The 143,147-nt window shown below is 43.1% G+C and overlaps 4 protein-coding genes and 1 long non-coding RNA gene across 16 annotated transcripts in view; 2 read left to right on the plus strand and 3 right to left on the minus strand.

Annotated features, from left to right (window-relative positions):
• Window positions 1–4,629: 4,629 nt before the first annotated feature.
• On the minus strand, window positions 4,630–18,510 carry HEPACAM (hepatic and glial cell adhesion molecule). The gene is made up of 8 exons (XM_002924002.4): window positions 17,239–18,510; window positions 8,095–8,436; window positions 7,098–7,379; window positions 6,732–6,831; window positions 6,119–6,192; window positions 5,749–5,816; window positions 5,035–5,209; window positions 4,630–4,667 (listed from the first exon to the last, which is right to left on the minus strand). The coding sequence occupies exons 1-8, from the start codon at window positions 17,321–17,323 to the stop codon at window positions 4,630–4,632; spliced, it is 1,164 nt and encodes a 387-aa protein (XP_002924048.2). The 5' UTR covers window positions 17,324–18,510.
• Window positions 18,511–25,379: 6,869 nt separating this feature from the next.
• LOC117803338 lies at window positions 25,380–31,172 on the minus strand. The gene is made up of 3 exons (XR_004627066.1): window positions 30,889–31,172; window positions 30,197–30,429; window positions 25,380–28,464 (listed from the first exon to the last, which is right to left on the minus strand). It is a non-coding gene; the product is annotated as an uncharacterized LOC117803338 (long non-coding RNA).
• Window positions 31,173–31,273: 101 nt separating this feature from the next.
• Window positions 31,274–101,540, plus strand: CCDC15 (coiled-coil domain containing 15). Of its 10 annotated transcripts, none has more exons than XM_034666028.1 (17): window positions 31,274–31,384; window positions 31,874–32,062; window positions 37,549–37,698; window positions 38,247–38,438; window positions 44,481–44,594; window positions 47,283–47,351; window positions 49,248–49,370; window positions 49,866–50,471; window positions 51,044–51,166; window positions 51,415–51,537; window positions 53,377–53,448; window positions 54,372–54,494; window positions 60,390–60,482; window positions 61,845–61,948; window positions 99,436–99,612; window positions 100,039–100,187; window positions 101,400–101,540. In XM_034666028.1, the coding sequence occupies exons 2-17, from the start codon at window positions 31,883–31,885 to the stop codon at window positions 101,519–101,521; spliced, it is 2,520 nt and encodes an 839-aa protein (XP_034521919.1). In that variant the 5' UTR covers window positions 31,274–31,384; window positions 31,874–31,882; the 3' UTR covers window positions 101,522–101,540. The 10 variants fall into 10 exon arrangements, with proteins under 10 accessions (XP_034521919.1, XP_034521926.1, XP_034521925.1 ...); XM_034666029.1 differs by having other exon boundaries at window positions 31,295–31,377; XM_034666030.1 differs by having other exon boundaries at window positions 31,382–31,516.
• A 21,059-nt stretch (window positions 101,541–122,599) lies between these two features.
• The window catches only part of SLC37A2 (solute carrier family 37 member 2), a 23,746-nt gene continuing 3,198 nt past the window's right edge, over window positions 122,600–143,147 (plus strand). Inside the window, exons 1-16 of one of the 2 annotated variants that reach the window (XM_011230755.3) lie at window positions 122,600–123,123; window positions 134,720–134,801; window positions 135,273–135,366; window positions 135,498–135,576; window positions 136,609–136,744; window positions 137,196–137,272; window positions 138,151–138,317; window positions 138,876–138,919; window positions 139,216–139,368; window positions 139,711–139,801; window positions 141,213–141,275; window positions 141,619–141,704; window positions 142,213–142,261; window positions 142,462–142,535; window positions 142,801–142,879; window positions 143,022–143,119. In XM_011230755.3, the coding sequence (XP_011229057.1) occupies window positions 123,065–123,123; window positions 134,720–134,801; window positions 135,273–135,366; window positions 135,498–135,576; window positions 136,609–136,744; window positions 137,196–137,272; window positions 138,151–138,317; window positions 138,876–138,919; window positions 139,216–139,368; window positions 139,711–139,801; window positions 141,213–141,275; window positions 141,619–141,704; window positions 142,213–142,261; window positions 142,462–142,535; window positions 142,801–142,879; window positions 143,022–143,119 (1,431 nt within the window). In that variant the 5' untranslated portion in view covers window positions 122,600–123,064. Of the gene's footprint in view, window positions 123,124–131,708; window positions 132,382–134,719; window positions 134,802–135,272; window positions 135,367–135,497; window positions 135,577–136,608; window positions 136,745–137,195; window positions 137,273–138,150; window positions 138,318–138,875; window positions 138,920–139,215; window positions 139,369–139,710; window positions 139,802–141,212; window positions 141,276–141,618; window positions 141,705–142,212; window positions 142,262–142,461; window positions 142,536–142,800; window positions 142,880–143,021; window positions 143,120–143,147 lie in introns of those variants that run through there. The other variant, XM_034666038.1, reaches the window with a different exon arrangement.
• Window positions 137,540–143,147, minus strand: part of TMEM218 (transmembrane protein 218) — a 29,374-nt gene continuing 23,766 nt past the window's right edge. Inside the window, exon 5 of one of the 2 annotated variants that reach the window (XR_002143675.2) lies at window positions 137,540–139,807. The gene's annotated coding sequence lies outside the window, so the exon portion shown is untranslated. Of the gene's footprint in view, window positions 139,858–143,147 lie in introns of both variants that reach the window. The other variant, XR_004627068.1, reaches the window with a different exon arrangement.

Raw genomic sequence — 143,147 nt, forward strand, 5'->3', positions numbered from 1 at the left:
GGAATATTACTCAGCTATCAGAAAGAACGAATTCTCAACATTTGCTGCAACATGGACGGCACTGGAGGAGATAATGCTAAGTGAAATAAGTCAAGCAGAGAAAGACAATTATCATATGATTTCTCTCATCTACGGAACATAAGAACTAGGATGATCGGTAGGGGAAGAAAGGGATAAAGAAAGGGGGGGGGTAATCAGAAGGGGGAATGAAACATGAGAGACTGTGGACTATGAGAAACAAACTGAGGGCCTCAGAGGGGAGGGGGGTGGGGGAATGGGATAGACCGGTAATGGGTAGTAAGGAGGGCACGTACTGCATGGTGAACTGGGTGTTATACGCAACTAATGAATCGTCGAAATTTACGTCAGAAACTGGGGATGTACTGTATGGTGACTAACATAATATAATAAAAAATCATTAAAAAAATAAAATCTAATTTCAACACTGCTCTCCAAGGGTCCCCCATAGTATTGAGCTCCAGTTTCCCACAGTATTAACTGGTTTGATAACACGTCCTTTACTGACTTTGCTTTCCTGATCTACTTCCTTACTACTCTACTGGTGTTTCCTGAAATAAATTATTTGCACTCAAATTCAAGTCACCTCACTTAGTCCTAATATTAAAGGAGGCCATCTATTTAACTGGGATACTTTCAGGAGTCAAAGGGCATACTAGTTGTTGCTAGGCTAACGGGAGTAAGCCAGGACGGTCTCAGGCAAACAGGACGTAAGGTCATCCCACTAATTAGGCTTTTTGTCCCAAAGTCCATTTGTCTTGTGGTTATGGTTACTAGTTATTCCAGCTTCCTCTTTTTCCATTACTTTACTTTCAACTTTTGCAAACCTTTGTTTTGGATATATTTCATTAAAATGGCATATGGGTGGATTATTAAAAATATAATCCAACAGACTGTATTTTTACTGATGAATAAATTTATAATTTATTTATAATTTAACCTTGTTTCTACCATCTTATTTTTGGCTTTCTATTGTCTCATTTTTTCTGTTAATGTTTTTCTTTTTTCTTGGCTTAATAAAATTGTGTTTGTTTCTTTATTCTTTTTTCCTTTTTTATTGGTTTGGAACTTACACATTTCTTTCATTTTATTCTTTTAGTGGTTGCCCTTATAAGGTTCCCTTGAATATTTAATAAAATCCGAAGTTAATATCCTAACCATCTTCCATTCCCCTCCGCAAACAATTCAAGGACCTTGCAATAGTTTCACTCTGATATCCCAATTTACATGTTATCATTTTCCTGTATTTTATTTGGCAGGTCTTGGAAAGTACAAATTAGGTACTATTACTATCATTTTATAAGGCACTGCTTAGATTTTCCTACCCATTTACCCACCATTCTTTTTTGTATCTCAAATCTTGTTTTTCCATCTTCCCAAAATATGTCCTTTAGGAGTTCTTATAGTGTTGATGGTAAACTGTAGTTTGTTTGGCTTTTTTAAAGACTTTTGTTCATTTATTTGTCATTTGTCAGTGAGAGAGAGAGAGAGAGAGAGATAGAGCAAGCAGAGGGAGAAGCAGGTTCCCTGCTGAGTTAAGGAGGGACGCTGGGACCATGACCTGAGCCAAAAGCAGACGCTTAACCAACTGAGCCACCCAGGTCTCCAGTAAACTGTAGTTTTTGTTCATCTGATAATACCTTTATTTCACCCTCATATTTGGAGGATTGCTTGGCTATGTACAATATGCTGGGTTAATAGTTATTTGTGCCCATTATTTTGAAGATACTACTCTACTTTCTAATGATTTCTATTATTGTTGTCTGAACATGCAAGATTCATCTTTCTCTCTCTGGATGCTTTTATTTTTTATTTTTTTGAAAGATTTTATTTATTAGACAGAGAGAGACACAGTGAGAGAGGGAACACCAGCATGGGGAGTGGGAGAGGGAGAAGCAGGCTTCCCACTGAGCAGAGAGCCCAGGATGCTGGGATCACGGCCTGAGCTGAAGGCAGACGCTTAATGACTGATCCACCCCAGCGCCCCTCTCTGGATGCTTTCAATACATTCTCTTTGTCTTTGGTATACACTGGTTTTACTACATTTTGTGTAGGTGTGGAAATTTTTAAATTTATCTTCCATGTTAATAAGCTTCCTATATCTGTATATTTACGTTTATCATGAGTTCTACAAAAACTTCAGTCGTTACCCTTAAGATACTGTCTCACCTCCATCTATACTCTCCTTTGAGCTCTTGACAAAATACATGTTAGATCTTCTCATTCTGCGTGCCATATCCCTTACTCTCTTTTTCATATTTCCCATCTTCTTGTCGGTCTGTGTCTTACTCTGAAACATTTCTTCAGATACATCTTTCAATTGAACTCTCTTCAGCTCTATTTAATGTGCTGTTTAATTTTCTCATTTACATCATTATTTCAGTAAGTTCTACTTTTATTTACAACAGTTCTATCTTGTTCCTATTCCACTTTGGTCACTTTTGACAGACTCTTGTTGCTTGTTCATTTCTATGATTTTGTCTTTCATCTCTTCAAACATATCATTATTATTTTACATTCTATATCTGATAATTTCAATATCTGAGGGCCTTAGACCCTCTTCTATCTGCTGACTCTCACTCATGGTGATTTGTTTCCTTCTGTGTTTCATGGCCTTTCATGATCATCTTTGGCTGATCTTAATCTTTGAAAATTTTAGGAAATGCTTTTCTCTGGAGAAGATTTGCATTTTTATTTTGGGAGCGTAGGACTCGCTTCTGGGATTCCAAATTAATCCAGGAGTCTCAGGCTCAGCTCCCCTACTCTGCCACTGGCCCAAGTCTAGTCTTCCATTACAGTGTGCAAATAAATATTTGCTCCTGGGTAATCCACATTTTATGAGTGCTATGGCGTCTGGACTCACCTTATACTTCCAAGCTTTTGTACGTGGAATATGTGCCCTTTCATCCTCTTTTTTCACCTGATTAACTAATCTCTCTAAGACTAAATTCAGGCCTGTTCTCCTCCAAGATACTTTTGTTGACAACCCCTAGTCTAAGTTAGATGGTGCTCTTACGTGCTGTGAGAACGGGCTGTAGCTACTCTGTCATGGCATTTTCCACACTGTATTGTAATAACCTGCTTACTCATCTGTCTTCCTCCATGGGACTGTCTTCTGGGTAGGGGTCATGGCATAGTTATACTGTTTCCCCAGTGTCTCACACAAGGCCTAGTCCATGGTAGATTAACACGTTTGTTGAATAAATGAAAGAGCACTGGAATGAATGAGTGAATGAATGGGTGAGTGAGTGATGATTTTGGAGTGGACAACTTGGGGTTTGCAAAGAGGGTGAAGGATGATGAAGGAAGAGGAGAAGAAAAGGGAAAAGGGAAATGACTGGCATTTTTAAGCTGCTTGTTTAGTTCTCTTGCTTAAGTGCAATAAAGTTGTCATTTCATTTCATCAAAAGTTTATTGAGCATCCAGAAGGTGCTAGGCACTCTGCTAGATGCTGGTAATACAAAGATGAAGATCAAAACAAAACAAAAACAAAAACAAAAACCACTTCCTTACTTACCCCCCCCCCCCGATTTAAGGCAGATTTGGCTTGAGCCTGGGAAGCCGGCCCCACAGGGATTCAGCACCAGGGCAGGGGGTACAGCATGCTCTCATCTCCCCCTCACTTCAACCCTGCCTCCCAAGGCTGAGTAGCCTGTACCCCTTCTCCAAGTCCTGTATCTTCCGCCTGCCTGAGCAACTTCCCCTGCAGGCATGATCTCATTCTGCATGAGGCACCTGGGAAAGTTAGGGGAGCAGTTCTGGCTAAGGACGGGACGCTGCAAAGGCACACCTGCTCAATGAGCTGGAGAAGTGCATTGGGACAGGGAGCTGGGAGGGGCATGCTGTCGAGATAAGGGTGAAGGGGGTCAATTAGAAATGTTGCCCTTGGGGCTGGAACAAAACCTGCCCTGGTGTGGACTGGTGGGGGACACGGGAGTTTCTCTGTGGGGTGGTGGAGAGTCAGCCTGGAACTTAGGAGGCTGGGGAGGGGCCAGGGATGCAAGGACCCGTACAGGCATCAGGGAAGAGAGGTTGGAACACAGAGGGTTTCTTTCTCTTTCAGCTTTTTAATTGCCATCATTCCGCACACAGTAGATTATTGTCTCTCCTGCGAACTGTTCAAGAGGCGGTGACATGGGCATGGTCTGGCGATGCAGTGGCCCAACCTCTGTGTTCTGTGTTTGTGTGATTAGGGAGTCTGCCCTTGTCCTGTCTCCAGGGATCCGAGCATCTGGGAGCAGGACAGGTGGGAGGCGGGAGGCCAAGGGTTGGATCCTGTCTGCCTGCCATCCTGGGGAGCAATGATTCTCCTCCGCCCCTTCCCCACCATTACTCTGCAGACTTGAGCCTTATTCTCTTACAGCAGAAGGAAGCCCAACGACCTTTCCCAGGGATAATGATTGTTTGAAAGGCTTGTTTTGTAAGGAAACCAGGGAGAAGGCATTGGTGTGAGGGTTTCAAAAAAAGTTCTGCACTTGATCTAGCTTTCTGGGTCAGGGGAGTGAAAACTCCTTTCTCTATAGGAATAGAGACGAAAAGAATGCTTGGTACACCACTGAGGGAGGCTTTGGGAGGAGGCCAAGCACGGGAGGCTTGAATCCTTTGCCCTTGCTAGGTCAAAGGAATGAACTTGACTTCTGCCTCGCCACCTGGTAGGTACCCAGGTACGAGGTGCCCAGAGAAGGGTGCTCCAAGGCACTGCCTTCACAGTGTGTCCCCGGATGCTCAAACAGTCCTCTGTACACCCAGTAACCGCCATCTGACTTCCCTTTACAGGAGGACAGTTGTTCCTTTTGGGCAAGTGGCCTCTCTAATCCGAGCTTGTCAAAAAAAGTGTCCCGGGAACCAGGTGTTCATGCGGAGGGAAGGAAGGTGGGTGGAAGCCCAGCGCTCCCTAGGAAGGGCACAGGATAGTCACAGGGGGTTAGGTTACTGATGTTAGTTTCCATAAGACCCTTGGGGGATTGGGCCAGAAATTTAATAATCTATATGGTCCTAAGAGGGCACAACCCATACCCACTGAGAACACAGCCGGTGAACCAAGAGCAAACGCGANGTAGCGGCGGGCCGAGCGGATGGGCAGCCCCGGCGAGCGGCCGGGTACCCCCGGCGACACAGAGTAGCCGGGCGGGCCGGGCTCAGTGGCGCTCCGAGGCTCCGGGGCGGGGTTCTCTTCGGGTTCCGGGGAGTCCTGCAAGGACACGCGCCGCCGGGGTGAGCGCCCAGTCGGGGGGCGCTGGGCCTACCGAGCTGAAGGAGCACAGTTCCCTCCACACTCCCACCTCGCGGAAGGCGGCAGACAGAGGTCTGGTTTTTCTGGCCAGACAGACCCTTAGCATGGTGCCTGGCAGGTCATAGGTGCTCGGTAAATGCTGAATAAATGCATTACCTTGCGTGCTCTTCCCCTTATTCTCCTCTTCCCACTTGTCTTGGACAGCCTGGGACAGACTTAGTTGTAGAACAGTGGGGAAATCACCAGAGCTGGTATCCAGAGACCTGGGTTTGAAGCCTAGATCGGCCGCTTAATGTGTATTTACTTGTTTGATCCTGGCCAAGTCATTTCACCTCTGTCAGCCTTGTTTTTCTAAGCCCTAAAGTGCGGGTGACACGAATATTTCTCAGGGCTCGTCTGAGTGCTATAGAGATATCAGCGTGGTCTGGCTATGGAGCACCAGAAGGGGGCAGGGCTCACCGTGTGTTTGTGGGCGCGACCAGCACAAACAGTCTCACCTTGTCTTTCAGGATATACAGTGCCATGGGGTTCTTCCGCTCCTGCTCGCCGCCTCGTGGGAGGGTATCTGCCACACAGGGCGAAGAACGGGGGTGGCTGGCCCAGGACAGAACCTTTTCCACCAGCCAGCACCTACACTCTTTGCTGCCCAAGTGGCCAGTTAAGGCCCCGCCACAACCTCCACCAAAGGACCCAGAATCCCTGGGGTCCTACCTTGGCCGCACCTCTCCCTGCTCTGCAGTCTTCGTGCACTTGGTGGAGGAAGGGGCCCTGCAGAGCTGGCTTCCTTGTGGCCCAGTTCTGCCTTTTCCCAGCAGCCCACTGATCTGAGTGACGATGGGATGGGTGAGTGGGTGGCTGGGAGCTCACCTTCTGGTTTCAGACGGTCATCATTCTGGTCCATATATTCCAGGGAGCTTTGCTTCTCCAGCTTCCTCTTCTTCCTGCAAATCAACCCAGCATCCTCTAAACAGAGCTGTTGAGTGTGAGCAGGAGAAGGGCTAGGGGGCAGGGTCACAAGAGGAATCTGGTGGCAGTACAAGAGGCCTTGGAACAGGAGGACAGGCTGGGTGCCGTGGGCGCGGCAATAGTCCGTGAGCTTTGGAATGAGTCACATCTAGGTTTGCATCCTGAGTTTGTGGCTGGCATCGTGGGCAAGTCACTGAGCCCGTCTGAGTCTCAGTGCTATTATCTGTAAACTGCAGATAATCATACTTGAAAGGCAGTTCATTAACCACAACCACTGTGCCTGGCTCACAAAATGTGCCCTAAGCGAAACCATTGTTTCAGCACTGGTGCTGTTGGGGATTGTGAACACAGAATATAGTTCATACGCAACACATACAAGGCTAAGATGATCTCCTGGGAAGAGGTGCGGGGCCCTGGGGGGATAGGCATCTAAGGGACTAAGAGAAGAATAGAGCTTGGGAGGGGGGATGGATTGAAGGTTTAGGGTGCTCAGGGTGGGGAATTTGAGAGTTACCCAGACTTTTTGGAGGGTTTCCAGCAGGCACAGACTGTCACCAAAGTCACAAGGAGGAAGATGCCTCCTGTGGACAAGATGATGTAGAGGGAGCTTCTTCCTAGGGAGAGAGAGGGGCAGAGAGGTGGGAGGACTTCAGAGGGGGAACAGGTATGGTGGGGAGAGCTCCTGCCGCAGAAGGAAGAGAAGAGGAGCCCCACACAGCATGGCTGGCTAGTGGCCGAGATTGCTGAGCCCACTTCCCTCCTGTCCCTGCCTCTCTCTCTCCCCCATCTAGGGGCACTCTGTCTGGGATGTCCTTAGTCCCTCACAGCACCTGCCTCGCGGGATTTGGAGTCCCGAGGGCGAGCACACAGGGAGACTCACTGTACACGGTGATCTTGATGGGCAGGCTGCGGCCCTGGCTGATGGGGTTCTCCACCACACAGCTGTACAGGTCATCGTCCTCCATGAGCACGCGCGTGATGGTGAGTACCTTGTGGTCAGGGGACAGGAGCATTCTCGAGTCATTGAGGAGGGGTTTGCCGTCCTTCAGCCAGGTGTAGCTGGGCTTGGTGCCGTTCTCATGCGAGCAGTTCAAGGTGAAGGCCTCGCTGAGTTCCAGCACAGTGGTGGAAGCCACCAGCACCTGTGGCCTGGAAATGGGCACTGAGCCCCGGAGGTGGGGGAGCCTGTGAGCCAGGGGCCAACAGCGTCTCCCCTCCCCTTCATAACTCTCTGCCTCCCAACACGTCGCAACTTGATTTGTGACCTGAGAAGCCCTTTAGGGATCATCAGTCCAACCTTTCCCCATCATCCTCTCATTCATTCATTCATTCCTTCCTTTACCAATTTTTTGTTGAGCACCTACTAAGAACAGATGGTACAATGCTGAATAAGACAGCATGGTCCCTGCCCTCACAGACCTTCCCTTCCTTCTTCTCAAATGTCTTTTCAAGCTATCTTAAACTGGCCCAGGCTGAAACACATTTCAGTTGGGCTAAACCTAGGTTCCAAATGTCTGGGTTCGAATATTGGTTCTATCACATACTAGCTGTGTGACCTTGGGCAAGTTAGTCAACCTCTTTGCGCCTCAGTTTCTGCAGCTACAAAATGGGGATCATTGTATAAACTATGCCTATATTATTATAAGCATTAAGTCAGTCAAGATATGCAAAACACTTAGAATGGTTTCTGGCACATAGTAAGCACTCTATACGCGTCAGGTGTGTCCTGTCTTTCAACTTCTAATGCCCGATTGTCTCCCTCCCAGATCCCAAGTGGCTTCCATGTTGGTATTCCCGGGATCTGGCTAGTGTCCTGGGCAGACCCTGCCCCAGTCCCAGGCACCAGTCCCACCTCCTTTGCTGTCAGAGCACCCTACCGTCTACAGTGAGGTTGATGGTCTTCTCCCCAGTGAACGTGTCATCCGTGATGGAGATCTCAACCTCATAGGTGCCCTCGTCGGCCAGCTGCAGGTCACTGAGAAGCAGGGAGCCATTTTCGAAGAGGCGGATGCGATCTCGGTAGTCAGGCCGTAGGGTGCCAATGACCTCTGTGCCGATGGACTGTACCACCGTCACTGGCTTGTCCCGCTTCAGCTGCCACTTCACCACGGGCTTGTCACTGCTGGTGCTACTGTACTGCACGGAAAGCAGGGCTGACTTCCCCACCGTGCCATGGATCAGGCGCACCGGGCTGGTGATGTTCACTCCCTCCAGGGGCTCTGTGGACAGAGATCCATGGGGAGAGGGCAACGTCAGGCCCTTAGGCTCCCTACGTCCTCAGATGTCTTCATCCCTCACCCTCTGGGCTCTTCACTCCCTGTCAGTCCTTCCTTCTTACACTCTGATGCCGTCTCCCACAATTGCTCTGGGCCCCTTTGATCCTCTGTCACCCCTCACACCCATCCCATTGTCCTCAGTCCTTCTTCTGGCTGGCCCTCTGCCTCCGGTGGTTTTCTCCATTGTCTTCCTCTTGAGGAAGACCTCCAGCTAACCTACACACTATGTGCTCCATTCACAGAAACATTTATTGAGTACTTCCCATGTGCCAAGTAATGTTCTATGTCCTTGAGATATATCATTGAGCAAAAGAGACAAACATAGACCTCAGGGTGAATTTGTCAGATTTGCTTCTTGATCGGGAATTGGGAAAGTAGGGAATGGAGAAGCTCGGGAATAGAGATTCAGAAAGAAGGGAGGGTGTCACAAGGTAGTGCCAATAAAGGGAAGCTTAGGGGCCTCTGAAGACAACTAGATGGTTCTTCATTCATACCAACAGTCTCTCTCTCCTTGCCCCGGCTGCATGGAACACTTTATCAGGCCTTGCCTGGGGCTGAACAGTTCTGCAGCTGAGTAGTTGGTTTTGGAAATACACCCAAGCTCCAGCCCAACACGCAACCCTGATAGAAGAGGGATTTGGGATGGACAGAACAAAGAGTTTGGAATTAGAAGGCCTTGTAAGATTGGGCTCCACCACCTACAGGCTTTGTGGACCTGGGCAAGCCACGGTTCTAGGCCTCATTCTTATTTAGAAAATCAGGATACAAGCAGTAACAAGAGCATCAGTAATTGTTGTGTAGTGGAGAGAACACAAGAGTGAGCATCAGAGACTTGAGCCCTTATTGTTGACTTAGGACCTAGGAAAAGTCACTTATCTATTTGGGACTCAGGTAGGTAAAAGAAGTGGCAAACTTGATGTTACTTCCATTTGTTCCAGCCCTGCCATTCTGGGATTTTACCATCGTGTCCAATGGTTGCCCCATTTAGAGATGTATCTTATATTTCAGAGATCTCTTAGGGGGCTTTGGGGCCTGAACGGATGCCATTCATTGGTGTTACATGGCCTTGTAGAGCAATACGCCCACCCAAACAAAGGAGGGTCTTCTGGAGAAGACGTCAGTTGGGAGCAGGGCTGAGTTTAGCTAAACAGACACTTACAGTTCAGTTTTTCAGTCCCTCCGCACCCCCAGCTGCTCTCTCTGATGGTCACTGCCTCTGAAGTTCCCTCTCTCTTTTTCCCACTCTCCCACTCTGCTACCATTGTTTAAATTTGGGGATGTTAAGTTGTACCTTTCCCTTCCTTATTATTCTCCTTGTGCTCTGAGGACCCAGACCAAACCAGGAGGGAATTAAACTAAAAGGTGAGTTTTGGAGATCAAAGCAAATGTAATAAACCTATTCAGTCCATTTTTGGAACAAGTTCTTTGTTAAGGAGTGAGCTCATCACCTTCGGAAGGGGTTAAGGAAAGGCCAATTGCTATTCTTTCACCTCTCTGTGCCTCAGTTTCCTCCTCTGTATAATGAGGTTGTGGGGCCAGATGATCACAAGGGGTCTTCTCAAGTCTGACATTCTATGATCCATTACCTGCCAGGTATGTTAGAATCATAAAACCTTGAGAGTGGAAGAGACTATTTGAATAATTAAAGCTGTCATATGTATGACTATGGTATGCTTGTTATTTTTTAAAGATTTATTTATTTGAGAGAGAGAGCACATGAGAGAGCAGGGGAGGGGCAGAGGGAGAGAATCTCAAGCAGACTTCACCTTGAGCATGGAGCCCAACGTGGGGCTCAATCTCATGACCTGAGCTGAAACCAAGAGTCAGTTGCTTAACTGACTGAGTTACCCAGTGACCCCTATGCTTGTATCAAGAGAAGTCTTGATTTGGGGGAGGTAGAATGGACAAAATCAAATATTTTCAAATATTTTTTATTAAAGATATTGTTGTTCCCATAAAACCATGTATAAAAATGAAAACAAAAGCTAGTTCTGGCTCACAGATTTGGTAGAAGAGGTAGTGGGGACCAGGCTCCTGTCCTCCACAATAACTTGGGGTGCTACTAGGAATCCCTCTGGCTCTGTGTATCAGCCTGAAATCCATTTGATCACATAATACTTAAGATTTCTCCCAGCTCTCAGTTTCTGTGATTATTTAGATGGGATTTCCTGCCTAGCAACTGCTAGGTCCCAGGCTTGGCTTGATTTAGAAAAGCAAGCTTTCAGAGTCAAATAGACCTCGGTATGTGTGACTTGAGGTGGCCCTGAGAAAAGTCATTGAGTTTCATTAAAGGCCATGGTGGTGATGAGCAAATGGTTGGGGAACCTCTATTCAGGACCCAGTCGGAAGCAGTGGGGTATGCTCTCACAAAGGTTGTGTATGCAGAACCATCCTGCATCAAACTTTGGGGGTTCTCATTTCCTCCTTCCAGGAGGCTGGGAAGTGACAGTCCCAGGTCTAAGGAGAAGTGGAAGGGATTCCCCCTCCCTTCGGTCTTCTCTGGCCCTCCCTTGAGCTTCCCCTGTGTCCTGTCTCTCCTATCCTGTACAAGGTCCTTGTGGTCCTTTTGTGATGTCTTCCCAGCTCAGGTCAGTTCTTTCTGCTAGTTTAAAGTTGATTCTTCTGCACAAAAACATTGAAAAGCTACAGCATATGGATTGCCCTAGGCTTCACCCTCCTCTAGGTGGGCACCTTCCTCGTGTGCAGGAACACCGTATGCCCAGGAGTCACAGGGATGTATGTACACATGTTCAGAAACAAATGGAGCAGTCTTTCTGAGAAGCTGACAAAGAGAGTATTTTGCTGAGCAAACACCGTTTCCAAAAACTCTAGCCAAAATTGGAGTTGGTGTTAAGTTCAGGGTTCCACAACTTTCAAGGGACACAGAGAACTGGGACAGGGGCCAAAGCAGGACACAGAAATGAGGAAATAGCTATCACAGCTACGATGCACAGTGGAAATAAAAAGGACTAGGACTATTCAACCTTGAGAAGCGATTAACTTAATCATGGTCCTTGAGTCTCTGAGGCATCATTACGTAGAAGTCTCTGTTCCTACTGGAGGCTGAACAAAAGGAAATTGACATCACAGCAAGATTTACCTGTCAATTTAAATTGTGCCATACTGGTAGGTGGTCCTTCTCAAGGAGGATTTTGACCAGCAGTGACAACCAAGGAATATTAAGCCTTAAAATATGAGAATGTACATGCCAGTAGCCTTGGGTTCCCTTAATAGCCTTTCCCTTTAAGGGAACCATCATCTACTCATTTTTCTATGCTCCTTTACGCTTGGCAGAGTTTTCCTTTTACCAGTATTTTCCTGAAATGTTCCTTTTATAAGTGTCAATGAGATGATGCCAAACAGGTATTCTAGGATTTGGTCTTTATACACCTAATCCATACTCACTAACACCATGGGCTGCAGTTATAGCATTCTTTACGGGTTTTTGTCTTGTTTGGATCTGTCACAACAGGGAAGTCCCTATGGCCATCACAGACACCCTTCTCTGGCCTTTCTCCAATTTTATGCTTTCTTTTATCAGGTGCAGTGACCAGAACTGCATACAAGAATCCAAGGGTGGCACACAGCATGGTTTTCTAAAAGGAAAACATTTCACTTTCTGCTTTTGGTTCTTAATGTTCTTCCTAGTGAACGATGCTCTGAGAACAACCTCCTCCTCTGACCCGTCCTCTAGGTGCAACCCTGATTGCCCACTTGTTGAGGTTATTGTGTTGGCCTCTTATGTTGGTATCCTGTTGAGGCCTCCAAGGGCCGACAAGCGTGTGAAATCATTTTAAGTGTCAATCACTCAGGAACATAGGAGAAAGCCAGGAAACAGAAATTGTGAAGAAGACCCTTGGGATCCGGGAAGAGAGGGGTCTTTGTACTTTCTATTTGTACTTTAAAGAGTGTCGATGTTCAGTAATGTGTCTAGCTAATAGATATTAAGATGGCACACAGAGATTTACCCTGTTTTAGATCAGAACAAGTACTATTGTTAAGCTGTCAATTCTCCTAAACTGACTTATAAATTTAATACAATAGCAATCAAAATCCTAGGAGGTTCACTTTGTGATAGTGAACAAGAATGGACAAACAGATCAGTGGAATAGAATAGAGAGTCCAAAAATAAACTTATATATGATCACTTGACTTATGATAAAGGTGATGCTTCAGTGCTCTGGGGAAAGGATTCTTTTTGCAAAAATAGTGCCCGGCCATCTAGGAAAGAAATTAATCTTGATCCTTACCTCACACCTTACACAAATATCAATTTTAGATGGATTGTGAATCTAAATGTGAAAGGTAAAACAATATTTTTTTTAAAAAAGAAAACATATCTCCATGGCTTGAGGGCAGACACAAATTTCTTAGACAGGACACAAGATTGGTACCCATAAAAGAAGGAAGTGATACATTGGACACAATAAAATTAAGAGCTTCTGTTCATCAAAAGACACCATTAAGAGAGTGAAAAGGCAAGCTGCGGAGTGAGAGATATTTGCAAGGCGTATATCCTACAAAGGGCTGGTATCCAAAATATATTTCTCAAACTCCTACAAATCAATAATTTTTTAAAAATCCAAAAAACTTAGTAGAAAATTGGGCAAAAGACTTAGAAGAGGTACTTCACAAAGAAGGATATCCAAATGGCTAATAATAATATGAAAAAGATACAACTTCATTAATAATAATAATGGAAATGCAATTTTAAACTATAATTTGATACCACCTCATACTCACTAGGATGACTAAAATGAAAAAGAGAAGACACAATTGCTGGTGAAGATGTGGGGTGTCTGGAGCTGCTGGTGGGAATGTGGATTGTGATTTCACAATCACTTTTGAAAATTGTTTGACTATATCTACCAAAACTAAACACACACATGGAACTTAGCAGTTCTATTCCTAGGTATATCCCCAAAGAAATGTGTACATATGTTCACCAAAAGACAGGTACTAGAATATCTTAACAACTGTATTGAAAAAGGCCCACACTAGAAACAACCAAAGTGTCTATCAAAGTTGACTAAATAAATTGTCGTATATTCATACAATGGAATACTATACAGCACTGAGACCGAACAAATTACAATTTCAGCAACAGCATGAATGAATCTTACAGATTTGATGTTCAATGAAAGAAGCCAGATACAAAAGAATGCATGCATATGTTTCCATGTATACAAAGTTCAAGGACACACAAAATTAATCTGTATTAGAAGTTAGGATACCGCTGTAACCCTGAGGGAGGGCAACAGTAACTGAAATAATATGCACAGGCTTCTGAGGTGCTAAACTGTTCTCTTTCTTCATCTATGAGGCTGATTCCATGGGTTCGTTCACTTTTTAAAGGTTCTTCAAACTGTAGCCTTATGTTAAATGCATTTCTGTGCATAACTCTCTGTTAGAAGAAAAAAATAGCACCTACAATGTGGAGGCGATCTTGGGGCTAAAAGGGTAGAACCCAGGTAAGGGACTACTTCCTATTGGATCCCTAGAGGATGGAATGTTCTAGGATCCCAGAGAGTAAAATTTTGCCAATCAGATTATCCAGATTTATGGCATGCCATGTTTATGTCTGCATGTCAGTGTCTTAGCCTCTAGAAAAACCTTGTTTGAATGTTTCATGAATTAGGCTGTGATCAATTTAGGAAAGCCTCATTTGTCCATGTTAGGGACAAAGCATTAAAGACTGAGTGTTACCTGCCCCCTTTAAGTGCCAATCTTAAAAACTACATTTCCCAGCCTTCCTTGCAGTTAGGTATGGCTGTGTGACCGAGTTCTAGCCCAATAGAACCAGTGGAAGTGATAGGTACCACTTACAGGCTAGTTTGGAAAAAAACTCTCTCCTGTTTTTTTGTTTTTTGTTTTAAATTCTCTATCTGAAAGAAATGGGAGAAAAACCTCAGGGTGACAAGGTGACTAGTGGAAACACATGTCAAAGCTGATAGAGAGCTTTTTCAATTTGGCCACTGAAAACTTCAAGGAACAGAGTTCTTCATCCTAGGCCCAGTCTGGAACTGCATTGTACTATTTCATGGTTAGTGCTGGGGACTTAAATTTTGGAACTTACCTGTCACAGAAGCTGGTATTTTCCTAACTAATATAGTGAGCATGGCAGAAATTCCTTGTAGAATCTCAGTTCTCTATTGTTCTTGAGTCCACAGCAATACAATGGCCCAAGCCTGCACTTCTTACCCATCATAGGTCATAACTAATATCCTATCAACACCATTTATATGTTTTGCTGTATTTATTGGGTTACCTTTTCCCCACACAGAAGATCCTTTGTCACCTTTTTTTTTTTTTGCCTGATCACACTGACTGACGAGATTTTCTATAATTTTTTCCCTTAGCATTCGATGACCTGAAAGAATTTAGGGACAGCTCTGATTTGTATATTTCACTGTGCACCTTGTGTTCCTGATTCACGGCCTCCGTACCTTCAGCTCTCGTGATTCCTTCCACTCCTTGTAATTTCCACTGAGACCACTCCCACTAAAGCTAATTGTTACCTCTGATTTGCCATATCCAACAAACTCTTTTAGTTGTAATATGATAATAATAATTATAATAGTTGAGATATAATCGGCCCTTGATATACTGGACGTCTTTGACACATTTGATGCTGATTGTCCGAAAAACTCCCAACTCCCTTGACTTTCTGGACACCACAGTCTTCTAGCTCCCCCTCTGTCTCTCTCACTGTCCTTTTTGGCCTCCTCAAAGCGCCTTTTTTTTCCCCTCTACCTCCCTCTACAGATCTTGGGGTTACTCAATGTTCCATGTTCAGCCCACTTTGTCCTCCTTGGTGATATTATCCATTCTCATTGTTTTGGATTTCACCTATAGGCTGAGAGCTCCCACATACCTCTCTTCAACCCTGACCTCCCTGCCCCCCGCCCCCACCCCCGTTTTAGGCTATTTTGCATTTTCCCACAGATGTCTCAGAGGCATTTCAACCTCAGTATGGACAGTAGTCATTATCATATACCCAACCCTATCCCAGTTGTCATTTCGGGTTTCACACAGAAATCCTACCCCCCTCTCTGGATCCTCCCACTTCCTATCAATCACTAGGTCCTGACTTTCCCTCCAAAATATTATCTCCACATGCCTCGTTCCCCCTATTTTTATCCTAATTCCAGCTCATGTTATTTCTCTCTTAAATTATCACAATAGTCTTGTTATGGGTTAAATTGTGCCCCCCACCTCCAAATTCATATGTTGAAGTCCTAACCCCCCACTACCTCAAATGTGATCTTATTTGGCAATGGGGTTATTGCAGATGTAATAAGCTAAGATGAGGTCATACTGGAGGAGGATGGGCCCCTAATCTGCTATGACTCATGTCCTGAAAGAAAGTGGAACTCTGGACACAGACACAAGCACAGGGAGACTGTCCTGTGAAGAGAGAAGCCCTGTTACCACAAGCCTAGGAAACTGAAGCTAGCAGAGAGGTCTGGAACAGATCCTTCCTTAGTGCCCCAAAGAGAATATGATCTTGATCTCAATCTTTTAGCCTGCAGAAGCGTGTGACTAGACATTTCGGTTGTTTAAGCCACCCAGTCTGTGGTTGTCACATCGGCCTTAGCAGATGGATATAGGCTTCCTTTCCTATCTTGTTTGCCTCCAGTTTCTTCTCCAATGCCTTGCAGCAGAACGAGCTCTCTGAAACACAAGTCTGGCCCTGCCAGTCCCCAGATGAAAAGCTATCCGATTTCCCCTTCCCGCCATCACTGTTTACAGATTACATCCCAGGTTCCTTAGTATGGTTTCCAAGGCTCTTGCTGAATTCACATTTTATTCTCCAGTAAGAGCGAGTGGCTGGGCTGCTCCCAAACACGTGATGCCGGTTCAGTGTTGACCTTTGCCCATTTCCCCAACTTTAATGCCCGTTCCCACACCTACCTAGTAACTTAGTCCCCCCCCACTCCACCCGGCACTGCTAGCACCAGCTTTCCAGATGGGGTAGGTGACCTCTCTCTGATCCTGGGCATCCTCTGTATATCTGACTCATCGTAGTTTCTGCATTTTATTAAAATGATCTCTGCATCTGTGTGCCCCAGTAAATTGTGAATTGCTAGGCTCTCCGGAGTAGTGTGTGTGTGTGTGTGTGTGTGCGCGCGCGCGCGCGCGCGCGCAGGCATTGGGCGTACACACACAAAGAAACACATCTATTTAAAGTGAGATCAATTCTCTAAGGAGTTGGTAGGGGGCAGTACAGAAGGTAGGTGTCTGCGGCATGGGGTGAGTTATGGATAGGTTGGTGTTATTTCGAAAAACCAAAAGCCTCCTTATCTCCCAAGCTAATTTCATCTCCCTTGCTGTTGTACACTCAGAGCGGCCAGGGTGGGGGTTGGGGAGGCACAAAACCCAGATCTCCCCCACCCCTCCAAGCCCCATCATGATCCTTTGGAAAGAACGCTGGACTGGCCCACGCCAACAAGACATCCCATAAGAAATGGCTCACTGCCCTCTATCTAATGTACTGAATGCCGTGGGAGCTCCAAAGTCATGCAGCCTTTTGGGGGAGGGGTGCAGGGGCTGGGCGGGAGGCACAGAGAATGAAGAAATACATTCAACACTAATGCCTGAATTCACTGAGATGCTTCCCACGGCAGCTGAGCTCTCTCCCCTCCTCCCACCTTAAAGACATTCTGGCCTTCAACTCCCCCTCCCTCCCTTTTGCAAGTAGCGGGGCCCCTCTCCAGACCCTCTCTTACCCTTCTGGTCTCCTACCTGTCTGGATCAGAAGAAGGTAGACAAAAGGAGTGAGGCTCAGGGCACTGAAGGCTCTGGATGGGGCTCCCCTTTCTCTCTTCATTTTGGGTGGCGTTCTCCAGCTCTGGTGCAGACAATTAGCATGATTTCTCCACTCTGGGCACGTCCCTTTGTACCACTCGGAGTTTCTCTGCCCGAACACAACCCTGCCAACTTCCCTCTGAATACACAGAGCCTTGTGTATTGCTGGACTTGTTCTTTCCTCTCTTTCAGACCTGGCATTTTCTAGTTTCAGAACACTTACATCCCCGGTTCGGAAGGGGGTATCTGCTTAGGATATAATCTTCAATGAGGGCTCTAATCGGATGGGTCCCTCTGTTCTTTTGCCTCTCTGTGCTGAGCCCCACTACCAGGGGGAGATGAGGACTGGGGCTCAGTGAGGGGACTGGGCTGGGACACACACTGAACTGGATCTTGTGTCCCAACCTATCCTGTCTCCACCTCACGCTGTGTTCCTGCGAAGGAGGGCGCGTGCCAGGGACAGACCTCCAATAAGCTCTGGAAAGGGAGGGAGAGGAGCTTTTAAAAAGCTGGGGAAAGAGAGACTCCAAGAACTGCTGAAAAGATGGAAAATCCCTGATCTGCCCCCAGGAAGAAGATTGGAAAATGGCTTGAATTCTATTATTTTCCTTCCTGTCCTGGTCCTGCTTGGGATTCTCTCTCCTATCACAGAATCACATAGATGCTGGGGACCTCTTTCCAGGAACCACTCTGTTCATTCCTCTGCATCCAGCCAATTTTCTAGAACATGTCAGAGCACAGATGAAGGTAATACTCTAACAGCCAGCATCCTGGGGTTCTGATAGCAGCTTCACAATCTACTTACCTCCTCTTGTCTCAAGGATGTGATGAGGAGAAACACCCTAGCTCCACCTGATCCCTCACTACTGTGTCCACACCTTTTCAAGGGCACTGTCAGTGGAATGTATGCTTATTAACCGTGAAATCTTGGGTTGGGCTTACAATCTCCTTAAGCCCCCAGTTTCACATCTTCCTTGTAGATGTGTGTAGCTTCCTTGTAGAATTGTTGAGAGGATTGATGACAATTTAGTATAATGGAGTGCCTTGGAAACACTTTGTTAGAGAGAGAACATTTTAAACGTAAAAAAAGCTGCCTCTTCTTCTCTTTCATTCCTGTAGCAATCTTTATATCTTGATGAGACCAAAGTTTACAGCTCCCTTCTTGGCTGTCTCTAAGCCTGGTCTTAGCCTTGTAAATGTCCTAGCTACTTCTCCAAATAGTCTTTATATACTGGAGAAAGCCTGAGTAGGCCAGGTTTCTAGAACTGAAGACTTATTGCATAACTCATCTGAGCCAAAGGATGGGGAGTGGAGGAGAGAAGCATTGGTTTTGAACTTCATGGAGTTACTCCAAAAAATATTCTGAAATACGTCAAGATTCTTCTTTTTTGCTTGTTTTTTCATTTTGCACTTCTGTGTCTGTGACTTTTCCCTAGACTTCTGCCTCTGGTAAAAGTCAGTGTGGTTTCAGCAGACATACAATGAAAAAGAAAAAGTCAAGATTCAGCTTCTGACATCTAAAATAGTATTTTAGAGTCAGTTGCAAGAAAAAAGGCTTATGAGCCAGTCTTTGTAAAGGCCCAAAGGATATTTTCATTTCCTTTAACTATCACTTCCACCCATCCCGGAGCAAGCCGTGGACAGACTCACAGTTCTTCTGCTGTATAGTATAGATAAAAGGCCTCTTTCGTCTGTGAGGGCTAGGCCTTGACGCTTATTGTCTAAGGGTAAAAGGAGGATATGATGTTCAGGAAATAGAGAAAGTCTGCAGGCTGCCTTTTTTAGCCTGAAGGACGATGGAAAGAAAACTGTGATAGCAGGAGACCTACGTGGGATCTAACTTCTCAGCACCCACCCTTCCCCTGCCCTAAGGGTGGACCTTTGGCTCCTTGCACCCATGCAGAATATGCAAGTGTCCCAAAGTGCCCACGAGCTCTCTTGAGGGGACTCAGAAGTGCCGAGAAAACAAGAAACTGGCAACAGCTGGGGGCCGCCAACTGCTGTGGAGGGGGGGTCAACATGTAGCTCAGCAGGGAGCAGGGAAAATGCCACATAGTGCCCAGACACCAGCTCCCCGCTTGTCAGCAGGTCTCCTAAGCCACACCACGTGGACTCACCCCAACTTTCCTCAGAGGGGAGCTGGGTTGGGGGAGGAAACTAAACAAATTGAATGAGCAGTGGCTGCGTGAGCTGTCCCAGCAGTGACTGAGCCTCCTCAAGAGAATGTCGGAATAGACCGGTGGGTCGGAATGAGTTTATCAGGATGGATTAATATTTAGCTTTTCTCTGACGCCCGGGGGCTGCAAGGGGACTCAGGTGGCAAGTCACAGCAGCCAGCGGCAAAGGCCCAAGGGACCATGGTTGCTTTGCGTGTCTGAGTGTCCAACGAGTGATCGTGCGATCTTGCTTCAAGTCTTTCTAAGATGAGTAGACCTGATGAAGCTTATGTCATCGGCCTTTGTGTCTTTCACTCTTAAACCAGCGAGCACTCTGACCGAAGGACTATGTCTTACTGGTCTCTGTAGTCCTACTGCCTAATACAGGGCAGGGCACATAGTAGGTTCTCAGCAAACAGTTGCTGAATATTGCAGGGATGAGAATTGATTGGGGGGGCACTCCTTAAGCCACTGCATACAATAAAGGATGGCTGTGAAGGCGAGCTGGGACAGAAGTGTGAGTGTAGGCAGGGCACCAAACAATTACTGCAGGTGACAGACCAGTTTGGGAGCACATATGAGGCACCTCTTTGAGAATTCCCAGAAATAACGGATTCGCTTGGGGGGGCCTCATCTGATAAGCAGCTGGGTTACAGACACATTAGGTCACGCCAACCTGATTCTCACACATAACATACCGTTTATCTCACCTGTCCTCGCTTCCCTTGTTTTATCCTTCCGGATGTCCTTCTAATTGTTGAGGATAGGCTGTTCTTTGATTTTACAGGGATATCCTGATTCTAAATATCACATTTCTTCAACTTCAAAAGTCTATTATGCGTGTCAGTCCACATGTCCCACTTTGGGATCAGAAAATGTTACTGACGCCATTTTCTCATTAGCCCGGGAGATTCTCCAGTGCAGGGACCATAACTCTTTATTCTCATGAGTGTTTATTCCTCACTGGGCCCAATTCTGAGTGAGGCTTAATGCGGCTGCTGAAGCAGGTGATGTAGATGGACTGCTTGAGTGACGGCAATAATGCCCCTGCTTAGCCGAGACCCGCGCCCCTTTCTCCTCTGAGCACTTCACAGATGCATTTCCAAAGGCACTGTCCTCTTCTGAGCAGCATGGCCCAGTCCTCCTGGCTCTGCTGCACACAGTTACTTCCGGCCACTCTTCCTTTGGCACCCCTGCTGGGGCTCTGGGATCTGACTCATGGCAGCCCTAGCCTGCTGTACTCAGACCTCTGTGCTGAGCACCCAGATAGGGCTCCTGAGGCTCAGAACGGAGCCCCCATTACACACACACACACACACACACACACACACACCTGTCAACTTAAACTCATAAATGTTCCATCCCCAGGACAGGAGGCAGTTCCTTAGGGATTTAGAGTAAGTCACCACCCTACATAGACCCTTATGGGAAATGCTGGTGGGCAGGGGAGGCCGGCAGGGGAATCATAAAAATGAGTTCTGTCTTCAAAGAACTGAAGGTCTAGCAGGAATGGCAGAACCATAGGTTCACTCCACAGCAAGAGACATCTGAGATTGCCTTGTCCCACTTCTTCATTTCTTAGATGAAGGATTTGAGGGACAGAGAAGTTAAGTAACTTGCCCAGAGTTAAACTGTTATGAAATGATCAACTCGGGACTCCTGAAGTTACTTTATTGGAGAGGCAAGAAGAGGTAACACACACACACACACACACACACACACACACACACACACACGTTGGTAGGTAAGTACCGATTTTAATAACTCGACCATTAGATTACAGAACATCTCCACCCACCTCACCTGTTTCTTTGGCTCCAGGCTCTAGGAAGAATGCACTGAAATTGATGGTACTACTGGAGAGGTTCTGGCCTTGTTGACCATAACGTCAGTGGTAATTTTTATATTTAGCACTCACCTCTCTTTCTCTCCATTCACTTCCTGGTATTGAGTCACATCTGTTCTTCCGTTAGATTAGAAATCATCTTTGGGAGCAGAATGAAAAACAGTCTTCCAACAAATGGCACCAAAATTCCTCTTAGAGTGGGAATTGTCTTCAGCCAGAAAAATATTTAAATATATCACAGGGAGGGGGGTGGTAAGGTCTTAAGCATCAAAGGTCGAGGAACAAAAAGGTAAACTGCTGTACTTTAGAAATAGACAGGAATTTGGGGAGGGGGACAAGCAGAGAGGAGAGAAGTCAGGAAGGAGAGAGAACATGAGAGAGCCACATGGTGGGGGAGTGAAGAAAATCAAAGAACAGTTTGCACAGTTGTGTTGTGAAACCCTTCCTCCTCTGTCTTCTTCAAAACTTCCAGGGAAGTTTAATACAGGAAATGCAGAATGTCTGTGCCTCTGGCTGATGGAATATGGCACAAGTGGTAGGATGGCCACTCCTTTGATTAGGTTTTGTCATGGAAGACTGGGCTCAGCCAACCAGAGAGAGACTGTCATCCTACTGGCTTTGAAGGTGGAAACTGTGGGGTGAGCAAGGGCCAAGTGGAAATGAACTGCTGGTGGCCTCTTGAAGCCAAGGGCAACCTTCTGCCAACAGCTGGCAAGAAACTAGGGACCTCAGTCCTGCAATCAGGAACCGAATTCTCCCAACAACCAGGGAGTCTGGGAGGGGCTCCCTGAGCTTCAGAGAGGAATGTTGACCAGCTGACCCCTTCCTTAACTGAAGTCTGATGAGACCTTGAGCAGAAGAGCCAGCAAAGCCATGCCTGCACCCTTGACCCGCAGAAACTGTAGAGTAACAGGTATATAATGTTTTAGGCTCCTAGATCTGTGGCAACTTGCTATGCAACATGGAAAACTAATATCAGTGTGTGTGTGTGTGTGTGTGTGTGTGTGTGTGTGTGTGTGTATAAGCTACTTCTCACTTTTCAGGCACTTTATATCTATTTGCTCATTTAATTCTCCCAATAGCCCTTTTAGGTAGACATTATAACCCCACTTTACAAACAAGAAAATTTCAAATTCCAAGAAGTTAGTACCGCACTAAGGTCCTGTAGCTACTCAGTGGCAGAACTTGGATCAGAAATGCAGACTGATCACCAGCAAAGCTTGGGCTTCTGACCACCTCCCTAGCTCAGCAGTAGGACTCCACCTCCCATGTGCAAGTCTTGGTCCTGGTCTAATCTTTTGCCCCCAGCACCAACTCTGGGACTAAGCTCCAGAATGTAAGGTGGCCATCTCCGCCCACCCCTGTTGATTGCTGAAGCTGTTTTTGATTCTTGGTTGCATAAACCTATGCGGGAATGGTGCCAGAGTTGTCCCTGTCATAAGTTCAGTTTGCCAGAACGGAGAGAGAGGGCGGACTCAGGATGCTGACATCAGCCGGGAGAATTTGTAGAGCTGCAGCAAATTGCCTGGGAAACAAGGAATTTGTGTGAGGCTTTGTGTTGAGAGGAGGCAGGGCCTAGCGGCTCCAGCAACCACTGAACAAGAGACAGATTAGCTCACTCTCTTTGGAACAAAACAAGCTCTTTTTTTTGGACCTGGACAGCGAGGAATGGCTCTCCCAAAGGACATTTTGTCTTTCCTTTTCCTTTTTAAAGTTCTCCTAGGTAGCCTTCCTGAGAAATATCAAATAGAAAGCGGAGATTGGGTCAAAAGGCTCCTTCTGCCCCTCCCAGGGCCTTCGTCCTGAACCATTGGTTTTGCTGCCTGCAGATTTCTGTAAATGTGAGGAGTCACTCAGAGGAAAAGCCTTCTGCAGACAGATGGTATCTCAAAAAAGTGTGGGGTGTGTTGGGAGAAAGTATGTGATCTTGTGAGGGCAAGGGGTCCTGGGTGAATTTCAGTGAGGTGGGGAGGAGGTGCTCCCATTTCCCAGCTGGCCAACGGAAAAACATCAAAGCCTTTTATGCTGAGAGTAAATATTTGACTTCTGAATAGAATTCCTGCCCCCTCAGAAACTGGGAGGAACTCAGGCTTGTGTCCATGGTTGCTGAACGTACCCTATTCAGCAACTCTCCGGAGGAATAAAGAGGGGAAATTAATGGGCATTAAAGTGTTGGAAAGATCATGCTTTTGCTGACCTATTTAAGATATAGTGAGGACATTTCAGAGAACATCTCTGGAGTTCTGTTCTTGTAAAACTTCAGTACTCAAATAAACAGGTTGAAAAATCCTGGGGAAGCCACAGTTACCCCAGCTCATGAAAGCCTTCATTGTTTCCCTTCTTCTAGATCCTCAAATGGTGTCCTCCCACCCACCATGTCCTGCAGAAGGATTTGCTGCCACACTCCCTCTGCCTCCCTCCCCCTCTCCCCCTCCTCCCAGGGAGGGAGGCACGGAAATGGAAATCAGCTAGCTAGCATCTAATGATTCCCTACTGTGTGAGGAGCATTCCATGTTCTAGAGGTAAGAGAAGTGGGGTGTGGGAAAGGGGAAAGGTGGCACATTGCAAAGGAACAAAAGGCATGGTTCCTGTCCAGGTGCTTCAATACAGTTGGGAGAGGTATATTTCAATCTGTAAGCAAGTATAATTGCCAAAACATTCGCATTGCTGCTTAGGTTATTATTTCATTTAATCTATCAATTCTATGTGGCAGGAATTTTTTTTCCCCAAAGACAATCGTGAAGCTCTGAGAGGCTAAGTGGCCTGTTCAAAGTCCTGCATTTTGTCAGCTGGCCCAGCCCAAACTCTGGCGGTGCTTCTTGGTCTAGTGTTTATATACAACACTCCAGAACGAGGTTGCCTTCAGTCAGCCCCAGATGTAAAAAGTCAGTAGACTACAGCAAGGCTCTGAAATGAAATGTGAAACAAAGAAGGATAAGGCAGACAAGAGGACCTAAAAAACAAAGCCTAATTGGCAAGAGAACGATTGAGTCCCCAATAATGAGTCCAGGGACACTAAGAAGGATTTGTGATACACAAGACTCAACAGGGGGAGAAACAAAGTTTTTTTCTTTCTTTCTTTCTTTCTTTCTTTCTTTCTTTCTTTCTTTCTTTCTTTCTTTCTTTCTTTCTTCCTTCCTTCCTTCCTTCCTTCCTTCCTTCCTTCCTTTCTTTCTTTCTTTCTTTCTTTTTTAAGATTTTTTTTATTTGAGAAAGAGAGAGAGCACAACGGGGAGAGGGGCAGAGGGGCAGGGAGAAGCTGACCCCACGATGAGCAGGGAGCCAGACAATGCCAGGCTCCATCCCAGGACCCTGGGATCATGTCCTGAGCTGAAGGCAGACGCTTAACTGACTAAGCCACCCAGGTGCCCCTGTCAAGACTCTTTGTTGTGACAGAGGTTCAGTGTGAACGATTTGAAGCAAAAAAGGAGAAATTTCTTGTATTGTGTAATGAAATTTTGGGGGGAGCTCGGATAATCGGAATTAAGATACTTAAGACCCATATTGGTTATGACTTGTCATAGGTGGGTCAGTCTATTTTACCTATTACCAGGGACATTGGGCAGATAAATCAAAATCCTCTAAAGGTACAAGAGATGATTTCTATCTTGATTCCCTAAAAAAAATTAGCAAGCATTTATTGAAAACCTATTACATATCATGCGTTTCGTATATATTACCCTAATTCTCACAGAAAAGTCCCGAAAGTCCAATTATTGCTCCCATTTGACAGATGAAGAAACAAAGGCTCAGATTGTGTGACTTAACCACAGACAGTAAATTACACAGCTAGAATATAAATCCAAGTTTGTTTCCAAAGCTCTGTGCTCTGCACTGTTAATATGCTGTCCCTAGAAGTTTGAGATATAGAAAATGTGACTATTGGGGCACCTGGGTGGCTCAGTCGTTGTGTGTCTGCCTTCGGCTCAGGGTGTGATCCCGACGTTCTGGGATCGAGCCCCACGTCAGGCTCTTCCGCTGGGAGCCTGCTTCTTCCTCTCCCACTCCCCCTTCTTGTGTTCCCTCTTTTGCTGGCTGTCTCTCTCTCTCTGTTGAATGAATAAATAAAATCTTTAAAAAAAAAAAAGAAAATGTGACTATTAATAGTGGATTATTATAACAATCAAAGCAGAACACCCACAAATTAATGGCTTGGGTTTCTCCAAACAGTTACCTTGAGTGCCTTGCTTCTTATTCTAGAAAACGTTGTTTAGATTCCTCTTCTGACATTGCTTTAAAAACTTGCACCATATTTTTAAAGTATCTTTAATGATAGCAACTTTTGCATTTTAAGAGGTACATTTTCAAAACCCGTCAAAAGTATGGTGAATCATATAGATAACACCTATAGATAGATAAAATCATTTGACCAAACTTTAAGGCAAAGTCAAGCTTCTTTGGCTTCGCAGAACAGATGACCCAGTGAAGTTACCATCAAAGGAGAGGCGTATTGTATGGCTCTGGAGTAGGAGAGCCCAAACACTGGGGCAGCTTCCAGAATCAATTTTTGTAGGTAACTCTGAATCTTCCTGCTTCTCTGCTCCATTCTCTTCTCTTGACCAACTGACTCTCTCTATTTTGTGCATCTCAGAACTCTTTACATTCTAAACAGTATTAAACCTAATGCAAGTCGGCATTAGCCATAAAGAGCTTCATTTGCTCACCTATTTACAAAGTCTGGAGGTGGGGTAGCCTGGAGAGTTGGCTTATTCCAGAGGCTCGAAAGTGTCAACAGGGAATAAGAAGGTCTTTAACTTGTGGTTGGACCATCTCCTTGAAATACTGCAGGTGTCTTGATGGAAAGGAAGAGAATAATGATCTGGGAAGTGCATCTCTGTGTCCCTCCTGGAAGAGTATTTTGGAATGCGGAGAGACGCTGAGACTCATATGCTGATTTTATTTTAATTGTTCACCAAGAGAAAGGAGAAAGACTTCTGCATTCTCTAATCCAAAATTAAAGAATCTTTTGCAAAGATCATGATAGCAGATGCTATTGAGACAACTGAGTGATCTGCTACTTGTGCCATTTATGATGAAATGTTGCTGCAAACACCCGATCTGCATAGGCAAGCAGAAGGACCCTCACCAATGATTCCAGTTAGGAAGGTTATTTGCAGAGGTGGCTAAGGAAGAAGAAGATCAAAGAAGGACAGTGCTATCGTCTACTTTCAGAAAATAGCCCAGAACATTGGTTAGTCCTGGGAAATCCAATTCAGGTTTGGGGAAGAAAGTGAAAGTAGGTATGACTCAGCTGCCTGGGGTTGAGTTCCTAACATCCAGATCCCATGAGCATGGAATAGGCAGGTGTCCCGTCTCTAGAGAAATTTTCCTTGGGGTCGGCCCTTTGGACTAACTAGTCACCATGTTTTCTGATCCGTTACCAGTGTGGGTCTGTCAGCCACAAATAGGATAATGGCGACCAAAGAGCAAATTGCCCTCGCTGCTCATCAAACAATTGGTTCTGTGTGGAGTGGACTGCTGCCAAGGACCCAATGACTCAGGGCTTTGTGCAGAGATGGCCAGGGATCCCCCAGCCGTACACATCAGAGCTAATCCAGCTCTGGGGAGGAGTTCTGTGGTACAGGACCTCAAGACTCTGGTGCCAGAAACACGCATTCTTTTAAGTTTCTAAAGAAAAGAGACATTCCTGAGCAAACAGTTCCCTGCTGAGAAACTAACTCTGGCCATATAGAAGATAAACCGTGTGAAAAGGTCAGAAAATGGGAGCAGAGCCCGAGATGTAAGCTTCCTGGGTATAACAAGAGTATAGATTCATACGAAACCACTGGCATAGCTGCTAGTGGGAGGCTAGAGGTTTAGAGAAAGCAAGGAGCTACCTAATCACACTTCTCCCCAGTGTTGAGGGCTGTGTGTGTGTGTGTGTGTGTGTGTGTGTGTGTGTGTGTTTGGAAGTATGCAAATCAATCTCCCTCTGGCCCTCTCAAAAGGTGGCTCTTTTCTGCTACCTATCCCTCTGGGTGGAGGTGGGATGGGTTACCTTCTAGCTCACTGCTATTTATAAACCATTCTCTCTCCTTTTTCTTAGCTTCACCCCTCACTTTGAATCTAATGTTGTTAGACCATACCACTCACTGCTTTCCAAGTTATTCTCCTCTACCAACCTCCAGATCTTTTCTCGAAATTCCTGGAAGACTATTGTTCCCGGTTCTCACCAACACTATTTTGGTCATATATTTTGGTGATTTTGATAACCTTGGGAACAGCCCATTCAATGCTTTGGCCCCTCATTTCTATGACCTCTTTTTCTCCAGTGATCTTAATTTACTTCGGCACTCCCTCCCTTGGTCATACCATGGAGTTTGCCAGTACCGATATCTGCAGCTCCCCCCATACCCTCAGTTTCAAGCATCCCACTCTTGGATCCCCACCTCTTATCTTTTCAGGGCATTCTTTCCAGCATCCTGCTTTAACAAACCTTAGACCTCCACTGGAACCTTCAATCTCCTCACCCTACTAACTTTACAATGTGCCTTACATCTCACTTGTTCTCCCTTTCCTTAAAACCTATTTTAAGTTTCATGGTCAGTCATTTAATTACTCCCTTGCACTAATCTCTCTTCAACTTCCTAAATCTTCATTTCTTGCTTGAGAGTAACATTTTGGTAAAGGCTCAACCCTGATTAAAATTAATTTTTCCACCTACTTTCTGCCGGTAACCATGCAACTGAAGAAAAATGCTCAACCATGCTGACTAGTCTCACTTGAAATTCAAAATCCTGAATCTCACATGCATTCTTAAGGCCATCTGGCAATTGTACAAGTCTCTGGTTCTACTCTTCTGCAAAACTACTTTGTACCTTATCTTCCTTCCTCAGACCTCCAACATCTCTTCCTCTATATTAATTGATTCCTATTTGTATTAGTTATCACTTTCTGTGTAATGAATTACCCCCGAATTTAGCATGTTAAAACGACAAACATTATCTCACATAGTTTCTGGGTACATAGTCTGGTTTGGGGTCTTCTATGAGGTTGCAGTTAAGCTGTCGGCCAAGACAACAGTCTCTGAAGATTTGAATGGGGCTGGAGGATGCACTTTCAAGACCATTCACAGGGCTGTTGGCAGAAGCTTTCAGCGCTCTGTCGTGTGGGCCTTTTTACAGGGCTCCTTGTGACATAAATGGCCTCAGAGCAAGTGATCTGAGTGAGAGTGAAAGCAAGAGCAAGAAAAAATGAGAGAGAGGGAGGGAGGGAGGGAGAAAGAAATAACACAGCATCTTTTACAATCTAATCTCTGGTGTGATATACCATTACTTCTGCCATATTTTATTGGTTACACAGACCAACACTGTTATAGTGCAAAAGGGGACTAGACAGGGTGTGAATACCAGGAGGTGGAAACCATGAGACACCATCTTGTAGGCTGACTACAATAATATTTTACAGAGAAAATGGAGCAGTCAGAGAACTTCCATAAACTCCCACCACTGTATTACCCAATTACCAGTATATAGTCTACTTTCACTGCTATTGTTATAATGAACTTCTCTTCCTGCTCTCTAAGGCCAATCCCTCCACTTGTTCACTAGATCCCATTCCCTCTGCCCACCTAAAGACATAGATACAAACATTCTCCCATCTCTCTCTTGCATTGTGTTTTTTCCTGTCTATTGGATAATTCCCAACAATAAAAAACATGCTATGATCTTAAAGAAAAGGATCATCCTGTGATCCTATCTTTCCTTGCAGCTACGCATTTCCCTATGTCCCTTTATAACAAAACTCATTGAAAAGGTTGTCTAAAATTGCTGTCTCCAATTCCTCCTCCCCTTCTCTTTTAAGTCTACCCCATCAGGCTTTCACTTTCCAACTACTCCAAAAACACTGCTCTTTTAAAAGTCATCAATGACCACATTGTTAACCCAATAGTCAATTCTTAGTCCTTATCCAATTTGAGCTATCAGCAGGATTTAACATGCATGGTCTGTTCTCTTCAAAGAAACATTTCCTTTACTTGGCTCTCAAGCTATCACACATTCCTGGTTTTCTTTCTTAGCTTACTAGCTGATCCTTCCGAATCTCTTTGTGTTCTCCTCCCCTTTTCAGCCTCTTTAATGTTGGAATACTCCATGGCTCAGTCCTTGGGCCTCTTTTCTTATGTATGAGTCAGTCCTTTAATGATTTAATTTCATCTCCTGGCTTTAAACCCATAATCTAACAACTCCCAAAGTCATATTTCTAGACCAGAACTCTCTGCAGATACTTTTATCATACTATCCTCTCGGATATCAATTAGATAAACAAAACTTAATCTGTCTCAAACTGAATTCCTGATCTTCCTCCCAAATATACTCTGTCTGCCATTTTCCCCATCTTAGTAAATGGCAATGGCAACTCCATCTTCTCAATTGCTCAGGACAAAATCACTAGAATTTTTCTTGACTCCTCTCTCTCTCTCTCTCCACACACACACACACACACACACACACACACACACACACACACACACTATATCCAACTTTCAACAGGTCCCAAAAGTCCTACCTCTCAAATATATCCAGAATCCAACTACTTCTCGCCATCTCTACCACCACTTCTCTGATCTAAGACATTGTAATCTCCTATTGGGATTATTGGAATAGCTATTTAATTGGCCTACTTTTACTCCTGGCTCATTCAGTCTATTCTCAATACAGCATCCACAGTGATTTTTTAAAAATTTAAGTCATGGCCTAACGTTATGGCCTTCCTTTGCTCAAAACTCTCCAGTGATTCCCCATCTCAATGTCTTTCCATGCCTTACAATGCTTTATATGAATGCCCACTTTTGACTCCTACCCCAACACTCTCTCCATCTCACTCTGTACCAATCACACCAGCCTCCTTGCTGTTTCTCAGCTACTTTGGAGAGATTGTACTTGCTGTTCCCTACCTGAACATTTAACTCTCCTTTGACGATTGTAGTAGCTTGTTCCATTAGATCATGGAAGTTTGCATTGGAGCTTCTGCTCAGAAGTACCTCAATGGGGGCACCCGGGTGGCTCTGTTGGTTAAGTGTCTGACTTCCGCTCAGGTCATGATCTCAGGGTCCTGGGATGGAGCCCTGGGCTCCTTGCTCAGCGGAGAGCCTGCTTCTCTCTCTGCTCCTCTCCCCTGCTTGTATTCCTTTCAAATAAATAAATAAAACAATGAAAAAAAAGTCCTTCAGTGAAGCCTTCTCTAGTCATCCTATTTAAATTCACTTCCTCTCCCTGCAACACTCTTTATCTTCTTTCTCTGCTTACCCTACAATATTTGTCAGCATCAGACACATTTACTTACTCATGTGTTCATTCGGTTTCTTCTCATTATACTACAAATACCATGAACAAGGGATACTTGTTTTGTTCACTGCTATATATTTCCAGTGCTCAGAACAGTACTGGTGCATATAAAACTCTCAACTGTATGTTAAATGAATGAATGAATGGATATTTCACAGGAATAATGAAGTGTCCCTGAATTATACTGCAGCTTGGAGGAGAGAGGGTGACCGCTCGCGAGGCTGCGATGTTCAAATATAAGAATATGTCTTAAATAGCCTTATACATGTTACGAGTTGTACACAGGATTGGTATGATTTACCGTTAGCTTAGTTTGTTTCTCGAGGAAGTCCTGCCAGGCCCACCTTTTTCCATCCTTTTCTGCTTCCCTCTGTTGGGACCCCTGTCCCTCCTAGTCAGCGTTCTTCAGCTCAACGTAACCCTTTCCTCAAAGATTTGAGCTGGTCTCGAGCCGAGAGTACAAGGGCACCAGCAGCCAGCCCCACCTCTGCTGGCCCGCTACCCAGCAGCCGCCCGAACCCATTAGTTCCCGCCGAGTTCCTCGCGCCTTCACAAGTCCCGCCCCCTCCGTCGGACACGAAGCGGAAGTGACGTTTTGCGGGCCCCCGAAGTGCCGCCCCTCACGCTTCCCCAGCCCCGGGGAGGGGACGCAAGACCGGAAGGGGCGGCTACAAGGCCGCCGAGGGGCGGGGTGGGGCGGGGCCGGGCGGCCCTTACCAAAGTGGCGGTTTACTGGAGGCAGTTACCTTAGTACCCGGAATAGTTTGAGTCTGTGGCGAGCGACACAACGGTACTGGGTCAGTGCTATCTCAGTAGAAGTGGGACCCCCGAAGCCTCCAACAAGCTTTTATCTGGCCCGGGACTCCCCGGCGTTCAGCGCTTCCCCCCATAACCGGATACCGGTTATTTGGACTCTGCCTCTGGCTCAGGTTCCCACCCCATCCTACCAGCCCCCTTTCTTTCTGGCTGCTGCGGTCGTTCCTCCCTTTTCTCGCGGTGCCACCGGTGGGCACAGTCTTCGTTCTCTCAGTAGATCCCTTTTTCACTCCCGTCTCATCCCCATTCTTTCCAAAAGGCAGTGTTTATACTTGTCCTTTTTATTTCTTCCCACTTCTCTTCCCTTCTTTCCTCTTTTCTTCCTTCTCCAGAATTCTCGTTCTTCGACTGCCTGCCAGGCTACTGCCTCCTCCAAGGCTTCTCTCCTGGAGCCTGTGCTCATGGCTTAGGAGGTTGAGCTTTTAGCGCAGTCGTTTGAAGATTTTAAGCTTCTCCTTTCTCCTACCCAGGAGTCACAGATGCCAGGAAGTATGGCCCCCCTCAAGAAGCCTCGAAATACCACAAGGGTGCCTCTGGCTTTAAACCCCCTGAAGAGCAAGGACGTGTTGGCAGTGCTGGCTGAGAGGAACCAGGCTATAATGCCAGTTGGGGCATGGGTGGAACCTGCCTTGCCAGATAGTTCGGAAGTCCCAGCATATGTGAGTGTCAGTTTGATGCAAATGTAGTGGGGTTCCTCCCCCATTTTTGTTTTTCCTTTCTTTCTTTCTTTCTTTCTTTCTCCCCCACCTCCCATATTAGCCTTCTCTAATCCCTGGTACCTAGTTAAGAGCAACAGTCGTTTCTGGAGATGTCCTTTCTCTTCTGTTATAAATAGGTGTGTTCTTGAATTAGGATTGTAGAACAGACATGTATTTGCCAAAACTTTATTTCCCAAACTCCTGATTGCTTGCTGTACACAAGACATAGGCACTGTCAGTATCTTGCAGGCACCCTATAAGGTAGTAGGGATGACAGTTGCCACACTTAATGTAACATTAATTGATTGCTTAAAGTTAATAAGTGTGTAGTAGAGATTCAGTAAGTTTCAGACACAGAAAATAAGGAAAGAACAGATTAATTCTGACTGTGATTCTGAGAAAGTTTAACTGTAAATTTCATGAGGACAGGGAACTTTACTTTTTGTTCATTCCTTTCCTGTCATATAGTAAGTCTTAAGGAAATATTCAACGAATGAATGTGGAAATATAGTCTACGTTAGTCCTTAAAAAATGGAAATGTTGTACGTACAGATAATAGGGAACAGCATTTCAGATGAAGGGAAACTTTTGCAAAGTTTACACGTGTGCCTGTTTACATAATAACTCATACGTGCAGATTGACACAGGAGGACAGTTTTGTAAGAATATTTTTGATGGGGGCGCCTGGGTGGCACAGCGGTTAAGTGTCTGCCTTCGGCTCAGGGCGTGATCCCGGCGTTCTGGGATCGAGCCCCACATCAGGCTCCTCTGCTGGAAGCCTGCTTCCTCTCCCACTCCCCCTGCTTGTGTTCCCTCTCTCACTGGCTGTCTCTATCTCTGTCAAATAAATAAAATCTTTAAAAAAAAAAAAAAGAATATTTTTGATGGTCTTTCACTAAACTGTGCCCCTTAGCTATTTGTTGGAATTTTATTGTGCCATTTACCACATTCTAGTAAGTTGTTTACATATCTACTCTTCCTGATGGAGTGTGAGCTTCCAAAACACAGGAAGAAAATCTTATTACCATGCCCCCAACTTTATCTTAGTGCCTAATAAATGGAATGCACAAATTATGTGAAGGTCTTCTGAATGTATCAACAAAGTGCTGAACATAAAATAAAAATATGAGTGGTCCTTGATCTCAGAGAAGAAATGAGACATGTTTAAAGTAAATCTTAACTAACAAAACAATGTCATATATTCATTTTATTTTTTCTATGTATGTGCATACATATTCATTTATTTCTCTTCTGTCTATTACCAGAAAGGATTTTTTTTTTAAAGATTTTATTTATTTATTTGACAGAGAGACAGCCAGGGAGAGAGGGAACACAAGCAGGGGGAGTGGGAGAGGAAGAAGCAGGCTCCCAGCAGAGGAGCCTGATGTGGGGTTCCATCCCAGAACACCGGGATCACGCCCTGAGCCAAAGGCAGACGCTTAACGACTGAGCCACCCAGGTGCCCCACCAGAAAGGATTTTAAGAATCTAAGTAGTATATGATTAAATGGTAGGACTATAATACTTAAAGAAGAAAGATAAGAATTTGAGTTGATGTGATACAGGCAAGTTTAATGAAGAATTTAGGTAGAGAAGGAAGATGATTCAAGAAGAGTGGGGAGAGTGGGAAGTGAGTAAGGTGTATCAGGATTCTATGGGTAGATTAGATTGATTGGAGTGGGAAGCTTAGTAGGGGAGTGGTTGATAAGATTGTAGAAAAGGGAGCTGTAGGGAGCCACAGGTAATTTTGGAAAAGGGATTGACGTCATTCATTGTTTAATATTTACAGATGAATTTCATAATAAAACAGTGTTCTGACTAGGTTAATTGCTTCAAAAATTTTTTTGAGGTGAGGGATAGATTGGCTCCTGGGGGACAAATTAGGATGCAATTGTAACAATTTAGCCATGAAGTATGGCATCAAGACTTGCTTAATGATAAGGAATAAAGAGGGAAAGCCTTGAAAAAGGGTGGTTGAAGTAGGAATGAAGAGGGATAAATGTCTTACATTTATCGCAGAAGAATCAGTAAGATTTGGTACAAGGTATTTTGGTATTTAAGTTAGTGACAACACTTTTTCATTGCTGAAATTATGACATCTTTGTAATGTAGCATCAAAATGCCTGAAAACCACCAAAATTATCTCTTTCTATGTTAAAGAGAATTGAATCTCATGTTCCCAAACATTAAATCAAAATACTAGTCTTGGAAAGAATATAAACATGTCTCCTTTCCCTCATTTAAAAAATTCTGATCAGTACCAGTCAAAGGCAATTTGATCAAGCATCTCATAGAACTCTTTACCAATTTAGCATATATTGTCTGGGGAATCCACCCTTATTAACAGATGCAGCTCTTGTCAGCTCAGAATAAATGCTGAACAGTTACTTCTAAAGCGTGATAGACATAATATCATGCTTATTCTAAAGGGAAACTCCTAATCATTTTTGTCCCTAAAGTATCAAGGAGCTGTCAAGAATACCATGGCTTCAGACCTCCCTCCCCTTCCATTAATTGAATTAGCATCAAAAGACACTGCTGTTCTATCAGCATTTATGGCTGTTGCGTTATTTTATAATTTATCTGATTATCTCTTGTTGTATAACAAACCTGGATCTTAGTGGCATAAAGCAGAATTTACTGTGTATCAGGATTTCAAGCCCGGCACAGTGGGGATGGTTTGTCTGCAACATGGTGTCTGAAGCTTCAGTTGGGACAGCTAAAATAGCTGGAGATATCTGAGACAAGTTTACTGGGTTCTGGTTGTTAGTTGGATTTCTTAGTTCTTCATCTGGCATCTACTTGGCTGTAAAGTCCAAGATGGCTTTCTCACTCACTTATCTGGCACTTGGTCTGGGATGACTAGAATGGCTAGGGGCTTACTGGATGCTTTCTCTTTCCACATGGCCTCTCTACTTGGCTAGCTTGGGCTTCCTCTCAGGATGGTAGTCTTAGGGTAGAATTCTTACGTGGTGGCTGGTTTCCCCTAGGGTGAGCACTCCAAGAGCTATAGGTGGAAGTTGCTTTGTGACCTTTCTGGAAAAGTCATGCAGCCAATGCTTCTTCCTTGTTCTGTTGGATATACAGAGCCAGACTACATTCAGTGTGGGAGATGTCTACACAAAAGCATAAGTACTGGGAGGATTGATTCACCGTGGGGAGAAAGGAAGATCATCTTTGGAGACTACTGTGTAATCTAAGTATCAGTTTCATCATATGTGAATTATCCAAAGATATTCCTCAGTTGTTGTGAGAAACACTTCATTCTATATTGCCCCCTTGGATAGTCTTTAGGGTTCAAAAAGTCTATGAGGAATTAGTTGTACAATTGAAACAGTATTTATTTTTGCTTAACTCAGTATTTCTCAAATTTATTTGACTCTGGGAATCTGCTAACATTCCAGAACGTGGGACAATGTTTTTGGGTTTTGGTGGCCTTACACAATGGTGTTTGCTAAGAAAAATATGTTTCTAAAATATGGTACACTCTTATCTTTGGTTTACAGTTGAGATTCAGTTTGGAATCCGTCATATATTTCAATAAGATGTTTGATAATCTCAGCATGGGGGTAAAAGAGGGGGCAGACAGATAATGGAAGTAAAAGAAGCAAGATGGCTTTAATCTTCTGGGACTTGGGTTAATTTCAGGCAGTTGTTCAGGTTTTACTACCTGTATCTCTCCTTTGGAATTATTTTACCTGATTGTTCTTTGATATTTGTTTTGTACACTCTACTCCTATGGTATATACTTGTATAGAGTATGGGGTAGATTTCTTGGAAAATTTAATTTAATTTAATTTTTTAAAAAAGATTTTATTTATTTATTTGACAGAGAGAGACAGCCAGTGAGAGAGGGAACACAAGCAGGGGGAGTGGGAGAGGAAGAAGCAGGCTCCTAGCGGAGGAGCCTGATGTGGGGCTCGATCCCATAATGCTGGGATCACGCCCTGAGCCGAAGGCAGACGCTTAACGGCCGAGCCACCCAGGCGCCCCAGAAAATTTAATTTTAATTGGAATTTAAGTTCATTTGATTTTGAGAGTTAATGACTGCCTATGAAATATTTGGGCACCTTCTGAGCTAGAATTTGAAATCACTGTGTTAGAAGAAGGGCTCAACAGGAGTATGATTTTATTTAATTTGAAGATTCCTTTTGAAAGAGAAACATAGTCGAGAGAAAAGCAGTACAGTATAGGGCATACGTATTGGAGTCAGAGAAACTTCTAGTTCTGCTACTTGCCAGCCATAGGATCTTGGGCTACTACTAAAGATTAATCTTTCTGAGCCCCAGTTTTCTCATCATTCTATATGAGATAAGAATACCTTCTATTGGAGGTAGTGTTGGGGATTCAGTGATATAATGTAGTTAAAGTGCTTGTCTTGTAGCAGATCTTTAATAATGGTAACTGCTTTTAATTATGACGCCTATGGTTGTTATTCAAAGCACTCAGAGGAAGTGAATACTGATCAGGGACTCAAATGGGATAAAATATTCTAGATTGCTTAGAATACATTTTGGAATGGAGCATTACATAAATACGGAGTACCTTTATATTCAAGGCTCTGTATTATATACTGTAGGGGAAACAAAGGAGAATTAAATACATTTCCTGTCCTCAGAGTGTACCTAATCTAATGGGGGATTTTGAGAAATGTTGCTCTCAATTAATTTTAATAAGAATGAGAGGTAGTGTAGCATAGGAGAGCTCAGAAGAAGAAGGGATTGTACAAGGTCCTAGGTGAGTGGGTATTAGATGGTCTTAAAGAATGAGTAGGCCTTTACCTTACTAGATAGAGAAGACGGGAAGGGCATGCTAGGTTAAAAATGGAGCGTAAACCTGAGCGTGAAGGCATTTTATAATAGGACATATTTAGTGAGTGGTGAGCAAGAGGACATACTTAGTGAGTGGTGAGCAATTTTAGAAAATGTGTGACATAAGGTAAGTTTGAGTTGGTTCATTAAGAATTAATGAAGGACGGCTGGGTGGCGCAGTCGTTAAGCGTCTGCCTTCGGCTCAGGGCGTGATGGGATCGAGTCCCACATCAGGCTCCTCCGCTAGGAGCCTGCTTCTTCCTCTCCCACTCCCCCTGCTTGTGTTCCCTCTCTCGCTGGCTGTCTCTCTCGGTCAAATAAATAAATAAAATCTTTTAAAAAAAAGAATTAATGAAGACAATTTTAAATCAGTTCATTGAAAAATTAAGATTTGATTTGAGTGTTCACAAATTTTACTTTTTAATTGTGATTTGGTTTGAGTTCTTGGTACTTACCAGCTATGTCTAGATTATCAGCTCTGAACTCCTGTGATTTCCTTACTCTGCTGGGAAATCTGGATTAAAGAACTGAATTATTTTGTTGGGATTTTATCTTGACTGATTTGTGCTTACAACCAAGCCCTAGTGGGCAAAAACTGCTGACATTTAAGTTTATTTTCTATCTTTCATCTTTCAAGACTTCAGCATATATGATTGAAGAAGAACTAAAGGAACAGCTAAGAAAAAAACAAGAAGCTCTGAAGCATTTTCAGAGACAAGTCAAACACCGAGTAAATCAGCAAATCAGGCTGAGAAAAAAGCAGCAGTTTCAGAGATCTTACGAAGCAGTAAGTTAAAAAGTGAACCTGAGTAAAGATTCAATGGAAAGTGTGTGTTATGAGATAAGCTATTAGGCAGTAACAGGATCTAACTTTCTTTGGGTTCCATGCTTGTATAATTGCTAGGGAGGGCAATAGATTTGTATGTAGAGAAACCGCGTTTTATCTTTGTGTTGTTCTGACTCACAAGAATTTTTTTTTACTTTCACCAATAGTTAAAAACAATGTCAGAATTTTGGATTTGGGTTTGAATTTTGGCTTTGCTGCTTGCTAGCTATGTGGGTTTATTACTTATCCTCTGTGGACCGTAGTTTTTTCATCTGTAAAATGGGGCTATGATACTTGTCTCACAGTGTTGTTATGAGAATTAGATAAGTAAATTATTAGCACTTAGTAGGTACCTGGTAAATGTTAGTTTCTTTGCCTGCTAAAACTTTCCCCTTTCTACCCCTGACCCTGATTTAAAATCTTTGGGGCTGCTTATAGACATTATTTGATTGTTATGGCTTGGAGTGGAACCTCACTAGAAGAATTTCACTCTTTCTTCCTTTATGTAGGCAGAAAAAGAAGGCGCTATAGCCATGCAGTCTTCAGATCCAGCACATTTAACTCCTAAAAGAACAAGTGTTTTTCCAAACAACTTGGATGCTGCTATTGGAAGTGCTAGGTTACCTCCTTCTCAGATGCTTGGGGATGGAATGGACGATAGAGAGAATCAGAATGAATTATTCCAACAACAAGCCCAGGCTGTAAGTACATATTCATTTTATGTCTATGATTTTTTTTTAGATATAGGACATATCTGAGATAAGAAGTAGAGATTAGGAGGTATCACATTCAACTTCACTTTTAATTACCTTTTTTTTTTTAACCTTTGTAAAGTGGTGAATGGTGAAATTATGTTTATTTTTATACATATTTTAAATTTATTTATTTTTGGTAAGACAGTTTAGAATCATCTAGAGGAAGGTGCCAAAGCGTAAGAGTCACACCTTATGAGAAAGAGCTTTAGGGTCAAAGAACAGAGGTGTTTTTTCCCCCCAATTATACTGGAATTGTGTTATGGGTAAATTATTCTGTTTGTAGCACATAAACAGAATTGATTCCTAATGTCTGTTTCAAATAGGTACAGTACATACATGGGACATTTCATTCGTTATTTTTGTCTCTTTTTCCTCTTTTCTGTTCTTTAACCTGATTATCATAATAAATAGATCTATAGGTCAAGTAATAATATAGTAAACTCTCAACATAATCAGAATTTTTAAATGTAACATATCTAGTAATTGATTTTACATGTCTGTTATTTATTTATTTATTTATTTATTTATTAAAGACTTATTTATTCACTTTAGAGAGAGAGTGCTAGGGGAGGGCAGAGGGAGAGGGAGAGAAAGAATCTCAACCAGACTCTGTGCCAAGCATGGAGCCTGGTGTGGGGCTCAATCTCATGACCTTGAGATGGTGACCTGAGCCGAAACCAAGAGTCAGACACTTAACTGACTGAGCCACCCAGGCACCCCTTACATGTCTGTTATCATATCTCTTATTTCATCCACTCAAATCACTTGACACCATGCATTCAACTCTCCTTGGTATACCTCAGCTTTTTGTCCAGTTAATACCATATTCTTGAACTCTGCTATGGGAATTATACTTCATCTTATTTAAAATGTATTTCTAGGGATAGTGAGAGGAGAGCAAAAATGTAGATGATGATTAATGGGGGTGCCTGGGTGGCTCAGTTGGTTGAGTGCCGGACTATTGGTTTTAGCTCAGGTCATGATCTCATTGGTTGTGGGATCAAGCTCCGTGTGGGGTTCTGGGCTCAGGGGGGAGTTTGCTTGAAAATTCTCTCCCTCTGCCCCTTCCCCCACTCAGGCTCTTTCTCTCTCTCTCTTTCTCTTTAAAATAAATAAATAAATCTTTAAAGAAAAAAGAAAATGATGATTATGTGAAAATAAAAGTTTCATAACTGCTCATGTGCTCGGTCATAAGTATGAAGCAAATCCGATTGTGGTGTTAGTATCAATACAGAAAAGCTTTATAAGCACATGTTATATTGAAATACTTAAAATTTTTTTTCTCTTTGCCCCAAATTATTACTTTCTTGCCATTGCTTGATTTGTAGTAATCATTTTATAAATCATTTTTGTTTTCCTTTTTAAGATTGTGAACAATTTGTTGAGCAAATATTTATTGAGCCAGGCACTGCATAAAGTATAAGGGATAGGACATTGGTAAAGACAGACACAGTTGTTGCCTTCATGGTGCTTGTAGCTATAACCTCATTCAGTGAGGATTTTACTTCGTCTGTATAATACATAAGCAGAACACATCAGTTCACAGATATTTGAATATACTGTGTTTGTTAAACATTGTAGGGATACCAATGAAATGTGAAATAGGACCCTTCGTGGGTTTATATATCCAAGTAGAGATATAAAGCTAACAGACCCCAATCTATTAAATAATAATATGGAGACATTTGCAGTATTTGATGAAAAGTTGTGCTATGGGATTTCAAAAATTTTAAAATACAAGGAAATATTTGTGGGAGAATTCCTGGAAGAGGTGGAATTGACCTGTATATTTTGAATTGATAAGGTGAATTGAATTGGTAAATTCAACAGAATTTTGAGATAAGAGGAACAGTAGAAAGTCTAGAATATGTAATGAGCTTGCTATATTTGGGAATAAGTGCTGGAACTGTTCTAATTGATAGTTTACAGAGGAGAATAATAGAACATGAGGTTAGATAAGTAGGAGGAAATCAGGTTATGAAAAGCCTGAAATGTTAAAAAATTTTAAAAAGTTTTTATACCGTTTTTTTTCCTTGAAAAATGAACTACTGAAGAATGTTCAGTGACCTAAACTACTTTACGCCTACAAATTTTTGCCCCTACAACGCCGTGACAATACATGCTTTTTAATTTTACTGTTTCTGTTACAGTTTTTAGCCACTAGATGTCACTAAGAACTAGACAGTGAGACATTGTTCGAGCGCTAACTTGGTTTATCTAGAAGTGGTTGAGCAAATGGTGAATGCAATTCACTTTCTGAGTGTTAGCGGACTTTTAAATTTTCTTGTGTCTTGGAGTGATAGAAACATAGAATCCTGGAGTTGGAGGGTTTTACATGTTCAGCTGATAAGGATGAAATGACTTGACATCTGGGGTATACTTCAAAATAACGTAACGGTGAGGTGAAGTAGGACATTATAGATAAAACAAGAGTGGCCAGGAATTGATAATGTTAAAACTGGTTGATGTGTATGTGGTGTGTATTATAGATTCTGTCTGCTTCTTTGTATGTTTGAAGTTTACAATATGTTTGAATGTATTTACATTTTTAATTAAATGTTGGAAAAGAAATGACATTATCTAGTCGACCCTTTCTTTCTCTAAGGAATTCTTTTTACAATGTGTCCTATGTAAATGGCCATCTAGTTTCTGCTAGAACACTGCTACTGCTGAGCAACTGACTACTTTTTAGACTATTTCATTTTTAGAAGTCTTGAAGTTGTAAGTATTTTTTCAATATATTGAGTCAAATTCTTCTTCCTATAATTTTTACCCATTGGGCCTAGTTTTGTACTCTCAAGTAATAGAAAATAAAATATTATGGTCATCTCTAAGATACTTCAAGTATTTGATTATGACTATCATTTTTATCTTTTGATTCTTAAATTCCAAATGCTTTCTGTCATTATAATCTGGGTTGATTTCTTCTGAATGTTATTTAGTTTTTCAGTGCTTTTTTCAAATATGACCCTCAAAACTGAACACAGCACTATACCCCAAATGTGACTTTGCTAGGACCGCTTTCTTTCTGCGCCCCCACGCCATCTTCCACTTTTATAATACTTGGTATTACCTACTTGTTCTGAAATAGATTAAGATTGGGTACCTAAAGTTAGGAACTATAATCATAAAACCCAAAGAAATTTCAAGTGTTTCCATAAAATAGAACTAGCCTAACCCCCTGCTTTTTGTTAAGACTGATATTTATCTCTAGGGATTGAGTTTCTGTTGTGTCCCATGATAGCTTCATTTTGGTGGGGAATTGAAGAACAACTGATCATTGTTTCTCACCATGTAATAACTTTTTATTTATACACTATTAAGCTTACCACTATTTTTAAGCATGGTATATCTCAGCTTTTTATTTGTTTCTCACTGAATCTTTTATTATCTTATTTTTTACTTTTATTCTCTGTTTATAATGAAGGTTTTCCAGGTTTTTCAACCCTGGAAATAAGAATTCATTTTTGCAATTAAGAAAGGTTTAAACAATGTGAAATAACCTGATAAGTTTTCTGTAATCTATCATTGAAAAACTAGTTTTTGAGTTAGACTCTTTGGCTGCAAGAATTCATCTTATTTTAAGAATACGCATGGGATAATAAAGATAGAATCAGAAACTCACACAAATCTAAACTCCCTTAAGGAGTGTGTGCCGGACAGTTTTTCTAGATCTGAGGTAGCTCCACTGATGGCACAGCACAGGACCTTTGATCTTCCCACTAACATTTAATCACTAACTTGATTGATTTGGTGGCCCTCATAGGGTGACCCACCTTTCCCCATTGTCTGAGGACATGAGACTTTCAGGGCTAAACCTGACAGTTCCAGGCAAAGTGGAGTTGGTTGCCCTATCTCCACACATGCTTCTCCCTTATTTGCTTAATTTTCTACTAACTCGTATTCTCATCATCACAACTCTGAAACTTTGGCATACGTAGGCTCCTTTAGCCTCTTTTCTCCAGCTTTGGACCTTCTAGGTTCAGCTTCTGTCTCTGACTTTTCATACTTTCTAGTTCATTATGTAAGATAAGGAATCTTCTTTGGCCCAGCCTGCCTTTTCGTGGAAGATCTAGGTTATTGGCAAGCCTATAGCTTGGAATGCTCACCTAATAATAATTTGATTTGTAACATCTCCCTGTTTTCTATGTTTTTGTTTAATGCTTATTGACATTGACTTTGGTCCTTGTATTAGTTTCCTGGGGCTGCTGTAACAAATTACCTTAAACTCAGTGGCTTGAAAAATTTCTTCTCTCGAAGTTCTGGAGGCCAGAAGTCCAAAATCAGTTTCACTGAGCCGAAGTCAAGGTGTCAGCAGGGCCCCTTCCACAGGTTCTAGGAGAAAATTTGTTCCTTAACTCTTCCAGTGTTTGGTGTCTGCTGGCATTCCTTTGCTTGTGGCTACATCATACCAACCCCTGCTTCTGTCTCTACATCACCTTCTCTTCTTTTGTATGCCAAACCTTCCTCTACCTCTCTCTCATAAGAACAGTTGGGATGACATTTAGGGCCCATGTGGATAATCCAAGATTATCTCCTCATCTCAAGAGCCTTAACTTAATAGTATCTGCAAAGGCCCTTTTTCCTTATAGAGAAACATTTACAGTTTTCAGGGATTAGGACCTGGTGTCTTTGGGTGTCCATTATTCAGCCTGTTACAGTCCTCATAGCTGGTCCTTGAAAGGGCCTTCAGGTTGAGGTTTGATGAAGGGTTATGGTAATGATAGAGAAATGGAAAGACTATAATGTATACTCCAACTGCTGGACCAGTTGAAATATCCTGCTTAAGGGACTAAAATAAATCTGTGACTCTAATAGAGGTTTGAAGTTGATGGGTGATGAACATTATGTATCCTTATTTCATATCTGTTACAACGGGTATTTTGAGTCCTTGGTCACGTTGTGCAGGGCAATAACATTTACCATACTTGGTAATGAGTAAAAGCAGGCATATGTGTGGCTCTGTATTTTTCATAACCTCAACTACACATGTATCTCTTTTTGCAATATGATTATCTCTATCTTGACCCATTTAGCCACTGTGCTAACCAAATTTAGAGGTCCTCCTCTTAGCAGAATAAAGAGTGATATATCAGGCTGATTTCTCTGGCTAGAGGTATAGACCTTTAAAAGCAAGGACAAAACAGAGGTGATGTACTGTAAGGAAACTGCTAGTAGTGAGAGTGTTTTTATCCCTAGCTCACTATTAGTAAAAATCAAGGTGTTTGTTATTTATATCTGTAAATCGTAGTCATGAATCGCCTTCAAGGAAGAATTGATATCATTATACTTTTACTGGATGGGTTAGAACTGGTCCTGGTTTTGCCATAATTTTATTGAGTAGTTTATGCATTTAATATTAATACTTATTATCAGCTGTTACTTAGAGTATTTGAAACAAATGGGTTGAGATGTTTGAGTTTGTGTTCTGAGTTAACTTAGAAAAGCTTCCTGGAAGAAGGGAGATTTGAGAAAAGACTGAATAGCTACAGTCTTCAAATGTTAGGGGTAAAGAAGGGATTCTTGTAGATAGGAAAAAAGAATTTTATTGGGACTAGGAATGGAGTCTTCTAGCAAGGAGTCATGAAAGTGATTAGGCATGCAAGGACTAGTTGAAGAAAGAACTCCTTATTGAGAAGATGAATGGAGGGTAAGGAGTGTATCTGCTCAATCATTTCTAAGTTTATTAATTCGGACTTTTAGGTTCTGATATTTTTATGTACATTCTTAATACAAAGCATATGTTGTTAAAAAAACAATTGGAATAACAGCACTTAAATCAAGTTATGGAATACAGTATATTAGAATAATGAAAATCATGTAAAAATACTATCAGTGGACCAAAGTCTCCTTTGCAGGTAATCCGCTTGTCTTAGGTCTGGCATTTTTTAATAATAGGGGCCTGTTTTCCTGTTGGAACACATAGTGAATTTGGTATTAAAACTTTAGCTTGTTTTTGTTTGCTCTTTTTTTCTCTTTCCCTGGCAGCTTAGTCAAACCATGAAACAGGCCCGTCACCGGCTGGCATCCTTTAAGACTGTGAATAAAAAAAATGTGTCAGTGTTTCCAGATGGTAGAAGGAAAATCTTTCCCCCCCAAGAGGTAAATTAATTTCTAATACATTGTTTTAAAAAGTACAGATAAAGATTTATTTACATCTCAACATTATTTAGAACTGTAAAAATAATTGGAAATAACCTGAAATATCCAATAGTAGGGAATGGTTAAAAAATTATGGTGTATCCACATATAGCCTTTCTAAAAATTATCATGCTTTCAGAGAATATATGAAGACAAGGGAAAGCGTGATACAAAGTTAAGTGAAAAAAGTAGGATACAAGGTTATATACATTATATTCTCAATTTAAAACAGTTTATTCAGCCAACATTTACGGAATGTGTATAGTTGCCAGGCATTGTTCTAGAAGCAGGACTTAGAGTAGAGAAAAGATAGACAAAGATCTTTCAAGGAGCTTCTGTGCTAGTAGGGAAGCAAATAATAAACATGCAAATAAATGTAGAATATAATTTTAAGCAATAATTGCTATTAAAAAAAAAAGCAAAATAAAGAGATGGGGAGGGAATGCTGTGTACAGAGACAAAAGCCTGGAAACAAATGGACGAAGAGGTTAATACTGATTATTTCTGGGGGCAGATGGGTGGCTCAGTCGTTAAGCATCTGCCTTCGGTTCAGGTCATGATCCCAGGGTCCCGGGATCGAGCTTCGCATCGGGCTCCCTGCTCTGCTGGGAGCCTCCTTCTTCCTCTCCCACTCCCCTGCTTGTGTTCCTCTCTCACTGGCTGTCTCTCTCTCTCTCAAATAAATAAAATCTTTAAAAAATATATTGATTATTTCTGGTTAGTATTATTACAGGTGATTTTTATTTTCTTCTCTCGGTTTTCTCTATTTTAAAATTTTTCCATAGTGCACATATTTTACTTTTCAGTCAGGAAAAAAAAATCAATACTGTTATTTTTTAAAAAGGAAGAAATTCTTTTAACTCAAAATACAAGGTTAGAGTGAGTAATTGGAACCTAAATGTGGAGCTAGACTTAAAAGGATATTTAAGGCGATACTTCTAAAATGACATCATTTTGTACCTGTTTATTTCAGTGTTCACAAATTTGGATGCTAAAGACAAACATATATTTCCCTATGTTTACTCATTTTGGCATTAATTTCAAGTTTTGGTAGGCAGCATCTAGTAAAACGGACAATTTCATCTTTTTTACTCTATTTTTTTTTTTTTTGGCCATCATCATCATCACCTCTGTCCCTTATTAGTGCTTTCTTAGTTTTGCTTCCTAGATTATATATATATTATAGTTTTTGTATTTTTTTCCTTAAGTATCTAGGCACAACCATCAAAAACATTTGTCTCTTATATGTTTGCAGTTTGTAGAATACTAACCTATAATGTTTTCCTTTTCAGTGGTAATTAAGACATTTATAGTTAAATATAAAAAACAAGTGGGCATGGGTGTGTGTGTCACATACAGCATTTTGTCCCAGATGCATTCAGTATGGTTACCTTTTTCTAGCATTGCCTTATTATGACTCCCAGGATAGAGTTTCTTTTTTACCTAAATTCTTCTCAGTGGCTTGGTTTTTTTGACAATTTTCATACCTATGGATTTGACAACTACAGTTTGTGACATTAGACTGACTCTAGAGTCCTGTTAGAATGAAGTGATTGGACATATTCTAGTAAACCAGAAAAAAACGGTTAACAGATCCTAGAGACTCATATTTTATTTTGTGTGGAACATGTTCAAACCTTTCAACTGATGTTTTTCCAGAAAAAATACTGTGTACAGGTCTGACTGAAATAATCATTCAGTAGAAGGGAGAAGGATTGGGGCGCCTGGGTGGCACAGCGGTTAAGCGTCTGCCTTCGGCTCAGGGCGTGATCCCGGCGTTATGGGATCGAGCCCCACATCAGGCTCCTCTGCTATAAGCCTGCTTCTTCCTCTCCCACTCCCCCTGCTTGTGTTCCCTCTCTCACTGGCTGTCTCTCTCTGTCAAATAAATAAATAAAATCTTAAAAAAAAAAAAAAAGAAGGGAGAAGGATTAAGTCTGAGATAACATCCTGTATAAACCAGTTTGATACATCAAAGATGCCATTTAAATGTAATTCATTATGATGATGATGATGAATTCAGACTGCTGCTTCTAAAGAATGCATGTGTATTTTTCAGCTAAAACATTGGAAACATCTATTCCATAGAAATGAGAATGACAAAGAAATTAGTGAAATTTTTCATATTTCTTATATCAACTATGTGGTCTTTCCCTCAAATCTGAACAGTTTTCTACCCTCTCAGTTGCGTGAAGTGGAAATCTGCCAGTCAGAAAGGACACAATCTATAACCCAGTTGAACTCTGGTTTCATTTCCTTGTTAGACTTACTTTTAGTGACCTTAGAATCTGTCTGGTTGTTATTGTTATTCCAGATTTAGAGATACAAATAGAAGATATACTTGCTTGCCCACTGTCAGGTCACCAAGATAAAATTGTAAGGCTTCTCAAATTGACCCTGGCTGGGATAGGGACAAATTGTCATTTATAAAGTTAATATATTCTTCTACCAGCCTGTTCACTCCATGTTTGATGTGTAAGTGTTTTGTTCATAAATCTGAGTAGAACTCACCACTTGTTTTTCTTTATTCTATATTAACCACCTTAATCTGTTAAAATCATTCCAGATCTTTCACAAAAACTCAATTTAGTATCATGAGCATATTGCTTTCTCTAGACCAATTATATTGTATTAATTTTTTTTTTTCAGAAAGCGCTTTGTAGGAAACCATCATCCCTCAAAATAAATACAAGATCAAGAGGACAGTTGACCTTTAAGGTCCGTCAAAGTCTTTGGTCTTTTAACTACTTTGCATTACCAGACATTTATAGAAAATCAGGGAGGGAAATGTAAAGAATAGAGGGAAAAAATGGCTTGTTAGAGCCATCCACAGCTAATTAAGTTTGGGCTTAAGGGTTAAGATTCTAATGTCCAGTATTGTTTTTTTCTAACAGTTTTATTGAGATAATTTATATACCACACAATTTACCCATTTAAAGTATACACTTCAGTGGTTTTTAGTATATTCACAGGTTTGTACAACTGTCAACATAATCTAATTTAGAACACTTTCTTCATCTGTAAAAGAAACCCTATTCCCATTAGCTGTCACTTCCCATTCCATCCTTTCCCTACCCCAAGTCTTAAGCAACCACTGATCTACTTTCTGTCTCTATAGAGTTGCTTCTTTTGGACATTTTATCTAAATGGAATCATAAAATATATGGTCTTTTGTGACTGGCTTCTTTCACTTTGCATAATGTTTTCATTATGCTGTAGAATGTATCAGTACTTCATTCCTTTTTATTGCCGAATAATATTCCTTTTATGACTGCATTAAATTTGATATATCCATAATCAGTTGATGGACTTCTTGGCTTTTGTGAATAACTGTGCTACAAACACTTGTGTACATGTTTTTGTACGGACGTTCATTTCTTTAGTAATGGAATTTTGGCGTCATAGGCTAACTCTATGTTTAATATTTGAGGAACTGCCAAGCTGTTTTCCATCAGCAATATATGTGGATTCTAATTTCTCCACATCCTCACCAATACGTATTTATTGTTCATATTTTTGATTATAACCATCGTATTGATGTGAAGTGATATCTCACTGTACTTTTGATTTGTGTTTTCCTGATGACTTATGATCTTGAGTATCTTTTCGTGTGCCTACTGCCCTTTATATGTCTCTTATGGAGAAAATGTCTATTCAAATGTGGTGTCCATATTTTAATTGGGTTTTTTTTTTATTATTGAGTTATAAGTGTTCTTTGTATATTCTGGATACATGTCCCTTATCAGATACATGATTTGCAAATATTTTCTCCCATTCTGTAGGTTGTCATTTCACTTTTTTTTTTTTTAAAGATTTTATTTATTTATTTGACAGAGAAAGAGAACGAGAGAGGGAACACAAGCAAGGGGAGTGTGAGAGGGAGAAGCAGGCTTCCGGCCGAGCAGGGAGCCCAATGCGGGGCTCGATCCCAGGAACCTGGGATCATGACCTGAGCCGAAGGCAGACGCTTAATGGCTGAGCCACCCAGGCGCCCCATCATTTCACTTTCTTAATGCTATCATTTGTACAAAATTTTTAATTTTGGTGTAGTTCGTTTATCTATTTTTTTCTTTTGTTGCTTGTGCTTTTGATGTATCTAATAAACCATTGCTTAATCTAAAGTCATCAATATTTTCTGCTATGTGTCCTTCTAAAAATTTAAAATTTTAGTTTTTACATTTAGGTCTATAATCTATTTTGAGCAAATTTTTATATGTGGTGAGGAAGTGTTTTATTTCTTTTGCATGTGGATATCCACTTGTCCCAGTACTATTTGTTGAAAAACTATTCTTTTTCCATTGAACTTTCTCAGCACTCTTGTTGAAAACCAGTTGACTGAGGGTTTATCTATGTCTTAATATTATCTTCTGAGATCCATGAACATGGGATGCCTTTTCGTTTATTTAGATCTTTTGAAATTTCTTTCAGCAGTGTTTTATAGTTTATATAGTCTTATGCTTCTTTTGTAATGTCCTGTTTTTATAATATTTGATTATATTGATCCTACCAAATTATATTAATAGTGTGCTGAACCAGCCTAGGATTTTATTGTAATCACATCGTTTTTACCTGTAATACTTTTTTTTTTTTCATTGTTGATTGTGTGTTTTGTAGGAACCTGACTCTGAGGAATCTTCATCTATTATGATAGATAAGAAAGGGAGAGAAAATTTGATATGGGGAGACCAGCAGGATCTCCTTTCTGAAGACCGGGACAAACCTTTCAGCAAAGTTCAGGTAAAGCAGAGTGAAAGGAGATAGTATAATAGAAATTAAACTAAGTGTGATTTGGACTGGGGATGCCATATTGTTGTACTAGTTCGGGCTTATAGATTTAGGTTCTGTTAAGTCGAGCAAAGATTGTAATTTCTCATTTTATTCTAGTAATTTGTTTGACTACCATATCTTTATTTATTTTTCATTTATTTTTATTTTTGTAAAGATTTTATTTATTTATTTGACAGAGGGAGAGAGAGCAAGCACAAGCAGGGGGAGTGGCAGAGGGAGAGGGAGAAGTAGGCTCCTCACTGAGCAGGGAGCCTGATGTGGGCCTTGCTTGATCCCAGGACCCTGGGATCATGACCTGAGCTGAAGGTAGATGTTTAACCCACTGAGCCACCCTGGTGCCCCTGACTACCATATCTTTTTGAGATTATTTTAGGAATCTTGTGGAAAACCTAGAGTGTTGCTACTACCTGGCATTCTATATTTGATGTTTATGTTCACTTTTAGAAAGTACAGTTCAAAAATCCATTATTTGCTGTGATGAAAGAGGAAGAGGAATTAGATCTTCAAGGCCTTCAGAATATTCTTCCAGAAGCCCAGAATTATCTTCCAGAAGCCCAAGGTGATTTGATAGAAGTCCAGAGTGTTGAGCTAGAAGCTGAGAGTGTTGAGCCAGAAGCCGAGAGTGTTGAGCCAAGGCTCAATACCCTGGCTATTGAGCTGGAAAGCCAAGCTGTTGAGCCCGAAGCCCAGGCCACTGAGCCTAAAGCCCAGGCTGTTAAGATAAAAACTCAGGGTATTATGCCAGAAGCCCAGATTGTTGAACTAGAAGATGGGAGTATTGTGTCTGAAGTCCAGGATTTGCTACCCAAAACACAGTGTGTTCTTCTCAAAGACCGGAATATTCTACCCAGATGTCAGGACCAGGACTTTCTACTTAAAGACCAGGATTTTCCACCCAAGGACCAGAATATTCTACCCGAATGTCAGGACCAGCATTTTCTACCCAGAGACCAGCATGTTCTCCCTGAAGACCAGAATATGCAATCCAAATTTCAGGACCAGGATTTTCTACCAAAAGACCATCATCAGTGTTTTCTACCCAGAGATCAGGTAAAATAGAGTGGAAAGGAGATATTACAAGAAGAAATAGCTACTTAAATTTTGGAGTGGGATTTGCAAGGTCTAAATTGTAGCTGATTTGGAGAGTCATAGTTGGAAAAAATAGTTTCTTCATTAATTCCTCAAAAGTCTGGCGTTCTCATTAAATGTTAAAGTATTATCAGTAGCACATTACCCCTTACTGGACAATTTACTTTTTTTTTTTTAAACTTTATTAGGAAAAATATTTCTGACAGCCATTATCTGCTTTGACAGCTGAAAGATAGAAAAAGGAGTGGCCCACAAGTGTGCAACAGTATCTTTTACTACTCAGGTTCCAAGGCCAGCCCTCCACTGGAGATCAATTAGGCCAAAAATAAGAAGAAAGAGATCAACAGGAAGTAAATTACATGGTTGTAATTGGGCTTATGTGGAATAGAATATAGTGTTTTCTTTTATTTCATATCATGTTCAGTTATACTCTGACCTCAGTTAATGCCAGAATTCTCACCACAGCCTAAAGTATTGGTTAACCTGTCTTTCTTAACTGAACAGTTGGTATTTTGTGTTTGTTCTTTCTTTAGGAAGCAAATTTGAAGCAGCCAGCATCAATTTTGATAGGCCCAAGAGGAAGACAGGCGTTTCCTCTGGATGTCCATCAGGATCTCCTGCCCAGGCCTCAAGATCAGACGTCCACCAGGGACAAGGTAGAACAGAAAAAGGAGAGACACCGGCAGGAACTGAATTGTTCAGGGTTTAGTTTGGAACTTGCAAAGGTTGTTCTCAGCTAGACTTCGGAAATGACGAAAAGTATGGCTTTCTGCTTTATTCCACATTTCACATTATCTTGAGTTAAAAAAAATTACTGTAAGGCTCTCAATAAAGCCTATAGTATTATTACTATCATATTATTCCTACTGGACAATTTACAATTAGTGTTTTTGTTTTCTTTTAGAAAGTACGCTTCAAGGAGTCATATTCTGATATGTCAAGTGAGAAAGGGAGAGAAGACTCTTCTCTGGCAGGTTATCAGTATCTGCCTCCTAAACTCCAGGACCAGACCTTCCTCAGAGATCAGGTAGAGCAGAATAGAAAGGAGATAAACGGAAGATAAAGTAACTGGATTTTATATATTCCCAGTAATCGGTAACGTGAAGTATAAAGACAGGTACAAAATACCCTGGCCTGATGAACTGTATCAATCAATTCAGTTCTGTCATTTAGAAGGTTGATAAATCACATTCATATTCTTTTTTTTTTTTTTTTAAAGATTTTATTTATTTGACAGAGATAGAGACAGCCAGCGAGAGAGGGAACACAAGCAGGGGGGAGTGGGAGAGGAAGAAGCAGGCTCATAGCGGAGGAGCCTGATGTGGGGCTTGATCCCATAATGCCGGGATCACACCCTGAGCCGAAGGCAGACGCCTAACCGCTGTGCCACCCAGGCGCCCCCACATTCATATTCTTATTGTAGAATCAAACTGTTTTAGTTTACTAAGATTATGCTACAACTTCTGCTGAAGCCCACAGTATTAACCACAAACACACTGTCCCTGCATGAACAGTCTAGGAAGTTGTGCCAGATCCTAAATTATTTAACATATAGGGAGTTGGTCAGACTAGTCTGTCACGGATTAGGATTAAAAATTCAGGTCTACAGAGTTGAGCTAAAAGTGTTACATCCTTAAAAAAAATAGCATAAAATAAAAGTAGTATATCCTTGTTCAAGTTAAAATGTATCAGCATATCCTCACCTGGTACCATTTCCCTGGAGTTCTCATTGAAACCTACAATATTATGATTAGCATGTTGCCCTGGTCAGACAGTTTGCTTTTTATTTTTATTCCTTTAGAACATGTTTCTCAAGAAACTGCCATCTTTTATGAGAGCAGAAGGAATGAGCGATGAATTGCCTCTGGAGTATCATCAGTATGTTGAACCTAAAACCCAGAATAGAGCTTCCCCTAGGGAACAGGTAGAGCAGAGTACAGGCCGAAGACTCTCCTTCCTAAAAGAGTAACAGAGATGAAATTACTTAGGATTTGGGTTGGAGCTTATCAAGCTAGTTCACGTGTAGGCTACATAGAGTTAAAGCTTCTAGAGTGAGGCTAAGAGCATTACATTTGCAGTTATTTCAAAGTGTGCCAGACCTCCGGTCTGTCCAGGTGAGAAAGCATATCTCTGTCATTTGGGCTGACCAAGAGACAGGGTTTGTATAATAGTGATTGGTTAGCAGTAGAGCGTTCTGCATAAACTCACATCCTGGAGCATATTTGACTTTCTTCATTTAGTTTTATAAATACAAGGGCTTCTCCTCTTGGCCAGCTGAAGCAGCACACCAAAAGCAGACATTCTGCTTTACCAGTGTGCAAACGAGTTATGAAGAAGGGTAAAACAAGCTGTTTGCCGCCTCAGAACTGCTTGAACTTTACCACTGCTAGTGTTTGTGCATGGAGTTATTGGGGACATCTAGTAGGAGTACTTTTGGAAATGACACCAGCTTGTTTCCTGGCTGTACCTTGGGGAAATGCTAGCAACATTATAAAAATATTACTTTGTTGCCTTACTTCTTCCAAACATGTTATTGAATGCAAAAAAAAAAAAAGAAGTACCAGAATTATCTGGGATTTGCTTTAAAATAGTCCAGGAAAATGTGGGAAAAGAGACAGATGAAAAAATGTTGCTGATCATTGAAGTTGGGGGCTGGGTATCTTGGGATGCATTATACTATTTTCATTCCTACTTTGATTTATATTTGGGAATTTTGTGTTAACACATGTAGGCACACATGCACACCAACTCTGTTGGGTTATCCTCCCCTAGTATCATTATTTTAAAGTTGTCACTGATGTCATTAGTCATTAGTTGTCACTAATCATTTCTGCTTAGACTGTTTTGTATTTTGTTGTTCCTTTAGAGCAAGTATATCAATCAACCCTCATCTTGTGAGAAATGGGAGATCGAAAGAATGGCTTCTGGAGTGCCATCGGTATGTTTCACCCAGTGTTTAAGATCGTGCCTCTCTGGGGAGTAAGTAGAGCAGAATACAGTGAGGAATAAGTAGCAGAGAATAAATTGCTTAGGCTTCGGTTCAAGTTTAACAGGGAAATATAGTAACTACTTAGGGGTTTAGTGTTAAGATTAGTAAATAGTGGGCAAAGCTATCCTGTCTTCTAGTTCTGCCATGTATCATACCATTCTGACCTGTTGAAATTACTTCAGGCCTCTTCACTGAGGCTTTTACCATTGCCCTGACATGATGCTTCTGCTTTGACAATTGATGTTCAATGTTTACCTTGTCTTTTAGCACAGGAACTATGGGCAGGCCTTACATAATATGACAGTTGAGTGATGGAGAAAGGAGTTATTTCCAGAGTGCCACGAATATGTTTCACATGATATCCAGGATCCAGGTTCAGCTGGAGAGCAGGTAGATCAGAGTGCAGTAAAAAGTAAACAGCAGAAAGTAAATCAGTTAGAGTTTGATCTGGGCTTGCCAGAGCTCTGCTTCTGACAACAGTGCTGCTGCTGCTGCTTCTGGTAGTGTTCTCTCTCACTAATGCTATTGATGATATGAGTAACAGCTTGCATTTGTTAAGCACTTTCCATAACCAAACCAGTTCTAGACTTTGTATCCATTGTCTCATTTCTCATTCTCACAATAATCTGGGAAGATAGATACTATGATTATCCTTGTCTTATAGATGAAGAGACTTATGATGGCTTTGTGGATACAGTGAAGATCCGTAATAGTGGCAAGGAGTGTCATGTCTACTTTGATGCCGTTATGTATCAGACTAATCTAAGAGACCTGTAGAGAGTATGTCAGGGCTATCACTGCAGCCTACAGTATTTTTACTAGCATTATGTCACTGCCCACATACTTTGGTGACTGCTTTCATATTTTTTTAGAGCTTATACTTCAGGCAGCAGCCATCTGTTGGGACAGCTGAAAGATGGCAAGAGGATTTGCTTCTGGATGACCATCAGCAACTGCCAGCCAAGCCCCAGAGAGAGGCTTCCAGCAGAAGACAGGTAGAGTGTGAGTAATGGAATTTAGGTAGGACTGTAGGTACCTACAGAGCTGGGAGTGGGAAGGCTGAGCACAAAACAGATTCTTGTTTTATTTCGTAGTGTGTAAAACTTATCCTGACCTAAGATTACTTTAGTTCTCTCACTGAAACCTCGGGTATTGGAAAAACTATATTTTATATGTGTGTTCTTTTATAAGAGGTGTATTTCTGATGGCCACTGTCTTTTATGGCATGTGAGGGGAAGAAATGAGTGGTTTCTCAGGGAGAGGGGTCGGGATGATCTTCCACCCAATGGCCAGGCCTAGATCTCCATCAGTAAACTGGTAGAGCATGAGATGGGATCACCAAGAAATAAACTGTTCAGAGTATAGGCTGGAGCTTATTAGGGTTATATTGCCTAAGCTTCGATGTGCTGAGTTAAGATCTATAGTTTTTCAAGAAAATGTTACAATAATCTGGCCTCCAAAGATTCCTTCATGGGTTAACTGAAGTCTAGTTTATTCCCAGTAGAACTTATCACTGTCTAGATAATTTCTATCTTGTGATTTTTATGTTATTTTAACAACAGAGCCTTCAGGCAACCAGTATTGTTGGGATATATAAAAGAGATAAAGAGACATTTCCTCTTGGCCCTTTTAAGAGAGCAGAAGAAAAGGAGCATAAAGACAGAAAGTAGGATTTGCACTGAGGTTTTCAGGCCCACACTGTAGCTCTTTTGTAATTTTTAGTTTGTCTCTATGAGGTTGGCCTAAACGGATGCTGTCATGTTTTATTCTACGTTGTCACTTATATATCCTGAAGTATGCTGGGCTCTTTCCTACCTCAGGTCTGTTGCATATGTTTTGTTCTTTACCTGGATATCCTTCTCTTTTTTTCTTCACAAAGCTGGTCCCTCCTCATCCTTCAGGTTTCAGCTTAAATGTTACCTCCTTGGAAAAGACTGTCCTGACCACCTCATCAAAAATAGGTCTCCTCTCTTCTGTTTTCTCTATCCTTGCATTCTCTTTCCTTCTCAGTACACAAAACAATTAATAATAATTTATTTACTTAACATGTTTTCCACTGGTCTGTAAGCTTTGTGAGGAGAGGTCCCACACCTGATGTGTTTACCAGCATATGGACAGCCTGTCTAGTACAGTGCCTGGTACCTGATAGTCTCTTGCTAAATATGTTTTGAATTAGTCAAGCAATCAAACATTTACTGAACACCTCGTTAGGTGTTAGCCATTGTTTAGGCTCAAAATATCAAAGTTACAATTGTGAATCAGACACAGAACTCAAGTTTCAGACAGTCTAAAGAAGAGAGACTGATGCATAAGCAGATAATTACGAAGCAACATAATTAATGGTAGAGGGTTCATAAGGCATTAACTGAGCAGAGAAGAGGCATAGCTAACTGTTTGATTGAGGGTGCTGTCTTGGTTGTCAGAACCTCTTCTCGTCTTTCTGCCATACAAGCCCTGGTTCCCTGGATCAGTCCTTTCTCCTTTTAGGCTCCTGAAATAATCCAGCCTTATTGGAAAAAAAACTTTACTAGTGTAAATTTAGGTCACAGTCATACTTAGGGTTTATAGTCACAGCTGCTTAGTCCCCCGTGCTGCTTAGGATTTTTCTTGGTTGCCCTTTGTTAGGTCCCTCTCCTGTGGCCCACACAAATAATAGTAAACCTTAAATACTTTGTAAAGTTCTTGCTACATCCCCATACTCTCACACTTTCATGAAGAAAAGAGAAGCCATCATGCAATAACTCCCTCAGCCATTTGTTTTTTTGGCATTCTTACCTATTCCTGCTATGTCAGAAGCAGAGTTACCTGTCTTTGGACCGTATTCTGGATTCTCTTGCTGTCCTTTCTTCTGTGTCCAATTTGAATATTATATTGTGAGACTCTGGCTTCTGTTGAAATCCTCTGAAGCATGTTGCATCTTTTGTTTATTTGTTCTAACAGGCCATCAACCTGGTTAAGTTTATAAGTTCTTTCTCACCTTCTGTGAACAGTGGCTCGAACATTAATTCGATTTTCAAAGCCTTCATTATACTCCTTTACGTCCATTCCATGCATGCACAACTCAGGGGTGATTTTGGGATATATGTCAATTCATACACAGATTTAAGGAATCCACTTTTCTAGCTCATTCCTCCTAAGGATACCCAACCCCTACACTCTCCAGATACCACAGGCCACATTTCCTGGAATCTTAAGTTAGAATCAGTGAGACAGACAGGTCCATAGTGAGCTTACTCCTTGCCCAGTGTTAAAAGTCTGGTTTTTCTTACTTTTTTGAAAGCAGAAAATGTTTTCATTTTTATTGTAGCAAAAGTAAACGCAAATAAAAAGAAAAAATAACCCAAAATTCCAGGAATAACTACCATTGGTCTCTGCTATGTATCATTTTCAGATTTTATCTATAACAAATAAATAATTTTTAAAATAATGAGGTATACAGTCAATTCTCGTTATTCACAGTAGTTATATAAAGTTGCCACAAACTTTGAGTTGGTGAATACTAAACCATTGTTCCTAGGGGAGATACAGAGTTAAGTTTTTGTGAGCCTCTGATCACAATGTTTTGGTCACTGATCTATACATGACTGTTTTATGTGAATTTCTGTTTAAAGACACCTTATTTAATACATAATGTTGATTTATTAACATGGACTCAGAGCCAGTAACACTATAGCTTATTCCTGAATGAGCTTATCACATACGTGTATTTTCTCCATAAGGCACATCAAGCCTTCTTATGCTTAGGAATACTAGATAGTACTTCACAGCACTGTGCTTGGGAGCCATTTTATTTTATTTTATTCTGTTTCTTATTTATTTAAAAAAGATTATTTATTTTCGAGAGAGAGAGAGAGTAAGAGAGTGAGCCAGGAAAAGGGCAGAGGGAGAGGGAGAGGAATTTTCAAGCAGACTCCCCCTGAGCTCAGAGCCCGACAAGGTCTGGGGCTCGATCCCAGGACCCTGAGATCATGACCTGAGCCGAAATCAAGAGTTAGACGCTCAACCGACTGAGCCACCCAGGTGCTCTGGGAGCCATTTTAAATAGTGAAATCACCAATAAAAAGCACAAAAATGCAAAAACTGTGGCACTAAATAGACCTTGAAAAGAATACTTGTGTACAGTTTGAAGGCTGAAACAAAAAGAGCAGAGCATCACTTTGTTCAGCCTCAGCTGGCAACATGCATATCTGGTGACTCAAATTTGTCACAGCTCTACACATGTCTGCAAAGGTCCATAAAAGCATCACAAGTGTTAATTTTGGGATTACAAATAAATTTCTGTGAATAGGCAAATTCACAGATAAGGAGTATGGAATATTGAGGATTGACTGTAATTTATATACCGTATAATTTACTTATTTAAAGTATACAGTGCAGTGTTTATTCAAAGGGTTGTGTAAAGTTTGCCACAATGAATTTTAGGACATCTTCATCATACCCCAAAAGTCCTTACCCATTAGCAGCCAATTCCTTTTTTCTCCACACCACCCCCCCCCAACCCTAGGCAACCAGTAACCAATTTCTCTGTCTATAGATTTGCCTGTTCTGGACATTTCATGTAAATGGGGATCATGGAATATGTGGCCTTTTGTGACTGGCTTTTTTCATTTAGCATAATGTTTTCAAAGTTCGTTGACCTTGTAGTGTATAGCAGTACTTTATTCGTATCATTAAATAACATTCCATTTTATGCATATAGCACATTTATCCATTATCAATTGATGGACGTTTGGATCGTTTCTACTTCTTGGCTATTGTGAATAATGTTGCTATGAATATTTGCATACAAGTTTTTCTGTGGATATGTGTTTTCATTTCTCTTGAGTATACCAAGGAGTGGAATTGCTAGGAATATGGTGACTCTATACTTAACCTTTTGAGGAAAACCAAACTGTTTTCCAAAGTGGCCACACTATTTTTCATTCCTTCCAACAGTGTGTGAGGGTTCTAATTTCTTCACATCCTCACTAGCACTAAATGTCTTTTTAATTATGGCTATATTAATGGGTGTGAAGTGGTATCTCATTGTGGTTTTGATTTATATTTTCCTGATGGTTAATGGTGAGCATCTTTTCATGTGTTCATTGGCTATCTGTATTCTTTGGAAAACTGCTTATTAGAATATCTGCCCAATTTGTAATTGAGTTATTTGTCTTTTGATTATTGAGTTTGTGAATTCTTAGTATAGTCTCCATAAAAGTCCCTTATTAGTTACATGATTTACAAATGTTTTCTCCCATTTTGTAGACTGTCTTTTTGTTTTCTTGATGGTTTCCTTTGTAGCACAAAAGTTTTTAGTTTTGAAGAAGTCTAAGGTAGTTATTTTTTCTTTTGTGGATTGTGCTTTTGGTGTCATATCTAAGAAACCACCTAACCCAGGATCATGAAGATTCACTCTTACGTGTTCCTCTAAGAATTTTATATCTCTTGCATTTAGGTCTGTGATCCATTTTGAGTTAATTTTTATATGTGGTATTAAGGTAGGAATGAAACTTCATTCTTTTGCATGTGGATATCCAGTGGTCCTAACATCATTTGTTGAAATGACTCTTCTTACCCATTGAGCATTCTTGCCAAAAATCAGTTGATTGTATACATAATGGTTTATTTCTGAACTGTCAGTTCTGTTCCATCGATCTATAAGCCGATTCTTTTTTTTTAAGTCTGTTCTTTTTTTTAATAATATTTTTTATTATATTATATTAGTCACCATACAGTGCATCCCTAGTTTTTGATGTAAAGTTCCATGATTCATTACTTGCGTATAACACCCAGTGCACCATGCAATACGTGCCCTCCTTTAAGTCTGTTCTTATGCCAATACCACACTATCTTGATCACTGTAGCTTTGTAGTAAGTTTGGAAATTGAGAAGAGTGATTCCTCCGACTATGTTCTTCTGTTTCAAAACCATCTTAGCTCTTCTGGGTCCCTTGCATTTGAATTGAACGATCACCCTGTCAACTTCTACAAAGATGTCATCTGAAATTTTGATGGAGGTTGCATCAAATCTGTTGATCAATTTGGAGAGTACTGCCATCTTATCAATTAAGTCTTCCAATCCATGAAATGGAGATGTCTTTTCATTCATTTAGACCTTTTTAAATTTCTTCCAACAAAGTTTTGTAGGTTTCAGAGGATAAAATTTACACTTTGTTAATTTTAAGTAATTTTTTATGGTATTTTAAATGGATTTTTCCATTAATTTCATTTTCAGATTGTTCATTACAAGTATAAAGAAATACAATTGATTTTTGTATACTGATCTTATATCCTGCAACTTTGCTAAAAGATACATAACTTTTAAGCTAGAAAAAAGTAATACTAAGCTTTCATTCTAAAAGTTAGAGATCGTAATTTGACCCAGAACAAAGTAGGTATACCAAGGTATGTCATAAGGCTTTTCTAGTAATATGGGGGGAAATTAGCTCCAGTTTCCTTCCTTCCATGTCAGTTGATGTTATAATATTTTTGGGTTCTTATTTGGGCTCATACCCACCAAAAGAGTTGTATAAATTGAAAAAGATTACAGATTTGAGATAATAAGGGATCTGCCTTTATATCCTGGATTCAGTCCTGAGCATACTCAGAGTGATTTCAAGTGACCACTTTAGAACTTTCATTCTGAACATTTTGATTTGTTATTAATTCGTCTGTGTTTTTGACTTGAGTCATTTTCTTTGGTTTATTATTTTTTATTTAGTTTATTCCTTCTGAATCTGCTTCTTTTGTTCTTTTTAAATTTATTTTATTTTATTGATTTTTTATTTGTTTCTATCCAGTTGAGGTTAAGGCTGCAGGAGAAAAGAAACAATAGATGAAAATATCAAAAGCACGTACAGGGCTAGCTTTTGGCAATTTTGTCACTTTGTGTGACTGGACTTCTAACAGGTTTATGATGCTTATCAATCAAGATTGAACACTGAATTCCAAACTCCACTGATGCTTCAGTCTGGAGTAGATCAGGAAGAAGACAAAAAAGAGGTATGTAATGGTAATTGCTTTTGGACAACAGTGTTTCTACTATAATAGTGTATGTGAAATTGGGAACGATTTATTGCTTTCTTACACATTAAGAGCCAGTACTACAAATTCCATGGATAAAGGCAAAGAAGTTACTTGAGTCATTATAATGTGTTGAACTTTTCTCCCAAGCTTCTAAGATTTAGGATAACTTGATGGGAAATCAGAGATCTGATCCTGGTGAATTTTTCCCATTAGTGGGTATTTGTCACAATAACTTAAAGGAAGGGTTTTAACTTAGGACTTCTTTTTTTCCCTTCTCAATCTCAAGTTGGTTTAAACCAACAGTTTTTAACATTGCCCATGTGCCAGAATCAGATGTAGGGCTTTTTTCAAAATACAAATGCCTGGACCCAAACAGATATACTGATCACTTTATGAAAAGGTAGGTTTGGGGCATCTGTGTTTTTAAAAAAACACCACTGATGCTTGTGATGGCCTCAATATTAAGAACCAGCTATTAGAATTTTAATAATTTTTACCGAAAGGACATAAGCTACTCAAAGGGCAAAAACATGTCTATGTGTACACTAGTGCCCTTTAAGGAGCTTATATAAATAAATAATTCTTTAAGGAGATTATAAACCCAGAGAATATGTAACCCACAGGGCAATAGCACTTGCTTTTATTATACTTGTTCCCTTTTTGCGAGGGGAGAGGGGGACAGAGGGCGAGGGAGAGGGAGAGAGAGAATCCCAAGCAGGCTCATGCCCAGCATGAGCCCAACATGGCCCTCGATCTTACAACCCTGAGATCATGACGTGAGCTGAAATTGAGTTGGACCTCAGGCACCCCTATACTTGTTCCCTTTGAAAGTATGGTGCTCAGATATTCCTCAGTCCTTCTTCCCTCTTTCTTACCATATGAGGCTCGGCTTAGAGTATACTTTTGTGATGTGGTTTTAATTTTGAAAATTTAAAGTGACTATTGTTCTTTTATAAAATACCTCTCACATTCTTTCTTTGGCCCTGCTTCTATGGTACTTGTTACTTAGGAACACAGAGTAAATGTAGTAATATATTTTCTCATATCAAATATGGTCATTTCATCAAGTGCTGTTGACAAAGGGTTATACTAAGGGCAAACTAAATTACTACTTCTTTCTCTTATTTGTCTGTAATATCTAAGAGTTATGTGCTTGGGAATGAGAAGCTCTTGCTGTGTGTGATATTATCCTAGGTCTCCATAAAATAGAAGGAAATTAAGGACTTAATTCCATGCGACTTTTGTATCATCTGGCATATCTATAGCACAAGGATATTTTCCTTCTTTGGAAAGTCCTCTGAGAGCAGAATCTTAACAATTTTAACTTCTTTCCTTTAGCGTCAAAAGCAATACCTGAGATATAGACGGCTTTTCATGGATATTGAAAGAGAACAAGTAAAAGAACAACAAAGGCAAAAAGAACATCAGAAGAAAGTTGAAAAGTAAGTTCTTTGATCCATTACAAGTTAAGATGATTTTGAAAGCTAAGTTTTAGAAATAATCAGGCAGTGGTTTTGCCTTCTGATCCATAGTGGAAACAACCGTTTTTTATCTGGATAGAAGTATGAAAGGTAGTTAAGAGCTATGTTTTTTTAATAGACTTTTTTTTGGGGGGAACAGTTGTAGGATTACAGCAAAATGAAGCAGAAAGTACAGAGTTTTATTGACCCCCTTGTGGTATACATGGACTGCCTCCTCCACACTCAACATCCTGCATCACAGTAGTTTAGTTATTACATCTGATGAACTTCCATTCACACAGTATAATCCATATTTTACTTTGGGATGCACTCTTGGTGTTATATATTCTTGTAGATTTTGACAAATGGATAATGGCTTGTATCTACATAATATAATATCATACAGAATAGTTTTACTGCCCTAAAAATGCTTCATGCTCTGCCTATCCATCTTTCTCTCCTCCCAGCCCATGGCAACTATTGATCTTTTTATTGTCTCCATTGTTTTGCCATTTCCAGAATGTTATATAGTTGGTATACAATATGTAGCCTTCTCGATTTGTCTGTCTTCCACTTAGTAATATGCATTTAAGTTTCCTCTAATACCTTTTTATGGCTTGACAGCTCATTTCTTTTTAGTGCTGAGTAATATTCTATTGTCTGGTTGTACCACAGTTTTGTTTATCCATCCACCTTCTGAAGGAATCTTGGTTTCTTCAAAGATATGGCAGTTATAAATAAAGCTGCTTTAAATATCCATGTGCAAGATTCATGTGGGTGTATGTTTTCACCTCATTTGGGTAACTGCCAAGTAGTGTGTTTGTAGATCGTATGGTAAGAGTATGTTTACTTTTGAAAGAAACTGCCAAACTTTATTCTAAAGTGGCTGTACCATTTTGCATTTCTGTCAACGATGAACAAAAGTTCCTGTTGCTCCAGATCTTCTCCAGCATTTGGTGTTGTCAGTGTTTTGGATTTCGGCCATTCTAACAGTTGTGTAGTAGTATCTCATTGTTTTAATGTGCAATTCCCTAATGACATATGATGTGGAGCATCTTTTCATATGCTTATTAGCCATTTGTACATTTTCTGTGGTGAGGTGTCTGTTTAGGTCTTTGGCTCATTTTTTAATTGGGTTATTTGTTTTCTTATTCTTGAATCTTAAGAGTTCTTTGTAGTTTTGGATAATAGTCCTTTATCAAATTTTTTTATTTGATAAAAATATTATCAAATGTTTTATTTGATAAAAATATTTTCCCTCATTTGTGGGTTTAATTCTCATTCTTTTGACACTATCTTTTGGAGAGCAGAAGATTTTAATTTTAATGAAATCCAGCTTGCAGTTATTTTTTTATGTATCATGCCTTAGGTATTGTATCTAAAAAATTATTGCCATACTCAAAGTCACCTAGATTTTCTTTTTCTTTTTTTTTTTAAGATTCTATTTATTTATTTGAGAGAGAGCATGAGACAGAGAGCACGAGCAGGGGGTGGGGGAGTTTGGAGGGGCAGAGGGAGAGGGACAAGCAGGTTCCCCACTGAGCAGGGAGCCTGACGCGGCTGGATCCCAGGACCCTGGGATCATAACCTGAGCTGAAGGCAGGCGTTTAACCGACTGAGCCACCCAGGTGCCCGTCACCTAGATTTTCTTTTGTGTTATCTTCTAAGAGCTTTATCATTTTGTGTTTTACATTTAGCTCGATGATCCATTTTAAGTTAATTTTTATAAGGGGTGTAAGGTCTGTGTCTGGATTCATTTTTCTGCACAGTTGTTCCTACCCCATTTGTTGAAAAGACTATCTCTGCTCCATTGTATTGCTTTTGCTCCTTTGTCAGAGATCAGTTAACTATATTTATGCAGGTCTATTTCTGGGCTCTCTGTTCTGTTCCACTGACCTATTTGTTAATTCTTTTTCCAAAACCACACTGTCTTAAAAGAGAAACGATGCCTATGAGAGACTCACTTTTGCTTTAAGGACATATATAGGCTGAAAGTGAAGGGATAGAAAAAGATACTCCATGCAAACGAGCACCAAAATAGAGTGGGGGTGTCTATCCTTATATCAGACAAAATAGATTTTAAGTTGAAAGGGTCACAATAGACAGAGAAGGTCATTACATAATGATAAAGGGGTAAATTCATCAGGATGATGTAACAATTATAGATATTTATACACCCAGCATCAGAGCATCTAAACATAGTGCTTGCTTTGGCAGCACATGTACAGAGTACCTAACCATGAAGCAAATACTAACAGAACCGAATGGAGAAATAAACAGCAGTGCGATAATAGTAGGAGACTTTAGTATCCTCCTTTAAACGATGGATAGAAAATTAATAAGGAAACATTGGTTTTGGACAACCCTAAAGACCAAATGGACCTAACAGACATATACAGAGCAATCTGTCTAACAGCAGCAGAACATACATTCTTCTCAAGAATATACAGGACAGTCTTCAAGATAGATCATATGCCACATAGGCCACAACACAAGTCTTAACAAATTCAAGAAGATTGAAATTATATCAGGTATCTTTTCCAAACACATTGGTATGAAAGTAGAAATCAGTAACGAGGAAAATTGGAAAATTCACAAATACTTGAAAATCAAGTAGCACACTTGTGAACAACCAAAGGCTCAAACAAGAAATCAAAGGAGAAATAAAATGTTTAGACAACAAAAATGGAAACACAACATACAAAAATGTATGGTATACAGCAAAAGCAGGTCTAAGAGGAAAGTTTATAGCTACAAGATGCCTTCAAAGAAAAAAGATCTCAAATAAACAACCTAATCTTACAACTTAAGGAACTAGAAAAAGATGAGCAAACTAAGCCCAAAGTTAGCCAGAAGGAAGGAAATAATAAAGATTAGAGCAGAAATAGAGAATAGAAAAAAACAGAAAAGATCAATGATACTAAGAGTTGGTTTTTTGAAAAGATAAACAGAACTGAAATGCTTAGCTAGATTAACCAAGAGAAAAAAAGAGAACTCAAATAAAATTATAAACAAAAGAGGAGACATTACAGCTGATACTGCAGAAACATAAAGGGTCATAAGAGACTACTGTGAACAATAATATGCCAACAAATTGGGCAACCTAGAAAAAAATGGATCAGTTTCTAGAAACATGTAACCTCTCCAGACTGAAATGTGAAGAAATAGAAAGTCTAAACAGACCAATTGCAAGTAAGGAGATTGAGTCGGTAATCAAAAACTTCCTAAGAAACAAAGGTCCTGGACCTGGCTTCACTGGTGAATCCTACTAAACATTTAAAGAAGAATTAACACCAGTCCTCTCAAACTCTTCCAAAAAACTGAAGAGGAGGGAACACTTTCCAACTCCTTATAAGGTCTCCCCTGATATCAAAACCAGACAAGGTCACTACAGGAAAAGAAAATTACAGGCCAGTATCCCAAAGCATTGATGTAAAAAGTCTCAACAAAAAATTATTAACTAACTGAATTCAACAGTACATTAAAAGGATCGTATACCAGGATCAAGTGGGATTTATTCCAAGGATGCAAGGAAGGTTCAGCTACCACAGATCAATCAGTATGTTACACTGCATTAACAAAATGAAAGATAAAAATCATATTGTCATCTTAATAGATGCAGAAAAAGCATTTGACAAAATTCAATATCCATTTGTGATAAAAACTCTCAAACTGATACAGAGGGAATGTACCTCAACATAATAAATCCCTCCATGACAAGCCTACAGCTATCATACTCCATAGTGAAAAGCTGAAATCATGGGTTGCCTGGGTGGCTCAGTCGGTTAAGTGTCTGACTCTTGGTTTCATCTCAGGTCATGATCTCATGGCTCCTGAGGTCAAGCCCCTGTAGGGCCCCGTGCTCAGTGGGGAGTCTGCTTGAAGATTCTCTTCCTCTGCCCCTCCACCTGCTCACAAGTGTGCTCTCACTCTCTCTCAAATAAATAAGTAAATCTTTAAAAAAGAAAAAAAAGAAGAAGAAGAAGAGGAAGAAGAAGGAGAAGGAGCAGGAGGAAGAGGGGGAGGGGAGGGGGAGGAGGAGGAGGAGGAGGAGGAAAGCTGAGATCTTTTCCTTTAAGATCAGGAACAAGACAAGGATGCCCATTCTCCCCACTAACATTCAACTTATTACCCGAAGTCCTAGCCAGAGCATTTAGGCAAGAAAAAGAAATAAAAGGCATCCAAATTGGAAAGGAATAATCAAACTGTAACTATTTGCAGAAGACATGATATTATATATGGAAAACCCCAAAGACTCTGCCAAAAACTTGTTAGAACTAATAAATGAACTCAGTAATTCCTGTATTTTTCAGGATACAAAATCAGTTTACATGAGAGACTATGGACTATGAGAAACAAACTGAAGACTTCAGAAGGGAGGGGGTGGGGGAATGGGATAGACTGGTGATGGGTAGTAAGGAGGGCACGTATTGCATGGTGCACTGGGTGTTATACGCAACTAATGAAGCATCAAACTTTACATCGGAATCTGGGGATGTACTGTATGGTGATTAACATAATATAATAAAATTAAAAAAAATCAGTTTACAAAAATCAGTTGTGTTTCTATATACTAACAGTGAACTATCAGAAAGATAAATTAAGAAAATAATCCTGTTTACAATAACATCAAAAAGAATAAAATACTTAGGAAAAAATTTAACCAAGGAAGTGAATATTTTCATATTGATGAAAGAAATTGAAGATGACACAAATAAATGGAAAGATATTCCAAGCTCATAAATTGGAAGAATTAATATTGTTAAGATGTTCATACTATCTAAAACAATATACAGAGTTAATGCAGTTCCTGTCAAAGTTCTAAAGGAGAAATAGAAAAAGCAATACTAAATTCTAAAATCTGTGTGGAACCACAAAAGACCCTGAATAGTGAAAGAAATCTTTTTTTTTTTAAGATTTATTGATTTGTTTGAGAGAGAGCGCATGCACACCTGCGTGTACCCACATGCACGTTGGGGGGAGGGGCGGAAGAAGAGAAAGAATCTCCAGCAGACTCCCCGCTGAGTGTGGACCTCCCAAAGCAGTGCTGGATCCTAAGACCTTGAGATCATGACCTTAGTGGAAATGTCCTCAAGCGACTGAGACACCCAGGCGCCCCTGTGAAGGAAATCTTGAGAAAGTAGAACAAAACTGGAAGCATCACACTTCCTGCTTTCAAGCTATATTACAAAGCTATAGTAGTCAAAACAGTATGGTTGTAACATATACAACAGATACATAGATCAATGGGACAGAATAAAAAGCCCAGAAACAAATCAGTTAATTTACAGCAAAGCAGTCAAGAATATACGATGGGGAAAGGATAGTCTCTTCGATAAATAGTGTTCGGAAAATTGGATATCCACATGTAAGAGAATGAAAGTGGCCCTCTAACTTACTCCGTCAAAAATGTACTCAAAATATATTAAAGACTTGAACATAAGACCTGAAACTATAAAACTCCTAGGAGAAAACATAGGAGTAAGCTCCTTGACATTGGCCTTGACAATGATTTCTGAATATGACATCATAAGTACAAACAACAAGCAAAAAGAATCAAGTGGGACTGTTCAAACTAAAAGACTTCACTCAGCACAGCAAAGGAGACAGTCAACAAAATGAAAAGGCAACCTGTGGAATGGGAGAAATATTTCAAAAGTATATACCTGATAGGGTGAATATATGAGGAACTTACACAATTCAATAGAAAGAAAACCTCAAACAACCCAATTTAAAAAATGGTCAAAGGACCTAAATAGACATTTTTCCAAGAAGACATACAAGTGATCAATAGGTGCATGAAAAGGTGCTCGCTCAACATCACTAATCAACAGGGGAATGCAAATCAAAACCATAATGAGATATCACCTCATACCTTTCAAATGGCTGTTATATGAAAAACAAGAGATAAGTGCTGGCAAGGATGTGGAGAAATGGGAAACTGGTACACTATTGGTGGGAATGTAAATTAGTGCATTACTATGGAAAACAGTGTGGAGATTCCTTAAAAATTAAAAATAGAACTGTATGATCCAACAATCCCACTTCTCAGTATATATGTGAAGGAAGTGAAATGACTATCTCACAGAGGCATTTGCACCCCCATGTTCATTGCAGCATTATTCACAATAGCTAGGACATGGAAACAACTTACGTGTCCGTCATCAGATGAATGGATAAAGAAAATGTGGTACATATGTAATAGGATATTATTCAGCCATGAAAAAGGGAAATCCTGCCATTTCTGACATGAAAGTACATTGAGGTATTATACTTAAGTAAAATAAATCAGAGAAAGAAGTATTTTATGACCTTACTTATATGGGAAGTCTAAAAAAATGAACTCATAGAAATAGAGATAGATTGGCGTTTGCCAGGACCGGGGGGTGGGGGGTGGGGGTGGGGCGTGGGGGAAATGAGATGTTGCTGAAAGGCTGCAAACTTTCAGTTATAAGATAAAGGAGCTCTGGGTATCTAATAATGTACAGTGTGGTGACTGTCATTACAGTACTTGAAATTTGCTAGGAGAGTAGATTTTAAATGTTCTCATCACACACACAAAAGGTAACTGTGAAGTAATAAAAGTGTTAACTAATATCATGGTAATCAGTCCATACTATATATATAAGAAATCATTGATATATATTATACATCTTAAAGTTACACAATATTTTTGTCAGTTATCTCTCAATAAAGCTGCGGGGGGGGGGGTTGGGCCCCAAAGGAAGGACTTCACTTCTTATCCACATTTGAGAGTGATTCTGCATTTGCTCAGCAAACATTAATCTGGCACTTTCATATCATGGGACTGTCCTAGACATAGGCATTACAAAGATAAATAAAATGTGGTTCCTTTTCTTGAGGAATTCATGATCCAAGGTGGATGGGGGAATAATTGTGTGCAAGTAAGTAGTATAATTATTACAATAGAAGAAGTAGGTACAGAATCCTGGAGAAGACAGAAACGGGATTACTGATTCCATGTGGAAAGTTAGAGAAATTATTACATTTCCATTGGGCCTAGATGGATAAATATGTGTTTATTGGGGAAGCAGATAAGGATGGTGAAGTAGAAAAATCAACATAAACTGAGAGTGAAAGCAAATAATGGTATTCATGCAGGGTTTTATAATTTAGAAGGGCTTTCATGTATTATTTCATTTGGTATTTTTCAACAAACATTTATTGAGAATCTGGCACATGCCAGGTACTGCATCATATGCTGAGAGTATTAAATGTGAATATGTGGCAGGGTAGTAGTGGTTCATAGCACAGGCTTGGAATCAAATAGTCTTAGGTTTGAATTTGCAACTTATTAGCTGTGTAACCTTCAGCCTATTTCTTTACCTCTGAGATTCAATATTTTTAATTATAAAATGAAGATTATAATCCCTGTCTCCTAGGTTGTTGGTAGAATTAAATCGAGAAATATATGTAAAATACTTAACATTGTATTTGGCATTGAATAAAATCGTGGTAAATAGTACCTATTATGACCATGATGATAATGATGGTGATGATGATGGTGGTAAATAGGATGAGAACCAAGGGAGGCCAGACAAATGGAGAAAAGGAGATGAAAATAGTAATTATAATGCTATATGAGAAGTAAGGCAGGAATAGTCTTTTTTTTTAATAATTTTTATTTTGTTATATTAGTCACCATACAGTATATCGCCAGTTAGGGATAGTCTAAGGAGGTCAAGAAAGGCTTTATATGTAGATGGGTTAGTACTCAAGCAGGGTCTTGAATCAGGAATTGGAATTTGCTAGATGGTCATGGAACATAGTAGGAAAGTATAACATATGTGTGGGAAACAGTGTGAAAACTTGGGGTGACTAAATTGGTGGAAGTAAAGTGGCAGAGGGGCTATCAAAAGGCTATTGAAAGATTTTAAGGCATAAGTCTTGTCAGATTTGTATTTTAGAAAGATCATTCTGACAGCAGTACAGAATGGTCTGGAAAGGACAGAAAACTAAGGCAGAGTCTAGTTAGTAAGTTATTTTAGTAGCTGAAGTAGGAGATGATGGGGGACATTGGGAACAGAGAGTCACATATTTAATAAAACTTAAGAAATAGAATCCATAGGACTCAATGACCAGTTGGGTTTGGTGTTGTCAAGGGTAGTTTCTTTCTTTCTTTTTTTTTTTAAGATTTTATTTATTTATTTGACAGAGATAGAGACAGCCAGCGAGAGAGGGAACACAAGCAGGGGGAGTGGGAGAGGAAGAAGCAGGCTTCCAGCAGAGGAGCCTGATGTGGGGCTCGATCCCAGAATGCCAGGATCACGCCCTGAGCCCAAGGCAGACGTTTAACGACTGAGCCACGCAGGCGCCCCCGTCAAGGGTGGTTTCTAACTTTGTTCTTGGGTAGCTAAATGAATGGTAGTACCATTAACATAGGGAGGTAATGCCCAAAGAAGAACTAGATTTGACAGAAAGCTAGCAAGTTCAATTTAGGACATTGAGTGGGAGAAGCCTGTGGAACATTAAAGGAGGGCTGACATACACATTTGGAAATAAGGAACTAGAGTTCTGGCAGCAGTGAGGACTAAAGATTTCTTTAGGAATTTTCAATATTTGTTTCAGCATGAATTGGGACCAAGCATAGAAGTACTTCTGGGGGACAGATAATTAAGAGGAGCTTTTGTTGGTCTTCAGGCACTGAATTAACAAAATTGGAGACTTTGAGGGGTCTCAAACACTTGATTAGTTTTCTCCTCAAGACATTTACCAATGTCTAAATTTGTGCAATAAAGAAGGCTAAAGGTGGGGCACCTGGGTGGCTCAGTCAATTAAGCATCTGCCTTTGGCTCCAGTCATGATCCTGGGGTCCTGGGATTGAGCCCCATGTTGGGCTCTCTGCTCAGCGGGGAGTCTGCTTCTCCCTCTCCCTCTGTTCCACCCCCCTGCTCGTTCTCGCTCTCTCTCTCAAATCGATAAATAAATCTTTAAAAAAAAAAAGGCAGCTAAGGGTCTAAGTTGAAAACTTCTGGAAAGCATGGAGAAATTTTCTATAATCTTATTGTACATGTAGAGTTCAGGACCCACCAGGGTGAGGTGGGGGGGTGGGTAGGACCCAATGAATATACCAGGCTTTCAGTCAAAAAGAGGCTGAAGAGTTCTACAGGAACATGGAGAGTTCTACACTAACAGAATGATCTAGCCAACTATAGAATGAGCCTTACCCAAACTGTAAAGCAGCCTTGATTCTGCTAAGTGCCTGATTGGATTAAGGTGATGAACCCTGCATTCTCCGCCTAGCAGAGATAAGGGTGAACTTTTTCTGGTCACAGATAACATTACTTGGAACCCCTAAATTTATTTTAAAACAGCATTCAGCATTCAGTCAGAATTTTCTAGGCATGTCAAGAGGTAGGATCAGATGACCAAAAGCCAAGAGGAAAAGAGACAACAGGAGCAGACTTACAGATGATACAGATATTGGTTAGCAGAGAAGGACTTTAATAAAACAGGTAAATAGAGGAAAAGATGAAGAAAATAGATGACGATATGGAGGATTTCACCAGAGAACTGAATCTATAAAATAGAATAAAATAGAAAGTCAGGGGTTGACAAATAGAATCTTAAAATAGGAACTCAGTAGAAACACAATGAGATACCACTTCATATGCATTGGAATAGCTTAAAAAAGAAGACGATGACAACAAACTTAACAGTACCAGATGTTGGCAAGGATATAGATGAGTTATAACTGATATATTGGTAGTGAAAGTGGAAAAAAGCATAACCACTTTGGAAAATTTTAGTATTTTATATAGTGAAACATACATTTACCTTATAACACAGGCCTTTTACTGATAGATATTTCCTCAAGGAAAATGAAAACATTTATAAAACACTGAACAATGATAGAATATATTCTTTTTATGTGTCAATGGCACATTTATCAATATTGATTGTATCCTGGGTTATTTTTCAGAATATGCTCTCTGATTATAGGGATGTTAAGTTAGAAATCAATGAGCAGTACATTTTAAAAGAATTCTGAGTCAAAGATAAAATTGCAATGGAAATTATTAGGAAATGCTTTGAAGAGAATAATAATGAAGATAAAACATATCAAAACTTGTCAGATACAGCTAAAATAGTGCTTAGAAGGAATGTTAGAGCCTTAATTGCAATTATCAGAAAAAGTAAAAAGGCTAAAAATCAGTGTTTAACTTTCTACCTTTAAGAAGTTAGGAAAAAATAGCAAATCAAAAAGAGGAAAGAAGTTATAAAGAGCAGAAATCAGTGAAATAGAAAACAAATATACAATGGAGAAAATCAACAAAGCCAAAAACTGGTTCTTTGAAAATTTAGTTTTGCCAGGGATATACCACTTTAACAAATCAGTGAAAAAGGAAAGAGAGAAAACCAATATTAGGAATGAAGAGGGAGTCACTACTATAGACCCTTAGAGACATTAAATGATGATAAGAGGACATAGGAACAATTCCATGCTAAAAAAAATTCGATCATTTTGATGAAATAGACAAAGCTCCTTTAAAAAAAAAATGTGGATGCAAGAATAAATAGAAAGCTGACTCATCCCATATCACTTAAAGGAAGTAAATCAGTTTTTTTTTTTTAAAGATATTTATTTATTTGAGAGACAGAGAGGGCACACATTCGGGGGAGGGACAGAGGGAGAGGGAAAGAAAATCCCAAGTAGACTCTGTGCTGAGCACAAAGCCCAATGCAGGGCTCAATCCAATGACCCTGAGATCATGACCTGGGCCCAAATCAAGAGTCAGATGCTCAACCAGCTGAGCCACGAAGTGGCTCAAAGTAAATCAGTTAGTTATTAAAAATCTTACCAAAAAGAAAAAATTATGGTCAGATCTAGGCTCAGATGTCTTCACCGGGGGATCCTTGCCAAATATTTAAGGGAAAAAAACAATACCAAGTTTTATGTAAACTACTCTAGACAATGAAAGAAGGGAATTCATCCCAAATAATTGTAGAGGCCAGCATAATCTTAATATCAGTCTGACAAGGATGTTACAAGAAAGGAGCATTACAGACTGATTTCTCTCATGAACAGAAATGTAAAATTCCAAGTGAAATAGTAGTCCAGTGACCTTTGAGGGGCACTCTTGCATGCCCTTGCCCTTGGAACTTCTGCCTAAGCCTCTGCCTCCTGCCCCAGGACAGCTTCTTAAACACCCCTGAACTTTTCCCAAGCCATGGACCCAATGGAAACAAAGCTTTTTGCAACACCAATGATGATGAAAAAAATGACTAAGATAAAATATCCCAAGATGTTTTAAGAATTATCTTTGGATACTGGAAATAATTTTTTTCTGCTCTTTGTGTGTTTCTTAATTTTTCAAAAAAATTTTTTAAAGATTTTATTTATTTATTTATTTGACAGAGACAGCGAGAGAGGGAACACAAGCAGGGGGAGTGGGAGAGGGAGAAGCAGGCTTCCTGCCAAGCAGGTAGCCTGATGCGGGACTCGATCCCAGGACCCTGGGATCGTGACCTGAGCCGAAGGCAGACACTTAACGACTGAGCCACCCAGGCACCCTTTCAAATTTTTTTATCGTTAGTGTATTTGACTTTGAGAGCCTAAGCAATATGTGCAGGAGCCCGTTGCTGGTGCATATCCTGTTTATTTTGTAGTAGAGAGTACAAGGACTTCTGAAATTTTTATGTGGCAGTCCACTTGCAAGAATGGTTTCCTTTGAGGTGTTTAATAGTTGCTTTAGTATGTTTTTATTCTCACTTGCTTTTTCTCCCCTTGAGATATAATACTATTGTCTTAAAAACAACTTGACAAAAACAGCTGCAATGAAAAAGTGTGTGTATGTGTTTTGGATTGGGGTGGAAGAGGCTTGGAAAGATCTTCATGAAGTTGTCTAGGGTAACTTTAGGTAGGATTCTATTTAAATATTTCAAGGATCTTTTCTATTCTTAATGTTCATTAGGACTATAATTATGTAATCTCGCTGCATAACAATTTCAGAATCTAAGGACATTGGCTCTCAGGAAGTTCATTCTTATATCTAGGCCAAATTTGTCTTACTATGACCTAGTCATTTAGCCATAATTATGATCTGATCTGCATCAAAAATTCTTTCAGCTCTGTAGTGCCCATATATAAGCGTTTTACCAACTCATCAAGCAAAAGAACAGAAATTTAGTTCAGTTCATGTAACTGAAGCCAAGACATCCGTGCTGTGGGCGTTTTATGTCTAAGCTAAACCTCCTTATGACATGCCTACCACATGGCATAGACAGTGGGGAATTCTTCTTTAGCTATATGCTGACCTTCTTTGAAAGCTTTTCTGCTTAAGGCTTTTGTTTTATTGCCATTTTCTCACTGGATAATCTTTTTCTTCTTAGATTTATACTCCTGACCCCAGAAAAAGTACGGAGGTCTCTATCTCACAGATGGTATCTGAAAATTAAATCTGTTGTCAGTCATTTGCAAATAATTAAAAATGATTTTTTTGCTTTTTCCTTGTTGAAGAAACTAAATCATATATGCCTTTTCTGGCACGGTTATGATTTAACTTAAAGACAAAACCACTTTAGCAGCATTCAAAAATGAACATACATCTGCTTTCTAAACAGGACTTGATAATAACTCTTTACCTCAGTTGTTGTAAGAATCAAATGATATGTTTTCATTCATTCATTTAGCAGCAATTTATTGAGTATCTATTAATTGGTATACGCGATCGCTAGACTTAGGGGGTGCAAAAAATGAAAGACCTCATCCTACTCTTCAAAGATCTTACTAGATAGATTTCACTCACGAACGGGGAAACAGATAAATGAATAGATAATTATAATACCATATTTTCAGTATTACAAGACGACATAGCATGTGGTTAAGAACATGCAGAGATATGTGTTCACATCCCACCTCTGCTACTTACCAGTTGTATGACTTTGGGAAAGTGACCTCAGTAAGCCTCAGTTTCTTCTCTGTAAATCAGGGATAATAGTGGCATATACTTCATAAAGTTGCTGTGAGGATTAAATGAGGTAACTTGTAAATGTGTGTAATCTGGCTCAGTGGATGCTCAGTAAATGTTAGTTGCCAAGTATTTAAAGAAAAAATAACGTCAAGTTTTACATTATTCCAGAGAATGGAAAACAGGGAATACTCCCCAAATAATTGTAGAGACCAGTATAACCTTACTGCCAACCTGATAAAGACATTACAAGAAAGCAATGTTAGAGACTAATTTCTCTTATCAACATAAATATAAAAATCTCAAGTAAAATAAAATATTTCTTTTAATGCCATTAGAAGAAAAAATTGCCAAGAATATATGGGGGGACAGAGACTGTGTTTTCAACTCAGAATTAGGGGTATAGTTGTAGCAAAAGGCTTGCTGGGCTAGTTTTGAAGGATTAGAACCAGTACTATGAGACAAAATTGTAATTGGGTTGTAGAAAAGACTAGATGGGAATCTTAGGTAAAAGGAATAACGTTGTAAAAGCAGTGACTTGAGAGAATACAACACTTCTGAGTTGGGTGTGATTAGTGGTAAAAGAATAGCAAGAGGTGAGTCTTAAGAAATAAAGACAAGATCATATATAGCTTTGTATGTCATGAGAAGGGATTTGGATTTTATCCTGAAAACAGGAGCCTCGTAGGGCATTGTGGGGAATAGATGAGGTGACTAAGACTAGATGTTAGGAGATTATTGAAGTAATATACTTAGAAGATGAGAAGTGAAATTGGTTTTTTTTAAAAAATGATTATATAAAGTCCTTACTGTGTGTTAAGTACTTTACATAGATTATTGTCTCATTTAATTGATATACAATTCTGCAGGATAGGGGTAGCTGCCATTCACTGAGTGTTTATAATGTAGCAGGCACAGCGTTGAGTGTTTTAGTGGCATTAGCTCATTTATTCATTTCAATAACCTTATGAGGTGAACTTTATTATTCTATAGAAAATGAGCCCTAGAGAGGTTGAGTAATTTGCCTAAGATTAAGATCACACTTAGCAATGGCAGAACTGGAATTCAATCTCAGATTTATCGGATTCCATCACCTAACCTCTTTGAAGCCTGTAACACCACCTTTCACAGAAGCCAGGGCCAAGGAGACAATGAGGAGGAGGCAATTTTAAGAGCGTAAGACAGAGAGTCGATAAGATTTTGTCAGTAGAGAATTCAGGGTTAAGTCTCAGGTTTACGGCTTAGGCTACTAGATAAAATCTAAAACAGATTTGCCTGGGAGGAGGTAGATGTGGAGGGGTTAAGTTTAGTTTGGGGCATACTGGGTTTAAGGTGCTTAAAGGAAATCCAACTAGAGAACCCAGTAGGAAGTATTATGTTATTTTTAATAATGATTTCAGAAATCACTAAGGAAGAATACTTAGCAGAATCAGGAAGTGAGCAGACAGAGAGGTTGAACAGAAAAACAGGATCAGCAAGCAATGATTTAGACCTGGCAGATTAGACCTTAATCCTGTTGTGCCAAAGAGGAATATTTCTTTCACGTCTTTGAGATCTTTTTTTTTTTTTAAATTAGATTTTTTATTTATTTATTCGACAGAGATAGAGACAGCCAGCGAGAGAGGGAACAGAAGCAGGGGGAGTGGGAGAGGAAGAAGCAGGCTCACAGTGGAGGAGCCTGATGTGGGGCTCGATCCCATAACGCCAGGATCACGCCCTGAGCCGAAGGCAGACGCTTAACCGCTGTGCCACCCAGGCGCCCCTCACGTCTTTGAGATCTATCAGGGCACTTCTTTAACCCCTGAAATAAACCTGTTTTTTAATCTTATAAGCAGAATTCCTTTTATTTGAAAGTATTGGTGTTGGCTAATTTCTGGCGCAGGAAGACAGAAACCAGAGAGCCAAAAAAATAGGCCTCATTTTTAGGTCTGTATTTTAGTTTTAACTTTGTGAAGGATTAGTGGTGTGGCCTTATCATATGGAAGATGACTGAGTTTTTGAGTTGTTGCAGTTTTACTACAATTTTTTAATGCAGTTTGCCTGTGATACTGATTTGTCTTCAGGATTCTTTCTAGGGTGTAAATGTTGACCTATACTTTTTGTTGAGTTGTGCCAACACACAGCATAGGAAGTTTACCAACTGCATTGCAATGTTTCCTATTCTTTCTCTCTTTTACTGAAAGTCTGACACTAGTTTCAGAATACCTTTTGGCATAACTGCTGTAGCTGCATTTGCTTCAGTGCTCTGGAAAAAACCAATTCATTGACATGTTGATTTCTGATCTGGTTTAGTTTCTATTGTGTATCAACTGAAAGTTATATTTACACAAGAGGCCTTAAAGGTATCAGACGAGTAAGAGCTTGTTTACAGAATAATTGTTTATATCAATTTTGTAAGTTAACTTTATCATTTTTGATTTTATGATCCTTTCTGAAACTACTATATTGACAATAGTTCTTTTTTTTTTTTTTAAAGATTTTATTTATTCATTCGACAGAGATAGAGACAGCCAGCGAGAGAGGGAACACAAGCAGGGGGAGTGGGAGAGGAAGAAGCAGGCTCACAGCGGAGGAGCCTGATGTGGGGCTCGATCCCATAACGCCGGGACCACGCCATGAGCCGAAGGCAGACGCCCAACCGCTGTGCCACCCAGGCGCCCCTTGACAATAGTTCTTAACCTGAGAATCTGATCAAACCTGTGTGTACTTTTCCCAGAAAAATGCCTTTGAGACAATCAAGTGGAGATGTCAAATTGGCAGGTAGTTAAATAGGTTTGAATCTCAGAGGAACTGTCTGATGGAGCTGTAGCTTTAGGAGATACAGATGTTGGTGGCTATCTGAAGCAGATGGCATACCTAAAGTCACCTGGGGAGAAGTTACAGTGCAAGAAGTGGAGAATGCCTGGATATGTTGTATTTCTGCTTATGTACTATGATTTTGGAGGGCCACAGACTATTTTTAATATCTAATATTTTTTGGTCTCTCAAATCAATTTTTGCTACCTTGGGTACAATATTGCTTCCATTGAGAATGTATGCGCTAGATGGATTACATGACCTGTAGGCCACCATTGACTTTGGAGAGAGTTGTTTTGATGGAGCGATAGATGGGCCTCAAAGCCACATTGGAGTAGGTGAGGAGATCAGGAAATAGAGACAGAAAGTCTAGACAACTCTTACAAGATGTTTGACGTAAGGAGTAGCTAGGGAAGAGGGGGAGGGGCTGAGTCCATCAATTTTAGTAACTGTTCTATTAGCAAGATCTACAGTGTCAACATTTGCAGAACGGTGCTGACGTGTTTCCTTAGTTCTTAGTTTACTGGGTTAGAGAATGATTGGCATAGAGAATTATACCAGTAACTAAGCTTTTCCATTGTCATTCACTTGGCTCATTTTAATTTCACCATCAAAAACCTCAATTTGATTCATTACCTTCAGAAAAATCTCTTACCACTTGCCTTTTTCACAACATAAGGAGTTATTGAACTAAGCAAATATAAATGTCCTCAAAATACCACTTTTCTTTACTGGATGTCTTTGGAATAAGATCTCTATGTAGATCCCTAGCCAGGAGCACCTTCGCGATCTTAGGCTCATCTTTTAGCTTTTGTACTCTTTTAATCTTGTCCTGTCACTCTCTTGCATGTTTCACACATTATATTTTAAGAGAGCAAGTTGACATGTATTTTAAAGTCAGTTGTGAATGACTGTATGCCTGTTTTGGCCTTCCACACATTTTCTTTCTCATATTCCTGCTACACTGCCTTATTTGCCTTTAAATCGTCGTCTTCACTGATGTGAAAACATCTCTCTCTGCCCACATTGCAATATTGAGATTTCTTACTTCTAACCCTATTATGACTTTATATTGCACTTGAGTTTGAATCATGCTATAAAAGATATGTTTATGTTTTATACCCTTTGAGAAATATTCAATTTAGACTTACAGTTGGAGCTCAGCAAAGGATGGCAAGTGTGGGAGAACACTTGTAAGAAAATCCTGGTTTAAAGTAGCCTTGTCAGTTTGCTAGAGATGACCGTGATTAGCTGTCAGAATCTGGACGGACTTGAGTTCCGTATACGATACAACTACGAAGTCTTGTACTTTTCCAGTGCCTGATCTTCCAGCCTTTGCAGGATGGTTTCCAGATTTTTAATATATACCTGTGTTAATCTAACTCGAAGGCCATAATTCCCCTGGAGTAAATAGCTTGCCACAAATGGATAGAAGCCCAGAATTTTCAGCAGCACGTGCTTTATTGAAGAGGTATGAGTGTGACTTGGCCTCATACTGCTGTTCAGAAAACAATAGCTCTTTTGTTTCGAAGTAATTTTTAACAACTGACATTATCCAGCATGTATTTATAACTTTTAGTCTTGAATCAGTCATATATTTTAACAAACACTCATTACTTAGGTTTTCTGATATTTTTCTGCTTGAGCTACTTATTTCCTCTCTACTTATAGTGAGTTTTTTTTAAATACAATTAATGTTCAATAAACTGCACATATTTAAAGTGTAAACTTTGATGTTTTGACATATATGTATGTACACACACACACATATATATACACATATGTGTGTATATATATATATATGTGTGAGTGTGTACATATATATATATATATATATATATATATATCCCCTAAAACCACTACCATAGTCAAGATCGTGAACATATCTATCATCCCCAAAAGTTTACTCATGCCCTTGGTAGTCCCACTTTTTTCTTCCTCCCTGTCTCTACCTCCCTAGGCAACCACTGGTTTGGTTTCTGTCACTATAGATTAGCTTGCATTTCCTGGAATCATGCTATTACCACACTCCCAAAATCAGATTCTTGAGTCTCAGTGTCATAGAAATGAACTTTGAATTGCAGAGAAAGAAAACAGGCAGTTTATGGGAGATAGCTTGGATACAAGGTAGCTGATAAGAAAGAGGAATGTTGCCCCTGAAGGGGTACTGTGCATGGTTTTTAAAGGCACTTTTCCAAGGGATGAGGGGCTAGGACTGGGAAAGTGTCCTTCAGTCCCTGGATCATTATCTTCTGGTCATCACTTATTAGTAGTCTCAAGATAGTTGTAGGTTGCCTTTTACCATGGTCAGCATTGTTTAGGGTACCTGAAAAATAGAAATACTTGTACAAGTCGACTTTGAGTTGTTACTTCAGTGTGAACTGGTTTCTTTTGTTTTTGTTCAAATAACCATTACTCTCTAACAGTTGTTATTTGCTCATTTGTTCTTTCTGAGAAGGAGGTATTTGTCCTTAAGTGTGTGGAAACAACTCTTGCTGTAGACCAGTGGCTTTATAGGAATTAAGTTCCTCTTGTTTCCCCTATACTGCCTCAATACAACATGTACTCTTGTGCCCATCTCCTTTTATTCAGCATAATTATTTTTAGATTCATCCTCGCTGTAGAGACAAGAGTTCATTCCCTTTTGCTGTGGAACAGTATTCTATTTTATGGATATACCACACTTTGTCCATTCATAGCTTGATGGACATTTGGGTTGTTTCCACTTTGGGGCTGTTAGAAAAAAAGCTGCAATGAACATTCATGCCTAAGTCTTTGGAAATACGATACCTTTTCTCTTGGGAGTATACCTGGGAGTGGAATAGTTAGATCATATGTAAGTGTATGTTCAGTTTTTTATAGAAGCTGTCAAACTGTTTTCCAAAGTGGTTGTACCATTTTATTTTACCACCAGCAGTGTAAGAGATTCAAGTTCTTACAGCTTCACCAGTGTTGGGTATTAAGTATGGTCAGTCTTTTTTATTTTAGGTGTGTTGTGGTATCTCATTGTAGTTTTAGTTTGCATTTCCTATATGACTGAAGATGTTGAACATCTTTTCAAGTGTTTATTTGCCATCAGTATATCATTTTTGGTGACATGTCTATTCAAACCCAAGTTTTTTGAGTTGTCTTATTGAGTTTTAAGATTTCTTCATTTTTTTTAGATTTTTAAAAAAATTTTTTTATTATGTTATGTCACCATACAGTACAGCCTCAGTTTTTGATGTAGTGTTCCATGATTCATTGTTTGTGTGTAACACCCAGTGCTCCATGCAATACGTGCCCTCCTTAATACCCATCACCGGCCTATCCCAATCCCCCACGCCCCTCCCCTCCGAAGCCCTCAGTTTGTTTCCCAGAGTCCATAGTCTCTCGTGGTTCATTCCCCCTTCTGTTAACCCCCCCTTCATTATTCCCTTCCTTCTCCTACCGATCTCCCTGCTATTTCTTGCATTCCTACCAGCAGTGAATGAGAGTTCTTATTGCCCCACATCCTCGTCAGCATTTGGCATTTGTCAGTGTTATAGATTTTGGCCATTCTAATAGCTGTGCAGTGGTATCTCATTGTTTTATTTTGCATTTTCTTGGTGACATATGATGTAGGTCATTTTTTCATTTACTTGGTTGCCATCTGTACAGTTGACCCTTGAACAACATGGGGGTTAGGGATACTGACCCCCCGTGCAGTTGATGGTTTGCATATAACTTTTGTCTCCCCCAGAGTTTAACTACAAATAGCCCACTGTTGCCTGGAAGTCTTATCAATGACATAAATAGTTGATTAGCACATATTTTGTTTGTTAATGTATATATCATATATATATATATATATTCTTACAATAAAGTAAGCTAGAGGAAAGAAAATGTTAGTAAGGAAATCACAAGGAAGAGAAAATATATTTACATTACTGTAGTGTATTTATTGAAAAAAAACCAAATGTATAAATGAACCCATGTTGTTCAAGGGTCGACTGTATGTATGTATGTACAGTATACATACATGAAGAGAAAGAGAGAAAGCAAATGTGATGAAATGAGAACAGCTAGTGAATCTAGGTGACTAATAGGCATGTTCATTGTATCGTTCTTTCAACTTTTCAGTAGGCTTGAAGTTTTCCAGAGTAAAAAATTGGGAAAGAAAGTATAGGATTGAAGACCCTCACAGTCAGCTCCAGCGTGAGATGGTTCTCCCTCACACTTGCCAGAGGAGGTCCCTAAAATCTAGGGCTTTGTGACGGAAGCAGCTGGATTACTAGGGACTGCTTATCAAGCAGCTTCCCAGTGGGGCTGGATTGAGCCGGCTAATTGTGGGATGTCAGGCTGGATAGATTCTAGTTTGTCTGATACCAAGAAAAAAATAGGTCCTATATTTTAGGTAACCCTGATAAGATGCCTCTATGGATATGAGTAGTAGTCAGACCCAGGGGATGAAGCGGGGCTAGGAAAGCTGGACAGTTGGAAAACCTGGAGCACCATGACAAGGAGGGGTCTTCTCCTGAATAGCCTTTTCCTATCGCGATAAGCTTGTACAAAATAAAGCACCAGGCACAGAGGTGCTGGCCACCAGTTGCAGTGGGAGCGGCCGGCACTCAGGCCTGAGCGAGAGTAGGTGAGTGCCTGACAATCAGCACCTGAGTGGTCTGCAGAGGATTTTCTCTGGCCTCCTGTGCGGGCCACAGGCTTTGACCTCAGGTCCAGAAGGCCTGGGGTAATTTCTGATCCCACCACTCGCATGCTGTGAGGCTGATTCCTGTTATTCTTGTTTACACAAAAAATGCTGACTTCCCTCCAACCTGCCTTATTGATAGGCTACAAAAACTGAAAACAAACCATGGAAGGGCCTTTTTAACTCCTAAACAGCGAGATTACCTGTTACTATTACTTTCTAGGCATGAAGCAATTTGTTTTGCAACTTCCCCTGCTTTTTAGGTCCAGCTCAACTAGATATTTTTTTAGGCTTTGAGTAGATTTTCATTATGAAGTTGTAGGAGTAAAGCTCTTTGATCCTCTGAGGAAGCAGGATTGAGATACTTTGAGATGCTCATTTTCTCCTGAACAGAGAGTGGCAGAGGATGATACCCTTTTGATATATGCCTTCACTGGGGACACAGATCCCCGGAGGCCAGTAGTGACTCACCTGCGCTGGCCACAGTGTCAGTGTCCTCGCTGAGCAAATACTGGCAGCTATCTGCCGGAGTGCTGCAAGGGGAGGGAGTCGGGACCTCCACGAGTCCAGGAGGTCAGCCTTGGCATCTCAGGGGCAGCAGAACTGACAGAGTGGAAGGGGAGTCCTGCCTTTGATTGGTCTTCAGGAGGAGAGGATTGAGTTAGTGGGTATGTGCCACAAAAGTTTAACTCAGCGCAAGGGAGAACTTCACGTGGCCCTGTCCAAGTTGCAGTGGTTGCGCGGGGCTCCCCTGTACTAGAGTTAGTCTAGCACAGCTCCATCACCCCTCCTGGAGGCGGTTTGGGAGAAGATGCACCATTGGCCAGAGAGTTGGATCAGATGATATGCTAGGGCTCTCCCAACCCTAATAGTCTGAGCCACTTTTATCTAGCAGTGAATTTGAATTAACCCATCCTCTGCTTTCTAGCCCTGAGATATTTATCAGCTTTCTGAGCCTTACTTTTGTCAGCTATGAAATAAGATTATTAACATCTTAATAACATTGTATCTTTCACAAGGTTGTTTTAAGTATCATCAGAAATAAATGATGGGGCGCCTGGATGTCTCAGTCAGTTAAGCATCTGACTCTTGATTTCAGCTGAGGTCATGATCTCTCAGGGTTGTGAGATCTAGCCCCACATTGGGCTCCACGCTCGGGGGATCTGCCTCAGGTTCTCTCTTCTCCTCCACCTGCTCCCTCTCCCCCCGCTTGTGCGCTCTCCCCCTCTCTCATTAAAATAAATAAATCTTAAAAAAGAAAGGAAGAAAGAGAAAGAAAGAAAAAAAGACGGAAGAAAGGAAGGAAGGAAAAGGAGGGAGGAAGGGAGGGGAAATGATTCCTAGTGAAATCATAAATGTTCTCACCTCATTCTCAGTACTCTGCCCACAGTTCCAGGGTGATGAAGTGAGTGCCTGGACTGGCTATCCCATGGTTCAGAGAAAGGATCACATGTGCTCAAGGGGTCAGCACTAAATCAGATTTCAGTAGCCATCCTCCATCCATGGTTACCACTTTGGCCCTTTTTGTCTTCCCTGTCCCTATACTTTTGCTCTTCTCTTCTTTCTTTCCCTTATATTCATTCCACTAGCATTTTCTGATAGGTTGCTATGTCCCAGACATCTGCTGGGCCAAGGGGAGCATGTAAATGATTTCCAGTCCTGCAAGTGTGTCTTGCCTGGTGCAGGGAGAGCACAGAGAAGGGATGAGGTGAGCAGTGCTCTAAGGGAGGTTTGTGCAGTGGGCTCACAGGGTGGCAGTCCTTTGGCAGGACATGGCTGGAAGAGCAGAGGCTAGACAGGGGTAGTGTTGGCCAGGAAAAAGACATTTGGGCCTGTCTTTGAAGAATAGATGATGATTTTCCAAGTAGAAAGGGCCAAGGGAAGGCATAAACAAAGAGCACGTGGATGTGTCATTGAGCCCTGTGGGCTTTGCTTCTCTGCCCCCATCCGTAACCAGCTCCTCTCCTCTGGGCAGCTCCCACATGCAGCTTCTTTCTAAGCAAAAAGATTTGAAAGCTATGGACAGTTTTTGGAAATACTGCTGCCTGCTCATTGGGGTCTGTGAAATATTACTGTGAAATAAAGGCAGTAATTGTCAACCCTGGCTGTGTACCAGAATTTCCTGTGGTTTGTATTTGGTTTTGTTTTACTTCAAGTTTCCTGGCCTCACCTTTCATGTATTCTGATTTAGTAAGTCTGGAGCGAGACCACGGAAATTGCTATGATCTGCTTTTACAAACTTGGAAGTAGAAATATTGTCACATCATCTTTGTTTTTCCAGTTCCTCACTAAAGACTACACGTGTTTTATTGCAGGAAGCTCAGTATCATCTAGTAAAGATGCTCATCGTGCTTCAGTTTTCTGAGAAGCCTAAAGGCTTTAAGTTCTAAAAAGTGAAGGAACTGCTGTGGGTGGGATTAGCCCCGCCTTTCTTCCCAGAGGAGAGAGAATGGATAATGAGCAGTCCACTACTTATCTTCCCTGGGCCTCAGTTTCCTCATCTGTGAAATGGGAATTGAAACAGCACTCACCTCATTAGATAGTGATGAGGACTAAAAGAGCACAGAGAACATAAGAGCACATAGTAAGTGCTCAATAAATGATGGCTGTCATTGTAGGCCTGCCTAGTGGTTAGCGGTGTGGGCGCTGGAGCTAGACTGCCTGGCTCACAGCCTGGCAGCTACTCTCCCTATAACCTCCGTGGCTCAGTTTCCTTCTCTGTACAATAGGGGTGGTCATGACTCCCTCACAGAACTGTTATGAAGTGTTACCAAATGAATAAGTGCAAGACACTGAGATCATTGGTGGGCAAATAACACCAGAGAAATATTAGCAGTATTATTACTTCTGCTGTGACCTCTCACTGCCTTACAGTGTTGCTGTTGGACGCTGGTCCTACCCTGTCATCAGCTAGTGCTTATCAGCTACTCCTAGTGGCCTTTTAGGCCCAGCTGTGGCCCTTCAAGAAGGGAACATCACCTCCCCCTTTGCTAACCATAGCCATCGGTACCCTGAGTTGGTCTCCTGATATAGCAGTTCACCTATGCAGCATCCTGCCAGGGTACCAGCCAGCCCTGCAATGCTGAGTCAGACCCAGTTCTAGCTCCTCCTGCCATTGGAGCCAAAATCTTCGTTCTCCCACCTCCTTACCCACAGAGACCCACCCTAGGGTCCACAGCTTTTCTGTGGCTGTCATGGAACCTAAAGGGTCTGAGGACCTCCCTGTCCCCCGTGAGGTTAGTCTTTTAAAGGAAATTACCAGGGTAAGTCCTGGGGTCCCCACACCCCCTTTGTTCAGATGGCTGCCTGTCCTCTGTGGTGCCAAGTGATTGATGCTCATTAGTGCTATTCTCCAAGGGATTACCAGGTGCTAACATGTGGAACCATTGCTGGGGATTTTAAGGCACTGTTTTGCTTCTTAGAGGAGGAGGTGAAACCCACACATCTAATCTCTGCTTGGAATCCATATTATGTGTTAATTTTTTTAATACCCCATGCATGATTCTGATATCCAGCCAAGGTAGAGAATCACTGAAATAAAGAAGACTGAGACTTAATGGTTATTAAGACTCTCCTGTACAAGCTGGCAAGCTGTGAGCTGACTCTGATTCCCCAGCGTGCAGCAGACTCGCCCGGGCGGTCTGCTTATCATACAGATTCTCAAGTCTTGCTGATTCAGTAGGTCTGGGAGCGGAGGAGTGGGGAGGAATTCCAAATCCTAGTGAGATGCCAGGGGAAGGGTCCCATAGGGAGGGTACGGACAAAGTGGGTGGAAGGCTGCCTGTACAGTCAGCGTAAGCAGGAAGTTGTGCGAGGCAAGGGAGGTATCTTAGGTAGTAGTTGTCATCATAAGGCGGAAACGTAGTGCGGCTCTCAAAATTAAATCTCAAGTCTCTTGTCAAATAATACATTCCCTCTGTGGATACCAGGGAATATTTTCAGATGGGAGAAAATGTATGTCCAAAATAGGAATCCCAATAGCAGAACCCTCCATGGGAGGGAGAGGAACCCCTGGGAATTCAGGCTGGGGAGACAGCTGCTGCCAGTGGTCAGCAGGGAAAGGCTGGGGCTCTGACCACCTCCTAGCTCTTTTCTGTCGCTGGACTGCCCTCTGTCCACTTCCACCCACGGGTATATCAGATAGATGACCACATGAGCACAGGGAAAAATATCCTCCCCATCAGGAAAGCATTCTCATGTGCTGCCACCACCACTGGTTTCATTTCCAGGGATATCAGGCTGAGCAAGCCTGAATGAGGTCAATGGGAGCCCTCTCTGGAATTTTTGAGAAGCTGTAGAAGGCACATGCCTGGTCGCACCTTGAGTTCTTTATGTGAAACCTTTAGTTCTGACAGTTCACGTTTGCCCCCCTGACTCACTGTGCATGGTTTTGTTTTTTGTAGCAGTGCTCACTGTGAGAAGTGAAAGAATATTTCCATCTGGTCCTGAAATAATCAGCAAGGAAAACCTATCCAGCCAGGAAGTAGGTAACTGTGGAATCAAACCACGCTCAAATGCTACCACCTCCAGAGCCCACACCTCAGGAGTCACTCCCACTTCTCTGTATCCTGGCAGTGACCCTAACATGTCTCCTGACCCCCGGAGAACCCTGTGATAAAGAACTCAAGTCATGGGACAGGAGCCTCTGAGGTATCACCATTTCCAATACAATGTCAGGCTACCAAAAGGAGTCCTTTGCTCACGTGGTCATGCTTTCAAACCTCTGACCACTTCCCAAGGAAGGTTGGGCTAATATTTGGGGGCTGAAACAGTAGCCTTCCTGAAACAATGGTGAGAAATTACTGGAAAGTTATGTGATTGTCTGAGTTGAACCAATTTGTCAAAGATCATTTTCCTTTTCACTCATCACCTTCCCCACATCCCACGAGAGAGTCCCCAGAGCACAATAATCCTTTCCAGAGACACAATCTAGAGACACCGAAGAAAAGGAACAAAAGTGAGGCTAATTTTGACTTTTCTGGGACCAAAGAAAAGAAAAGCAGGCAGGCAGGTCAGGTCCAGCTCAAGGAGGCCAGGGTAGGCCTCGTATTATAGTGCCAGGGTGTCTGCTCCCATCACCAGGGGATTTGGAGAACAATGCAGGTGGGGGAGGGGGAAATGGGAGCAGAGTCTTGGCCCTGGCTGCAGTGATCAAAGCCTTGTCCAGGTTCTGAAGAGTTCTCTAAAATGACAGTCTATGGCTTCAGACTTGATTTTTTTTAAAAACTGTAAACTCCATACCACTCCTCCCCAATTAAATTATTAGCGAATTAAGATTCAGGGATTTCTTACAGACCCAGCAGTGGTTCATGCTCATCAGGGCTCTGTGAAGCCCTTAAAGCTGTAGGGTACTGTTGGTATGCGTCAGCACTTTTTTCTGGGGCAAGGTCCTTGGCTGTCCTCTGATTCTCAACGGCATCTGCCATTCAAAGCTGCGCACCTCCAGGAGGAGTGTCCGTCCCCCACGCTCCAGTCCCCTCCAGGCAGAGCTTCTGTCTCTGATGACAGTGCTGGTCAAATTTCAGTGTGCAGTAGTTAGCTGGCCATCATGTTAAAATATAGATTCTGATTCAGTAGGTCTGGGTGGGGCTCAAGGGTTTGCATTTCTAGCAAGCTCAAGTTGACGAGGAGGCTGCCGTTTCTGGGACCACACTCTCAAGTGGCAAAGCTTGATGACAAGCTGTAATTATCTCACCCCAAGCCTGGCTCATGGCCACAGCCTCTCAAGTCGTCTCTAGACCACTCTCCCTATGGCCACTGGAGTGATCTCAGTGCACAATTCGGATCTTGTTCTTCTCCCTCCTCTCCCTCCTGTGGTTCCCCTCCCTGGCCTCTGTGTTCAATAAAGTCACCTCAGAATCCATAAACAAAACATTACATGATTTGTCTTTGTCCTATCTTTTCTCCCAGTGTGCCTGTCACTCTATGAGCAATTAATTCCGTTCATGCTGGACTACGTGAGAGCAAGGACTGAGGGGTGGGGGAAGGGTGTGAGTCAGACCAATGTCTGTTCCTGCTGCTTCCTACTTTGTGACCATCTGAAGTCCAGTTTTTTCATATGCAGAATGGAAATAAAAATAGCTACCTCATGGAGTTACCATGAGGAGCAAATGAGATACTGTATGTAAAGCATTTAGCACGGTGCCCACACATAGCCACTTCTCAGTAAGCAGTGGCTGTTGTGACTTAATCATAAAATGCTCTGGAGTTTCCATTTGTCACATGATTCCCTGGTTGACTTGTTCTCCTAGTTCCCCTTCTCTGCCTCCTCACATGTCACCCCCTCTTCAAATCCTTCCTGACCCCCTCACCCCTCAATCACCATGCAGTCTTTCGCCTCAGTTGTAACACTGGGTGATTTCTTTCTATACTCTGCCTACAGCAATGCCCAACGTGGTTTGCATATATTGATAATTGTCACTAGAAAAGTTAAATGAATCCGATTTGTGTTCTTATTTCTTTCTGTTGTGTATGTGTTATACATACCTGTAATACCTAATTTTTAGCTACAATGAATATATATTATATAATTGGAGAGATTTGTTTGGTTATTTCTTTTTTTCCTCCAACTAATTTAATCCTCAGTAACGTCTATTACTTCTCTCCTGACAAGTTGCAGATCTCAGGAGAGTATGGGATTAGCATGGGCATTACCTTATATTGAAATCAATTCACTCCACAAATATATATGGGCATCTTCCATGTACCAGGCACAATGAATGACCATAGTGAAGATCATCACATTTGCTTGGCAGCAACACAGTGTGTAGCTTTCCTTATGGAGGCGTTGGCTCTGCACTTCTGCCACCCAGGAGAGGACAGGGTCTATGCTGAGGCCTCCCTCGGTAAGCCTCATTGCACGCCCTCAGGGAGCCCATAAATACCAGGAATGTTCTGCTGTAGACCTAGGCAAGGATCCCTTGGAGCTATTTCTCAACTCCAAAGTGGTTAGGGCAGAATATTCTACTTCTCTGAGAAATCCATGCTTTTGAGTATTTGTACTCCTATCCAAGCCTTAATTCCCTAATAATAAAGGCCCCCCACCCAAGCAGTCTGTACACCTTACAAAGATCCTTCATGTACATTAAATGAGACTCATCTTTGTCACAACCCTGAGAGGTAGACACAGCGGGGTTCTAGATCCCTATTTTTTTTTTAAAGATTTTATTTATTCGACAGAGATAGAGACAGCCAGCGAGAGAGAGAACACAAGCAGGGGGAGTGGGAGAGGAAGAAGCAGGCTCATAGCAGAGGAGCCTGATGTGGGGCTCGATCCCATAATGCCGGGATCACGCCCTGAGCCGAAGGCAGATGCTTAACCGCTGTGCCACCCAGGCGCCCCTAGATCCCTATTTTTAAGTTGAGGTGCCAAAAGCTCAGAGGAATTAAGGGATAGACCCAAGGTATTATAGCAAGTCAATCAAACACTCAAAACGCGAATCCAGACCTGCTGACAGTAGGTCCAGCAATTCTTTCTGTTGTGATTGAATCTTGGGTCTCTGAGCCAGAAAAAGATGAAGCAGCATAGCAAAACCACCGCTGTGCTATTTGCTTTCAATGCATTTCCTGAAATGGGGGAGCGGACCAGTGAGGGAGACAGCTGTGGGAGATGTGGGGCCGGAGGGAGGGTGGCCCTTCCATGTCAGCAGAAGAGGAAGCTTGAACGGAGAAGATGAACTTAGTCTGATTCCTGGCCTTTCTCCTTGGCTCTGAACTCATGGAATTCAATGGGCTTCACGGAACTTCCTGCTCTGCTGGAAAAGGAAATGGCCTTGACCATGTGGGACTAGGCAGGGAGGCAACCAACAGGCATCCCTCTCAAAAGGCAAGTGAGCTGAAGTGGGAGCAGATTTTCTTGTTGTATGTGACTTTCTGTGGCTGTTTCCCATCAGTTGTCCCTTTTAGCAAAGCTAAAATTTAAATTAGGGCTCTTGTAGTTGATAGCAGCTTAATAGTAGCACCTGTGATTAGTGAGATCACCAAGGGGAAGGTGACTCTCAGCAAGTCAGTCAGCATGCAGTCCAACTGCCCTCCCGCTGTGGAAGTGTCTCTCCAATGCTGCTTTGGGATCTGGGGTGATTTTTATTGTGGAAATCCAAGAGGTTCCATAGATGGGAGAGAGAGAGAGATTCCATAAGTCACTTCTAGATGCTTTTCAGGGATTGGGGTTCACAAGCTCTGAGGTCCAATTCCAACCGTGCTGCTGACTACCAGAGTGCTTGGGCCAGTGCCTGGACCTGAGCCTCTCTGCTGAGAGCTGTAAATGATGATGGGTTAAATGATTTCAGCTTTGAATGCACATTTGAATCCACCTGGGGAGCTTTCTAAACTATACCTAGGCAGGGGCCCTGCCCTCAGATCCTTACTCAATGGTCTGGGTGAGGCAGGGGACTGATCCTTGTTACAGGGTCTCCCAGGTGATCAGTTGTATAGTAAAGGTGAAGAAATGGGATGGGTTAATCTCTGAGCTCTCCTGAAGACCTGGGGGAGAACTCAGGTGTCCGTCTGGTCCATAGTCCACAATGTACCATGTGGCCATTCTAGCCTTTAAACTCAAGGTCATGAAATCCAGAGCAGAAAGCACGGTACAGAGGCCACTGTCCAAGTCCCTTATTTTGAACTGGCAGGCCCCCTGGGGAGCAGTGTGTTCCAGGCACATCGTAAGGTAGAGCAAGCAGCTGTCTAGGCATTCCGCTCCCAAGCCTGTGGCCCTGTCTTAATGTCACACAGCTCTGAAGGAAGCCATGGGAATTACTGAAGGACAAAATAACACTTTTGCCCAGTTTCCCTTATAAGCCTTTCACCTAATGGTGTTTTGGAGTTCGGTGAATATTTACTCATTCCTTCTGCACTTAGTAACTACATGTCCAAGCTCCAGAGAAGCAGATTATTCTTATCCACAGATGAAGAAACTACAGGTGGAAAGATCGACACTTTTCCTGGTCACACAGCATGGTAATAACACAAGCTGTGTAATGGAAACCGAAGTCCTTGTTTTCCTGGAGGAAAATCCCTTTCTTTCCACCTTGACTTAGCTGTTCAGAAGCAGCAGCTCTTAGCGGTAGTGAGCTCCACTGAGAAGAGAGGCACTCCTGTCTGAGGTGCTCCTGCCCTGGAAGAAGAGAGAGTGCATTCTAGGCAACACTTCTCTAGCAGGGGGCGGCTGTGCCTTTGGCACCTCAGCATCTCTCCCATGTTTACCAAGCCCTTTCACATCCTGTCCACTGGTTTACCCTGCCCTTCTGTTCAGGACGAACCGTCTAGGCTGTCCCGAGCCACGTCAGTCCATCTGGAAAGGCAAAATGGCAGGGAAGCTCCCACCAGGGACGGAGGAGGCGATGAAAAGGAAACATGCTGGGCTTTTGGGTGTCCTGGGGGTCAGCAGAATAGCTGCAGAGGTGCTGCGGCAGGAAAGTGTAGTGGGCCAACGTGGAAGCTCCGGCTGGCTCCTGCTGCTTGTTGCGTGTCACAGCACATCCATATTTCTGGCGGTTTACAAGAGTGAAAAGACTGTTTTCATGCAAATCTGCTATGTCAATGTAGATTTCTTTTTAGGTTTGCTCAGTGGAGAATGATTTTTGAAGCTGTGCTGTTGTTTCACTCCCCCTTCCCACTCAGCTCTAAATTCATTAGCAGCCACAGAAAATGTGCCTCCAGAAACTGTGCATCCCAGAGACATGTGTCAAGCAAAGAGTTTGTCCAGCCCAGCAAAGCAGCTTGGTGTGGCTTTGCTTTGAAGATTCCAGCTGATGCGTCCCTTTTGGGAAATTATAAACTCTCCATCTATGGAAGGTTATTGGATTGGGCTGATGAAAAATCCGATAGACCAAGAACAGCATCTATAGACCGCATGGCTGGAATAGCCAAGACAGTGAACCACCTCAGTTAGGCTTGGGCCTCTAACGGTTGCCTGCCCTTTAGCATCCTGTCGGTAGTGCTCTGATCTGGCTCTCACTGACCTCTGTCATGCCAGGTGTGACAGCCAGCCTCCAAGGTGACCCCCAAAGATCCGCATTTCTTGGTATCCACACCTTTGTATCGTCCCTGCACACAACAAAGAGGGCTGATCCACGTGACCAACAGGATATTGCAGACTGATGGTGTGTGCATTCCCAGGCAAAATCATTAACAAGAATTGCAGCTTTCGCCTTGGCCCCTTGAATTACTCGCTCTGGGAAGCCAGACACCCTGTTGTGAGGACATTCAAGCAACACGGTAGAGATCATGTCAGGAGGAACCAGCTTCATGCTAGAACTTGCCAGGCACATGAATGAGCCATGTCCGGAAACATCCTCCAGGCTCAGTTAAGCCTCCAGATGATTCTAGCTCCTCAGCATTTGAGTCTCAGCTGAGGCCTCGGACATCATGGAACAGAGATAAGCTGTCCGCACTGTGACTTGTGTGCATTCCTGACCCACAAAAATAATGGGCTAAGTCTTTATTGTTGTTTTCTGCCAGTAAGTTGTAGGGGTGAATTATAATGCAGCAATAGATGCCTCTAGCCTAATTGTGTATGGATATGAGCCATCATAAAGTTGTATCTGCAAAACACATCCCACTTTATAAAGTAATCATTCAAAGGTGAATTCTTCTACACCTACTTTCTAAATTGTATTCGTGTAGTCAAGTATTCATAATAGAGATGGGTTCTCCATTTATAAGTACCAAGAGGCTCAAATGCACCTCGCTAATGGAGGGGAAATGTGAAGTACACTAAAAGAGCCCTTGCTTGAAGAAGCAGTCAGCAGTCGTACTCCTCTCACCAGACCTGTCCTTAGCCCCTGGGAATCTGACTTGAGTTTCTGCCGCTCCTTTGGAATCAACCTCTGCTCAGTCATCAGGGGCCTTCTCATCTGTAACTCCAGGTGCACAAGTTCCAACTCTCCTGTAGCTTCTTGATTTACACCTCTGTTGACTTCCCTGATACCAACCTACCTTTGCTCCTCTATGGTCCACATACCGCTTCCTCTATTTTACTGGCAAATCTTTCCCCCTAAGTTCCTTTTCATTCTGGCCTTCTCTCAAGAATAAGCCTTTTTTTCTTCCAGACTAAAGAGAAATGGGCAGCTTTGTGAAACAGTGAGCTTCTTGTCCCTCTAGGCATTAGTAGTTAGAGGGCAGCCCTGTAGCAGGGATGGTGTGGGAGGGATTCCAGCTGTGGTCTCTAAAGCAGTAATCAACATTATCAATCTGTAAATTTTGAAGGGCTTAGGTACCAAGTTACCTTTAAGAGTATCTGAACCAGGACAGTTATAATCCCAGAATTCAGCTCATCATAGAGAGTCAGAGCTGGTTAGGATCTTTGAAATAATCTGCATGGTCTCATTCAAACTAAAATTTCAAGTCTCCATAGAGATGACTCCCATTATTTTCTCATGACTAGATGTATTTTCCAAGAACTAGTCCTAAGTTCCCTCCAGGAACCTATACTTCTGCCCCTGGGTGTATCCCATGGCTGTCAAACTCAGGCTAGGTAAATCAGATGCACTGTCTTCTTCCCCAAACCTATTCATCCTCTTACTTATCTCAAGCACACTGTCCTCTGGCTGAGTTGTCTTGTCTCTTTCCCCTGTCCTCCAAGTCTGTATTTTATCAGTTGCTAAGACTTATTCATTCTTTCTTCTTAATATATCTCTCTCATTCTTTCCCTCTGTTTTAGTCTGAGTTCTCCAGAGAAACAGAACTGATAATATGTGTGTGTGTATGTGTGTGTGTTTGTATACTTACCATATATGTGTACATATATGCTATATGTGTGTACATATACACTGTGTGTGTGTATGTGTGTATGATTTATTGTAAGGATTTGGCTCATACTATTATTGAGACTGGCAAGTCCCAAGATCTGCAAGCTGGAGACCCAGGAGAGTTAATGATTTAGTTGCAGTCAGAACCAGCAGAGCTGATGGTGTAGTCTCCATTCAAAGGCTGGCAGGCTCGGGGCACCTGGCTGGCTCAGTTGGTAGAGCATGTGACTCTTGATCTTGGGATTATGAGTTCGAGTTCCGTGTTGGGTGTAGAGATTACTTAAAAATAAGTAAATAAACTTAAAAAAATACAAAGGCTGGCAGGCTTAATACTCAGGAAGAGCCAATGTTTCAGTTTGAGTCTAAAGGCAGGAAAAGACTAATGTCTTAGCTCAAGGCAGTCAGGGTCCAGAGGAGTTCTCTCTTACTCTTGGGAGGGTCAGCTTTTTTGTTCCATTTAGTCCTTAAACTGATTGGACGTGGCCCACCCACGTTAGGGCAGGTAATCTGCTCTAGGTAGTCTACTGATTGTTAATCTCATCCAAAAACATCTTCACAAAGGCACCCAGAATAATGTGCACCCCAGGGTCCCTGAAACCAAGTTGATACATAAAATTAACAAACACATCCTCCTACATAGCCATCCCCATAGCCTCTGCCCTGGTTTGGGCATGCATTAATTTGCTGCCCCTACCAGCATTCTTAGTTTCTCAACCTATAACTAGATTCAAGTCCCAGCAGGCCCCAAGTTGAGATACAAAGTGTGACTATGAGGAGATATACTACACTCCAAAAAAACTATTTTTCCAATTTATATATAGAAAAATCTGGGGAGTATGTGTAGACTGGGTCATAAAAGGATAGGATCATGGTGGATGGAATATATGGATGGAATATAAAGTTGGATCAGATGGAATTTATTGGTATGGGCCCATTCAGCAGAGACTCCAAATTCAGTGTTTGAGATTGAGGGGTTAGAAGTCTTTAACAGTTTGATTGGTTGACTAAACTTTGGACCCAAATGTAGCCTACACAAAATGAAGTTAAATGCCAGAACTGCTTTGGTATATTGTAGAGGAAGGTATCCAAAAGCTTAGGAGATTGGTGGACTTATCATGTAAGACCTGTTCACCAACTCTGAGCACGTCAAGAGGGCACACCTTTCATCACCACTGTGAGAAATTTGTGAGGGGAGCCTCAGCATCTTTGAAGAGTTCTGTGGTCACTCTTTTCTGTAGGTCAAACATTACAGTAGGAACCGCAACCATCAAACTGGGATCCCTGATGCAGTAGGGATAGTGGGATTCCAGAGTGGCAGGACGAGAGGGATGTGGTTACCATAATTGGAAAACTGAGACAAAGCGATAATCACAGCAGTCTGACTCATAGAGACCTATGAGAGCTGGCTAGTAGATCATGGTCCCTTTGGGGGAGACTGAGAGAAAGATTAACAGTATAAAATTTTGACAGGGGGCGCCTGGGTGGCACAGCGGTTGAGCGTCTGCCTTCGGCTCAGGGCGTGATCCCGGCGTTATGGGATCGAGCCCCACATCAGGCTCCTCCGCTATGAGCCTGCTTCTTCCTCTCCCACTCCCCCTACTTGTGTTCCCTCTCTCGCTGGCTGTCTCTATCTCTGTTAAATAAATAAATAAAATCTTAAAAAAAATTTTTTTTTGACAGTATAGCAAGGTCCTTCCTCAAAGGGACCTAGATTCCACTTCATTCAAGAGGTTCTTGGTCTGTAAATTGGCTCACGTCTGGGAATTGATTGAAGGGCCATTATGACTGTTTTGGTGATCTAAGGTATATTACTGCTCATTCAACCCAAACTCTTACGCTTATACACAGGTAAGAGTTCATGTTGATCCATGAGCTGTGGTCAGTTGTTTGGCTGGATGCTCAGAGACTTGAAAGGAACATTGTTGGAAAGCTGGTGACAAGGAAGTCTGGGGAAGAGGTAAATGTACAGACCTCTCTGGGCAAAAGATATGAAGATATTTGTCTTCCATATTAATGCTCACCAGAGGGTAACTTCACCATTCAGTCAGTCAGTCAATAATTCACTCACTCATCATGAAGGCATGATCCCATGGGAGTTAGGAGCAGCCATATTCCTCACTGTCAAAATCCACCTGTAACTTTTGACTCTCCCGAAACTTAACTCATTACAGCCTGTTGTTGACTAGAAGCCTTCACAATAACATAAACAGTTGATTAACACATGTTTTGTATGGTATATGTATTAAATGCTGTATTCTTAAAATAAGCTAGAAAAAAGAAAATGTTATTAAGGAAATCATAAGAAACAAAAAATACATTTACAGTACTGTACTATAAAAAAATCCATATGTAAGTGGATCTATGCAGCTCAAACTAGCGTTGTTCATGGCCAACTCTGTATATTCTTTGCTGAGGTGTCTGGTCAGGCGTTTGGCTCATTTTTATATCAGATTTGTTTTCTTACTGTTGAGTTGTAAGAGTTCTTCGTATACTTGGTTAATAGTCTTTTATCATATATCTTTTGCAAATATTTTCTACTAGTCTATGGCTTGTCTTCTCATTCTTTTGACAGTGCCTTTTGCAGAGCAGGAGTTTCTGATTTTAATGGAGTCTAGCTTATCAATTGTTTCTTTTATGGATCATGCTTTTGGTATGTATCTAAAATGTCATCACCATACTCAAGATCATGTAGATTTTTCTCCTAAGTTATCTTCTAGGAGTTTTGTAGTTTTATATTTTATAGTTAATTCTGTGACCCTTTTTGAGTTAATTTTGTGAGAAGTGTAAGGTCTATGTCTAAGATTCATTTTTTGCACATGAACATTCAGTAGTTCCCACACCAGAAGAGACTGTCTTCGTGGTGTTGCATTGCCTTTGCTTCTTTATCAAAGATCAGTGACTCTATTAAGATAGGTCTATTTCTGGGCTCTCTGTTCCATTCTATTTGTCTGTTGTCCCACCAAAATCACACTGTCTTGATTACTGTAGCTTTGTAATAAGTCTTGCAGTTGAGAAGTGTGTATCTTCTAACTGTTTTTCTCCTCAATATTATTTTAGCTATTCTGGGAATTTTGCCTCACCATATAAACTTCAGAATTACTTGGTCACTATCTACAAAATAACTTGTTCGGATTTTTGGGGAGATTACATTGAATCTATAGATCAGGTTGGGAAGAATATATACTGTCATGTCATCTGGAAACAAACACAGCTTTATTTTCCTTCCCAATTTGTTTATCTTTTATTTCCTTTTCTTGTCTTATTGCATTAGATAACACTTTCAGTACCATGTTGAAAAGGAGTGGTGAGGAGACAATCTTGCCTTATTCCTGATCCTAGTGGGCAAGTGTCTAGTTTCTCACCTTTGAGTATGATGTTAGCTGTAGGTTTTTTGTAGATACTCTTTATCAAGTTTAGGAAGTTCCTTTTATTTCTAGTTTACCAAAAGCATCATAAATGGTGCTGGATTTTGTCAAATGCTTTTTCTACATATATTTATAGGGTCATGTGATTTTTCTTATTTAGCCTGTTGATGTGATTTATTATATTAATTGATTTTTTTCATGTTGAACTAGCCTTGCATTCTTGGGATAAATCCCACTTGGTCTTGGCATATATTTATACGTTGTTGGCTTTGATGTGCTAATAGTTTTGAGGATTTTTGTCTCTGTGTTCATGAGAAATACTGGTCTCTCGTTGTTTTTTTAAAAATATTTTATTTATTTGAGAAAGAGACAGAGAGAGCACAAGCAGAGGGAGGGCAGAGAGGGAGAGGAACAGGCAGACTCCCTGCCAAGCAGGGAGCCCAACGTGGGGCTGGATCCCAGGACTCTGATATCATGACCTGAGCTGAAGGCGGATGCTTAACTGACTGAACCACCCAGGTGCCCCTCTAGTTTTCTTTTCCTGTAATATCTTTGTCTGGTTTTGGTACTAGGGTAGCGCTGGCCTCATAGAATGAGTTAAGAAATATTCTTTCTGTTTCTGTCCTCTGAAAGAAGATTGTAGAGAATTGGTATAATTTCTTCCATGATTATTTGGTGAACCCATGTGGGCCTGGTGCTTTCTGTTTTGAAAGGTTATTAGTTATTAATTCCATTAGATATAGGCTTGTTCTCCAGTGTATTTTTCATTTCAGATATTATAGTTTTCATCTCGAGAAGTTTGATTTGTCCTTTTTATATCTTAACTTTTTGAATATATAAAATGTAGACATAATAACTGTTCTAATGTTTTCCTGTGCTAATTCTAATAACTCAGTTCTAGGTTGGTTTTGATTGGTTGTTGTCTTCATTATGAGTATGTTTTCCTGCTTCTTTGCATCCTTGGTAATCTTTGATTAGATGTCAAACATTGTGAATTTTACCTTGTTGGTTGCTTGGTATCTTTGTATTCTTATAAATTTTTCGGAGCTTTTGGGGTAGTTAAATTACTTTGGGGTTTTGCTTTTATAATTTATTAGGTTGTATGTGGAACAGTGCTCAGTTTAGGACTAATCATTATTCCCCACTGTGGAGGTAAGATCACCCTGAAAACTCTACCCAATGCCCTGTGTGTTATGAATTTTTCAAGTTTGATTGGTGGGAACAGGCACTATTTCCAGTCTGTGTGAGCACAAGGCACTGTTTCTTGTTACCCATTTTGATGATTCTGTCCTTAGCCTCAGGTTATTTCTTCAAATAGGTACACAGTGCTCTGCTGTGTATTAGAAGGAGAGACCCTGTAGATCTCCAGGTTTTCGCTCTTGAACAGCCTCCACTCTCTGGTATTCCCTCCTACGAACTCTAGTTACTCTGGACCTTCAGCTCCATCTTCTTAACTCAGGGAGTCTACCAGGCTCTACCTCAATACTCCTACCTTGTGCTACTGCCTGGAAACTGACAAGGCAGTAGGCTTGGGCAGTTCATAGGGCTCGCTTCATTTGTTTACCATCTGTCAAGAATCACTGTTTTTCATTGCCTGATGTCCAGAGTCATAAAACCCATTGTTTTTTTGTATTTTGTCTGGTTGGTTGGTTGGTTGGTTGGTTGGTTGATTTATCTATTTATTTCGTTGTCTAAGGTAAGAAAGCTTTTGTACTTGGATTCCTACAGCAAAACCTTTTTATATATTACCAGGGGTCATTGCCATTTGAGAGGCTATATGTTTACGTGAGCTGTGGAATAAACTCCAATCAGCCAGCAGGAATTTTTGAGGCTATTCTAGGGGTGCTAAACTGATTTCCTGACTCTCTTGTTTCTGGGAATTCCTCGAATTATTTGGGTCTAGAAGCTAATTCTAAATAATGATTTTATGAAATTCCTAACCATGTTATGATTTTATTCTCAGAATTAAAAAAAAGAAAGAGCAGCAACGTTATGCTGAAGAGCAGAGGATACTAAGAGTGAACTTTCATGAAGAGCTATATTCAGGGGAGAAGATGAGTGATATATTAGCCCAGCTAAAACTTGAGGAACTAAAAGGAGCCAGAGAAAAACAACAGCAGAGAGAAAAGGAATGCCAAAGGTATTTTGAAAAATTCTGCATGTAGTCCTGGCTCTAGAGGAATAGCACTATATTTCCCCCACTGCTGTTTCCCAGTACAAAAAGGAAGAGTCAAGGCACGGAGATGTGAAATAGTGTAAATGGTTGAAGTTGGGGGGCGTCTGGGTGGCTCAGTTGTTAAGCGTCTGCCTTCAGGTCAGGTCGTGATCCCCGAGTTCTGGGATTGAGCCCCATGTCGGGCTCTTCTGCTTGGAGCCTGCTTCTTCCTCTCCCACTCCCCTTGCTTGTGTTCCCTCTCTTGCTGGCTGTCTCTCTCTCTGTCAAATAAATAAAATAAAGTCTTTTTTAAAAAAATAAATAAATGGTTAAAGTTGGTAGTCAAATAAGGACTCATGCTCATTCTCTTCCTAGTGGTTCACTTAGCCTGACCATACTGTGTCTTTATAGATATATAGAAGCTCTGCGAGCCCGGATCCAGGAGAAAATGCGGCTGTATAATATTACTTTACCTCCACTCTGCTGCTGTGGTACTGATTTTTGGGATGCTCATCCTGATACCTGTGCCAACAATTGTATTTTCTATAAAAACCATAGAGGTAAGCTTCTTAAAGAAATGGTTGGGGTCTGGTAGCAATTCAAACAAACAAACAAACAAACAATAAATGTAGTGATTATAGTAAGTTAGCATTTATTGGGTGTTTACTGTATATAACCCCTTTACAAAACAACTCTGAGACAATACAAATAATTATAGTGAGTTATAATCCTTTTTGAGATCTGCTATTTCCTTGTCTCCATTAATGCTGGGGAAGTATTTCTACTCCACTGTAGGGAGACTTGGCTTCCAGGTCCTCCTATAAATGAAGAAAGTAGAGCTTGTGTTTTATGGCCATCTAAGTTAGGCCTCTATCCAACTGAATTCCCTGTTATCCGAATACTTTAGTGTTTTTTAACATAGACTTATTGCCATCTGTATGCACATTAGACTGCCAGTTCTGCCAGGTGACACTGAGGAAAGTGAGGATCAGTATAAACTCTATCTTCAGGAATCCCAGCTAGAGAAAACAGAGTCCTTCCTGTTGTCACTAATGTTTCTGTTTCCTGGCCTCCTTGAATATATATTGACGTGTGTAGTGTAGAGATTATGTAGGCTTCATGCACACACCAAAAATATTGCCACTATTTGTATTCCTACTGCCTTATCCGTGTGATACGAGTTTCTCATACATTCTGTGAGTTAAATTTTTAAAAACACAAATCTTATCACGCTATTCCTCTGTTCTAAAACCTTGAGGGTTCACTGTTACAGTACAAAATGTATGCCATATTTGGCATACTTTCTCTCTGGCCCCAGGTGACACTCCAGCCTTATCAAACTTGCTATTTCCAGTACCTGTCACTTTTTTTAATACCTTTTGCACCACGAATTTTTCTGCCTAGAAGGCCTTCTTTCCTTTACTCTTATTAATCCTTTAAGACCATCTTTAATGTTACTACTTCTGGAAATCTTTTCCTAAATGTTTTTTTCATTCATTCTGAACTTCATTCTGTGATGATATTTTGTATATGCCTCTGGTTTGAAAGTGTTAACACTGCAATTTAATTATTTTTGTGTCTGTTCTCTTCATTATCTTTCCTTTCCTCATGGAGTGCTTGGGATGTACTAAGTACTCAATATTTATTCAACGAATAGGCTAAGTTAATACCTATGAGACTTGTAGAGAAGCAGTACTAATGGGAAGGAGGTTGGGAGAGTGAGTAGTTTAGAATCTGACTTCCCTCCTCACTGTGCAAACCTTTATTTGCAGCATATACCCGGGCACTACGTTCGGTCATCAATTCCTGTGATATCCCTGAGGGGACGTCAACTGTTCGAGTCGCCATGCATAATTTGGCTTCTGCACATAGACGGACTTTGAAGAATCTGTAATGAGAATCTGAATCCAATTGTTAGTATTTCAATCTTCACTTAAAATCAACCCTGAGAGATTATTTAGGAAAAGGTGTTAAGATGTATAAGATGTATAATCTGGAAAGAAGGAGGGTCCCACGTGACAACCATCTCTCTAATTAGATCATAACCATTGTTTCAGTCTCTGCTTGGGAATGAAATTGAAAGTTGACCTCCAGGCTTGTGTTTTTGCTGTGAACTGTATAGAGTCTATTGCTTTAAAAATGATTAGTCAGACCAGTAAGAGTTTTTTTTACTTAGCTCTGCTCTGATCAGAAGAGATCATGAGAAATCTTTGAGATTATCTCATTTATTGTCTTTCTAAAAGTGTATCTTTGAATCTTGACAAGATTGCAGATATCTAGGTAAAGCCGAAAAGATGATGAAATGAGTTTCTGAGTGTCAGTGGCCATCTCTATTGCTGATAGCTTTTCCAGTTGTGTATAACAATTAGAGGTGAGAAGAATCTGAATTTGATGCACATTTTTTTCCTCAAGATTTTTCTCTCCTGGTTTTTTAACTTATTACCTCTTTCCCCGTTTAGTGACATTGGACTTAAGACTTTTCAATTTTATAATTTTGTATTGCAAAAAGAAGGTGAATAAAACCTCTGTCTTTTGAGCATCTTCTTTGTGAAATCATTGTGATGGCATTTCAAAAAGTGAATCTGAAGTCAAAGTGAGTCATCAAGTCCTGCCTATATATCCCTATCTTTTAAAAATCTGGTGAATGGCATAGCTACAAAGCAGATGAAATGAAAATTGCTATAGTTAGTGTTAGTATGAATGTTATTTCTTCAGAGTATTCCCTGACACAAAATATGAAAAAGTTTAGTATTGAATTAGAGATCCTGAGAATTCCTTTTTCTTACTTTTCTCTAATGGATCAGTGCTGAAGAAGCACTTTGGTTACGTCTCAAAAAACTTCTAAACATCTAGGCAGGTCATCAAAAATAAAAGCCAAAATTACCTGTATGACAAAATTGACTAGTTATTAAACCAGATTAATAATCTAGTTCAGTCAAAATCTTTAAGTAATTATATCCATGATTCAGCCTTTAGGAGTTGTATTTTTTAATAGTTTTATTGAGATATAATTTTTATAGCATATGATTAACCCATTTGAAGTGTACAATTTAGTGGTTTTTAGTATATTCTAGGATTGTGCAACTATCACCACTATCAAATTTTAGAATAATTTTGTCATTCTAAGGAGATGCCCCCATAATCCAACAATTCCACTTCTGGGTATGTTTCTAAAATAATTGGAAGCAGAATCTCGAACTGATCTTTGCATACCATGTTCATGACAACATTATTCACAATAGCCGAGAAGTGGAAGCAACCCAGGGTCAGTCAACAGATGAATGTATAAACACAATGTGGTGTGTATATAAATATGCAGTGGAATATTATTCAGCCTTAAGAAGGAAAGAAATGCTATCACATGCTAGAGTATGGATGAGCACTCAGGTCATTGTGCTGAGTGAAGCAAAGTCACAAAAGGACAAATACAGTATGATGCCACTTGCATGAGAACCTAGAGTGGTCAAATTCACAGAGACAGAAAGTAGAATAGTCATTCCCAGGGTCTGGGGGGAGGAGGAAATGGGAAGTTGTTTAATGCATAGAGTTTCAGTTTTGCAATATGAAGAAGTTCTGGAGATTTATTTTACAATAATGCGAATCTACTTAATATTACTGAACTGTACACTTAAAAACAATTACAATGGTAAATTTTAGTTTATGTGGCTTTTTTTTTAACCACAATTTTTAAGAAGAAAAATTCCATACCTATTCCATACGATACACTTCCCATTCCCTCCTAGCTCAGCTTTAAGCAATCACTTTCTGTCTCTATAGATTTGTCTGTTCTGGCCTTTCATATAAATGGAATCATACAATATATAGCTTTTTGTGATTGGAATCTTTTGTTTAATAGAATGTTTTTAAGATTTTTCCATGTCATAGCATGGATCAATACTTCATTGCTTTTTGACCCAGTAATACCTCACTATATGGATACCACATTTTATTTACTCATTCATCAGTTGATGAACATTTGGGCTGTTTCTACTAATTGGCTATTATGAATAATGCTGCTATGAACATTTATTGACAAATTTTTCTGTGGACATATGTTTTCATTTCTCTTGGGCATGTACCTAGGAGTGAATATGGTGGGTCATATGGTAGCTCCACGTTGAACCTTTTGAGGAACAGAAAATTGTTTTCCAAAGTGGCTGCACCATTTTGTATTCCTACCTCTGGTGTATAAGGGTTCAGATTTCTTCACATTCACCAACCTGTGTCCTTATCTGTCTCTTTGATTATGGCCATCCCCCTGGGTGTGAAGTGGTATCTCACTGTGGTTTTAATTTGCATTTTCCTGATAGCTAATATTGTTGAGCATCCTTTTATATCCTTATCAGCCATTTGTATATCTTATTTGGAGAGCTATCTTTTCAGATCCTTTGCCCATTTTGTAATTGGGTTATTTATCTTTTGATTATTGAGTTAAGAGTGTTAGTATATTCTACAAGCAGGCCCCTTATCAGACAGACATATGATTAGCAAAGATTTTCTCCCATTCTGGAGATTGTGTTTTCATGTTTTTTATTTCCTTTGTAGCACAAAAGTTTTTAATTTTGATGAACTTCAGTTCATCTACTTTTTCTTTAACCATTACTTAATCCACTACCTAATCCTAATATACTCCTATGTGTTCTTCTAAGAGTTTTATAGTTTAGCTCTTAGATTTAGGTCTGTGATTTATTTTGAGTTCATTTTTGTGCATGGTGTTAGACAGGGGTCTGGCTTTATTCCTTTGCATGAGGATATCCTGTTGTCCCAACACCATTTGTTCAAAAAACTATTATTTGCCCTATTGATGTGACACTCTTGTCAAAAATTGATGTAGGGGGGCGCCTGGGTGGCACAGCGGTTGAGCGTCTGCCTTCGGCTCAGGGCGTGATCCCGGCGTTATGGGATCGAGCCCCACATCAGGCTCTTCTGCTATGAGCCTGCTTCTTCCTCTCCCACTCCCCCTGCTTGTGTTCCCTCTCTCGCTGGCTGTCTCTATCTCTGTCGAATAAATAAATAAAATCTTTAAAAAAAAATTGATGTAGGGGTTTACTTCTGAACTCTCATTTCTGTTCTGTTAATCTATGTTTATCGTTACATCGGTACAATCTGTCTTTTTTTTTAAAGATTTTATTTGTTCATTTGTTAGAGAGAGAGCACAAGCAGGGGGAGCGACAGGCAGAGGGAGAAGCAGACTCCCCGCTGAGCAGGGAGCCTGAGGTGGGACTCAATCCCAGGACCCTGGGATCATGACCTGAGCCTGAGGTAGACGTTTAACTGGCTGAGCCACCCAGGCGCCCCCAATCTGTCTTGATTAATGTAGCTTTGTAATAAGATATGAAGTCGGGAAGTATGAGTCCTCCAACTTTGTTCTTCTTTTTCAAGATTGTTTTGTTATTCTGAGACCCTTGCATTTTTCATATGAATTTTAGGATTATCTCCTGCAAAAAAGCTAGCTGAGATTTTTTTAGGGATTGCATTGAATCTATAGATCAATTTGGGAGCTCTTCCCTTGTGATTTGTGAATATGGGATATCTTTACATTCATTTAAGTCTTCTTTAATTTCTTTCAACAATGTTCTGTAGTTTTCGGAGCATAAAATTTGTACTTATTTTGTTAAATTTATTCCAAAGTATCTTATTCTTTTTGATGCTGTTTTAAATAGAATTGTTTTGGTTCATTTTATGTTCAGATTGTTCATTGCATGTGTATAGAAATGTAATTGGTTTTTGTATATTGATCTTGTATTCTGCAACCTTCCTGAACTCTTTTTTTTTTTTTTTTACTTCTAATGGTTTTTTTAGGGGGTTTCTTGGGATTTTTTATATATAAGATCTTCTCATTTGCAAATAGATACAGTTTTTTCTCTCCAATCTGAATGCCTTTTTCTTGTCTAATTGCCGTGGGTAGAAGATCCAATACCATGTTGAACAAGAATGATGAGTGACACTCTTGTCTTGTTTCTGATATTAGGGCAAAAGCATTTGGTCTTTCATCATTATATATGATGTTAGCTATGGATTTTTAAAAAAATAAAGTCTTTTTTTTTGTTTGAAAGAGAGATTGAGAGCACAGGAATGGGGGAGGGGTGGTGGTGAGGAATGAGGGTCACCAGGAAGGGGGGGGGTGGGGATCTTAAGCAGGCTCCATACCCAGCACAGAGCCTGACACGGGACTTGATCTCACAACCCTGAGATCATGCCCTGAGCTGAAATCAAGAGTTGGATGCTTTCCCCACTGAGCCACCCAGGCGCCCCAGTACAGGCTTTTAATAAAGGGCTCCTGAATGCCCTTTATTAGTTTGGGGAAGTTACCTTCTATTACTAGTTTTTTGTTTTTGTTTTTTTTTTTAAAGATTTTGTTTATTTATTCGACAGAGATAGAGACAGCCAGCGAGAGAGGGAACACAAGCAGGGGGAGTGGGAGAGGAAGAGGCAGGCTCATAGCAGAGGAGCCTGATGTGGGGCTCGATCCCATAACGCCGGGATCACGCCCTGAGCCGAAGGCAGACGCTTAACCGCCATGCCACCCAGGCGCCCCTCTGTTACTAGTTTGTTGAGTGTTTTTATCATGAAAAGGTGTTTAGTTTTGTGAAATGTTTTTTTGCATCTATTAGGATTATTGTGTGTTTTTTGTCTTTTTTTTCCTATTTAATAAGATGTATTACATTAATTGATTTTCAGGTGTCAGACCAACCTTTTACTTCTAGGATAGTTGTATTGGTTCTTATTTGTTTGGTCTCGTGCAACAAGTTTTTTGCTTGTTCTGTTTTTTTAGTTTGTTTATCTGAGATGGGAGAATTGACTTACCTGACATCAAGTGAATAGTGAAATGATGATGGGATTAAATCTAACATAGGATTAAGCAGCTTTCAAGTCTTCTTCCTCTAAGTTCAGTCTATGAACATAAGTCTCACCTGAGTAGGAGTATGTTTTTACATTGTAATTTGGTCATATGTAAACAGTGTTAAGGATTTATTTTTGTGGGGTTAGAGAATGCTGGGATAGCTAGCAGCTACCAAGGAAGAGGCCTGAGTCTCATGACCCTTACTGATGCTAGTGTGGTGAATCCTGTTTGAATTGATGGGTACACTTTGGAAAGAAGCCTGGAATCTAAGAGTTTGCCTGAATTTACAAGTTTGTGAAATCAGTTGGGAGGACAAGTTCTGCAAGTTTTCTAAATGAGCAGGGACCTATAAAAATGAAGAGGACTGAATGTAAGGAGTGAGCCTAATTGAGATAGATTTTTATTTCCAAGGGGAAAAAATAATTAAATTGGGACCAACTATTTCAAATAGGATAGATGGCAGGCATTTCAAGTAAAAAAAGTGAATAAGAATGCAGACTTTCCTAGATAATTATTGCTTTATTCTCCTCAAACTTCCTCTAGGTTTTCCCACATATTCACCAGTGGGTGACAGTGCTTCCTCTATCACTGAAAAGAGAAGCAGTCAAAAGGGAGCTTCCCCAAGCTCCTACCATCGTATCTACCTACCTACCTACCCACCTACCTGTGTGTCTTAATTCTTGTTGATGTGAATAAACTATGTATTCTATCTTAGGTCTGCTCTGACTTGTGGCTAGATCCAGTTGCCTTCCACCTACTCGAAGACATTGCCTCAGCATCTCTTCCCCTGTCTTCTGCGTCATAATTTCCTCCATCTTTAAAACCCTGCCTTCTCCTTCACCTACCACCAACCTTCTCTGCTTCTCTTTATGACAGAACTCCTTGAGTTGTCTGTACCACTTCCTCCTGTCCTCACATTCTCTCTTGAATGCATTCTGGTAAGACTATTTGCCTTTACCTCTCCAATGAAAGTGCCTTTTTCAGGGTCACAAATGACTTCCGCATTGCCGAATCCCATGGTCATTCATTCTCAGACTTCCTCTTCACTTACCAACAGAACTAAACACGATTGATCCCCCATTTTTTTTTTTTTTGAAGTATCTTGTCAGCTGGCTTCTACAACACCAAAGCTTTTGATTTTTCTTCCAACTCAACTGGCCATTGCTTCTTAGTTTCTTCTGCTATGTTTTTCTCATCTCCAGTTTTTCAATATTAGGGTGTCCCAGGGCTCAGTCCCTGGACTTCTTTTCCATCTACACTTGCTCTTTTGGTGATCTCTTTTCATCTGGTGGTTTTAAATGTTCTCTGTAAACTCCCACATTTATATCTCTGGTCCAGACCTCTCCCTGAAACCAAATTATTATAACCCTGACTGCCTACTTGAAATTCCCACATTGTTGGTTTCCCTCAAATTTGCTCTTTCTACATACTTTCCCATATCAATTAATAGTAGTCCCATCTATTTATTGAGGCCAAGAAATTTGAAATATCACTGACTTCTATCTCTCTCTCTTCCATCCTACATGACTTCCTCAGCAAATCGTGTCAACTCTACCTTCAAAATATATCTCCAATTCACGTTACTTACACTGCCAGATGCCTGGTCCAAACCACCAGCATCTCTCTCGTGGATTATTGTAAGAGTTTCCTAAGTAATTTGTCTGCTTATATATACTTTTAAAGATTCTATTTATTTGAGAGAGAGAGTAAGCATCAGTGGGGTGAGGGTAAGGGGGAGGGGGAGGAGCAGAGGCAGAGGGAGAAGCAGACTGCCCGCTGAGCAGGGAGCACCACTCAGGGCTTCAGTGCCAGGACCCCAGGGTCATGACCTTAGCTGAAGCCAGACATTTAACTGGCTGAGCCACCCAGGTGCCCCTGTCTGCTTGTATTTTGTATACTTTCTCCATACCTAAACCAAACTTAAGACATCCAAACACCAACCTTCGGTTTCCCCCCTCTAGGCACACATACACACACTCCCAAAAAACAAAGATCTGTTCCTTCAGCCTTCTCCATCTCAGCAAATGACCACGCCATCCTTGTAGGAGTACTGGCCAAAAAAAGGATAGTCAACCTTCACTCTTGTCTTTCCTATGCAACCCACAACCACTTCTTGTTGGCTCTACCTCAAAAAATGTATTCAAAATGCAACTACTTTTCAGTACCCACTGCATCCCAGTCATCATCATTCCTGAATTTCTACTTGGTTTTCTTGTTTCTCTATTTGCCCCCTTACAGACTGTTAGTACCACAACCAGAGCAGTCCTTTCAGAAAAAGTAAGATCATTCCACTACTCTGCTCAAAGTCCCCTTTGGCTATTCAGGAAAAGCCAGAGTCCTTGTAATGTCATCGAGGCCCCATAAAGTCACCCCATCCAAGGTCCTAATCACTTCTGAGGCTCTATCTCCTGCTGCCCTTTGTTCTTGCTCATTCTGCACAGCCTTGTATTCTTTGGGACAATCCAGGGACACTTTTGCTTCGGGGCTTTTTAATTTGCTGTTTGCCTGGGGACAGTTCTCCCTCAGATAATATTTGGCTAACTTCCTTAACCTCCTTTAAGTCTTTATTCAAGTATGTCTTATTAAAGGGCCTCCCTGGACCATCTTATTTTAAAACGTGACCCACCTAACCACCCCCACACCCAGGTACTCCTTATCCCCTCTCTCTGCCCCTTCATGATATTTCTGCCTGTATGACATACTATAGATTTTACTTAATGTTCATTTTTTCTCTCTCGCTGCTGGATTGTACACTCCATGAGAAACACGGATTTTTGCCTGTTTCTGTCCATGGTGCATCCCTAGTTCTTAAGACTATGTGTGGCACAGAATAGGCTCTCAGTAAATGCTTGTTAAATGAATAAACAGATTTATCCTTAAAAAATTCCAAATATTTCTACATGATTAGTAGTTTTACCCCATGTTTTTGATCTTTACTCAAAGGATCTTTAGACATCATTTTACTTTGTATTTTATTTTCTTACTGCTACTGTAATTTGGGACAAATAATTTCTCTGGGCTACAGTATTCTGTTTTACAAAATAGGAGGCTTATAGCAAGTGACCTTTAATCTCCCCTGTAGCTCAAACATCGTATGAATTTATTAATTATGTTTTATACTTTTGACCTCAGCCAGGGTTTCCATTGCATTTGCCCTTCATGCTGAGCTTGCCCTAGTGGTAGGTTTCACCTGTGGACAGTGAGGTCGGGGTGAGACAAGTTCATTCTGCTCTGCTCTGATTCCACCACTGATCTTGTCAGAATAGCTGCAAGTTCACGAGGTCACAGTGGAATTGAGGGCAGAAGAGGAGGATGTAGGAGAGTAGGGGTATATGTCCAGCAAGAGGGGCACAATCCCAGGGAAGCTCCTCTGTGCTGTTCCCCAGAAGGGAGCTTCATCAGTTACGGAAGCCATGCCACGAGACGGACCCGTGTGTGACAGAGGCCATTCCAGGATTACGGTAGCGGCAGAGGATATTCATGTGCTAGTTTTCCTGCAGTCAAAAAGCTGGTGCGTGATATATTTTTCTAGGTGTCTAACCAAAACAGCTTGCTCCAATTGCTTTGGTTTAGTAAACTCTGTGTCCTCCCCCTTGCATTGTTCTAGTATATTGCTCTAGTATATTACTTAATTGTCCAGGCCTCGCCCTTACCTATTTAGCCCTTTTATGATGACAGGAATGAGACTCAACAACTTTATGGACTACCCACTGGGCTCAGAGGCTAGAAACTGCTGCTTTCATATCTTCTAACCTTTTAAAGTGCGATAAAGGAGGTATCTGGTAATACTTTGCTGTGTTTGCTTAGATTATATTTTTGGAGGCAAAATACTTCTTTTAATTTCCCTCTAGGTGTAGTGAACATAATTTGCTTTGTGTCTTGTCTTGGACGTTTTTCCATGTTTCTCAGAAAAAAAGATTTAGGAGGTTGCAAATATTACAGAGGAAGATAAAACAAATGTTCTTCTGGCATGCTAGGCCCATTCTGATAGGCAAAAGACTTTGAATATGTTGACTTAGATTTTTATTTTAATTTAATTTTTACTTTTTTTTACTTAGATTTTTAAAGCTGTCTTAAGGTGGAAATGAATGGTTCATTTCTGGTCTTGCTCTCAGTGTTAGTGACCACTATTAGAGGGACATGCTAAGGAGAAGTCAGATTGATTCCTTTTGAGTAAGGCAGTTTGGTATTATACCGCCTGAGTCATCAGCCCTTTGGGGCCCCAAAACGAGATCACCCTTGGTAGAAGTTGTCACTCAATTCTTGGCTTAGGTTCCTTGCCACCCTCTACCCCCCACCACCAGAAATCTATAGCAGTCATTAATGGATGAAACTATTAGACATTTTCATCATCTGAACCCACCAATTCATCCTCACGTCACTAAAAGTACGAGAAGCAGATATTGTGCCTCCTGGTGTGATGCAGGATGAAGCATACAATGCCTTCTGTTAACTATTTTTGCCCCCCAAAATTTGAAACTGAGTATAATCAAGCCTTTAAGCCTTTTTCATCTGGGTTCTGGGAGAAAATTAAGTCTCACTGCCCTAAGGAATCCACTGTATATAAGAAACTTCTCTCCTATTCACTTAGAATGGTACTGTGTACTGTACTGGGGAGAACTGAGAAGATAGCCACTCAAATCATTGTCCGTGTTTTCTGGTTTAGATGAAGACAATATGTAAAGAGAAAAGGAGTGAGGATTCCATTTATAGGAAATAGAGGGAAAAAAAAATTATACTATGAGAAAGCAGAAATCCAGAGGGTGGGTCATTCAGTAGTCAACTGACAATTCCTTTAACAAGTTAATGGCTTAAATTTTAAAAATGGGGAGGCAGCTCTAGATTAAGACAGACTTACAGAGATAACAGCCACCAAATATAACGTATGGACCTTGTTTGGATCCTGATGTGAAAAAAAAAGTCTGTCTTTGAAGCAGTCAAGAGAATTTGTTATTCATTTTGGTAAGTATAATGATATTATAGTTATATAAGAAAATATCTATACAAATATAGATACTAAAGTATATAGGGATGAAATAAAATTATATTTGAGATTTATTTTAAAATAATTCAACAAAATGTGGGGTGCCTGGGTGGCTCAGCCATTAAGCGTCTGCCTTCGGCTCAGGGCGTGATCCCCTAGTTCTGGGATCGAGCCCCACATTAGGCTCCTCCACTGGGAGCCTGTTTCTTCCTCTCCCACTCCCTCTGCTTGTGTTCCCTCTCTCACTAGCTGTCTCTCTTTCTGTCAAATAAATAAGTAAAACCTTAAAAAAATAATTCAACAAAATGAGACAACAGAGAGAGATGGAGTAAGTGTAGCAAAGGCTTGTGACTAGTGAGTCTAGATGATGGGTGTGTCAGGATCTCATTATGCTATTCAGTCTATTTTTGAGTATGTTTGAATTTTCTTAAAAACAATTTGTTTTAGAAAACTTGGGCCTGAAATAACCTTGTTAGCATTATAAGTGTCCTCCTCACTCTCTCTGCCTTCCCCCCTAAATAATAAAAGGTTTAGGTACGAAAGTACTATCCCTTAGTTGTGGGACTTCTGACATAGTAGTTATTATCCACTATTATTAGAACTTAGAGGCTGCAACCTTTTGTGGCCTTTCTATAGGAAGGAGTGATTCAATAGAAATTAGGTTCATTCCAGCAGGCCAGGTCTGTATGGAAGTTCCCTTAACAGCTCACATCCTAAATAATCCGATAGGCTCCCAGTCACCTGGGTTTATAATCGGGTTAATTCCCAGGCATATAAAAGTTGAAAAGATCAGGGATGAAAGACCACGGAGAACATGAGTTTGCAAATGACAAAAATCACAAAACGGTGATTGTAAAAGAAGCTTTGAGGTCTTAGGGAGAGATGGGAGTAAGAGAACATTTATATAGCTCAATTCAGGGATGGGAAAAATCACTTATAATTCTTATCTTCCCTCCGAATAGAGTCTTCTGGAGGTTGAAAAATTGCTCTTTGTTGTCAAAGCTCTTTCTTGCTCAGTCTCTAAAGGCCCTACTGCTGTAGGATAGTTTGTACAGTGGCTAAGATTGCAGTCACAGTTTAAATCCTGGTTCTACCACATACCAGCTGTGTGGCTTTAAGCAAGTTACTTAAGCTCTCTGTGCCTTAGTTTCATCAATTACAAAATGGGAATAATAGTAGTGCTTACTTCCCAGAGTTGTGAGAATGCAGTGAGGTAGTGTGTATATGATAGTATAGTGCTTGTCATGTGTTGAGAACAGTAAGAGGCAAGGTCTTCTCTGCTTATATTGGCTTTCCATGGAATCCTGATGTTTCAGATGTTTTAGCTGGGAGTGAGCTAGGAAGGTATAGGAACATAGGGACATCCAATTTGACCTTTTAATGCCTAAGAGAAAAAATTTTCTATATGCCTAGGTTATTATGACATTTATATTTGATTTGCATCCAGTTATTTGATTTCGTTTGTTGTTCCATCTTACATTGAGCCTTTACACCACTAAAACCAGATTTTTTTTTTTGAGTTGGAGAATCAAGAGGAGAGTTTGCCTTGTTTCCAAATGGATGGGTGTGTCATTTAAATTGCAAATTAGCACACCTTCTTTATTGCTCAACCAGAGGTGAAATGATGCCTAATTAAAATCCTTCCTACTCAGAACCGTAGATACCCTCATCCGACAGGATCCACCCACCTTATCAATATTGGGTTATGGTTCTGCTGGAGGAGGGACATGCCTTAACCTGCTTTCCTAGGTGGGCACTGTGTTTTTTTTCTAAGGAGTTCAAAGCAATTGCCATAGAGCTGACCAACCCATCTTTTTCTGTCAGTCATTAGTCCTTAATATCCAACACATAAAACCTGACTGTCATACAGCTCTTTTAGGGTTCGGAGTCAGGAAGTCTTCTTTCCCATAAGATAACTTTGTTGTTCTTACCTTACCAGTGACTTGGGTCAGGGACAGTAGATGCAGGGGAACCAGAAGCAGAGCTGAGACTGGGAGGGGGTGCTACACAGACATAAGGCAAAGAACAGAACTGAGACTAGGATTAGCAATGGACGATCAAGGGAAAAGAGTTTGAAGTAGAGCAGGATTGGAGCATGAGTCAACAAATGGGAATCAGTAGGTTAGCTCAACATGGGTTTCCAAAAAATGTGGAGGTATTTGTTGTTAGTCTAGAAGAGTGACATTTAGTGGCCTATAGTGTCTCTAGTTAGTAAGGCTGGAGAGTAAGTATAGACTCTCAGGCTGGAAAATCCATTCATGAAGGAATGTCATCTGACACAAGTAAACAATGATACCTGGAGACTTAGTTAATCCTCTTCTAAATCTATATTTTTCTACTGATTACATTTTCTGAACTCCTTACCTACCTCTCCCTCTTGACTATTGGCAATATGGAAATGTATACTAACAACTATTAATGAAACTTACTTTGACTCCAGAAGTAAAATGCAATTAGGTCCATGTAACTACATACCCGAACTACCGAGGCAATAGGAGATAGGGAATTTGTTTAGGCCACTGTATAGTTCTGCTATATGGCATACAGGAAGTAGGCTGTGATGTTAATTTCAAGACACATTGCTTTGAATTAATGAGCCAGTTATCCTAGTTACCATCATGCGTCGCGCTCCTGTGCTTGCTAGGGGCCCTTTCTCAGCTGAGCAGTTGGGACTATAGGTCTTGTCAGGTAGAATGATCCATAGGGAGACTCACCATATTCAACCAATACATAGAGAGATTGGTTCCAAATTGGGTATTGACCCTACCTGAATCTCATAGGTTGAGTCTGGCCTCTCTTTGGCAGTCCAGGATGCTGGGTGCTGGCTAATAATGTTAGGTTTAGGAGAGTCCCTTAGGATTAACAGGCCTTTTGGTCGCTTGAAATGCCCTTCCTAGTCTGTCTTAAAATTCTGTTTACCCTTAAGGCAAAGTACTAGTATCACCCATTCTATGAAAAGTTATTTTGATTTCTCTCAATCAGAACAATTACTCCCTGCCCAACCACAGTATACTGCCTGCAACTCTGTGTAGCACATATTTTTTGTGCCTTAAATGATAATTATTTATATATGTTAAAAGATAATTTTCAAAAAAAGGTAAATCGTGACTGTCATGCAGATATTAAATGAGCATATGTTGATATTAAAATGAACATGTGTTAAAGGCTTTAACCTATGAGGGAATAAGCAGATGTTATAACTGCTTCTAAGAAAAAGTAAAAGAAAAAAATACTCCTATGGATAAAGGAATGTTGAACTGAAAGTTCAAATGGAGGCAGAACTGATCTTTTCCATAGTCATTTATGATTTGCAGAATTGTAAATTAGATCAACTACAGGCTGAAACCAGATAACCTGGAGGGCTGTCATATAGACAATGGATAATAAAATGTTTTCTACTACTTCCCTTGTTTTGATAAGACCAGTCTCAAAGGAAGACTAGTCTTTTTTTTTTTTAAAGATTTTATTTATTTATTTGACAGAGAGAGAGACAGCCAGCGAGAGAGGGAACACAAGCAGGGGGAGTGGGAGAGGAAGAAGCAGTCTCCTAGCGGAGGAGCCTGACGTGGGGCTCGATCCCAGAATGCCGGGATCACGCCCTGAGCCGAAGGCAGACGCTCAATTACTGAGCCACCCAGGCGCCCCTCAAAGGAAGACTAGTCTTAATCACAAACTAAGGTTGGTCTTGTTAAATTGGATCTGATTATTATATAGGTGTAGCAAGAGTATTAATTTACCATATAGTCTTCTTAAGTTTGCTTTGCTGGAAGTTTTTCTGAAGAATCTCAGATTTGACTTTTAAAATACTTGTTAATTAACTGGACTATTTAGTTCATATGTTTTCAACCTGATTGGGTTTTTTAATTTTGACATTTGTGAGTGTGTATCTTAAATTTCATTTGGTGCAAGAAATAGACAAGGACTTGATAAGACTTGAAGAACTTGATAAGGCAACACACAAAGACTTGAAAGAAACCAATGAATTTTCTGGGTTTTTTTGTTTTTTGCTTTTTTTTTTTTTTTTCCTCCTTGAGAGGCCTGGGAATATCCCCCTCTCTCTGGCTGAAGCTCTGTCATTATAAACTAAGAAGAACTTGTCCAAGTTCATTGTTAGGAAGGGGAAAACAAGGTTTAGAAACAGTGCTCTGTAAATAGAAATGAGTAGAGCCTACCTTGGCATACAGCGAACATATGGATGATACTGATTCTAGAGAAGGGAAGGTTTGGGACTGAGAATACGAGTTTCTCAGAAGGTAGGTCTAGGATTAGGACTCTTTGTCCCAGGAATTTCAGTTTTGGACTTGATTTCTGCACCTTGCAGCCTCTGTCCTTCATGTATTTTTTAAGTCACTCCAGTAGTAACTAGGAGCCGGGGATCTGAGGCCAGTATTCAAGAGTTTTGTGGAGAAATTCTAGGATGAAGGTATTGTGGGCCAAAGGAGATATTAGAGAGTTTTTCCAGACCTGGGGCCTACCTTGGCTGCCACAGACATCCAGGAGTAGCAGGAATATCTTCAGTCTTTATTGTGTGGTGTGGCACAGGTTTGTTTGCTCCGGCCTTTTAAAATCTTGCTGGGAAAACTTCCCTTGAAGACCTTCCAGTCCTCACCTGTGGAAAGTATCATGGTTCTTTGAAGTCCCATGCTTCTGAACCAAATTTCCAATTTTTATTTGTCCAACCCGTTCTCCCTGTTTCAGTCCTCTCGCTTCACAGTGTTACAATAAAAATGTGTTCCCAATGGTAGACCTAAGAGAGCAGCAGTGTAAGTGGGGAGACACTTCCGCACTTTCCCCAGGTGCTGAGAGGGAATTTGATTTTACAGATGGAGTGGTCCTTGGGGAGAGATGCTAACTTATCTTTCTACCACCCTCACTGTGTGAATCCGGCATGCCAGTTCCCTATGAGCTTAACTCTCCTTGTCTGAGGAGGGGGGAGGAGTGTTATCTCCTAGCCACCCAGTGGTGCAGAGGATGGCGTGAGAAAAGAACTAAGAACTTGGAATCTAAGGAACAGTTCTGAAATCTCTCCTGCCGTTAACCTGAAGAAACACGGGTGGCTGATCCCGCCACTCCATAGCATATTCGCAAAAGAAAAGATTTATATTTACAAGGTGAATGTCTTACTTCTTCCATCTCCTGTTTCTAGAATTAGCAAGCTGAGGCCTACTGGAAGGAGCTTAAAAGCTGATGAAAACCTGCTTTTTTTTTTTTTTGCTTTTTATAAAACTTATAAAATAATTATAGATATGCAGGAAGTTGCAAAGGTAGTTCAGGTATGTTCTATGTAGGCTCCGTCCAGTTTCCCCCAATGGTTATATTTTATGTGACTATAGTGTAATAGCAAAACCAGAAAATGGACATTGGTGCAATAGGTATGTATAGGTTTACGTGTGCCATTTCCGCATGTTGATTTGGGCAAATACCACCACACTCGAGAGACAAAACGATTCCATCACCACACAGACCTCCTCGTATTACCTCTATAGAGTCACGCCTGCACCCCTCCCCTTGACCGCTGACTCTAACCCCTGGCCACCACTAGTCCGTTTTCTGTCTCCATAATTTTGTCATTTTGAGAAGGTTATATAAATGGGATCAAACAGTAAGTGGTCCTTTGAGATTTTTTTTCTCTTCACTTAAGGCCACTGAGATCCACCCATGTTGCTGTGTCTCTCATAGTTTGTTCCTTTTTATTGCTGAGCTGTCCTCCATGGCATGCGGGTAGCACGGTTTGTTTAACCATTCATTCCTTGAGGGACATTCTGGTTGTTCCTAGGATTTTGCTATTACAGATGAGGCTGCTACGGACGTTTGTGTACAGGTTTGTACGGACAAATATTTTCATTTATCTGCGATAAATGCCTGGAGTATCACTAATGGATTGCATGGGAAGTAAATGTTTAGTTTTTTAAGAAAGTGATAGCATGTAGTTGGATCATGCTTTTACTTCTGTCTGCCAGGTAGGCAGAAGAAATCCAGGTTTTTCTTCATGGCCTCCTTTGATACCCTTAGTGACAGGTGGGGGAGGACACCTCATTACTGCCTGGATAGTGGGGGTTCTGGCTTCCTGCGGGGCCTCCCCTGACATCACCCTGCATGGGATAGGGAGAGCGCTTCGTTACTGCTCCCCTTGTGTCCTCCACTGACACCACGGTGTTAGGGGTAAGGTGCTCATCACCACTGGAGGCTGGTGAAAGTCCTGGCTTCCCACTTGTGGTTTCCTTACACCACCCTGACAGTGGGGCTGGGGAGAGACCTCGTTACAGCCAGGCCCAAAGGCAAAGTGAGGCTCCCCTCTTTGCCTTGGCTGGTAGGAGTGGGGAGGGGCTGCAGTGTTTTCTGTGATGTTCGGTGGGAGTAAGGTGGCTATTGCTAGGCTACCCTCATCTTGATCCTTCAGCTAGATATAGCCAGCTTTCTTTCTTCTTTCTTCTTCTCCTTCTCCTCCTCCTCCTTCTTTTTTTTTCCATCTGTGCTATTGGTTCTTCCAGATTTCTGGCTTTTCCAGCATCTGATCTGGATAGATGAAGCAAAAAGCTAACCCAGACAAATCACTACTGTGTCTTTCCTCAGATCTTTTCCTAGCTCATCTGCCTTTTTCTTTCCACTTTTTCAGAGTCTTCTTATGTTGCTATATATACATATTATATATATTTATATAATATATACATATATCCCCAGGGTTTTTAGTATTTAGTGAGAATACTAAGTGCTAGGGAGAAGTGCATCTATTCCATTTTGATCCAGAGCCGGAAATCTGACAAAGGGCTTTTTAAAAAATGGCCATATCTCCTCTAAGAACATAAATCTGATCATGTCTCAACCCTTCTTAAAAACTTCCTCTTCGGGACACCTGGGTGGCTCAGTCCGTTAAGCATTTTACTCTTGACTTCAGCTCAGGTCATGGTCTCAGGGTTATGAGACCAGCCGTGCATCAGGCTCTGCACTGAGCTTGGAGCCTGCTTAGGATTCTCTCTCCCTGTCCCTCTGCCCCCCACCTCAAAAACAAACAAACGTAAAAGCTGCTCATCGTATCCTGTTCAATGGATAAAATCCCAAGCCTTTAACATGGACTTTTTAAGGCTCTTCAGTATCTTACAACCAGTACTAGGAGTCCTGTCTCTGCAACTCCACGCTTCAGGTGTGCGCTCTCCAGCTACCTGGGTTTCGCATGCACCACTTCTTAAATATCCCTTGCTTTTTCAGGTTCCTTGTTGGGCACACACTAGGGCATGTCCACTCTGCTGCTCCTGTCTCCTCTTCTCTACTTGGCAGGCACCGAGCTGTACTTCAGTCCTGCTTCTTACATTACCAGCTGTGAGGCCTTTCGAGAATTTCCCAGTTATCTGATCCCTTCTCAGTGCCACCATAGCAGCATAAACATAATTCTACAAGCTATTTCTTGCTTGAATTCGTTTATTCTACTGGAGCTCTTTGAGGTGGAATTCTGTCTCTATGCATCTGTGTCCCATTCCACCATATGTTCTTTGAGGTTTGGGTCAGCACCTGTCGTATTTATCAATGGTACCTAGCACCTAGTGCTGTGTCTGGCATACAGTTGGCACTTAACACGTGTTTATAAAATGAATAGATGAATGATTTGTTACTTTCAGATGCTACAGTAACTGAAAAGTGTCCTCAGCTTGTATGACGAGGCTGCCTGACGCTAACTCACTTTTTCCATTACCATATCTTCTTTTTTATTTCTGCCCACCACCAACAAAATGACTTCAGAACCAATAATTTAACCACTTCCCCAGTCTGCCCCTCCTCCCTGCTCTCAGGTTATCCTCATATATATTTACTGCCATCACTGGCTGACCGTTTGAGAGCAGGGCTGTCTCCTTGCCTGGCTGATAGCGGTCTCCAAAGCCCATTCTTCAGGCCAGTGTGAACCATCAGTCCTGCCTTGAAAAGAGTAAAGCTTTTGACCAGTTATATCAAGGCTAGGACTTTCTTTGTCTTTCACTGAAACAAAATCCTTTGGGATGCATGGTCACTTTGCTTATCTATCTTTTGACTGTGTTGGCTGGAAGAAATTTAATAACAATTCTTCTTAGTGAAATGTCAGCATCTGACATATTGGAAATAATAATAATAGCTTCTTTCATTTTTTATGACACTTTACTCAACCCATACATCCATCTTGTCAACCCCAAATTATTCAACCTGTGTTATCATGATGCGTACAACAACTTCAATGAGTAAAGTCATATATACATAGACACCCACACACATGCACGTATACACACGCAGGATATTAAGGATATACAGGTCAAACCAATTCTGCTATACTCACTGGCACTTTTTAAGGACTCCGATCTTGACCCTATACTTTGTTATCATTTATATTGGCCATTGGTGTCTATCCATTGTAGTAAATATCTCATGCACATATAATAATTGCTCCACTTCCAAACCTACTTAAAATGGCCAGGCACTTTAAAAAAAAAAAAAGATTTATTTATTTGTTTTAGAGAAAGAGCATGAGCAGGAGGGGCAGAGGGAGAGGGAGAGAGAATCTCAAGCAGACTCCATGCTCAGTGTAGAGTCCAATGGGGCTGGGGGTGGCTAGATCTCATGACCCTGAGATCACGACCTGAGCCAAAACCAAGAGTTGGACACAAGAGTCGGGCGCTTAACCGACTGAGCCACTCAGATGCGCCTGGGCAGGCACGTTTTATATGTATAAGTTTTAATTCTTACAGCCACCCTGCAAAGGCAGATGTTGCTACCCACATTTTGCAGATGAAGGAACTGAGACTCAGAGAAGTAGTCGTATCTGGGTCGGAATGGGCTTGGCCTCAAAGCCTGTGTTCTTTTCACTACAACACTCAGCATCTTAATTAAAAAGCCTAATATGAAATTGAATCTTTAAAAGGTTGAAGAATCTCTATTTCCTCTAATATCCCAACTCATACCCCATTCATCAAGGGGCTGGTTCTTGATTCTATCACAACAAATATGCCATTCTCTGTTTAGTAAGACAGAAGTGGGAGGAGGGAGAGGGATTCAGAGAATACTGCTCGTGTGTGTGGTGGGATTTTGCAGTTCTGTTGCCTAATGGCTTATTCTCATGGCACTCGTTCTCATAGGCTTTCTTTAGCCTTTGGGTCCCTGGGTCCCTTGGAAAAAAATAGGGAGAACACTGTTACCATATCTAAAAGGGTCTGTACAGATCACTGGTTACCCAGAAAGTCCTGCGGGTGATCAGTGAACCAGCAGGAACTAGGAACTCCTACCTAGCAGTAGGAACTGGCATTTGATGGGCAAAAAGGCCATTAAGGGCCGGCTCCTGTCCTACAAGAGTCTGATACTAAAGCATAGCAAGTATTTTTGACAAATGATAGGGCTACCCACAATGAGAACTGAAGAGCTTTTCCTTTAGCCTCAGAGTCAGTAACTTGTCGCTTCCCTCCTTATTTCCTTCGGATACTACTGTCCATACCCTGCAGGGTTTGGGGAGTGTGTGTAAGGGGGGCCACGTAACAGAAAGGTGAGTCAAGAGTAGAGAGCTGGTGTAGGTGAGTGAAAGGAATATCTGAGCCATAACCTCCTCTTTGTCACTCCCCCAAGCGGCAGGAAGCAGAGAGATTGCCCAGCTCACCCCCAGGAGCAAGTAAGGAACATTGGTAAGAGTGTTCCTGTTGCCATCCTGGCCCCTGAACAGGGATATATGGCTGGAATTCACAGGAAGTAACTGGAACAAGGCGAAGACTATGTCAGGACTGGCCCTGCTCCCAGCTGCTTGTTGGCACTCTATGAATAATCACCATACCACCAGGAGGGTGTATTGTTAAGGTCTCTCTGAGAGTTCCAGACAAGCCTGGTCCCCTGGGAGGCACAAACAATGTCTCCAGAGGGACTTGTGAAACGAGCAGTCATAGGTCTTATTCCTTGACTTCTTGCTGTCGGAAATAGACACACAGATGTCCCACGCTACTGAAGTCTGGGTAGCCCGTCTGGAGCCCTGGAGATGGTCCCTTCCATTCCTGTCCAGGTCCCCTCCCCACCAGCGTCAAGTAACATCAGCGGCTTTCTTGGCTTATTTGTCTTTCAACTTTACCCTTCCCTTCAGTACCTGAGAAACGAGTAGCCGTCTTTGTGGGGATTTCAGCTGATTATTCTAGTTTGTTTTCTACCCCTTCACCTGCTGGCTTTCAGGCCTCATGTCTATTGGGTGTTACTGACCCCAGAACTGGTCCATCATACATTCTGGGGCAGCAAGTGTCTCCTGGGATTGTCCCAGGTAAACCAGGACATAGACTCATGCTTCCTAGATGGTTAATGCCCACCTCACTGACTGGTAAGAATAAAATGAACGGACATCTCGGCACAGTGAGTGGCCGAATTCAGGATCAAGCTAGCTGCTGTTCTCTGTGCTCTTCTTCGGCGTGTGACCACTTAAACTAGCACTGGCTCCTTCTTTCCTCTGTCCCTTTACCTCTGACCTCTGCTTGTTGTCTTCACCTCTGCCACCAGACCTCTGCCCCCCGACTGCCCGGCGTTAACGGGGTCTTACAGCGCTGCTTACTAACTCTTTACGCTTGATCCCAGGGCTGGGAACAGCCAAGCACCGTGAATCTGGGCCCCGACCTGTTTGGCGGAGTTGTTGCTCCATTTCTCTGACCTTGCACATAGGGCCTGAGCACTCCTAGGAGTTAGGGGCAGGGTGGTGTGAGGGAGGAAACCAATTTGCACGGACACGTTCCTACTTTATGTTCTCTTCACAACTTTATTCTCCAGGCCAGTGCTTCCTGTCTTGCCCCGTCTAGTTCACCCTTGGGTTCATATCCAAAGATCTCTCAGTATCTTCTTTATATAGGTGGAAACACCCTGAAAATCTTCAGGCTGGAGGCCTGAGGAACACTTTTAAGAGCACAGAATTCCGTGCTCCTTCACTGCTGCCTGGCTGCTGGCCTCCAGAAGGGAGAGCAGGAATGGCTGCAAGATTGTCCCCTCAAGAGTAGAGGGAGGCCAGTCTCCCTGGGGAGGGGGAGTGGTGGAGTCCTGTCTGGCTCAAGGCAGAGCCTGGAATCCGAGTGGGACAGGAAGCCCCCTTTTGGGGTGAGAGATATGTTTGGGTCAATAGTGTAACTCCCTGAAAAACCTCCCGTCCTCTGAGGGCGCACCTGCTCTCAGATCAGTGTCATGTCAGTACGCGTCCCCCCGCGTGCCTCGGTTTCCCGGCGTGTGTCAGGAGCCGCTCCTATTCGGGCAGAAGGGCGCTGCAGGAACCAGCTGCGGGGCGGACGGAAGGTCGCCGCAGGCTGACTCGTCTGCGCTCGCCGCTTTCGGTACCCAGGCGGGAAGTGGCAGAAAGTGCAAAGCGGGAGGAGCCCCCAGAAGCTGCGAGGGCCGCTGGTCCCTAGCCGGGAGGCCGAGCCCGAGAGCATGCAGGTGCCGGACGTTGGCGGGTCAGTTTGCGCCGGGTCCGACCCCGAGGGCCTTCAGGTGCAAGGGGGCGGGGGCTCCAGGCGTCTGGCTGCCGAGCCGGGGAGGGCCGGGCCGCGGGGCATTTAAACCCGGACGACTGCCAGCGAGGGACACGCGCCGGCTCCGCGCCCTCCTTCGGCCACCCTCTCCGCTTCGGATACCGGCCGGGCACGATGCGGTCTTCCTTGGCTCCGGGGGTCTGGTTCCTGCGCACCTTCTCCAGGGACAGCTGGTGAGCCGGGCTGGGGGAGGGAGGCGCGCCGCGCCCCGGAGCAGCTCTCCGCCGGGTCCGCAGCGCCGCGGGCCGGGAGCGACGGCTGCCGGGCGGGGGACAGCCGGGTGCCGGAGGACAGCCCGCCTCGCACGCCCCACCGAACCCCGGCTTGCATGCTGGGCAACAGAGGCCAGGGGCGGGTGGAGCGGCGGATAAAGTGGCTGCTGGAGTTGCTGAGTGTCCCTTTTGTTCTCTCTACTCCTTAGATCATATAGAGACCAGAACCCCGTGGTCCTGGGACCTCACCTAGAGGGGGTTCGGGCCGAAGGGACATACCTTTCAAAGCCGCCGCTGCTCCTCGGCTGAACCGTCAGCCCACCAAGGAGTCCCCTGGCTTCTGTAGTAGCCTTCCTCCTGACCGTGTTGGGGGGTGCGGTGGGGTGGAGGGCTTTCGGCTCCCTCTCCATCAGAGGCCACACGCAGTAGTTTGCTTGGTCTACACGGTGTTTTTTGAACATTGTGTTAGTTGCCATCATTGACAAGTGGTAAAATTTAACATAAATAGCCAGATCCCGAGCTTCTCTTGAGAAACGGTTTTAGCAACGCCAGGCCTAAATTCCCAAATTCTATTACTGGGGGTTGAGGATCACCTTTAGGTAGGGTGGGTGCCCTTACGATGACCAACTTTTTGGTTTTAAGACGGAAAATCCTACATACCCAACCGCCTCTGTCCTGGGCACATTGGGATGCTTGTCAGTTGGGGACAGCCCTCACTGGTGACAACCTCAGTCACTTCCAGCCTCTTCACTCATTTACATTACTTATTTGATCCTTCTTCAGTTTAGGGCTGTTAAAATATTTTTCACAAAAAGATGAAATCATGACTCTGATAGGATAGACAATGAACATGTGTTAAGGATTTTATTTTGCTTATAATGCGAGAGGCAGAAAATGTTATGCTCAGTTAAAAAGTCCAGGAAGGGGGGAAAGGGGGGTGATTGCTTAATGGGTACGGAGTTTCAGCTTGGGAAGATGGAAAGTTCTGGGGATGGCTGGTGGGAATGGCTGCACGACAGTGCGAAGGTACTTCATGCCACTGACCTATACACTTAAAAATGGTAAATTTCATGTGATGTATGTTTTACCACAATTAAAAAAGAATCTGAAGAACTTGCCCATTTATAAATCAGGAATATGGAGACAAAACTGGTTTTTCCACAGGTTGGGAAAAAAGACTGTTAATTTGAAAGTGTCATTTCATACACATGGTTTGTATGACTTATCAGTTACCTACCACTGCAAAGATTTATAAAACAGCCCAGAGTCAAGGAAAGGCTAGAATCTGATAACTGGAGGGGTGTCCTCTAGACAATTTACAGTTTCCCAGGGAAACATTTTTTTTTCTAAAGTCTCCCCTGCTTTGATCAAAATTAGTTGCAAAGATTATTCCTGATCACAAAATAAGGCCAGTCTCATTAGATTTGATCTTATTATGTATGTAGGTACAGCAAGAGTGTTAATCTACGATATAGGCCTTGTTAAGTTTCTCCGCTGCAAGTTTTCATAAGAAATCTTAGACTGGACTTTGAAAAGCCTTTATTTATTATTCTTTATTATTTACTGTTTTGAGATTAGGAAGCCAAGACACTGGTTTTCACCCTTGGTTTTACCTGCTGTGGGCAAATTCCTCTTTTCTTGAAGTCCCCAAAATATCCTAAGTGTCCCGGGCCTGCCAGGGAATGACTTTCCTTATTTGCCTATAAGGGAACACAGTAAGCCAGTTTTCTTGGGAGGGTTTTATTAGTATTGGCTCCATGCAGTCAAACTTAGTTCCTTAAAAGGGGCTGGCTATATCTGATTGAATGATCATCATTGTCAAATATGACATTCCACGTAAGACCTTGGTTATATAATCAATTTTTCTAATTACATCCGTGTTAACAAAAAAAAAAAAAAAAAAAAAAAAAAACCAGGACACCTGGGTGGCTTGGTCGGTTGAACATCTGGCTCTTGATCTTGGTTCAGGCCTTGATCTCCTGGTCGTGAGTTGGAGCCCCACATTGGGCTCCACACTGGGCATGGAATCCACTTAAAAAAGAACAACAACAAAGGAGCAGTTTCTTACTGAGCTTTTGCTAATAAATATATTCCTGTGAAAAGCGGGAAGACTCAACAAAAGTTTCTGAATTTGGGGGGTAGGGCGGTCTGGTGGGGAGAATAAGATATTTGCAAGTGTTTCGTTTTAGTTTACAAAACCAGAATCTACTAAATTGTTATGGGTTGTACATGGCTGAAGAAGAAACTGAAAGGGCTTCCTTATTATTTCCAGAAAATCGAACACTGTAACATCAATAATATTCTGAATGTAAACGACAGCCATCCCTCATCAGTTCTCTTAGGCCTGTGCGATTCTCATTCCACTGAATCTTGGGTTAGCAATGTCATAGACCTGTCTGCTTCCTCACTAGAGTTCTGGAAATCCTGACTCAGTCTGCTGATATGTTCTTAAAGATGCGTAAGCAATACCGTGAGAGGCCTGGAGCCAAGACTAAGCACTTGGTACAGTGCTTTTCTGAGAACTCTCGGTTGCTAAAGATAAAACTTTTGGCCTATAGCTGATCACAGAACCTTTGGGAAGCATCAGAACAAAGCCACTGTCTGTAGGTGACAGAGACCAAAAAAGGCATGAATTAGCTTATTATGGTAATTTTCAAAAGTGAACAACAACCTGATGAGAATTCATGACAAGAATAATGTGGCTAACTAGGAAATGTGGTTGTTGCTGAGATATACAAAACAAAATCAAGCCAATTAAAAATCTAGACAATGTCTAGAAACATAGTAAGGTAAAATTCAAATTCAAAGATGGTGAACGTTACATCTTGGTTTATAAAAATGGATGAACACAATTTGTATGGAGAAAAAAAATCTTGGGATATTTAAAAATCCTGAGATATAATTTCTATAATATACCAAGGGTATACCAAGAATATCAACTCAGGAGAGTCAGTAAGTCTGCAGTAAGTCCTACACATCCGTATTTTATTTAAGTAACCTCCACACCGCACGTGGGGCTCAAACTCACGACCCCGAGATCAAGAGTCACACGCTCGTCCTATCGAGCCAGCCAGGTGCCCCCACACCTGTGTATTTTAATAAAACTCCATATAGGAAGGTCTGATGTACATCCCGAATTGAAAACCACTGACCTAGAAGATGTTCAATTCAAATTAAAGAAGTAAGGTTGCAGCCCAGGTAACATTTTAAACCAGAACCATAATCGGGACTGGTCGCACCATATTGTTACCGTCAGGCAGAGCACTGCCGGGGCGTGGATACATAGCAGGAGATTGTGGACCCAGAGGGCGCTGAGAAATCTGGAGGAACATCTCCTGGAGCATACAGTTTGTAAAATATTTATATAAATAATAACATTTTACCTTTAGAAATTTAACCTAGAGGAGGCTGAGTGTGTCTTCTGATTTCACAATTATTTCCATGCAGTTGGTCAATAGCAACATATCAAATAAAACCAATGATTTGCAGCACCTTTCTTTTTAAAAAGTGAAAAAGCAGATTTTCCAGGGGCCCTCTTGGACATCTCATTGGTCGTTTTAGGTATGAAAGATGTCCAGAAAGTTTTATTTTATTTTGCATTTAGGACTTGATTTGGGGAAGGCAAAAAATTAGAAGTTGTTAGGACATTTGAATGCTTATCCTGAGTGCCTAAGAAACTTTTCTTATCTACCTATTTGAAAGTGACAATAATACTTTAAAAAATAAGCATGGAAGGTAACATTGTAAAGAAACTTAGCTGTTTCCTAAAAATCTTTGTTTTAAAAAGTATGGGAAATTATTCAGCAAGACACCAGATTTTTGCCATCTAGGCACATGACCCGAGAGGTGAAAGAATAACATTTTACAACCTCTCTTTTGGAGCAGACCAATAACCAACATTCAAGAAAATTTTGTCACTTTAACAGAGAGAAAACCAAATTCTACTTTTTTTTATTTTTATTTTTTAAAGATTTTATTTATTTATTTGACAGAGATAGAGAGACAGCCAGCGAGAGAGGGAACACAAGCAGGGGGGAGTGGGAGAGGAAGAAGCAGGCTCATAGCAGAAGAGCCTGATGTGGGGCTCGATCCCATAATGCCGGGATCACGCCCTGAGCTGAAGGCAGATGCCCAACCACTGTGCCACCCAGGCGCCCCCCAAATTCTACTTTTGCATTGACATATTTGATACTAAAGGAACCACAGCCTCTTTTTGAAAATAATATGAATAAAATGAAAACTGAGACAGATTTGGACAAAACTGTAACATAATTACTTATTTTCAGACTTATTATTTGCACATACTGTAATCCAAAGCAAATCAAATTCTCTTTTCACAAACCTTCTATAAATTTATCCATTCAGGTTTTGTGCTCTGCTGTCTTCTTTCTCATTCTGGGATGACCGGTCTTTTACTTTAGGATAAAACTTCTCTTTTTCTCTTCTTATTAAAAAAACCCATATCTCATCACTATGTATGCCAAATGGTACCTGTCTGCCACTATTGTTCCTAATAGAGTTTCATTCATATATATTAATTATACCCTTTAACCAGAGGAACTTCTATTTTAGAGAAAGTAGGGTTGGGAAGGGTAGATAATTATAAGCAGCCTGTCCCACCCCAGCATTTTAGAAGAACTCATGAATACACCTAACACAGCTTTCTACAAGCACACACGTCATTTAAAGTATGGTGCACACTTTTTAAAGTATGACTTCGACTCTGTACCGTGTTCTCCAACATCTCCCAGATTTAAGACCGATCTGGACTGAAATCCTTTCAACTGTATGCCTTGTGCAGTTAACTTCTCTAAGCTTTGGTATCCCCGTCAGTAAAAATCAGGTGGGTTCTGGAGGATAAACATGATATGCGAACACCCTTGACTCCCCATGGCTGAGGCAGGGCCCTCAGTAAGTGTCCTTTTCCTTCTTTCCTGCTGGGTGTAGGTCTGGACTCCTACCAAACCCTAAATAAACATGAATGTGGTGCCTACTGTAGACACATTCTTATTTGGAACTCTGGGGCTTGCCGTCACGATTAAGACCTGGTCCTGCCTTCTTGCAACTAAGGATCAGACTCTTCTCAGACTTGCTGCCTCCGTGTGCCCCCAGGGAGGGCATTTAGGCAGAAGTGAGGAAAGCAGACCTAGCGAGGACTTCCTGGGCTAGGACACGGGAGGCTGGGCTCCCCCGAGCTCTGTCGAGCAGGGCTGCCAGCCTTGCCTACCTCACGGGATTGTTGGAAGCATTACGTGAGGTGCAGCGTGTCAAGTACTCAGACCAGGCCGGGCTCCTGTGAAGCGCTGACTAAGCCTGAAATATCGACTATCCTTCTACTCACTTCTTCTGCTCTGCCCCAGACATTGTTGACTTGTAGTTCACCGCAAGGCCATGATTTGTTTCCCCGCCTCACACGTGGTGTAACGAGGCACAGAGAAGTTTCATCGCCTGTCCAGCCCCGCATAGTTAGCACATGACTGAGCCCGGGCCCGGGGTCTCTCCGCTGTCCTCCTGCTGCGAGTGTGGGAGGGGAGCCGTCACAGGGCCTCACACACGTCACTCAATCCCTTTGAGGCTCCATGTCCTCGTCTATAAAATGGAAATGACACTGTGCCTACACCGCAGGGTTTTGGTGAAATGAAATGAGAAGATATGGAAAGCACTAGGCCCAGCAGCCAGCTTCCAGCTTCCAGCTAGTCCTTGGTCACTGCCAAGGGCTTGGGCCTTTCTGTGGACGGAGGGAGGGATCCCACCCCAGGAGGAGGGAAAGGCAGCCTGGGACTCGGTGGAGGTGTTCTGAGCAGGGGCCACGGAGCCAGCAGTGCACAGAAGGGAAGACAGCCGGTGTGTTGGGGACGGACGCCATGTAGCTGCAGCTGGCGGGGTGAGGGCTGTGGGAGGAGCGGCCCCTGGGGACCTGACTGACAGAGACAGGCAGCCGGAAGTGTGCGAGCAAGAGCCAGAACCTGAGAGGTTTCTGCCCGGGGAGATGTCACTCCTGGCCCTCCTCCTCTGTGTCAGGATGGGGTGGAGAGCGCCTTTGCGGCCTGGGAGTCCTCCCAGCCCTGGGCCTGGCCGGTGCCCGCCTGCTGGCCTAGCGTCTGCGTGGGCCCGTCTGGGGGCAGCTGGGAACATGGGCCTCTCGCCAGAGATGACTGTGGCTGCTGCTTACGGGGCTGGGCCCATTTCCTGGGGCCCTGAGAGGGAGAGGCACTCAGGACAAGGAGAAGAGGAGCCTGTGGGAGGAGGGACCGGTTGGATGAGCAGGAATCAGGGGGGAGGAAGGCCTTGGGCAGGCAGGAAGTCAGGAGCTGTGAACTCCCACTAGCGACCTTATTAAGACTTGGCACTGGGACTTCTTCTGAGGTAAGGACAAGGATCCATGTGTCCCAAAGCAGCAATGGGTAAAAACCCGTTGAAGACCCCGCTGTTCGGTCCTCACCTGCTGTAGCTTACCCAATCCTCGAACTCCTGCGTGCAGGAGTTTATGATCTTATTTAAAGAATTTCCAACTGAGGCTTAGAGAGTCCAACAACTTGCCCAAGGCCACAGTCAGTGGCAGGACTCAGCCTCTTTTGGTCTGATGTTCTTGTCCCTGTTCTGCTGGGGCCCTGATGCTGCCTGAGTAGCTTTGTCTTGTCTGACTTTCCTGGGAACTGCAAACAAGTGCTTGGTAAGGGCGACAAAAAGGGCTCCTTAAAATGAGCTGTGGTGATGAGGGGCTGCTCTGGAAAGGACTGGAAAGCCGAGAGGAGAAACTGGGGGACACATTATTATCCCCGCCCCCAACCCTTTGGTCTGCTCAGGGTCAGAGCTCATCACAGACCATATGACCCTGTGGTGCTCCCCTCTCCCCCCTCGTGACTGCTGCCTTCTCCCCAGCTGCCTTCTGCTTCCTCTTCCTCCCTGCCGTTTCCTCTTTCCCTTCTTGCAGAGCAGACTCATATCTCCCTTGGCTTTGGGGAGGGTATCTGACTTAGGGCCCGTGGATGGGTCTGGAATGGTCGATGTGGCTGGTCAAGGCCTTACTGCTTCCACTCAAACTGAGTGCTGAGATCGGAGCAAAGTTATCCCAAAGTAACAGCAGAATGGAGGACAGATACCAGGGGCAGAGCCTCTGAAGCCCACGCCCCCCCCCATCTGACTGTCCCTGAGTTGGTATGTGTGTTGTGGGGGGCAGTGCTGCTGCTCTCCTCTTGGCCCCTGGCTCATGCCTCGTACCCTGGATCCTTCACGCTCAGGGCCCGGGGTGGATGAAGGTGAGGCATGGGGCTGGGCTTCTAGGGGCAGACCATCATCTTACCTTGCTGGGTGGGACCCCCACTCTGCCATCCTCAGCACATTTCTGTCTGTGCTGTTTGCATAGCGTTGACCACCTCTTCCAAACCCTTCTAACTCTCAGACTTTTCCAGAGGTTTCCAGTTGCCTAAGCAAAACATCACGCTGTCACTGAAAGCCATGTCTTTTCATTCCATCTGAGCACTCAGAGTTCCTTACAGAACCTCCTTCCCCAAGCTTTCCTCTTTCCCGAAAGTGATCACGATCTTATCTACTCATTTATCCTATAAAGTCCTGGGCTTCTTGTGGCCACCTGCCAATTGCTCCCTTTGCTGGAAAGGATCTTGGGACGAAGCTCTGAGTCAGGCTGATCACTCTGAGCAAACTCCTGAGTCCCAGCTGGAGGAAGGTAACAAGTAGAGGATTCTTTGGGCTGGCTTTCTGCCCCAAGAGGGCTTTGGGCCCTCGCAGACGTGGCCTGCCCCGTCCCATCCTGTGTGCTGAAGCCCTGGCTCTGGCCTCAGCCCTGTGGCATCTTTTCCAGGCTGGCCTCTTGCTACCGGGATGTCTCCCAGGGGCCGTGGACGATTTGGCAGAGGGGGAGGGTGGTGGTGGCAGTCTCACCACTGGCCCGGTTCTTACTGTTCCCAGCCTCTATCCTTTCCAGATCTGCGGAGTCCCAGAACAAGCACCTCCAAGGATAGGCCACTGAGTCCCATTTCCTCAGGGCCAGTGCCAAGCTCACCTGCAGCTGCAGCCAGTCTGTCACCTGGCTACCTGAGCAGCCCCAGACATCTGCTAGCAGCCCCTGGTTCATGCATGGGGACGTAGGGGATGGCTGATGAGGGAGCCTAAGTCCCCAGTGGCCTTACGGGGAGTGGGGAGGGTAGCAATGTGGTTGCAAAGCGAGGAAGCAAGTACTGGGGTTGACCTCGTAGCCACTGGGGAAAGGGGCTTCTTTCCACCACCTCCTAAGGCCAACGTCCCTCTCCTGAGCTGTTTCCTATAGTTTTTGGTGGTTGTACTGGGTGGTAATAGGTCCTATGGGGTTTTTGTTTGTTTTTAACCCGTTGCTGCTTTGGGACACATGGATCCTTGTCCTTACCTCAGAAGAAATCCCAGTGCCAAGTCTTAATAAGGTCGCTAGTTGGACTGTCCACTAGTAGTTAAGAGATAGCTAGTTCGCCTCTCTATCTAACTTGGTTACTGAGTAACCAGTGTTGGGTCGGGGGAGGGTGGGACTCTAAGAAGTGCCACTTTCTGCTAATAAAGATTTAGAGGGTCATGGGGCAGCCGGCCTCACCGGAAACCGTCTGGGGGCCTCATCGCCCAGCCTGACCCAGCACCTGGGCTGCTATCCCTCCCCTCACAGCCCCCCGGGGCCCACTGTGTAGATGTCCCCTGCTCCCTTCCCGGGGCCTCTTGACTCTGAAGAAAGGGCTCGTGAGAAGGGAAGTGAAACCTGTGGTTCCACACGCCTAGGAGCCCCTCAACTGTCTTTCCTGTGACAGACTCTGAGTCCGGCAGCCTTTGGTCAGCTTAGCTCAGCCCTCTGTCTGATCAATGACCCCAGGTTTCTTTGAACGGTGGCACCTTGGCCTTTTTCTCAGAATAGCTGCCAAAGTGGAATGGAATGGAAAGAAGACTGTGGAATGGGAAGTGGATTGGACGAACAGGAGGCCTGGCTCCAAGGGCGCCCTGCCCAGCTAGCCATGGGACTCTGAGCTCCTCCCCGCGCCTCTCTGGAGTCCAGGGAGGAAGTCCCAGAGGGCACCGATGCCAGGCCGGACATTACACCTGCCCCCCTACCCACGCCCCCCGCCGCCGAATCATGACTCTTCTGCTGTCTTGGGTGTCAGGTTTTCTACTGGAGGTTGGGGTCAGAGCTGGGGGAAAGAGCAGGCCAGGCCCCTGGAGGAAGGCAAGGCTGGAATCTCACAGGTCAGGATTCTTGTGTGGGCCTCTACTGACCCTCCTTATCTGCTCCCCAGGGAGCATCTGGGCAGACCCCAGCAGGCCAGAGTCTCTGCTCCATCTCATTGCAGGCTCCGGGTTGAAGCAGAGTGGAGGTGGGGAGGGCGTGTGGGAGGATTGCTGGGAATGGTGCTAGATCGCTGGGTTCCTCGTTGGCTCTGACCAGCTCCTGGGAGGGCTTCCCGGGCGACACCAGGCTCTGTGGCTGGCAAAGGTCTTCCTCACTGCTGGGCCCGTCACGGGACAACAGGCAGAGCTGGGGGCCTCAGTGGGCTTCAGGGATCTGTCAGACGCAGAGGAAATCGGATTTGTCTCCATGTGGCTGCGTCCATGTAGCAGCCACACTAGGCTCTGCTGAGTCCTTGGGGGTCTTAAAGATGGCTCAACAGGGACCTGGGGACTAGAGGGAGAGTCCTGTTGGGTTCACCTATCCTTGAGAGAGATGCGCTTGGTGCCCTCATCCACGTGCAACTGCTGAGGAAACCAGGGGGATAAAAGATCGAGGAACTCGTGTTTGGTTACCCGATATGTTAGAGGCATCCCTCAAAACACTTAGCTTTTTCCTGCCCTGGGTGCTTCCCAGACAGGGCACTGGACCAGCTATCTGTTGGGCCATAGTTTCCTTTTAGCCATTACTCTTTGAGGAAGGCCAGCCGGGCACCCTCTTCAAATCCCCTGAGAGAATTTCCCCCAGATTCTACAAGTCCCCAAACTAGGAGGCGTGAGCCATATGCTGATGGGTGGGACCCCGGAAATATTATTGCCACTAAGCTTTCTGATGTCAGTCACTGTGACAGTCACTCAGAGTGACCCCACGTTCCCTGGAGAACTCCAGTCCCTGGAGGGCCTCTGGGAACCGTCCATGCACCCTTGGGAACTGTTGGCCAGAGGGCCCTGTTCGGAGACGAGCGTAAAATCCAGGCTGACTAGTTGGAACTTCGTTCTTAACAGCATGGAGAGCCACTGGAGAAATATTAAGCCATGTAACAGAGGGGGGGCGCGTGTGACTTGGTTCTCTTCAGAAGGTGACCGTGAGGTCGTGGAGAGAGGGGAGTCAGGGAACCCAGGTAGGAAGCTCAAGTCCGGGGTGAAGGAAGAAGGGGTCTGGGAGCCCAAGCTAAAAGCAGGCTCTTCTGCAATTCCCCTGTATTTCACCAGTGGTAGCCTTCATGACACATTTGGGGGAAGTGAGTTTGGGGTTCGGAGGCAGAGCCCTAAAGAGGGCAGAATGAGACTCCCATGTCCTGCCCCTTAGCTTCATGGAGCTGACGGATGGAAAGAGCTTCAGGGCCCCTCCTCCCTTTCCCCGTCCTTCACCATGAGATCTTGAATAACCCAAGGCTCCGGATCTTTCCTAATGCCTGCCCCTTTCTCCTGGGTTGTGGCTCCATTTTGAGGTCTATTTTCCATGCGCTTCCCGGCGGCCAGTTGCTGACTCAGCTCAGCTGACGCTGTGCTGGGGAAGCAGACACTGACTCAGGAGGGCATCGAGGCCCTTCCCCCAGACCCTCGGAGAAGGGCAGGGGCCGGCCGTGGGGAGGACACTTGAGTGGTGCCTGGTTGAACTGTTCTTTCCATCCCAGACCGGTCCTTGGGGTGAGAAGTGGGGGAAGGAGAGGGCACGTGGGATGTGTGAGCCACAGATGGAAAGAATGACCCTTCTGTCCAGTGGGATGGACCAGACGGGGCCTGGGAAGATGATGTGGATTCCGGCCTCCGCTTTCCCACTGTTGCTACGTTTCCAGCGGCGTCTGGGCTCTGCCCTCGCTGGGCTGCCACAGCTGCCGTGCCTGCCGTGTTCTAGGCTTAAGAGGAGTAGTGAGTTCATGTTAGAGACAGACCCTTTGGCCGTGGCAGCCCCCCACTTGCTTCCACCATTTCTGGTATTTTAAAAACAATTCTGCTTGGCTGTTACCCTGTCTCCACAGCGTACACGGGCACACACAGGGGCATCCTGACCTCAGTGGGGTCACAGGACAGTAGAGGTGATGGGAGGTGATGAGAGCGGTCGGGGGGGCGGGGGGGCATAATTTGTGTTGTCTAGGGGTCTGGCTAGCTCTGCTGGAAGGCCTCAGGTGTTGGGACCAGAGAGACAGGGCCCTCTGAGCCCCCTGGCCTCCGGGCATCTGCTCCGACCCTCCCCTTGGCCTCTGTCCCAAGGAACCTGTGTCTGGTGGGGACCCTGAGTGCAAGTGTCGGTGGTGCTGAGGCCCTGGGGTTGCCAGAGTGAGCCCCGTGGGATCCTGCGGCTGAGCTCCTGCTGGGACGGCTTCCCGCTAAGCCAGACGCCCGCCTTTTCCTGCAGGTTCCGAGGCTTCATCCTGCTGCTCACGTTCTTCATCTACACCTGTTACCACATGTCCAGGAAGCCCATCAGCGTTATCAAGGTGAGGCTGGCCTGGCGGTAAGGAAGAAGGCAGGAGAGGCCGGGCCCCCACAGAAATAAATTTTAGGAGAATGGTCTGGAACTTGTTCCTTAACTGTAGCCATGGAGGCGACGCCTTCACATGGCCGAGCCCCCCTTTTTGTAGTCGTTCTTCCTAGAGAACTTTCCCGAGGTGCTCCTTTTGACAGCAGTGTTGCCAGCTGTGGCTGGAACGGGAGGGCAGGGACCCTGGGCTGTTCGGGCTTTATTCAGACTCCCCTTGCCCTTCACTGAGGGTCTCACACAGCCACTTGCCCCCGTAGCCACTTCCTGCAGGAGGAAATCCCAGAGGAAGGAGCACGGAGTCCAGCGGGCAGGCAGTGGTGCTGGTGTGGTTGGGGGGTAGGGGGGAGAGTGTTTGCTTGTCTCTGGGCTGAGTGGGCTCTGACGCTGGGAGATGACCCCTGACCTGTGCACCCTCTTGCCTCTTCAGAGCCGTCTGCACCAGAACTGCTCGGAGCTGGTCAAGCCCGTCAATGACAGCCACAGTCTCAATGACACGACGTGGTGTGACTGGGCTCCATTTGGTAGGAACGGGGCGTGCTGCTCTTCCCCACCGGTCATTTCCCCGCCCCAGGAAGAGGTTGTGTGGGGCCAGAAAGGGCTTCTTGCAGGGGCAGCCAAGCACCAGCTCTCTGTCTCTCCCATCTGTTCCCAGATAAGAACAACTACAAGGAGTTACTGGGGGCCGTGGACAATGCCTTCCTTGTGGCCTATGCCATCGGCATGTTCATCAGGTAAGGGCCGGGCCGAGCCTGGGACTGTCCCAGAGTGGGGTGGCCCAGAGCTGATGGCTCCCCCAGGTGGATAGGAGGCCAAGACGAGGGCACACACCACCAGCCCCTGGCCATTCTCCTTTCCTTCCCGCGGTCGCTCGGCCTACGCCTTCCGCTGGCAGACTCCCGTTCTTAGCAGCTTCTTTCCCTGGAAAGCCTCTCCTGGATGCCACCTCGGAGGTTATTCTGTCAGATGACAGTGGCAGTGGTATGGCTGGAATATGGTTTTTCTCTGAACGGGGATCCTTCATGGGTGGCCCTGGATGCAGAAATGGCTAGGAAACCCGCCATCCTCTCCGGGGCCTAAACTAGCCCAGCAAGCGTGGCTTTGACATAGCCAGCTTGGTGTCTGCTGCCAGGAACCAAAGGTGAAGAAGGCAGGGTACTGCCTCCCAACAGCTCACAGCCTCACGGAGGTGCCCGGTTCAGCAGCAGCTGGGTCCAAACCAGTGTGGTGGCTCAGTGACAGGATGGCGGTGCCGCCCTCACTCAGAGGAGGGGTGCATGCCAAGGGACTGAGTGGGGAAGGAGGAGGGGGAGTTCAGTCTTAGAGTGCTGAGCTGCACGTGTTTTGGGGCAACCAAGTTAAGATGTCTGGAAGGCCTCTGGGTGTGATCCCGCGGGGGGAGATCAGGATGGGAGATACCCGGTTGGAGCTGCGTAACATGGAGGTGGTAGCTAGAGCCATAAAATTGATGCGAGGGACTGTGCCCCAGGGAAAGTTAGGGAGAGGGAGCAGTCAGCCAAGGGCAGGGGGTGAGGAGGCCAAGGAGAGAACATTTCAAGGAGCATGTTCAGCAGTGGCAACGAAGGCAGCGAAGTCCAGTGAGCGGAGCCCCGTGGGCCTCCCTGGCAGGTGGCAGGCAGCACAGAGGTCGTCGGTGGTCACTCGGGCCTGGGGTCACTGGCTCAGTGGTGCGCTGGGGGAGGAAGCAGGGGGCTGAGCTGAGGACGCAGCTGGTGATCAACCACAAATCCACCTCTCTTCTCCAGTGGGATTTTTGGGGAGCGGCTCCCCCTCCGTTACTACCTTTCAGCTGGAATGCTGCTCAGTGGCCTTTTCACCTCGCTCTTTGGCCTGGGATATTTCTGGAAGATCCACATGCTCTGGTACTTTGTGCTCATCCAGGTACGAGCCTCCGTCTTGCACTCAGACCACTGCTCCATCGTGGGAAGGACTGTGGAGGCCGCTAGTCCTTCCCAGCCACCCCAGGTCATGGCAGATTTGGGCCATGCATAACCCCTTCCCAGCCCAGTGCTCCCCTGTTAAGCTTCAGGGTCCTTCTTCCCACTTCTCCCCAGCATGCAGATCAGGCATTTGCTTGCTGGGTAAGAGCACTACCCTGAGGTCCCTGAGAACGCCTGAGGGCCTCGGTCTCTGCAGGAAGGCTCTTGGGCCAGAGGAGAAATCCACTCGTGGCATTAGGGTGTGTGTGTGTGTGTGTGTGTGTGTGTGTGTGTGTGTGTGAGAAGGGGGTGTTTGTAGCATGGGCGGTGGAGGGCCCCGCAGCCCGGGAGGGGGCACTGGGGCTTTGCGGCATGGCCCAGGCCTGTCCCACTTACCTCCAGTCTCCCTGCAGATCTGCAATGGACTTGCCCAGACCACAGGCTGGCCCTCTGTGGTTACCTGCGTTGGCAACTGGTTCGGGAAGGGAAAGTGAGTGTGGGGAGGGAGGAGGAGCGGGAGGTAGTCTGGGAAGGCTGTGGGCAGTGAGGCGGTCACTCACGGCCCCTAGTATAATTTCAGGGTGAAAGGTTAGAAACTTGTGTCCGTCTTGCAGACTTTCACATTTAATTAAGTGTTTTAGTGACTGAAAGCATTACTGATTTTCTCATGGATACGGTTTTAGTCCATAAAACAGGCCAACTTAGTTACATATTTTCCTCATAAAAGATGGATTTCCATTTTTCATGAAGACAAAAATGAAGCCTATAAAACTTTATTATCATAATTTTGTACTTAAACTGGCTTTTGTGCAAAAACAAAAACAAAAAACGTCGCTTTCGAGCGGGGTTCCTCCAGCTCAGCCCTCCTGGACATTTGGGGCCAGATCGTTCTTGCCGTGGGGCTAACCTTACACGGGGAGGGCGTTCAGCAGTCTCTGCCCACTAGATGCCAGTATGACGCCTGGAGTGGGACAGTTAAAAGTCTCCAGACCTTGCCTCTGTCCCCTGGAGGCAGAGTGGCCTTGGTTGAGGACTGGGGGTTTAGAGCAGCAGCCGTGGGACAAGAGGGAAGAGAAGGGTGGGGCTGGATGTCCTCAGGGTGGGGAGAGCTCCATCTGGAAGGCCTGGGTGAGCCGGCTCTGGTTGCTGGCTGAGGGGAGTGGGACCCCAGGCCTTGCTGTCACCCGCTTGGCACCAGGCCAGCCCTCCCGCACCTCCCTGACTGGTTGTCTTTGGGCTTGGAGGCTGGAGGCAGCCAGCTTTTTGCACTTGGTCAGGACATTTGTGATGAACACCGTGCTTCTCTTTTGACTTTTTTTTTTTTCTCTTCTCCCCTTTTCTTCCCTATCCTCCCTCCCTCCCCTCCAGGCGGGGCCTCATCATGGGCATCTGGAACTCACACACATCCGTGGGCAACATCCTGGGCTCCCTGATCGCTGGTGTCTGGGTGAATGAGCAGTGGGGCCTGTCGTTTGTGGTGCCTGGCGTCATCACAGCCGCCATGGGTGTCATCACCTTCTTCTTTCTCATCGAATGTGAGTGGACCCCTCCCTCCCTATGGGGCTCAGAACTGAGCTCCCCCTTCTCCTCTTGGGCTCTGGGAGAAGGCAGCTGGCTCGAGGGTGAGGATTACTGGTCACGGAGCCGGAGGACCCGTGTGTGGCCTGGGGCAAGCAGCCCCTCTGGGCCCCAGTTTTCTCATTTGTAACAGAAGTGCCTCTACTTGCTAGGGCTGGTTAAGGGCTCAGTGAGCTGTGCAGTCGGGATGCCTGGCCCATGGCTGTGTTCGGCAAGTGGGAGCAGGGGTGGGCGGAGGGGACGGGACCCTCCTTACCCGCTGTCCTGTTCTGCATTCCCTGATGGCCTCGGGAGACAGCGCAGCCTGGCAGTGTGGCCACTTTGCAGCCAGGGAATGAAAGTCCACAAAGCAGTTGATGACGCTGGTGACCGGTTGTTAGGGCAGCCAGGCCTGGAAGGTGCCTCCCAAGCCCGGGTTCCAGGCTCCCTCGTGCTGGGAAGTGGACTGGCCATTAACTTAGCGGGTGAGGCCTGGCCTTCTGGGAAGCTTCTTAGAAGGTTGGTTTTTTTTTCAGACCCAGAAGATGTGGACTGCACGGCTCCCCAGCACCACACGAGTGTGAGCCCCCCAGCCCGCCCCCTGCCCTGCTACTCCACCCACAGGGGCAGGTCCCAGAGAGGATGAGGGAGTGGGAGGAGGGATCCGTGTGGCTGCAGTTACAGCACAGGCTCAGTGTCAGGCCCTTGGGCGGGCTCCCCGATAGCCTGAGTGGGCCTGGCAGGACAGTAGTTCGATCCTGGAGGGGGCGCATAACCCCTCCAGCCTGGGAGCCTCTACCTCTCACGCGGGTGACCCCCCAGCTGTTGGGCGGTGGTCCTTGGCTGTGCCCACATCCAGGGCTCCTCTCTGTTCAGGATGGGCTGGAACAGAACCAGGACTACGCTGAGGACCTTGGCAACGATCCCTGCACTAACAAGGAGAGCAGCCTGGAGAGCGCGGCCAGGTGCTCCAGGGAGCCAAGCGTGCAGCCCGCTGCCATCAGCTTCCTGGGGGCGCTCCGGATCCCGGTGAGAAGTCTGCGGAACGGAGGGAAGCGAGAGGCTCTCTAGATGTCCCTGCTGGATGTCAGGAGATGGGGGGGATGCTCCAGGTGATCGATGGCTTCCAGAATGTCTTTCTATGAGGTGCTTCGGGGGAGTAGCCAACTTGGGAAGGGCAACATGGGAGGCTTGTCTGGACACAGCGTTTGAACACAGGCACATGGCTTTGATCGCGATTGGAGATGTCCTTGAGGTTGCTTTGTGCGGTTGGTGGTGGCGGAGCTGGGGGGTGCTGAGCCACTCCTGGGGCTCCCCCGGCCAAGGATGTCTTGCATGCCTTTCCATCACACCCTCTGTCATGCTTTCCAGGGTGTGGTCGAGTTCTCCTTGTGTCTGCTCTTTGCCAAGCTGGTCAGCTACACCTTCCTCTACTGGCTGCCCCTCTACATCTTCAACGTGGGTAAGCCTGAGGGCAAGAAGGGGGGGTACGGGGTCTCCGAGGGGCCAAGGCCACCTCTGATGGGGAGAGGAAATCTGTCACGTGACGCACGGGATTCCAGATACAGTCACGATATCTGCGGAACCTCTCCTAGGGCAAAGGGAAACTCTATAAAAAATTTTTGTTTATTTAGTTTTTAGTTGGAAGTTAGACCTTGCACACTACTTTGTAGACCCTGATTCCAGCCACCTTTCTTCTCTTGGTCCAGAGTTGGGGGTTAGGAACTCAAAGTTGTGTTCTGTAACCCTTCCTAACTTCTTCTCCAGCCTTGAGTATAGGAGTACCCACCTCCAGCCTGTCTGGCTCGTAGATGAGAGGGACTGGATGGTGTAGGGACAGGTCTGTCTTTGACTGCCTCCCCCACCCCTGGGAAGAGGGCCTGGTGAACTACCCTACTGCCTTGAAGCCTGGTAGTGACCACTGCTCTCCTTTCCCCAGGGGCTGCCAGGAGGCTCCCGGGATTGATGCCTGGTGCCTGGGTCAGCGGCACTGCCCTCCTTCTGGGCCCACTCTCCCCTGCCCGCCCCTGCCCTCCAAGCTCTGCCAGGGCCCAAGCCCTCTGCCCCGGGGCTGTGCTGTTCCCTCTAAGCCCTGTGGGAGGGCAAGGCTGCTTTGTATGCTCTGTACTTGCTCTAAACAGGATGCTGTGGGGATTACGCAAGACCAAATCCCAGCCCATAACTTGCCCAACAGCCCCGTCCAGGGCCTCTCCCAAAGATAGAGGGAGTGCACCAGGCAAGCTCTGTGGACACTGGGACTCTTTGTTGTGTGGCCTTGGTGCCGACTTCAGAGTATGAGTCAACCCTGAGGGTTAGGCTACAGTTCCAGCTTCTGGACCTTCCTTTTTCTAATCCAAGGACAAGGCCTGGGACCTGGGGTCCCCATCCGCCTGTGAGTCTCCTTCCTGGCTCTGTTTATTAGCAGAGACCTCACATGGGTGCAGAGGCTTCTGGTGGAGGCTGGCCAGGAGCTCGGGAGCAGAACATGAACCGGGCTGGCTGAGCTGCACCTGCATGAGAGCAGCTGGGCCCCCTCCCCCTGCCTCCGGGCCAAGGGGGCCCAGTGGGACAGGGTTCTCCTGAGCCAGACCCCAGTGCTTTCAGGGGATGGCTTTTCTGAGAGGTCAGAGCCAACCTGCAAGGGGAGAAGGAAGTACAGGATGGTGTGGGGGGGCAGAAAGGGCATCCTGTCTCAGACTCCTGCAGATTTACTTGTGACCCTGGCCAACGGCTTCCCATGGGTCCTCGCTCCTTCCTCCGAAACTGGAGGCAGTGGGACTGGGTCAGATGCTCTGTAGGGCTTTTTCTGGCCGTGGCATTCCACGACGTTTGCTCTGAGCCCCCAGGTCTGACCACATATTTGTTTTCTGCAGCTCACTTCAGTGCCAAACAGGCTGGGGACCTGTCTACCCTCTTCGATGTTGGTGGCATCATGGGTGAGGCCCTGCCCCATGCTGCCCTAGGCAGTATTCTCCCTTTCTTTTGTGGGGGTAGAGAAGGAAGGGACAGGTCCAATGTGACATACCTGGGCAGGTGGCATCAGAGAAAAAAAGGGCTCCCGCCCAGCTCGGCAGCCCTGAGAGAGTTGATCCTCGTGTTTGATCTTCCCATAAAGCAGTGGGTGCAGGGAGGGCTTCAGAGGGAGAAGCTCACTAGCTCTGGATGCCCATGCCCAGGCTAGTGTGGGCTAGAGTGATGGGGCAAAGCTCGGGGTGCCACGCTAGCGGGAGGCCGTGGTCACACCTGGAGCAGCAGTGTGTGAGCTGCTTTGTGTTCTAGGCGGCATCATGGCGGGGCTCATCTCCGACTACACCAATGGCAGGGCCACCACCTGCTGCATCATGCTGATCCTGGCCGCCCCCATGGTGCGTATACGCGCAAGAGCAAAGTGCGCATGCTCGTATGTACCTGTGCGGGCTGCTGAAATGTCTGCGCACCTGCGCGTTTATGCACATGCCTGTCTCCGCCAGCATGTACCTCCATGTGCATGCTGGGGGAGGAGAAGCCAGGGGTGGCACAGAACAGAGATTCAGACTGAGAATTCTGGAAAGGGGTTAGCAAGGGTTTGGCCTTGGTGGAGAAGGGGGAGGACAGTGGCTAAACTTCCTGGCCCAGGAAAGAATAAGAAATTAAGGTTAGATAGGAGAAAAGCCTTTTTGAGAAATAGGAAAGTATAGCTTCCCCCATCTTAGACCCTCCATCCCGGGGACCATTAAAGACCAAGAGGTCTGGGTTTGAGAAGAAAAACAAGTAAGGTGGCCTCTGGGGTTCCCCAGCAGGAGAGGGTGTGCCAGACTTCTGGGCTCCAGTCTAACCCAGGCAGCCCAGGGGGAAGACTGGGTGTGACCCTGCCGCTCCCTTTTCCTCTCTCAGATGTTCCTGTATAACTACATTGGTCAGAACGGGATTACCAACTCCATAGGTGAGGAGGTGGCTGCAAGTCCGGCCAACACACAGGAAGAGCATTGCCTTGGGGGCCCAGGAAGCTGCCTTGGGGGCATTGGTGGGAGGCACAAAGAAGTGGAGGTTCTCAGCCTGATGCCTGGGAGGGCTCACCTGCTTTGGGGCTGGGGCTGGAGGTGGCCCCTCATCCCTAACCAGTTGTCTCTGTCACTGCCCCAGTAATGCTGATCATCTGTGGGGCCCTGGTCAACGGCCCTTACGCGCTCATCACCACTGCGGTCTCTGCTGACCTGGTAAGCGGGCTGCCCTCCTGAGTTGGGGATGACTCTGGGCATTTGGTCAGGGCCTGGGGTCTCCAGGTCCAATACCCTACATCCCCTCCCTGAAGCACAGAGATCCTGGTATAGGAAGTCCTCAAAGCTCTTCAGAATCTGCCATTGGCGCCCCCCTTTCCTCTCGACTCCAAGCCCCAGTTGCTGCCTTTCGCCAAGTTAGCCCCAGCCCAGTCCTGGTGCTGCCTCTCTGGTTGGGTCTCTCCACTCTGTTCTCTCTCCCCAGGGAACTCATCAGAGCCTGAAGGGCAATGCAAAGGCGCTCTCCACGGTCACGGCCATCATCGACGGCACAGGGTCCATAGGTCTGCGACTCCAGCTTTGGGCCCCTGGCAGCTGAGCCCCGAGCCTTGCCTTGGGCACACTTCTCGGAAAGCTGCCCTCGGGTGGGCAGGGAGGTTAGGGCCCCTTGTTGGGGGCCCCTCTCTGACGCTGTGTTCTGCACAGGTGCGGCCCTGGGGCCTCTGCTGGCCGGGCTGATTTCCCCCACGGGCTGGAACAATGTCTTCTACATGCTCATCTCCGCCGACATTCTGGCCTGCTTGGTACGAGTTCTCGGGGGTACACAGATGG

Source organism: Ailuropoda melanoleuca, chromosome 8, assembly GCF_002007445.2.
Source record: "Ailuropoda melanoleuca isolate Jingjing chromosome 8, ASM200744v2, whole genome shotgun sequence".
NCBI classification, from domain to species: Eukaryota; Metazoa; Chordata; class Mammalia; order Carnivora; family Ursidae; genus Ailuropoda; species Ailuropoda melanoleuca.

Coding starts and splice junctions, on each gene's coding strand:
- CCDC15 (XM_034666028.1), top strand. CDS start 31,883: ATGCCAGGAAGTATGGCCCCCCTCAAGAAGCCTCGAAATACCACAAGG. Junction 49,371..49,865: donor AACCTTTCAGCAAAGTTCAG/GTAAAGCAGAGT, acceptor GTTCACTTTTAG/AAAGTACAGTTCAAAAATCC. Junction 54,495..60,389: donor AGGCTTCCAGCAGAAGACAG/GTAGAGTGTGAG, acceptor GACTTCTAACAG/GTTTATGATGCTTATCAATC.